Source organism: Oryzias latipes, chromosome 13 (assembly GCF_053564925.1).
Source record: "Oryzias latipes strain Hd-rR chromosome 13, Olatipes_Hd-rR_3.1".
In the NCBI taxonomy this organism is placed as follows: Eukaryota; Metazoa; Chordata; class Actinopteri; order Beloniformes; family Adrianichthyidae; genus Oryzias; species Oryzias latipes.
The window spans coordinates 32,670,849-32,790,605 of NC_136249.1; the positions used below are offsets into that span (position 1 = coordinate 32,670,849).

The window sequence follows — 119,757 nt, forward strand, 5'->3', positions numbered from 1 at the left end:
TGCAGAGCGGCTGTAGATCAATACAGACTGAGCTTTTTCTTTTTTTTTATTTATCTATTTTTTTGGATGCTGGTGTGCCGCGGGATTTTTGTCAAGGTTAAAGTGTGCCGTGGCTCAAAAAAGGTTGAAAAACACTGATTTAAATCTCAGAATTCTGATTTTAAAGTCAAAAATTTCTATGCCATTTTTTTCTTTCTCCATGGAAATAATCCTCTTCTGTAAAGTCAGAAAGACAAATAGTAATAAAAAAGGCGATAAAGTAAAATTCAGACGGAATTCCATGACATTGAGGACAAAACCGAATTTTAAAAAAAGGACAAATCCTGATACTTTACTGCCCTCTAGTGGTCATAATGAAAACTACAACAGATTTGTCTCCCATGATCCTTCTCTCCCCAACAATAAAAATACTTACACTGAACAAATCTCAACAAGCGCGAACAAATATACAACATATTAGAATTTATTGTCGCCTATCAATGGAATGTTGATCAAAACCTCCGCGGGATGAGCTACTTCCGGTCAGAACCACTTCAGTTCGCTGCGGAACGAACCTCTGACTGTATAATATTATCAGTGACATTTACTGTCAACAGCGTCAATGGAGCGAACTCCGGTTCCGTGCCCCTCCAATGACCACAGAGCGGGGCTGTTGGAGAGGATGTTGCCATAGTAACAGCGGAGTTTAAAGCTAATGAAAGGGCACAAAGAGGGTACATCCGGAATAAACCGGCGTTCTTTCAAAATAAAAGTAACAACTTTTCATCGTTTTCAATTGCTCAAAAATGTCTTTTTAGATTCTAATACTCACATAACAACATCTAATCTGTAAATAGGTATAATTTATTAAATGAAATGGGTAAAATGTTTTTTCCCTTTTTTTTAAACAAAGTTATGGATTCATGTAAACATTTTTATTGTGAATTTTGTTTCTTTCCATTGATTAGGTTGCCCATGGCAACAACCTTTTTCGTTACACACTATAAAATTGATGTGGATTTACTTTTTAAACCACATTAACATGTGAAAGTGCAAAAAAACTGTTTTAAAAAAATTAAAATGCAACTGTCCCCAAAAACACAACATACTGTATGACTGTAATGTTATAAAATAAAACATATTCAGTAAAGGAAAAAAAACACAGTTTCAACATATAAATGAAGATCATTGTGAAAATGTTAACAGATGCGTAGATGTTTGAAGCATCTGAAGCCATTTTTTTTTCTTAGCAAAAGTTTTTTTTTTATGCTAAACTATAACTTCAAAAACATAAATAATGCAAAAAACATGAAATCATTTCCAAAAATAAATATATAAAGAAATCTATTGTGTACAAAGAGCATAAAATTAACAGGAATAAAAAATACAAATGTCACCGTGTCGGTAAGGAGGCAGAAAGATTGATCCGTTCTGCAAATACTGACGGTTGATTGTTGCTTTGCAGGAACAGATTTTCTCTCACAAGAAACAGCTTTTGTTGTCTTTTCTCACTGCACTCATTGTACACCAACTTCCAACAGGGTGGCTGGTTCTGCAAGAGATGCAGACTGTCATTTGAAACATGTCTGTGTTTTTATCCAAAATTCCTAAATGAAATCCTTTTAACTTAAAGTGTTTTAGCATTAATCCATGAATATTCACACTAGAAATCACTCTAGATATCTGACCAATACACTTTGTTAGTTTGAACAAAACGCCCAGACGTTACCTCAATAATCTGATTTCATATTTTTTAAGTTACACTAAATAGAAAACTGACACAATAGGGTTTAACACAATGAAATCCGTTTCAAAACAAATGCCAGAAAGTCTTAAAACATTAAACCACAGCAATCAGATCTCTTAAGTAAATTAAAAAATGTCAGATCCAATAAACGTTGTAATCTGATTACTGAGATGAATCAATTGTGTGAGGTCAAACAGGTTCAGTGTCAGTGAATAACTAATATGTAATAATTTTATTCTATTAAAAGATAAAAGTGTATTAAAATCTGGAAGTGTTTCCTTTCAAGTTAAGCTTTTTCAAAGTCCTGATCCGGGATGCAGCCAAACTCTTATTTTTAAAGAATAGAACGGAAGTGGGGTTGGTTACGTCAGCTTGACGCAGAAGCTGCAGCGGAAGAAGAGCTGAGGCAGGTACAGGTGTTTACGAATGTGGGGAGAGGAGGAGGGAGGGAGAGGAGGAGGGAGGGAGGGTTGACGGCGAGAAGACGAGACTGAGGGAGCTGAAGGGAGGACGGAGGAGCGCGCGCGCGAGGAGGAGCAGGAGGAGGAGAAGGGAGCATGGCGGACAGGGTGGCATCGTGCGGGAGTCTGTGCGACAGCACCAACCTGCTGCTGCAGTACTGCAACAACGGTGAGCTTTCACGCGAACATCCCAGAATCTCACTCACCGTCACCATGGTAACGGGACGGGTGCTGCATTTTTCTTTTTCTTTCTATGAGAAGACAAACATTTTATTTCTAGATTTCTGCATTTATTTTGAAAAACTCCTGCAATATTCACCTCATAGACTCACACCAGGATGAAATGACATGACACAAGTACGTGTCAGTGTCACGTCTTAAATACATTTAACCCTATGTAGGTGTTTTTTTTCTTAGTAGTGGCTACATGAAATGACGTCAGTGCCGTGCGTGTGTGTGTGTGCGGTGTGTGTGGGAGCTTCAGTGTGTGTAGTTTGCAGGCGTTGGGGGTAAATCGATCAGCCTGGCGTTCAGGGATCAGGTGTCTCTGAGTCTCCTTTACCTCCGTGGTGCAGAACTCCCTGCTTTGCATGCACCGTTCCATGCAAATGCCCCTGCCGGTGTTTCAGCAGCAGCAGCAGCCGGATTGGAAACACTTTCTCGATCAGTATTTCATGTTTGACTGCTTCCTGTGACAGAGCGGCGCCCTGAGCGGCAGGTGGAGGAGCAGCGAGGGGGTCCTCAGGCTGTGTGGAGACCCTTTGGCTGCTGCAGCCCACCGGGTTTCCCAGCTCAGCCAACAGAAGCTTCTAAATAATCGTTTCATTTCTCCCAAAACACAAAATAAGAGCAAGAGGCAGAAGCTCAGACATTTATTCTTGACCACAGTTAATCATATTTGATCATTTTTGGGGGATAAATTAAATAGAAATGTGTGTTTTTTTCTGCTTTTATTTTACAACCGGTAAGCATGACCATCAAGTTGAGGATCAACGGCTTGTTGTCTGTCTGCTAGTCTGTCTTTCTTGACATGACCCTCTGCATTTCTCCGGACTTGGGACCGGCACATGAGAGCACCATTGTGCCCCCATGTGGTTGCATGACTTTATTTTTGAACTGCTGTTTTCTTTTACTCAACATTATCCCTCTGTTATCTATTATCTTTCTAAACCTTCACTAAAGTTTTTTTTTTTAAATTGGGAAAAACCGGAGCACCCGGTGAAAACCCACACATGCTCAGACCAGACAAACTCTTCACGTGGACACGGACACACGGTAAAAACACAGAATTCACTTTTTTTTTCTTTACAGCAGTTTTTAAGCTAAATGTTTCCCCACTAGTATACTCCTGGTATCTATTTGAACCGTCACTAGTATTTTTTTTCTTAGTAGTTTTAACGTTTTTTCTTTCCTATTATCTAACCCTTGTTATCTGACCGATCAACCCAAAAACCCACAGTATGGGTCCCCCCCCCCCAGCTGTATGTGACGTAGATTTTAGCAGACCTGAACTCTGAACCAATCAGGTTGTCTGGTTCCTCTGTACTCAAGATCCTGGAAAAGGGAAGGAAGGGAGGAAGGAAGAAGGGAGGGAGAAAGGAAGGAGGTAGGGAGGGAGGGAAGGAAGGAGGGAGGGAGGGAGGGAGGAAAGAGGGAGGGAAGGAAGGAAGGAAGAAGGGAGGGAGAAAGGAGGGAGGGAGGGAAGGAAGGAGGGAGAAAAGGAAGGAAGGAGGGAGGGAGGGAGAAAGGAGGGAGGGAGGGAGGAAGGAAAGGAAGGAAGGAGGGAGGGAGGGAGGGAGGAAAGAGGGAGGGAAGGAAGGAAGGAAGAAGGGAGGGAGAAAGGAGGGAGGGAGGGAGGAAGGAAGACAGGAAGGAAGGAGGGAGGGAGGGAGGGAAAGAAGGAAGGAAGGAAGGAGGGAGGGAAGAAGGGAACAAAGGAAAATGGAAGGAAGGAAAGAAATCCAATTAGCCTCTTTTTTTTTTTTTTTTTTTTTTTTAACTTGTCCTGTCCAACAGCTGGGCAGACAGATGAGAGCTGAGGGCCTCTTGTGTTGGACATATTTTACTTTAACAAGAGGGGTTATTAATCTTCAGACAAACCAAAGGTATGTCTGAATAAACCCCTTTTGTAATTGAGGCCAAACTTTATTAATTTCAATCATGTTTGAAAATCTTTGGTGTTGGACCGGACGGAAAAGGAAAGAAGGGAAGAAGAGGGAGGGATGTCAGAGAGGGGGGGGGGGGGGGGGGGGGGTAAGAGGGTGATAATAGGAGGGGAAGGGGGGTAAGACCATGAAGCAGCATAAAGCAACAAGTTTACTGGTTGTTAATCATTATGGTAAGGTTCAAATGTAGTACAAAAAGGGCGGGGCCTATCCACACACACACTCAAATGTTATAAACACATCTGCTAGCTGGAAAAATGTCCACCTGTCGACATGTACACAAAACAGATAGTGTTCACACACGCATACTTATGCCTTAAAACCAACTAGTGTGAAATATTTCAGTCATTCAATCATGCAAACTATTAGTGCAAAGGTGAGCTAACACCTGTGCTCAGGTGAGTGTTTATGTTCTTCTAAAATGGATGGTGGAACGTGACAAGAAGGAGGGAGAGTGCCCAGCCATCCCCACCCCAAGACCCCCACCGCAGCAGCAGCGGCAGCCGGAATCCCCCCAACGCCACACGGGAACCGGCAGGGAACAACCGCTGCCCGGGCGACCAAGCCCGCCACCCAGGCCAGGGCCAGCAGGACCGCCGCAAGGCCCCCAGAGCCAGAGAGCAGGGAGGCACGGAGGGAAAGAGAGTGCCGCCCCAGCCCAACCAGGAGAGCAGCCCCCCCGCCGCGCCGGGAGCGCCCAACGCAGGGCCCCACCGGAGACGGACGCCCACAGCCCCAGACGAGCACCCCACCACCACCCAGGAGTTCCGGGCATCCCCACCCCAGATACGAGCCAGGACCCCCCAAGGGAGACCCGCTCCAGGCAGCCATCCGCCCGGCCCACGGTTGGTCCAGGGAGGAGCAAGGCAGGGGCCCGCCGCCCCCGCCCAGGAGGGGGAACCCCGGGGAAAAAAAGGGGGCCCACAAGGGGTGTTGTAAATATGGCCCGACCAGGCTCGGCCACAGTTGGAAATTTGGCGGGGCCCAGCGCTCAGGAGCAGGGACCAGAACCCACCCCCCAGGGACACGAACACCCCCGGCTCAGATGTAATGTGAACCCCCCCACCGCACGGAGAGAGCACCGCCGGGCCCAGGAAGCCGGCACCCCGGGGACACGGCCGCCGTTGCAAAGGGGCCCGTACCCCCCACCAGGGAAGAGGTAGGGGACAGATGGTCCTAGGTCCCACCTTCCTTGCAAAATGTGTGTGCGTGTATGTGTGTTTGAGAGGGTGTGTGTGTGCATGTGTGTGTGTTTATGTTGGGATGTATATATTGAGGGGGGAGGGGTGTGTATACTAAGGGCGGTGCAGTTAAAATTGGCGGGTAGGGCACTAAGGGGACATCTCCTGATTACTCACAGTGACGTCCCCTCACCCTCCCCACCAAGGGGCCCTAAATGTCTAAGGTGCGGTTAAAATTGGCGGGTACGATGCCAGGAGGACATCTGATGCTTGCTGGCAGTGATGTCCAAGCACCCCCCCTACCAAGGGCCCTACATGTCTAAGGTGCAAATAAAACCGAAAGAGGGGGGGCCCACTCCATACGGCAACCATAGGAGGGGGGGCACTGTCTAGTAACCCCCCCCCAAGGCCCATCGCAGGCTAAGCCCCCCACCCCCTCACCCTAATATGAGGTTATATGAGGAAGGGGGTAAGTTGGGGACAGCTGGTAGACTGTCCCCCGGTGGTCAAACAGCTGTCCCCCAGCCCCCCCCCCACCCCACACAGAGAGAGAGAAGCCAGAAAGCGTCGCCCCCCCCGGAGCAAGCCCAGGCCCCCACCCCCAAACGCCGGCCCTAGAATAGCTCTGGTCAGGCCTCGACGGGACCGAGGCAGCCAACCGGCCGGGGAAACCGCCGATGGCCTCAGCGGAGACCCCGACCCGTCAACTCCCCCTGCCCCGTACCAATAGTGGCCCCCCCCTCCCCCAGAATGCCCCCCCACAGGACAGGGCCGACAAGACCCCCCACCCCCCCACCCCACCCCAGACCCCGCAGCCGAAGCGGATGACACCGAGAGCGACCGGGGGCCCCAAGAGGGTTGTCCCGTCCCGCCCCAGAGCCAGGGAAGGGCCGATCCCAGCCCCAGGTGTAGATGGACAGCCCATCCGGCGCCGCTGGGCCCCCCCCGAGCAGGGCCCCCCGCCAACCCCCCCAGCACAGGCAAAGGGACCACCCCCCCAAGCCAAGCCAGACCACCACCCCACCCCCCCACCACGCACCCCCACACCCAAGCCCAGAGGACCACGCAGCACCCCAGCCCGCCCCACCCAGGCGCCGGACACGACCCCCCGACCAACAGAGCCCCCACCACCCCCCGCCAGGCACCGGAGGCCCCGATCCCCACCCCGGCCCACGGCAGAAGGGCAAGGAGCAACGACGACCAGGCCCCCCCACTCCCTAAGTCATGGAGTTAGCTATGGGAGACCAGAGAGACCGAATTCTTTCAAAGTTACTTGAACTTTGGGCTGACATTTTTTCCAAGCTGATATGATCAAGCAGCAGATTTCTGTGTTGACTTATATTTATATTTTTCTTGCTTTTCCAATTTATTAAAATAGTTTTTTTAGCAATGCAAAGAGTTATGAAAATGATAGAGCCTAATCCTCCTTCTACATCGATGGCACTCATGTCACCAAGCACACAAAGTGACGGTGAAGCTGTGATTGAAACCTTAAGCCAGACTGATAGATCGGCACATACCTGCTGCCAGAGAGCCTGGACAGGCGTGCAGAACCATAGTGCATGCATGTAATTGTCGGGTAGAAAAAAGAAAAAAAAAGAAAAAAAGAAATCCAATTAGCCTCTTTGTTTCTGCGCTAAAGTTAACACTTTTGTGGGAAACGAAGCAGAAGTCTGTCCTTAACATCGTCATCTGTCAATTATAAAACCTGGTTGCTATGGAAAGTTGGAAACTATACTTAAACGTAAAGACTTGAAATTCGTGGCAGACGTTTGTCAGACACGAGGAAGAAAAAAACTGGATGGTTGCTATGGAGCCTCGTCTTTGTAAAGGCCACAGTTCAGTTTCTTTATGCTTGAAATGAAACCCTGACGTGCAGCAGCAGCAGCAGCTAATGAGCTCCCAGCCTGAGGACTGTTGGGGTCTGAGAGGTCAGGAAGACGCAGACAAACGCAGAAGCATCCCGGTGTGGGCTGAAGGACTAGAGGAACACGGCGGCTCCTGCTGCGCTCAGACGTGTTGGTGTTCGATTCTGCGGTTTCCTGGCTTCATGCCAGGTCTGTGGATGGATTCGGGTGCTGGGCTCTGCAGCATGTGGCGATGGCGAGCTCCGCAGATGCTGATGCAGTGCGAGTGACCCTGAGCCAAGCCCCGCCCCTTCTGCTCTCTGCCGATGGCTAATGAGACATGAGGGATGGCTGTACAGGAGGAGGAGGGGAATGAAGGGAGGGGGCAAAGATGGAAGTGGGAGGTGTGCAGAGAGGCCGATGGGGCGAGGAGGGAGGGGCCAGGGATGCGGTCAGGGAGGCGGACGGGCCGACGGAGCGGCTGTTTTCTCTGTTGACTGACTGGCTGGAGGAGTGATCCGACAATGGCAGGTAGGCAAGACGAGCTCCACCTTCATCATCCTACACCGCAGCATGAATGTTTCAGCAGCCCTCAGTGTTGGTATTGTCCCGCAGACACTTACCCCCCCCCCACCGGGATAAATTCATCTCCCTCTTCCGTCTGTCTTCCCTGCATCTCCTCCAACTTCTCCTTTTGTATTTTCATCCATCCATTCCTTTGTTCTCCACCTTTTATTGTCCTTCTGTTGCCTCACATCAGCCGACTGCTGGAAAACGCTGTGTGTGTGTGCGTTTCTGAGTGTGTGTGTGCGCGTTTCGCCTGCTGAATATCAACTAACTGTGACCCGGCAGAGTAACGGGACACCGCCGAGCTTCGGCTTGACGATCCAAGGACGAACGGAGAGCAGATAGGTTTTTTTCCTTAACAGGTGTCAAACTATGAAGCAGAAGAAAAGAATCTCTGCAGATCCAGACTCAATATTTATCCCCCAAAAGCGTCTGAAAAGTAAAAAACTCGCTTTACGGTTAAGAGAACATTAAACAAATCAGAAAACTAACTTCACTAAAGTTGAACGTAGTTTCCATTTCATGAAAACCCGTGATCTCTTTCACTGAAATGTCATTTTGTTGGTGTAAACTAGTGTCCTGATGTGTTTTCTGCATGCATTCTCAGTGACTGTAGTTCATCTTTATCTGATGTTTTGAGCTTTTACCCTGATGACAGACCTGCTAAGCTCTTCTGCACATTTGGAAACACATCAGATTAAATCCCTCTGCTTCCGCCCACATTTCTGCTCGTTTTGCATTCAGGTTAGTCCCCAAACGTTGAATGAAAATAAAGATGGGCTAAATTTGAATGGAAGTGAGTGTGCCGGCAGTGGCTCTTCTTCCTGCTTCCTCCTGTGTCCTCGGCGGCTTCGACAGTTTGTTTTATGGCTGCAGAGCGCGGTTAACAATTAACCGGCCGCTCTGCTCTTCTCAGCGTCTTTCCCTCATCGTGTTTCATGAAAACGTTTCGGAGGTTGGGACGGATTCTTCTTCTTAAAAAAACAAAAACAAATAAAAGAGATCTCCGATAATCATGCTGCGGGTCGTTCCCATCATGCAAATCTGCAGAGGGCCCGATACATGTATGGAAATCAGAGCAGTCCTTTCCTGACTCGTTTAACAGACAAAGGCCGAACCGTGAAGGAACAGATCCTCGGATTCTGTGTTATCTGCTGCATCGCTCCTGTGCAGCGTCTTTATCACACGTTTTATGGGAAACTGAACGACAGGAACAGGAATTTAGCAGATAGAAGCTAGCTCCAGGGCTGCACGGTGGGGTAGTGGTTAGCACTTTCACCTTCACAGGTCCTGGCTCGAATCCTGACCGGTTTTTCTCAGTGTGGAGTTTCCGTGTTCGCCTCTCCGTGTTTGGGTTTTCTCTGGCTTCCTTCGTATAGTGTGGCCCTGCGACGGAGTGGCGACCTTTCACCCAACAGTGACTGGGTTAGGCTCCAGCAACACTGTGACCCTGAAACAGATTCAGTGGGTTTAAAAGATAAAACGTACACAGAGGTTTGTGTATGCTATTGAACACTGATGGAAAAGAAGATCCAATTCGATTTTCTTTTCATGGAGGGGTAATTATTAAAGAAAAGGTTAGAAATTTTGACCTTGCAAAAGAAAACCCTCAAAACCCAGTTGAGACTTGAGACGTTTTAGTCGTTCAAACCTTAAAATGTGGGAAAATGTTTATGGATTTTCTAGAGTCTCTACGCTGTTTCATGTCAAAACCTCCACTGTTTGGTCTTTATTATGCAGAAAATCCCTGCACACTCTCACTTTCATGGTAAATAATGTAAGTCAGAAAAAGTTTGGTGTCATCTGCATAAATCACAAACTTTAAAAAGCGGAGGGACCAGAATTGAGCCCTGAGGAACTCCACTTTTAATGTCTGTCTCCTTAGAAATGTGTTTTTCTACAAAGACAAAGTAACACTTGTACTATAGCTATAAAAATGACAGAAAAAGAACATAAAACAGCAAGGGCCTCTACTTCCACAGCAAATAACTGTGACGAAAAACCCAGAAGCCGCCAATCATCTTTTGTTTTCTCACAATAACTAAATTCTTTGGACTTTTTTTTTAAACCTGTGATTCTGCAGGATGTGTGAATTAATGAGCACAACTGATTTTCTTAGCACTAATTTTCTGTTTTTCGTCTGGACTTTAAGCCCGGAACATGTTTTCCCTAAAAGTTCGTTGGTCTTCAATCTGCGGCGCCAGGAGTTCTGGACTCATCAGCGTCAGCTACAATTTTATAACATTTTAGCAATAAATCAGGTAATAAATTCTGTAAATGATTAACTCTGAGGAGGTTGAGCTTCACCTAAACTCTTTTCCAAAATACTTTTCTTTCTGTATATTTATCTTTTAATAGAAGAATGACTATTATCAGTTGGATCATTTTCAATGAAAGGTTTTGATAGTTTATGAGTTCACTATGCTTTTTGGGTTTTTTCTCATTTGTTTGGGACTCAGACTCAGTACAGACGGACAGACGGAACTCGTGTCGGTGCTAACTTGACTCTCGCTGTGGTTTGTAATATGTCGAGCACATAATCCGCTCTGGACAGTTTGCCTCCAATAATCCAGCCAGCCTGCAGTGATGGGCGGGAGGAGGGAGGCCCTCCCGCCCATCACTGCAGGCTGGATGGAGTCCAAGCTGAGAGAGGAAGAGGCAGCAAGTTCAGTCCATGTGATGAGGAATGCAAGTCAAAAGTGATGCACAAAGTCGCTCTGTAAAAATAAAAAGTCTTAGTTTCTTCAAATATTTCTAGCATGCGAAAATATCATGTAGTTTTTCTTATTATTACACAGAGTAATGTGTGATTTTGAACTGCAGGACAGCTGGAGGGGGGTTCCTCATCTTTGTGAAAATGAGGACACCTACTGGAGAAAAAACAAACTGCAAAGAAAAGACATGTGGTTACTTAAAGTCTTCCCACTCCAGCATGGACTTTTAAAAAATGCCACAGCAGTTGTTCACCTGGAAATTTGGAGGATCATGGGGGCAGATGTGTGTTCGGTTACATGTGGAGGAAAGTCTGATTGTGTCTCGCTGCTCCAAGAAGAAGAAACGCTGGAAGAGAAGTGATCGTTTTTTTATCTGTGGAGGAAAAAAAAAAGTACATTTCTTTTGTAAAATGCGTTTTAAATGTTCTGTCGTTTTTATCCCACATTTTGTTTCCATGGAAACCAGAAGTGTTTGAAACACCTGAATGGACTTTATGTTTATTGTCAGGAAAAATGTGTTTTTTACAAAAATTTTTAAAGATGTCCAAGATTAAAGCAGCACACTGATAAGTGATAAAGAAAAATGAAGTCAGGATGTTTCCTCATTTGCTGTGAAACGTTTGTGTGAAATTGTGCAATTAACGACGCAAATTTAAACCAATTTGTTTGTGCAAAACAAGACTCACAGTGCAGTGTGACAGAATATTCTGGAAGGTGTTTTGTAATCTTTCCTCTTTAATCCCTGAAATCAAATCCCTTTGATTTGGGTCCCTTGACTAACTTTTTAAAAACAAATGTCTCTAACCTGAGTTTTAAACTGGACAGTCATTTTAAACTGGATCAGCAGATAAGCTCAGTGGTGAAGTCAAGCTTCTTCCGAGGCGAAAAAACGCCACGCGTTAAAGCGTCAAAAAAAAAAAAAACGCCTCGGGTTCGTTTTTTTTTTTCGACGCGTCGCGTCAAAATCTACTCGACCAATGAGAATGGCGCTTTTGCACACGTGTCTGGAGCTTCTGAAGTTACAGTAAAACACAACTTGGGGGCGCTCAAACACAAAACTGCCTTGCTGAGCACACATACCAGCGAAGAAGATAGACGCCAAGTAGCGTCTACACTGCCGCGAAGAAATAATGACGGACATTCTTAAATATCCCCGAACCAAGTACCAGTTGGAGCTACTGATGCTTGAAATATTCATGTTTTCTTTGTTTGATTCTGACAAGCGTGTAAATACTTGCTCTCTTCTTCTGAGTGAAAAGCGACTTTAAGAAGCGTAAAGTTGCGCAGCGCCACCTTGTGTACAGGAGTATTTCTGTTTACATTAAGCGCCATCTATTGTCAGGGAATGAAATTGCATGTTCGCTCGGCTCATCGTCAGCGAAAATCGCCTGGGTGTGAACACAAAAAACGTGGCGAAAAACGCTGGCGAATAACGCCTGGCGAATATTCGTCCCGGTGTGTACGGGCCTTTACCGTACTGGTTTTATTGCTTTTATCTCTCTATATTTAATCTTGTGTTTTAACGTGTTTTAGTGTTTGTTTTCCTCATTTTCTCATGTTCAGCACTTTGTGTCGGCTGCTGTTGATTGAAAGTGCTATATAAATAAAGATGAGTTGAGTTGAGTTGAAACCAGATCAATAATAGTTCGTCTGAGACGTCAACAACAGCGTTGTGGTTTTTACAGAAATCTTTTGTTATTCTAGTTTTCAGGATCCTGATGATCGAGCGAGAGATTCTTTCCAAATGTTTGGAAACTTTTACATGAAAATAACCACTTTAGTGAGGGTTTGCCGTGTGTTTACTGCCACCCCCTAGTGGTCATTTATGTAACTGCATCTTTAGGAACCATGAGCTGTTGATGTTTGGGGATTTATCTCAGTAGTGTCTCAACCTGATCCATTCTGGGGGTTCTGTGGATCTCCCCACCCAGATGACACGGTGTCGGCCAGCAGCAACATGGACATGGAGGACCGCGTCTCCCACCTGGAGCAGAGGCTGCAGCTGCAGGAGGACGAGATCCAGCTGCTGAAGGCCGCCCTGGCGGACGCTCTGCGGCGCCTGGGCTGCTGTGAGGAGCAGAGCCACGCCAGTCAGCCCGCTGGTGCTCACGCCGGGAGGAGGCCTCTGACCGCTGCGGCGCCACCCACCAAAGGTCAGGACATGATGCTCAAGTGTTTGAATATGGTTACAGCCATTGACTGTATATAGAGAGCTGGACTGAGTGACCCTGGTGTTTCCAAGAAGCCAAAATCCCATAGACGTCTATAGAGAAATAAACAGCTGTTACCACTAGCAGGTCTATCGCAGCAGCTGCAGCAGCAGGCTGTAGAACCATCACAGCTCATTCAACATTTATGAACTAATCATGCAATAAAACCTTAGTGTTACAGCACACACACGAGTCATGACGGGCTAAGGGTTACCACTAATGTAACAAGGAAAGGAAGAGCAAAATTTTAGAAGATAATAAAAGAGTAAAAAATAAGCAATGAGTTAAGTTCTAACATTTAGGCCTACTTCTGATTTGGTCCCAAAATAAAGGAACAAAAGAAAAATAATCGTTTTGGTCATTGTTACTGTTTCTGAAGACAAACCCTTTTCTTTATCTCGCTTCTCCTCTTCTTCTTCTTCTTCTCTGCTCTTTTTTTTGTCCATCTCTCCGGCGTTTTGGGGCTTGACATTAAACTTCCCCACCAAAGGTGTCGACTAAACCAATTTTCACTTTTCTGACCTCGTTTTGTGTTCCAGATTTTTTTTGGCCATTTCACACAAAAATTAACGGCTCATTAGCTGGTTCCAGGCTGTTCCAAAGACATTAATATAAGAGATGATTTAAAAAAATATGATAGTGACGCAGATTTTTCTCTCTCCAAGCGCTGAGCCAGCGCCCCCTTTGAATTGCCGCCCCGGGCAACCGCCCATACTGCCTGTACCTAAAACGCTACTGGCTATTATTCAGTAATTCTGTTGGTCAGAATAACCATTGTTGTTCTGATACTTTGTTTTTTACCTGTTCTTAATAATGCTGATAATATTTCTGTAGTTAAAGTTAATGAAGTTATAAACTGACCAATCAGCTGCCTCAGTAAAAGTAGGTGGAGCCTGCTGGCCCCCACGTCCAACGTTCTAAACGTTTGTTTGACTGATTTCATGTAGCTCGCTTTCAAGTGGTAGGGGTGTGGCCTTCCAACAAGCTCACTCCTGATTGGTGAGTGGTTGCCAAAGAAACGATGACTCAGACCTACCCGGACCAATCACTGCTTGCTCATGACGCCTAGAGAAGTAAACCATTTTCTATGGATGACATCACACTAACTCGCTCAGTCCAATTCTCAGATACAGTCAATGTTTACAGCCTGCAGTGGACCGGCGAACTGTCCAGCTTCCCCCTTTAGTGGGCGACCCCGTGACCCCAAACAGGACTAAAGCGGCTTTAGAAGATGGACGAATGTACCTGGTCACAGACATAAACAGGAGTAGCACTGTTAGTGTGTAGATTTCAAAGTAAATGACCCTTTGGCTTCAGTCGCTACTTTGTTTGCCTACCACGCCCGCATTGTTACCGCGGTAACACCAATTGAAACAGCTCACAGTGAGATGGTCTTTGTTCCAGTTTACCACACTGATGTTGTGTGTGAGCGTGGGAGAGGCCTGACTGCCCAGAAGCTGTTCAGGTGACTGAACGCTACTGAGAAGCTGCAGTCTTCTCAGAATTTATCATTTGTTTATTAAATTCATGGAATTTGCTTTCATGCCGTTTGTGTCTGCAAACAAACAAAAACAGGCTCATACGAACAGTTCAGAGAACAGAGGAACCCTGTAGATACAGCATGGACTGACGTCAGTTATTGTCCACATCTATTTACTGTAACCAACCTTTTCTTAAGCCTTCAGTTTCAATGGCCTTTACAACTTGTTAACATCTGCAGTAATTTAGGAAATGCTGTAGATTTAGAAAAAATATTTCATTGAAAATTCAAAACCCAAACTTTAAAAAAAAAAAGTGAATATAAGGGACTGTCTGGTTCATCTTGACTGATGTGTTTGGGTGACTGAAGCTCATCCAGGATACCATCAGGGGGTTTTCTTCTGTGGAGGCTGATGGTCGGGTTCTTGTGTTCCAGTTCGTCAGCTCCTGCAGTCTCTGCCTTCCAGGCCGCTGAGTAACGGATACGTTCAGCATAAACGCCTCCTTTCATCCCCGAGCTCCCCAAAGAAAGAGGTGCTGCAGTCCATGAAGAGGTATGTTCAAAAAAGCAGCAAGGAGGACACCTCAAAAACTCTATGAAGAAAAGCTTCTGGACTCCTTTCAGGAAAAGCATGTCGACAGAGCGCCTCACGCTGGTCAGGAGAGAGATGGCAGCAGAAAGCCGGAGTCGAACCACGTCCTCTAGCAGCTCGTCTGGCAGCAAGAGGTAAAAAATTTCACCATGCACAAGAATTTTGGCGGTAAGTCAGAATTTGAGTAGTGCTCATATTTTTTAGAGCGTGACAGAATTTTTGCAGTGCATCAAAAATTTCACAGTGCGTCAGGATTTTCGCAGTGCATCAGAATTTTACTAATGTCATAATTTGAATTTTTGCAGCGTGTCAGAATTTTTGCAGTGTGTCAATATTTTTTGAGCGTGTCAGAATTTCTGCAGTACAGTGATCCCTTGATTATCGCGGGGGTTACGTTCCAAATAGAACCCGTGATAAGCAAAACCCGTGAAGTAGAAACCTTTATTTTTTTACAATTATTATACAATGAAATACACTATTATACATTGAAAAGAAAGAACAAACCATTTAACAGGCTAAATCAATTGTTTTTTAACAAAATAAAAGTACTTTAGAAACGTTTTTTCAACAAATAACTTCTGTAGTGTGCTGTCAAATGATAATTTCAATCATCGATAAGAACAGAAGGCTTTAAATTGCGGAGATAAGCCCCGCCCACCGCGACCCGAGTGGATTAAACGGAAGAAAATTTAAAATGATTATGAAAAAAATAAAAAAGTACAGTGGGACAGATGGTGACTCCGGTCTTCTTTTTCACTGCTCTTCATACTGAGCCGCTGCATCCTCTGCAGCGTTTTTTCCTTTTGAAGCCCGCGGTGCAGCTGCAGGTGTGATTGTTCGGGAGAGGAACATAGTGATAGGCAGTTGTTGTCGCTCTTTTTTCTTCTTTGTTAAAGATCCTTATACACCGACATGCCCCCATCGATTATGTTGGAGAACTTTAATGAACGGTTCATCAAAGGGTCCCATTCTTGAGCTACTCGCTGAGTGACTTTTTAGCCAATCAGAATGCAGAACACAATGCAGGATGCAAATCCGTGAAGTAGCGAAACCGTGAAAAGTAAACCGTGATATAGCAAGGGATCACTGTACATCAAAATTAGAATTTTTGTAAAATCTAAATTTTGCAGTGCGTCAGAATTTTTGCAGTGTCAGGATTTTTGCTGTGCGTCAGAATTTTTGTAGTGCATAGGAATCTATGCAGTATGTTAATAGATAGATAGATAGATAGATAGATAGATAGATAGATAGATGACTTTATTAATGGGGAAATTTCATTTATCTGTGGCAGCAAAAACGACATTCAGAAATAATTTATATAAAATAACATCAAAAAAGGACATCACAAATGACATTCATATTAAATAATTAAAAATTATTATGAAAATAATTATCAAAAATTAGATTCTTATTACATAAATACATATTAAATATTAAATAAATACAGCTGCAAAAGTGTAAAAAACATGTGGTCTGCATAACATGTAAACTGTAAAAAAACATGTAAACATTTTTGTAACATTTAACATGTAACATTTTTGTAGTGCTTTAGAATTTGAAATTTTGCAGTGCATCAAGAATTTCAGTGCGTCAGAATTTTTGCAGTGTCAGGATTTTTGCAGTGCGTCAGAATTTTTGTAGTGCTTCAGAAGTTGAATTTTTGCAAAGTCGAAATTTGAAAATTTGCAGTGCGTCAAAAATTTTACAGTGCGTCAGAATTTTTGCAGTGTCAGAATTTTTGCAGTGTGTCCGAATTTTTGTAGTGCTTCAGAATTTTTGCAATGCGTTAACATTTTTGTAGTGCGTCAGAATTTTTGCTATGCGTTAACATTTTTGTAGTGCGTCAGAATTTTTGCAATGCGTTAACATTTTTGTAGTGCGTCAGAATTTTTGCTATGCGTTAACATTTTTGTAGTGCGTCAGAATTTTTGCTATGCGTTAACATTTTTGTAGTGCGTCAGAATTTTTGCAATGCCCTTATTTTAATTTTTGCAGTTCCTTAAAATTTCTGCAGTTCGTCTTAATTTTAATTTTTGCAGTTTGTCAGAATTTTTGCAATGTGTCTAAGTTGAATTTTTGCAGTACCTCAGAATTTGAATTTTCACAGTGCGTCAGAATTTTGGCAGCGTGTCAGAACTTTTGCTGTGAGCACTGTGAAACGTGGAGGTGGAAGTGTAGTGGTCGGGGTTCGTTGGTTCATCCTAAACCAGGGGTGGGCAATTCCAGGCCTCGAGGGCCGGTGTGTCTGCATGATTTCCAGATAGTCTTGCCCTACTCGTGGCTGATTACCTGGTTCAGGTGTGTCCAGCCAATCAGAACATGCCAGAGCAGGGTATGCTGGAAAACATGCAGGAATGCGGCCCTCAGTGCCCACCTCTGTCCTAAACAAACAGCTTCCACGGCATTCTGCAGCTACACGCAGCTCCTTCCTCTGACCTGCAACATGAGGAAGACCCTGAACATCGTCCCAAATTCTGCCACCTGAGGCCTGAAAACCTGGAGAGGTCAGCACAGTCTGTGGACCTGAACCCTGTTGAGCTGCTTTGGATGAACTGAACTGAAGAGAATCTAAATATGGAATGTTCAGCTGCAGGATTTCTTATACACTTCTTTCTACGGCGCTTTTATTTCAGAGTGAAACAAAACTTTTTAGTATAAAGAGCAGAAAACTTTTCATTCAGCTCCAGCGAATGAAAACAATAGAATCAAAATAAAGCCCCTGCCCTCTTTCAACTTCGGTGAAACTCGATCCCCTCCTCTCTGGTTTCCAACTGCTGATGGATCAGATTCCCGGCAGTTCCTGGTAATGGGGGGCGTGGTTGAAGCCGGGGGGCTCGTCAGCTGTCAGGAGCTGCTCTCTGGTTGGACGATGGCCTCCCTCAGGCAGAGCTGAAGTTTGGTGAGCGGAGCAGGAAGTCCCAGTGTCTGCTGGAGCTCTCTGACTGCGCTGGCGGCTGCGAACGGAAACCTGCAGACATGAAGAAATCTCTCAGGTAAAAGCTGCTGCTGGTGGACAGAGAAACGGAGAAGATTCACAGCTAGAGCTTTCCTGGAATCTTCTCCCAAAAGTGGGTGTTGTGTTATAAGAGAAAGATCTTGATTTCAGACGGTTTGTGCTTGTTGCTCAGTTGTCGCTGAAGCGCAGCTGCGAGGAAAGTGTCCGCTGTTCTGGGTCAACCTTGGATCAGGAAGTCCTGCTTTTGAAGCGTTAGTGTGAGCAGCTGTAGGGAGGGGCGGCTTCACTGCAAACAAAGCAGAAGCAGGCAACTCTTTGATGCCTGACCCACATAAGACACTCCCATGCGTGTGGTTGCCGGTTCGAATATGGAGAGTCCGTTTGAGGAAGTCTGTTTTGCGTTTGCTCTCAGTCACGTTTAGCAAACACAGAGATGGGCGAGTGGGCGTCGACGAGGCTTAGCACGTCGGTCATCATCCAGTCCAGACATTGGGTTTGGTCATCGCAGCTCTCTGTCGTTGGAGATGCAGCGACAGGGATGCGGTTGTGTCTAAAATGCAGCATAGACACTTTCCTTCAGCCTCAGCCCTCAGAGGCTGCTGAGGGGCGGGGCTTACACAACCAACCAAACTTCCTGTTTGACAAAAATCAAACGCATCAATTCATGTTTAGTTATATTGACGAACCAGCAAGCAACTCTTTTAACAATATGACCTCTGACCTTCATGGATTGCACCACCTTGAGGTAAAGTCTGGCACTTTTCTCTGTAAATATGTTCAATTGTGTCCTTTAGTAGTGAAACCTACCGTTACTTAACCGGAAGATACATATCAGGAATTTTTGAAACAGTGGTTGCTAAGCAACAACCTGCAACTGACATTGTAGCAGGAACTGGATACTTGGTATACTTCCAAGACAGGTTAAAAAGAAAAAAACATTATGGTTGCTACGGCTCTGTTATTTCCAGGGCTGTAACAGCTGGTGAAACGCTGAATTCCCTGCGCTCGTTTAAAGGCGTGGCTTCACAGAGTTATAGTTTGTAGCAGACCATGGAGGTCCTACGTCACATTCGCACTGGCTATATTTAGCAAATAGCACGTGTTTCTGCAGTGTTTTGGCACACTGAAGGCAAAGTACGACACTGAAGGCAAAGTACGACACTACAGGCAAAGTACGACACTACAGGCAAAGTACGACACTACAGGAAAACTACGACACTACAGGAAAACTACGACAGTGCAGGAAAACTACGACACTACAGGAAAACTACGACAGTGCAGGCTAAGTGCGACGCTGCAGGCAAAGTACGACACTACAGGCAAAGTACGACACTACAGGCAAAGTACGACACTACAGGAAAACTACGACACTACAGGAAAACTACGACAGTGCAGGCTAAGTGCGACGCTGCAGGCAAAGTACGACACTGCAAAGTGCGACACTGCAGGCAAAGTATGACACTGCGGGCAAAGTGCGACACTGCAAAGTGCAACACTGCGGGCAAAGTGCGACACTGCGGGCAAAGTGCAACACTGCGGGCAAAGTGCGACACTGCGGGCAAAGTGCGACACTGCGGGCAAAGTGCAACACTGCGGGCAAAGTGCGACACTGCAGGACCGCACACTTTTTCTTTCCATTCCTGCAGAAATGGCCCAGCTCTGCCTACATGCGGCTCCAACCTTGTGCATGTTTGGTCGCAAACTTTACACGTGTCCTCTGTTATTGAATCTACAGAGTTATCGCTCAGTCAACCTGACCTCAAAAGACGAGTCAGCAAAGTCTGGTGGCGCCAGAATGACGCCAGAAAAGACGCTTTCCACATCCTACACCTGACAAAGAAGAAGTGTAGTAGACAGAGGTTTATTTGGAGTATAAAAATGATGCGATCACGTTCAACGGGTGGTTGCTAAGCAACAATCTGTAACTGACTTTATCACAGATAAATACTTGGTACACATACTTATCACCCAGAGGCAGGCAAAAAACATTGTGGTTGCTGTGGGCGTCTCACCTTTAGCGGAGCCATAACTTCTGTTGAAACAGTGAATTTGCTGCTTTAGCAAATGCATGGCGCTTGTGTGCTTTTTGATCAATTTATCTTTGTAGCAGCAGCTTAGGAAGAACATGGAGGTCTGTTTGACTCCTCTCATTGCTACCGTAACTATGGCAACCATGTCAAGTTCAGTCACGGGGCTTGACGTTCATGGTTGGCGCTATCTTGAGTTTCAGTCTGCCGACACAAACAGGTTTTTGCCGCCATTATTCATTACAGTTAAAACTACAGAGTGATGCGTTTTCCGCCAACTCCATCTAGACACTCGATGAAAGAAGAAACGGTGAGAGCGCCAGAGCGGGACCTTCAGAGGCTTTCAGGCCATTAAAAGATGAGCTGATCTTTCTGTGGAACTGAGCCGCCAAACATACACGGTCAAGACCGCTTTAGCACTCGAGCCATAATGGATGTGGTAATGGATGCTGAACCGTCCACTCTTGATACTTCCATCTCCATTCTCCTTCAGCAGAATCCCCTTCTCATCAATGTCTTTTTCAAATGTAGAAGGTGACGTTCTAAGACATTTGTCCTGACAGCTCTGACTTTTGCTAATAGGCAAACATTCCCTGAGGTGTTGATATAAACGACTACAATCCTCTTGACCTGCCGTCCGCATCACAAATTGGGTTTTATTTTCTCTGCAGTTAATTCTGATTAATGTGACTACGAAAAAAAAAGCCTATCAAACAAGAGTTCGGGTCTCAAGAGGAAAAACAGGAATTTTGTTTGCTAATCTGTAACCAAACTGGATTAAATGAAAAAGGATTCAAATACCCAAGAATTCTGATCGTGTCAAAAGAACCACGATGTCCAAATTTGTGCATCTAATCAGGAACGGTCCAAACCAAATGGGGAAAACGTCTCCAGAGAAGAAATGAACAGTCAAACGTGTAGATCAGACATAAAGTTCAGCTATGAACAGGAATGAAGCTTTGATTTTCACACTCAAAAATCCAACTTGAAGTTTTCCGGTGAAGTTGATGGGATTGAACTCTGAGGAACCCATACCTGTGTGATGGAACTGCCTCCATCTCCTCAATATGTTCCGTTTTCAGGGGCCAGTTTATCAGACTTTCATCCGCAAAAGAAAAATACATAATGTTGTTACCGTAAAATGCTTTTGGTTTCATGAAAATGGTCTTTAAAGATCTTAAAATATATATATTTTTTCTTTATATTTAGATTCTTCTTTGATGGAAAAGTGATCACGACAGCTTCTCTCCTTAGTCTGATGGACAGTTTATGTTCATCCACACTATGTTGTATAACTGATAAATGTTTTCAACCAGCGCAGCTGATGCAGCTGCAGGATTTAGTATGAAACTCCTGCGTCTTCTTGGCAAACATTTACTGCGTTTCTGAGCTTTTATTGTGAAACTGAGTCTTAGAGAGGTTCCTGCTCTGAACACTGAGCTGTTCTCCAGATAAAGTTAGTTGTTTAAATCGGACTAAAATTCAAAGTTTCCTGTAAAAAGGTCTTTGATTCTTCTCAGCTGCATGAAGACGTTTCCACATCTCTACTGAATGCAGAGCAGCTCGGTGCTGCATGTAAATCAACGCTCCGCATTCTTTCTCTCAGGCGGCGTCAGTTTGGTGTTTACATGCAGTTTGGTTACCCAGCATTCCCTGCTCTAATTACGTGCTCTAAGATCAGCCTTGGTCTGTCATTGGCTGCCGCCCAGCTGTCTTCTTCTCCGCAGACAAAACGCAAAACAGGCGAGGAAACAAACGAGCCTTTGTGGCAAAGCGGCCTGCAGCCCAGAGACCTAATTTTTCCTCCAGCAGTCAGCTGTGCAGCGTCCGGCCTTTGATCTGCTTCCAAACCCTCGTTCAAACCCTCTGATCTCAGCGTTCTGTCGCTCCGTCAGCAGAAGTCGCTTTTTCGTCCCGCTTTAACTCTCTCTGCTGGCCTATCCGTTTCCATGACAACCGGTTGTCAGCAGGCGGCTGATGTTGCCCTGTCAGCGTTTGTTGAGGTCGCCCGGCTGAGTGCAGTGATTGACAGGTGTCGATGACTGATTGACAGGTGTGATTTCCGGGCCGGCTCCTTCCACGCCTAATCGTTTCTGTGGGTTCAATTGGCGAAGCATCCGACCACGCAGTACCACGCCAAAAAACCTTTGACTCAAGGTTTTAACCCCAACCTGAACAACTCCTTCTAATGTCTGCACAAGCATCCTGAACTGTCAATTGACGTTAACCTTCCAGCAGGTAAAATCTGCAGGAAATCTGTGGTTTTTGTTTCCCTTTTTAGGCTTTAAGCTTCAAATCCTTCAGAAACGTAATTATCTGGGAGTTTAGATCTTCCTCTTACATTCCGATAGAAACAACGGATAAACTTTGAACACTTTTAGGCTCTTTCTCTTGAATTCTTTTCCCAAAAAAGTCAGTCTGCTTTTTTTTTAATGAAGCTTTCATTCTGATAGATTTGTTAAAATTTGTTGGCCTTTCTCGAATCTAAAACATTAAACCAACTGCTGTAATTCTGTAAAATATATCCTCATTTTTTGTTTATTTCTTTAATACAATAAAGACTTTTGAGTTAATTTAATGTTTGTCAGTTCCTCCTCAGCAGGATTTAAGTCTTTGTTCTTGTCCTCGGTGAAATGTTTTTCTAAGTCTGTTATCTCTTTAGCTCCGCCCACATCCATGTCTGTCCAAACAAGCCTGCAGTGAACACGCCTGTAAATTTACTCAAAGGTCTCAAACACTTTGTTGTAATGAACTCTGCTTCTTCTCTTTCAGCAAATGCAAAGACTACAGCCTCAACGCAGGTAAAGGCAACTCTTTGCTTTGGTCTTAAGAACCGTTTCTGATCACGTAAACGCAGATTTATAATCTTTAGAACAGTTTCAAATAACTGAGGGCTTCTGCTCTCGAATCAAAGGCATCGTTCATCATTGGATGTGGGTGCCAACAGGCTCCGCCTACTTTTATTGAGGCATTTGATTGGGCAGTTTATGACATGAATAACAAACGGCAGAAGAAAACGAGGATTATAAACAAAAAAAGTAGCAGAGCTAGAATGGTTAATTTGACAAACAGAAGTATGTGGGATTTGGACTTCTTCCTGTTTGGCACGCCAGGGGGGAGGAGTCACTCAGTCCAGTTCTCATATACAGTCCGTGGTTTTGCTGCAGAAATGTAATACTTTGTTCATCTCTGCTCCTCAGAGGATGGCTTTGTGAGGATGTTCCTGCGGGGTCGGCCCGTCACCATGCACATCCCCGATGAGCAGAAGAGCAGTTACAGCCTGGACCAGAAGGGGGCGCTGCCGGACAAGAAGCTCAAACTGCAGTGGGCGTATCCTTGTATATTTATTTACTGTCAACAAGAAGAGGTTGATGAAATCGTTTTGATCGTGGCCACACGTGGTCTCATTGATCCGACCACGGATGTTTGCTCAGCTCTGAGTTCCCAAACCACCGCAGGCCGTCTTCCCTAACTCCAGCGGGTTGAAGGTACGGCTACCGTGGCCGGGACTGCCGCTCCAACCTGTACCTGCTGCCCACCGGGGAGATCGTGTACTTCATCGCCTCGGTGGTGGTCCTGTACAACACGGAGGAGCAGCAGCAGAGACACTACCTCGGCCACACAGACGACGTGAAATGGTAGGAGCGGCCGGCGTTTTTGAGGAGCTTTCGTCACCATTAGTGAAGATAAATGAATAAATAATCAGGCATTTTGTGGTACAAGCACCAAACCTGGTATGGATGTACCTTAGGATTCTCTTTCTCAGAAAAGCATGTTAGCCATGAGAAAATCCAAGATTTTAAAATATATAATATAACATATACATATAATACTATTCTGTGGGTACCCCCTCTAGTTAAATACTGCATTTTGTGCAGTAACAGCCCATGTCGTTGAAACCGGGGCAAATAGACATTGAATATTTTTGAAAAATATGCGTGCATCGCCCCTTTTTACACATGAATTTGTTTCGTGGCTAACGTGCTTTTCTGAAAGAGGGTATCCTAAGGTACATCCACGATAAATTTAGTGCTTGTACCCCGAAATGCATGATTTGTCTGAAACATCAACCCTGCTAGTTGGAGCAGAAACTCGGATGTCTCTGATAATTTTCTACAGAAAACTCGAACAAAAGCCTTTTGAATGGAGCAGAAGACGGCAGTGGAACCTTTTTTCAAGTGACCACAGAGGGCGCTGTAGAGCGATGACATCTTTGAGTCACTGACATTTGAGTCACATCCACCTTTCACAGAACTCATGTAATGACTCACCTGGACCGATAGTCTCTGATGTCTTCCATCAGAATTGTAAACGAGGGAAACGACTCGTGACGATACCCCCCTGGAGTGACTAGAGTTTGCTCCGCCCATTTTGACACATTCCTGGAAATTGGGCAGAACCACTGGGCGTAGTTTTGTTGGGTCTGCCAATGGATCCACCCACCTGTCAATCAGAAAGCACACCCCTAACCCCACACGACCTTCAATTTCCCTCGCGAGACCAGCCTCCAGTGGTCATTTGAGGAACTGCAGCACTTAGCAGTTGCGGGTTCAAAGACGGAAACCGATTACTTTGCTCTCGACGCCGCCAACCCTTCAGTCGATTTCCAAAACCCTACAACTTTTCAAATTTCCTAGATGCTCGAGGCTGACCTTTGTTACCGTAGCAACGTGACTTCATGGTTGTTAATTCCATCAAAGCTATTTTTGCTCCATAAACAGACACCCGTGTCAATAAATGCCCAGACCGGCTATGAAAGTATCAAATTAGAAAATGACTTCATTTCACCGCCTTTTCAGCCTGAGCGTGCATCCCGACATGGTTACCATAGCAACAGGCCAAGTGGCTGGCAACTCTAAAGAAGGAAAGGTGAGGTAAAAGTAACGAATACAGAAATGGAAAAAAAAAAACAATTGTTGAGGAGATGAATGCTTTTTGTTTTCCCATTTTTTTAATTTTAACAATGGCTCCTCCTCTCGTGCGCCCTCCGCTCCAGCTCCTCGCTCCCCACGTTCGCATCTGGGACTCCGTCAGCCTCAACACCGTCCACGTGATCGGGATGGGGGGGTTCGACAGAGCCGTGACCTGCGTGTCCTTCTCCAAGTCGGTAAGCGGCGTTTGATCGCCGGAGAAAGCGAAGGAGTCCCTGTAGTCTGAAGAGCTTGCTTTCACCGCTGCCCGTAGAACGGCGGGGCCTTCCTCTGCGCCGTGGATGACGCCAACGATCACATCTTGTCCGTCTGGGACTGGCAGAAGGAGAAGCAGCTGGCGGATGTGAAGGTGCCAACATCTGGTTCACTGAAGTCAGCTCGGACGTTGATCGGAAAGATTTTAAATAAAGCTTGTTCCCATAGTGCTCCAACGACTCTGTGCTGGCGGCCGTGTTTCATCCAATGGACAACAATCTGATTGTCACCTGTGGAAAATCCCACATCAACTTCTGGACCATGGAGGGCAGAACTCTCACCAAGCGCCAGGGCCTGTTTGAGGTGCAGGTCACACGAGGTCACCAGTCTGTTCTGGCTCTTTGGAGGAAAAAAAAGCTCTAACATTTCTCTTTCTGGTCATTTAGAAGCACGAGAAACCAAAGTACGTGCTGTGCGTGGCGTTTGCTGAGAACGGAGACACCATCACAGGAGACTCCAGTGGAAACATCTACATCTGGGCTAAAGGTGAAATGACAGGTTCTGCTCTGGAGCTGACAGGCCAACAAAAGCTTAAAATCTGCAGTTATAAAAGACTATTTGAGTCTGCAGCAGCTGAAATGTGACATGGCTTAATATGAATTTCCCAACAGGAAGATGGTGGTTCACTGTTACTGTTAAATAGTTTCGGGTTCCGATCTTTATGTTGCTGAGCCACAGAAAATCAACCTCTGTGTCCATTTCCACGCAAACATCTTTTAGTTTGCTTCAAATCAGGTGGGTTTTTAGCCAAATATTTTAAAAACCTGTGTCGTTTTCTGAGACATAGTTTCTGCAGAGCGGCAGGGGTTCATCAGAAATTCGCCTCTGAATGTGGGCGGGACTGTTGGCGCAGAGTTAGCCCCTCTTCCCATCATCCATCTGATCACGTGCTCTCCCACTAGCTTACAGCCAGTGTTGGGGATAGCAAAGCGGTAAATTAGGGTTCAGATTTCGATAATTAAATCCCAATTACTGGACTACAGAAACCCCTCATTACTTCAGGACTCAGTGAAACCAGGGGCGACTAATCAAACAAATTACTTTGTGTAAACGGTTGTCTCTGACATTTTCTTTTGGTTAAATGTAAAGAAACGGATATTAATAATAATAAAAAACAAAGTTCCTTGCACGACGCAGAGTTGGAGATTGGTCAAAGTATGATAAAGAGGGCGTAAAGATGGACGTGGAGAAATTCGTAGGGGCATACGGAATATTTTAGTTGAGTGCAAGTAAAGTCCTGGAGATGAACTGCTTTCCACTGCCCTAGTGTCAATGAGCAACCTATGTAAACCACCATAAACCACCGTTCATGTCTGCCCTTGTGTAGCCTCTAATTTTTTATTTTTAAAAGGTCATCTTGTCTGTGCTGGCTTTATTCCCTTGAGGATTTGTACGTCAGTGAAAAAGAGTACATAAATTACTTTTCAAACTAGAAGGAGCTGCATTTGCAGAAGAAAAGGATGGTTGAATGCTATATTGATGAATGAAAATGAAACTTAAAGGGTAATGATTGGCTGATCAAAGTTGACCATAAATAAAGTGAAATGTTTGTGAGAAATACCAACGCCGGGGATCGAACCAGCGAGCTTCTGCACCAAGGATTCCCCATGAATTTCAATGGAGGCAGAAATCCTGGAAGATCTTGAAAAGTTCAAGGATTTGAAGAACCAAAAGTCACAGCTGGAAAAAGCTGAAAGAGCTGAAAAATATTGTAGAAGGAGTTAAAAAAAAGGAGGAAGATACTACAATAAAGGAAGAGAAACAGGAAAACAATGGGTTGAATACTTTATTGCCTTCAACCAATTAGGTAACAATTAAAGTAATTTAATTACAATTTCATAGAGGAACTAAGTAAGGTTATTAACTTACAGCGCCACACAACCTCAACCTAACATATGGTAGCTATCCAGCAGTACAGTTTAGATCCAGATTCAAGAACACGTTGAAAAAACAACGTTTTCCTTTTTAGTGGGTCTTTATGGAAAAAGCAAGTGCAGAAAATGTGAATGAATGAAGCAGCAGATGTAAAAAGGGAGGTGTGTAATAGTTCTATGCAGACGTGAAAAGGCTTCTGCTGTAGAAATGAGGTTCCACGCTCCATGGTAGGAAGAGAAAAACCCAAAGATGTTCTTTTGTTGTTTCTCCACAAAAATGGGTTTCAGATTGGATTTTTTTGGTTTCTTTCAAGCATTGATTGTAGTCAAGTCCAGTAGAGTTTGATTTATTGATTTAAAATCAAGTATTTTGTTGCTGCGGCTGTTTTTACCTTTTAGATCACTCTCTAATTTAAAACAGTCATAGTAACAAAATGAGATTCAACATCCAACGTTATTGTGGCAAAGGAAGCTCCTCCCCATGCAGGCCAGTAACCGTGTGATGCAGAAAGCCGCTCTAATCCCCGCCGCGTCCCCGCAGGTGGGAGCCGCATCAGCCACGCCGTGTCTGGCGCCCACGAAGGCGGCATTTTTTCCATCTGTGTGCTGAAGGACGGCACCATGGTGTCTGGGGGAGGCAAGGACCGCAGGGTGGTGCTGTGGGACCACGACTACAGGAAGAAGGCGGAGATGGAGGTAAACGCTGGGGCAGAGTGCCGGCTGCTGCCCTGAACGTGAATGTTTTCTGACAGCTGGGCTCTCTGCTCGACGCCGTGCTCCAGGTGAGCGACTCGCTCGGCCCGGTGCGAGCTCTGGCTGAAGGAAAACCCGAGGAGCTTTTTGTTGGAACCACCAAGAACGCCATCATCCGATCGGCTTTCCCTGACACTCTAACCCCCATTGTGCAGGTAAACGCCTAAAAACCGTATCCCAGCAGCCTTTGAGGCACAGCCTGTGACATTGAATGTGTTCGAAGGGACACACCGATGAGCTGTGGGGTCTGGACGTCCATCCCTCCATGGAGCAGTTTGTGACCTGTGCTCAGGACAAACTGGTCCAACTCTGGGACTCCAACTCCCATCAGCCCCTTTGGAGCAAAAGCATTGAGGTGAGGAGGTGGAAGGGCTGCGATTTAAAAAAACAAAAACCCAGAAATCCAGAAGCCTTCATGTCTGGATTCTGTTCTGCGTTTCAGGACCAGGCGAGGTCCGTCGGGTTTCATCCGAGTGGAGCCGTTCTGGCTGTTGGAACCATGACTGGAAGGTCAGAAGATGGATTCCATGAACACAAAACAAACTTTAACAAAGTGTATCAGTTGTTAGTTTTTACTGTTGTAGAACACAAGTAAAAGGCGATGGTTAAATTCCCGTCACACACTTGGATGTTTGAGTTAGGCTCTTCGCCATTTGACCCATCCCCCTGGGGGAGCAGAGGGCTCCTAAATCATTGGATGGTATGACCCCCCAGTCCCACCCCTTAAGGCTAAAGACACAAAAAATTAATCAATGGTGAAATTTACATCGCCTCCGTCATGTCTGCGTCTGACTCTCTGTCACGTCATGGAAGCTGTACGCAATTCGATTCGCAGTCCGTTTACGCGTCAACGTCGCCGCCAATGAGTTACATAGGCTAGAGCCGCTACGCTAGCTTGTTGCCCACGCGAAGTTTGACGCCATATTGGATAGGTGGAGATGCCGGCTCACTGCTGCGCTGCAATTGTGCAAACAGAGCTGGAAGAACATGGATGTGACTTTTTATGAGTAATTATTACTGTCAGTAAACAAACGAGAACTTATAGAAAACATTTCAGGAGGATTTGAGTGAGTTTACTGTCAGAACAGTGAACGTTAAAGGCGGATCTCGTGGTCTGTTCAAAGTCAATGGTAGCATTAGACTGCACTATTTTTTGGCAGGATCGCTGATCTTTTTTTTTGTTTTTTTGGAGGATAACCCGTTAAATTGAAGCATATTATTTAGCGGAGGACAGAAACTTACTATAATGGCGCATTTATGTATCCCTTGTGCTGTCTTGTGGGTACCAGATGACCCCACCCTTACATTGACGTGTTCTCCTACCGTGACAAAGGTGGATAAAGGTGGAAAGATTTCATGGAATCCATGGACACCAGTGAAGATCACAAATCATTGAAGAAAAAAGGTTCAGAGCACTGCCTAGTGGGTCTAGATGACCCAACTAGACAGCACAAGGGGGATAAAAAGTTTGAAACGTCGTTGATCTGTTGCATCATTATACCATGATCTGGGTCTTATGTTTGTGATGATCAGAGTTTTCTTCTTTTTTTTAAATCAGACCATAATAAAGTATTTAAATTATTTATTTCACTAAACGAGCTAAGCCGTGTCTCCTTGTTTACAGACCTTTCCAATATGGCGTCGCTCTTTACATATCTTGGACCATCGTAACAGGCTAGCGTGGCGTCTCTAGCAATAAAACTCATTGGTCGCAGCAGAAATCAGGTTTCAAAATAAAAACTTCCATTGTACTTTTCAAAATAAAACTTTATCAAATGGTATATTTAAGGTGACGTGCCAGCGTACGTTAAAACTGCAGATAACACCGACCGTTTAATTTTGTTAGCACACCGGGCATGAGGGCTGATCGTTTTACGTTTTGGATGAGCGAAGAGAGCGGGACAGACTAATCGACACGGGGATGGCAGGTCAAACCACTCCTCTAAGAACCGGGGGGGAAGGGGGGACGCACCAGAGATGCGACGGAGACAATGTAAACTAACTGACGGTCATGTGACGGACTCGCAACGGAGGCGCAATGCAGATGGACCGGTATGAATCTGGGGTTAGTGTAAAGCAGAAGTATGTGGTATGACTCAAGCCAGGGATTTGAACCCACGACCTATCAGTCTCAGGACGGACTCTCTATCAATGGGCTCCTGAGTTGGTGACATGCTTTCATGCTTAGTCACAGGAACCGGTGTGGAGTCGACCTGTACGGGTCAACCAAAGCTTTCTTCTGACCCCCATGTGAAGGTCCTGTTGGTCTCCCTGAACTCTGGGATGCATTATGGGATGCTGGTGGGTGGATCCTGGTGGAGTTTGTGAGTGGTGTGTATCTGGTGGCTTTCAGGTGGTTGGTGCTGGACGCCGACACTCGGGATCTGGTTTCCGTTCACACGGATGGGAATGAGATGATCTCCACCATCAGATATTCTCCAGGTGAAACCATCAGCACTTCCAAAAGGAAAACCACAGATGCCGTGTCTCCGTAACGCAGAATTCCACTCTGAGCTGTGACTCCTTTATTCCTCCAGATGGAAACTTCCTGGCCGTCGGTTCCCATGACAACTTTGTTTACATCTACGCTGTGAGCGAGGGCGGAAGGAAGTACAGCCGCGTGGGCAAATGCTCCGTAAGTGATCCGATGTTTGAGGCGACGCAAAGCGACCCGCCGCTTAATCTTTACGGCTCTGCCTCCTCAGGGTCACTCCAGCTTCGTCACCCATCTGGACTGGTCCGCTAACAGTCAATACATCGTCACAAACTCAGGAGATTACGAGATCCTGTTCTGTATGTCCTCCTCTCTGCACAGAATTGAAGTTTGGATGAAATCGTCTGAGCGAATCCTTCAGCGGTCCTCTTTTTGTAAATCTGTTGTTGTTGTTGTTTTTTTTCCCCAGGGGAGGCTTCCAACGGAAAACATGTCACCAACGTGGACACAGTCCGCAACCTGGAGTGGGCCACTTCCACCTGTACGCTGAGCTTCAACACCCTCGGTAGGTCACGGAAACGCCCGCTTAAGTTTTAGAGGGGTTCGTTGTCATAGAAACCATGAATCATCAGGAGCAAACCCTTTAGAAAATACCAGAACAGAAGAAATGCGGAAAATTACCCGAGGGGCTCCGACTGCTCCGTTTAATCAAATCAAATCAAATCAAATCAAATCAAATCAAACTTTATTCATATTTATATAAATATATATATATATAGCAGTTTTCCTAAAAAAAACATAACACAAAGGGCTTTACATTAAGACAAAACAAAAAATACACTATAAAAACGTGCATGAAAATCCAAATACGGCCCCCTCCTCAAACCTGCACACAAACCCCCACCCCTTTCCCACCTCCCACCCCCTAACTAATGGCGATAGACAGTGGGAAATAGGCTGAACACCAAAACAAAGTGTTGGTTATTGGCGCTAATATTTCGGAGCTCTCTATCTGTGACTATAGCTGCACAGCCAGCTACTTTATCAAAAATATTTATCATCTACATGAACTATATGAGTTAGAAATAAAACATAAAGTGATAAAAAAATGATCCACTCTGTTAGCCGCTTAAACATTAGCGTAACCTGTCCTGATGGGTTTTTTTAATTGCAGTTTTTATCCTTAAATATTAGGATGAAACTTTTACTTTTGCCAGGTTATAGACAATCTCTGCTGTTCCTAGGCAACCCAGCATACGTATGTTGTCATGGTTTTGTAAAATAATTCTGTTGAAGCAGGATAGAAAAGAAAACTGTTTTTTTATTTGCCACGTGTGTCAGATTTGTTCCTTTTTTTAGTTTCACCATCACTAAGCGAAGGCAGTTTAGTCCACGTGTGTTTATAGAATGAAAAGTGCGAAGACAATCGGATGTAGACAATAGATTTCATATTTAAACATAAATAAAAAAAACATGTTTTACTTTCATACGATTAAGTATGAAAGTTGACTTTTCTCGCATGTACCGCCGATGTATAACTTTTCCATCACATATACGGAGCACATGTCGCGTTTAAATTACATAAATCACAAATGGATTGCACATAAACTGGAGGGGGGCTGGATTGGTGTTAAGTGATCCAAAGCATCATTTCAGAGGGAAAGTTCACCTCTTAGTGCTTCTTGTTGTTCAGATGATGAAGCTAAAGTTTGTTTCAAAGAAATAAAGTAGCTTCCTAGATCGCTTAGATCGAGGAAAAATCCACCGGTAACTCTGAACACTGAACGTGGATCAACAAACAACTTATTTCTGTCATTAATTGATAATAAAATTGTCTAAAAAACACATATTTACTTTGTATTAAGCTGAATAAAATAATAAACAAAGACAGACAACCAACTATTTGAACATAAAGTCAAGATTTCTGTTGATGGTGACAGAGATCCTGTCGTGTCCGCCAGAGACATTCAAGGACACAGAGCTGTCAGTCCTACTGTCAAGTTGCTGTTGAGATAAGCTGTGGTATAGCGTCTGTCCGCCACGTTTCTGTTGTTCCGGTTACCAACTGGGGTTTAGGCCACAGCAACATTCAGGCTACGTGACCAGAACGTGACGTTTTAGGCGTCCGTTATCACTTTTTAAAGGACGCCCTGCAGCCAATCAGATTTAAAGATTCACCCAAAGTTTGGGATAAAACCCCAGAAAGGTAACTTGTTTCCGTACAACTCTGCTTTTAAAAAAGAAGGTTTTTTAGTAAAACCTTTCTTGTGTCTGAGTCTCAAAGCGGAACACTGATGTGTTTGCTTCTATCTTTTCAAAAGAGTCACACGAGTGCAGAAACCTTGCAGACGTTGAGTCAACTTTTTTTGTTTTGTGACCATAAAGTGTTAATTCTTTCTTCTTCTGCTCTCCGTTCGCCTCCCAGGAATTTGGCCGGAATCGGCCGACGGCACGGACATCAACGCCGCGTGCCGCTCCCACGGCGGATCCCTGCTGGCCTCTGCTGATGACTTCGGCAAAGTGCACTTGTTCACCTTCCCCTGTTCTCAACCAAGGGTGAGCCACTCTGAGCCTCACAAACCTTTCAGAGTAAAAGCCTCCAGAGGCGAGCCGCTGCACCGTTTGGTTCAACCCTTCAAATGACTCTCCAGTGACGTTTCCACTCGTGTCGCTTTCATTCACACGTTTAAGCTGAAACGTCAAAAAACTGAAGCTGTAGAAAGAGAAGGAACATTCAGACTGTTGGAATACACTTAAGAAATTAGCTAAACTGCCTCTAACCTGGCGCAGTACATCTTTTCACATTTCACGTGATCGATTCTTTTTGTTTTAGGCGTATCGCCAACAGGTGGTCTTGGTTCGAATCGTTTTTGTTCTAATATTTTTCTAAGAATTACCAAAGCAGGGACGTCCAAACAGGCTGGGCTCCAACCTCATCTGCTCATGAAAAGTAGGAGATGAGCTGCAATTAAAAATAGAAAAGCCACAAAGTGTCCGTGTCACAGACAGTTTAGTTTAAGTGCTGATCACGATATCGCCAGTCTGGTCTGTTCTTCACAAACGTTCCAGAGCAAAACGTTGGGGAAGCATTAAACATTCACCAGTATGAGCTGTTTATTCATTGATGTCATTTGTGAGTCAGTCCTGACGACAGCATCGGGCACAAAGCAGCAAAGTCTGTGGGTGACCTGCAAGACGGACGGACGCTCACGCTGTGGGTGTGGTCAACTGTCCACGTCGCTATCATTGTTTCTGTTTTTTGCTAAAAAAAAATTCCGAATTTGTTTTGAATAATTTTTAGGACTACAAGAGTTGTAGTCCTAAATCGAACACGCTGGTTCACTCTAGCAGAAAGAGGAATACTGTTGGGATTTCTGTGGAGTTTATTTAAACAACACTAAGAATTATTGTTAAAATAAAACTATACTTTAAGGAGTATTACTGATGTTATGGAGATTATTTATGGTGAGTCACTGAGAAACACTGAGAAATAAATATAATCCACATAGATTTTAGATAACTGATCTGCATTTACTATGTTGATATCCAAAATAGAGTTAATTTTTTTCTCATTATTTTATCTTTTTTGTTTTCCTTTTCTTTATTCCTTTTAGTCTTTTTCCTTTTCCTCCTGTTTTCTGTTTTTCTTTTCTTTTTTCTCTTTTTTTCTTTTTCTGTTTTTTGCTTTTCTCAAAAACGAATACATTTCAAGTTCACAGATTCAATTATATGCAATGTTTGCACTTTAAAGCTAATTCTACACATTTCTAAAAATACAATTAAGGGTTTAATGAGGGAAACTTTCAATGACATAAAAAAAAAAAAACAAAAAAAAGAAGACATGAGTCTAAAATTGACCCTGCTTGATTGTTCTGAGGAGTTTCTCTTGACTTCCTGCCTCCTCCTGATCCTTGCAGGCTCCGAGTCTGGAGTACGGCGGTCACAGCAGTCATGTGACCAACGTGGCCTTCCTGCACGATGACAGTCGCCTGATCTCCAGCGGCGGGAAAGACACCAGCATCCTGCAGTGGGCTGTTGTGTAGGCGGCGCCCGCATCCTCTGGACCACGTCACCCCCCCCCCCCCCCCCCCTTCTCTGTGCCTACTGGACATTTGAAAGCAGAACCTCGCCCGGCGCCACGCAGATGTCACACTGAATGAAAATGCGTGCAGAAAGTGAGTTTGGCCTTGTGGTGACCACGCCGCGCACTCCCAGCATGCCGCGTGCCTGTGCCTAGTCCGCGTTCACTTCAACCGCCTTTAACAACGACTGCTATCGCTGTTGACGCACCAACCCGGAGTGCGGTCCAGGTCCATTCCGGTCCAGGTCCTGGTTCTGTCTGAGTTTCTCATCGTTTAGTTCTCAGGTTTTCAAAGCCACAATAATCATGTGGGCGGACACGTGGCTTGTTGACGTGACGTGAACGCCGCTTTATGACCAATCAGGGTTCAGAGGTTGCGGTGAGCATGCACTGGTTCCCTTTAGAGCAGTTCAGCCTCGTTTGCAGGAATGTAGTTGAAGCTTTTCAGAGAGCATGACGCTGGAATCCACTAACAAACAAACGTTCGCCCTCATCTCCAGAAGGTCATGAGGTGCTTGCAGGTTTTGTTCTTGAACGGTACTTTTATTTTCCTCCCTTTTTCTTTTGTTTTTGTGCTGCTGCTGTGTTTGATTGTACTTCCCCTGTGATTGTGCAGACGAGGCAGCAGAGGGCGCCACAGCGCAGAGGAATGAGCATGGCTGAGACGGCCTTCATGTAGAAGAAATCTATATTATGCAGTATATCTGAGTGGCTGTGTTACTTTAATATGAAATGATGTTAGTTTTGTGACACTTTTAGCAGATGACAGAGCGGCCCGGCAGGGCGCTGAGCTGTTGGAGGACGCTGGAACTGTGCTTTGTCTTCTTCTGTTTTGTTAATAAAGCTTTTTATCTGGAGCATTTGTGTGTGTTAAACTCGTCGACTGTACCTGAGAATCGGACCGAGGGACTCCTCCCACCTGGCGTTCCGAGCAGGACTCAATAAATGTTTTGTGTGGACTTCCAACAAGCTCACTCCTGATTGGCGACTGTGGTTGCCATAGAAACGTCGGCTCAGACCGACTTGGACCAATCGCTGCTCACTGATGATCTCTGGCTCCAACATGGCGGCGACTGAATGAACTTCCTTTGGTTGGAGGCGGAAGTAAGGTGAATTTGACTTTCAAAATAAAGGCCTCGACATGCTGTCACACATTGTCAATTCAGATGATAGACAATAGAATCTTTATTAACCCTTGTTCTATCCTAGGCACTTTAACGTTGGGAGTTGGGTCATCTAGACCCACTAGACAGTGCTCTGAACCTTTTTTCTTCAGTGATTCTTGATCTTCACTGGTGTCCATGGATTACATGAAATCTTTCCACCTTTATCCACCTTTGTCATGGCAGGGAGAACACGTCAATGGAAGGGTGGGGTCATCTAAGATAGCACAAGGGTTAAATTCAAAAACAGCCAGCTGATTGCATTCATAGCAACACAAGCACATAAAAAAGCAACAAAAGAATTAAAACCATGAAAATGTTCAAAGATTAAAATTTCCTAACTAAAAGAATGATTTTAAAAAAGTACGAAAATTAAGATTCAGTGGGGACTGCTCTGTGAGTTGTGACATCATCGTCACGGCGATAAAAAGGTGTTTTCTATGGAAATGTGGGCAATCTAAAAGGCGTGAAAACAAGGAAGTCCTACGGCACAAAATATGAAACTTCAATTGAAAAAAAGTACATAAATAATGCTGGAAAAGTCTGGTTTAAAGTTTTAGTCTGTCTTAAAGATGCTAAAGGGTCTATATCACTGCCTTTAAGTGTATTATAATGTTCATTCCTCTCTAAAAACACCCCAAAGCCGTATTTTGATCCGTTCATGCATTTCTGAGTATTCCTCCAAAAACCTGCAGCCCCTCCCAACCCACAAAAACGAGTGGGTTTCTAGCACACTTTCTCCTTGATCGACTAAACTAAGTGATCACATTTATGGATCTAGTTTACTCTGAAAGGCTTAAGAAAAGCAGGAAATAGTCCCTTTAAACAGAATACCAAATCACCTAAAAATTAAAAAATAGTGCTAAAAAAACAGGGAACCCTCACATCAAGAACATGGAGCTCCACTGAACTGTTGACCGGGTTTTCATGGAGACGAAGAATCGACGTCAAATCATTTTAAATAACGTTTCAGGAAAAGGTCAGACTCTTAAAGTCAACCCGCTGACTGGTGTCAGTCAGGACCTGTTCTGCCGCACGTTTTCTGTGTTTGCGATGAGAGGAGCACCGTGAGAACCCAACGCTGACGGCCGTCTTCTCACGTTTCCCCAGACACGTCCTAAAATGACGCAGAGAGGGAGACTGAGGCAGTCTGGGGCCTCCTCTGCTGGAGTACAACCCTGAGGCGGTCTCACACACAGACCCACATCCACCATCAGGCTGCAGATGAAATATAATAAAGTCTCATTAAAATGCCCGTCACACACACAGACACACACGCGTCTAGATGAACCCGTTTCTATGCTGAAGGAACAGCGTGACCTCAAACAGGGTCATCAGAAGACTGCATTTCCTGTTAAAGCATTAAAAGAACTGGAATTTGGTTTGTTTCTGATAGGATTTGTGTGTTTTAGTTTAACCCAGGTGGAGGTCAGAGGAGAACCAGTACTCCTGCACATGGAGGGGGTTCTTCTTGTTGCAACCCCCCCCTTCCCCCTGCAGGTATTCTTGGTTTGGTCCAGGGCAGATCCAGGACAGGCTGGATGTCACTTGCTTGGCCCTTCGGTCCTCCCAGCAGACCTGGAGGGGGTTCAAGGAGGTCTGGGGGTCCTCGATAAGGCAGCTGCTTCTAATTGCCCCAGCAAGAGACGGATTATTGCATGGGGGGGGGCTGCTTTTAATTCTGATTTTTGTGTTGGGGTTTAGTCTAGTTTGGTTTTAGTTTTAGTTTTATAAAACAATGCCTCCACTTTGTTCTTTTCACATTTCTCACTTTATTTTTTTTAACTTTACTTCCATATTTACCGTCAAAAGTTAGACTTTTTACCCACTTTTAGACCCACATGTTTAGTGTCAGTCGACCTAAACATACATTGCTGACTAAATGAACACTAACCCTCTATAGACTCAAAGGAATGCATTTTCCAAACCCTTTTAAGGAAATACTTTTTAAAGTAACCATTTGTGGTCTAAGGCACCGTTTTTTGCTCAAATCTTCTGGAATAACGTTTAATGCTAGAGCGCGAGCTCCACCTAGTGGCCAAACTGAAACACCCTCCAGAAGAGGCCTTTGTTTTTGTAATGGAGCCTCTACAAGGTTAATGATCGGCACATTTTTGTTGGAGCTTCTCCTTTTCACAATTTTACAGTATGTGAACTGTATCAGATTTATCTCCGTTGGTTTGGCTCATTTCTTGAAACAGAAGTTACATTCTTAAAACAACATGGACAAACCTCCAAACCACTTGGCAATTGTTCACAACAGAATGGAATTTCTAAATTATTTCATCAAATTGCAAATGTCTTTGCACATGTCTCAATGTCTCAGTACATCTTTGGAATTGCTTAAGTACAGGTAGCCTACATTTAGCACAATTTCCAAGTGAATAGATCTTGTTGATCTAAACTGATTGTTGATTCTCAGTCTAATGGTTGTTCGCTCCAAAATGAGTCAGCATCATTTCATTGTGTAAGTCATCACATGCACAATAATCTGTTCAATTTTCAAATTAGTCAAGAAGATACAGTTTTTCTCAGTCGCTTTAGTACAATTCTCAGATCAGAATGAAATTCCCAAAACTATTTGTTCAATCTTCACATCATGATGTCACTTGTGCACATCATATAATCAGTTTCTCACTTCTTTGAACAAGTTGCAATTGCTTTGGTACATCCATGCAAATGATTATGTACAATTCTCTGCTCTTTGCTACATTATCAATTGTTTATGTCATGTTGATCAAAATGTATTATATAGTTCAGTGTGCAATAGTCTTACACCTCAAAACACCTAGTCATTAGTTCATCGTATAAGTCATTAACTGCAAAATGGTTGACCAAGTTGTCATAATGTAACAAACATATTTCTCTGCATTGCAAGAGAGGATATTCGCTGTGATGTGGATGAGAATTTGTGGCCTAACATACAGGAACAATAGAGGTGTAGGAAGACCACACCAATTCCTACTGCACTGCCTGGACTGTTGGACAGAATATTGTCCTATCTTTTTTTTCCCTTTGTGTTACTGTTTGCAGTGTGTTTTTTCTGTTGGTATGACATGGTCTGTCAACAAATTACAATATGAACAATAAAAGTGTATATGTGAATCTTGTCCAGTCTCTTGCAATCAAACAAAAAGGGTGTAACTTCCATTTTATAATAATTGTCATCCAAACTTTAGCCATAGTTTCCATCAGAACCTCCCTCTAAAGTACACAGTTATATTGACAACATGACTAAGTCATTTGACTGTCTTGTTCGTAGACAATGACACAAGGACTTGACATCCTGATGGCACTGACATGTTCAATGACATAAAGACTTAGTTTTGAGAGATGAACTAAAGATTTTGAGCATGTTACAGGCTTTTGGAAGAAATCCATAGTGTTTTGCTGTTTGTACAAATTGTTTTGAGAAATGCACACACGTATTTGCAAACTTCAATTCTGATCTGAGAATTGTACTAAAGCTACTGAGAAAAACTGTAATACCATGAATCCCATATATGAATCCCTTGGAACATTTGATACATTTATTATTATTTTTGATTTGATCCCTGAAACTGAGAGCGGTCTTGTTTGTCCTAACCTAGCACTATATGTTATTGAATGGGACAATGTGAATTTCTGGTTCACTACTCATCCAAGGATGGTCATAGTGTTCCTACCACCTTACTCTCCTTTCCTCAATCCTATTGAGGAGTTTTTCTCCGCTTGGAGGTGGAGAGTTTTTGAGCATCGGGCTCAAGATCAGAGGTCCCTGCTCCATGCAATGGATGCTGCGTGTGAGGATATTACAGGAGATCAGTGTAGGGATGGTTGCGACATGCACGCCGTTTCTTCCCTTGCTGCTTCGCAATGGAGAATATAGGCTGAGATGTGGACGAGAATCTGTGGCCAGACAGACAGGAGGGTGAGCACGATGGCCAGGAGAGGGAGGGTGAGGACAGCGACCAGTGAAGAACTGTTAGTTGTAAAACTCAAGCATTATTTACAGCCCTGTAGGCTGCATATCATTTTCATTGTTTTTTGTTTGTGTTTAAATTATAAAGTATATTATGCTGCATACATTTTCTTTTTACTCTGATGTATGAAAGTTACTTTATGTGTGTGAATGGTTAGAATTTCCTTGGCAGTATGAGTGCAATGTGTGCTGTTACTGTAAACCTAAGAGGCTACTCTCACCCTAAAATCCTTTTTCTTTTTTCAGTTTTACACAAAATTGTTTTCTGTTAGCTACACAAAAACAGTACAGTTACCATTGTCAAAAAAGGACTGAGCTAAGACTGAAAGGTGGACATGAGGGAGATTTCAATGGTCCTCTGCTATAGTGACAAAACATCTAATCATTCTGACTTGCAGTGCTTACACAATGCCAAAGGGACAAAGTATTTTGGGGGCACTGACGGTTTAAATGAAAAGGAAATTTAGTTTTGACTCATGAGTGAATTGTTTTGGGAGAGATATGAGCTTTTGCAGGTGAACCATGGCGTTGTGCCGAACCATTCCACATTATTTATGGATATATTATACACATAATATGAACATCTTCAAAATATAAATATATATATATATATATATTTGTGTATTTCTATAAAAATATGTATGAAAACATTTAATCAAATTGAGTGGATTGAAAGATTCAGTGAACTGCGAATCGAATCAAATCGATCAAATTTTTTATAGATATATTTTTTATTATTTTAAACAATATTTCCACAATAAAACTGAACGGAAGAGGATTAGGGCCGTGGAGAAAAAACATAAAAAAGGGCGTAGAAAATTCTGACTTTTTCTCTGAATTCTGAGATTAAAGTCAGAATTTGCCCCCTTTTTTTCCCTGTGGCCCTAATCCTCTTCCATAAAGCTGCAATTCTACAAAAAAAAAGGAAAAGGTAATTCTGAGCAAAAAAAATGTCATTTTTTAACCAAAGAAAATCATCTAAACTGAAATCAAGATTCTTTTAAGCTGATCACAGCATCATGAGCTGACTATTCAGCCGAAAGTGACTGAAATGGAGTTCTGCTGGTGCCGAGCGGAGAGCCGAAGACCAGCAGATTACATTTAGGAGATAGGAGGAGGGAGGAAATGCTCGGCTGAATGGAGAACTCAGAGGGGCTATTTTCTGACCCGCCGGTCCTGCTGAGGGATGTGTTAATGGACGGGGCGGTGATGCTTCCCAGCAGTCCCAGGGCTGGTCCTCCTGCTGGGAGGAAAAAACCTGCCCCAGGTTCTGTTCATTTCATGCAGAACATGGATGAAACTGCAATGCAAGCACACGCTGTCCTCTGCTTCCTGCCAGCAGTCCAGATCTTAACTATTTGAAAAAAATCAGCTTTTTTCTCTCTGATGATTTTTAGGAGGTCAGAGCGTATTGAACTTGAGCTGTGTGAACCAAAACAAACTGTTTTGATCTTTTTGGAAAGCTCCTCTCACATCTGCTTTCTGATTTTAAAATGGAACAAAAAAGAAAAACTCTGAGATCAAAAGCTCATCTTAATAGAAATACAAGAAGTGAAGAGGAACTAAAGAGGAGATTAAACTTCATTAATGTTTGACAAACATTTCCTAAATAATCCTGATTGTAATGGCCAAACTCTTGTAATTTTTCCTCTGACATGGTCTTTTTCTGCAAAACCTTAATAGGGATCAATAAAAGGTGAAAAAGTGAATTTGTCTGTGAAATTGGAACCAAAGCGGGTAACCAGGAAGACCGTTTGGACTCTGAAAATAAGAGTGAATTCATTTTGGGGTCAAACAAGTTGAGTAAAAAATGTTCAATAAAGAACAACAAACACGTTCAAAGCATACCTTTATAATTTATAATGTTTTTTTTGGTGTCTAAATCAAATTGCAACTCAATGAGATAATTTGTTGAGACACAAGGACGGTGTTTTATTTTGACGGAAAACTTGTCCTGTTTTTCTTTTCATTGAAATGTTTTTAAGCTTCGTGTGTATCTTAATATATCTTTTTACATTTACAGTAAACTCAAAGGGTCAAATTTGACATTTGGTGTGTTTTAATTTCACTTTACATCTTTTCACAGCGAACACAGAAAACTCTTTTTGATTTCAGCGGGAAGTTTCAGAGGGTAATAAGCCACGCAGGCCACAGGGGGGCAGCAGGGTCGTCCGTTCCAACAATTCCTCGGTGAAATTCACCTGCGTCTGCTGTGCTGCTGAGAAAAAGTAACATCATACCTTCCTGGATGTTCAGGAATTTCTGTGTTTGGTTTTATTTACCCCAAACAGCAGTGGATGCAGTTTATTTTTTACATGACTGTGGAGGTTTTACTTGTTTGCGCGGTTCATGGAGGACCTGGGGAATCTCAGACTGAAGCTGGAACAACAATGATCATTTTATGCATAATTTCAAGATTAAGTTTAATTATACAGTTCAAGTTGCGGCTCCTGTTCTCCAAGGAAAGCTCAGCTCAAGAGACTATAACGGAACCTGGCAGCAGTTGTAGTCAGAGCTCCAGCTTTAGTTGACAAAGCTCATTTAGGTCCAATCAAATGGAGGTTTTCAGCTAAATTGACGTTTTATTCATCAATTCAAAGGTTTTATGTTGTGCAAATAGTGGATCCCATCCATTCTCAGCTCCAGACAGACAGAAAATGTTCCGTACTTTAACTTTTTGAAGATGGAGTGAATGATCAGAAACTTTGAAAAGTCAATAGAAACTTCAGTTTTTCAGATGTTGTCCCTTTACACAAACAGGTAAAACATTAAATGTGATGAAGTGCTCCACTCAGCTGAACCTCAGGGATCCACTCTTCACAGAGATCCCTCTGAAAATATCATTTCCCAGGTTCCATAGGGTCTCGTTGACCAAGTTCACATCTTTAAAGTTTGAAGACCTTTCCAGAGTCCTCATCGCCAGAGTTTGAAGGTCGTAGCGTGCTTAGCAGCTTGCCTCTGGTGGCTGCTGGAGGGGATTGTAGTTTTTGGTGTTGGTCGTTGTGAGGAAGGTTGCTCCTGAGTTCAGAGAGGAAAACGTCTTTCCATAAGTCGAGGGTCAAAATGGGGATGAGCTGACTAACTGTGAACCACCGATTCAACGATTCGAGGTTCAAATCCAAGCTCTGCGGCTCTCTGGGGAGGCGGAGGATTCTCCCGCATCAGTGTTCTCTGGGGCTCGCCCACCTCAGAGAGGTTAGGCCGTTGTCCTGGAAAGCCTCGGTGTTTGAGATTAAAAAAGCAGCGTGTTCTTTCATCTCAGCGTGGAGCTGGTTCTCTTGGCCCGGGATCTTCTCCAGTGTTTGCAAGACTCCACCTGTCTCAACAGAGCAGCTCCACGGCGATGGGTGTGACAGATGCAGAGAAGTATGCAGATGTGCACACGTTGGGCAACAGTGAAAGCGTCGGACAGTCCACTCTGTGTCGAGCTCGGCTCATGAGAAACTACAGTTCTGTAGAATGACCAACAGTTCAGTGAAGTCTGAAACCTGAACAGCGCTTTTCCAAGAAGAGGTGACACGGAAGCACGCTGTAGCACAGCAGGATCACTCAGAACACCATGCTCCTGTGGTGCCATTGAAGTTTGAACAGACTTCTGTTTCCAGAGGAAACTCGGAATTACAGAAAAGCTGAGTGAATGACAGGGAACTACTTGGAAGCCTAAACAGTAAGGAAAAATGCATTTTCCTCTTAGCCATTGCTACAACCGAAAAAAGAACATTTTCTAGCTCAAAATAAAATGTTAATGCTTTAAAATTGATGCACTGAAAGCTTATGAGCAACTTCTCTATAAAAGCTAGGACTCCTTTAAACCTGAAGATCTATTTTAAAGTCTACATGATTTAATGTCATGCATGTGAGTTAAAAATGGGAGTCGTACGTTTTCTCCCACTGCTCATCTTTCCACCACTATGTAGCGCAATTTTCTTTAAATTTTGGTCATTCCAACGGATTCTGAAGTGGTGAAAATCAGCTTTGAGCTGATATTCAACACTTTACAGCCGCTATCAAGGTAAATCTTCAGAGTCCACTGGATTTATACAGATCAGCAGTTATTTTGCCGTCACCGGCTCCGGTGTTAAAGGGTCATTGAGTGTAACTGTTTTAGGCCATCCTAACCTGTTTGCTGAGACATTTCTTCACTTTTTTGTTCTTATTGAAAACAAAGAGAGGCTAAAGAAGAGGATTTTCTCCTGCAGACCTCGACAGAACCTTGTGGTTTAAGATCTGACACCGTCAATTATGATTGGAATTTCAAACCTATGTGGTAAAATCCCTGATGTGTGATCAATAAAAGGGCAAATTTTCATCATGAAGATGTTTCAGGCTTAAAACAATCTAGCAAATAAATATGTTGTTGGGGAAAAGAGGTACTGTATTCCTTGGACTTGGACTCCTGCATCTGCGACAGGAGCATAGGACAAGAGGAGCAGTTTTAACCATTTATCTTTTATTTTCAGGAGTATTTTACAGTCAACAGCACATACACGTAGCTAACATTTTTTTTTCTGTTGGGTGCGCTTCATGCCTCCCTTTTCCTAGTATAGGACCCTGGCCACAGGAAGAAATACAGACCACGGATGTTAAGACACGAAAGCTCAACACCATACATGGAAGATAATAATATAAACAATGGATTGGATTTTTCTGCGCTTAATGTGTGTCCATTATTCATTCACTCCACATTCATACTTGGCGATGGTAAGGTATAGCTGCCCTGGGGTAGACTGACAGGGACGTGGCTGCTAGTACGCACCTCCGGCCCCTCTGACCATTACATTTATACGCATTCACCAGTGGAGCCACTGGAAGCAGGTAGGGTGAGACTATATTTTAGCCGCACGAGGTTGAGGTCCAGTGAGCGTAGAAGCCACTATCCAAGATGAAACATCCAAGATCCATGAGTACATCAAGCTCAAGGCCCCAACTGACAGTGTGCTCAGTGAATGTCTCAGGCAATGGAGAGCAGAGGATACAGTGCTGGAGGACAGATCCTCATGGGAGGACAAACCCCTGGATGGGATGTACCACCGGACCATAACTGAAGTGGCTGATATCAAGAAGTCCTACCAATGGCTAGAAAGGGCTGGCCTACAGGACAGCACTGAAGCACTCATCCTGGCAGCTCAGGAACAAGCCCTGAGCACCAGAGCGATAGAGGCTCAGATCTACCACACCAGACAAGACCCAAGGTGTAGGCTGTGCAAAGAGGCCCCTGAAACAATCCAGCACATAACTGCAGGGTGTAAGATGCTGGCAGGGAAAGCATACATGGAGCGCCACAATCAAGTGGCTGGAATAATATACAGGAACATGTGTGCAGAATATGGACTGGAAACCCCAAGGTCCAAATGGGAAACACCTCAGAAGGTGGTAGAGAATGAGAGGGCAAAGATCCTGTGGGACTTCCAGATCCAGACTGATAGGATGGTAATGGCAAACCAACCAGACATTGTAGTGTTGGATAAAGAACAGAAGAAAGCCGTTGTGGTGGATAGCTCAGTTGGTAAAGAGCAGGACTGCCTCGCAGGAAACAAGTAGTCAATGTTTTGATGTATTGTAAGTATGATGTTTAAATTTACAGTTAAAAAAGGAAAATGGAGTTACTTTTCTTGAAAAAAATATAGTTACATAAAATTCTTTAACAGATTTAATGAAAGTTAGGTTATGATAAATAAAATTCTACTAAATTGGTGATTTTACTGTTTAACCCTTTTCTGTTTGTTCTTTCTGGCTGAAGTTACTAACTGTTTTGGTGAAGTCACTCAATATTCAGCCATGTTCAATCGTTCAATAAAAAGAGAAAGAAAACGGAAGCGCAAGTAAGACATGTGCGCGCGCTGAGGTGAGACATGCGCGCGCAGAGAGAGAGAGAGAGCGAGAGAAGGAGAGAGAGAGAGGGAGGGAGGTAAAGTCACAGGCTCTCTCCGTCTCTTTCCTCTGCAGTCAGTCCGCCAGCTCGGTTCGGCTCGCTGCGCTCTGGCGCTTCTCCCTCCCCGTGTCTGAGTTCCGCAGAGCGCGAGCCAAACCGGGTTTTTCTAAGGATACCGGCTGCCGCGAAGGAGGATCCCGGCGCCGCTGATCGTGAGTACAGACTTTTCTACCGGGCTGTTCTGCGGCAGACCCGCGTCCTCCTCAGAACCTCCAGCTGTTCCTTAACTTTGACCCGAACAACTGGAGATGTAGGTCTTCTATCACCGCTGACCTGCGCTGTCGGGTCTGTGCCAGATTCAGCGCAATTGACCGACGCCATTAATTATAAATGATGATTCCAGAGACCCAACCCGGTTCTTCTGGACCTCCTCAGCTGCGTGATCTGCACAGTGGGATGTAACGAAATCCAGCTTCATCACTGCTGCTGAGCAGCTCCAAGACTTCGTTCTTTGCATGTAGACTTTCAGTGTTTCATTAATGAATTAAAAAAGTTCAAAGTCAGCTCTGCCCTTTAGTGTTATTGTTCATAAAGATCAGTACAGTTAGCCTATTTCTATTTCACAGGTGTAATACTTCCGTTTATCATTTTACCACTGATTATCATATTTCAGCATTATCAGTTCTAACAAATGATTTTTTTTAAACACTTCAGTAGCATTTGTAGTAACAAAAATAAATAAACAGCTTTAGGTTTTCTGTAGTTTTTGGGATTGGTTAACGTATTTTGGTTAATGGGCTGGCATAGCATTTTAAGCTTTTTAACGTTGTTTTATCATTTCTAATTTTAGGATTTTTTGGCTACCATTAGATAATTGATTTGTCATCTATTGATTGTTAAGCTAATAAAACATTTAATCATTTTATTTAGCATGATCTAATATACAGATTTAGCAGTCTGGAGGATTTTTTTTAAAGATAACTACTTTTTAGGATAGGTTAGCGCATTTTGCTTCATCGGCTAGCATCGCATTTGAAGCCTTCAATGTTTTGTAAAATGCCATTTTAGGATTTATTATTATTATTATTAATAAAGTATAGTCTTGCAATTTATTGGTTGCTAAGCTAAGTCAAAAATTTTGCATTGTATTTAGGATTTAGCATGATCCTAGTTCTAGCTTTAGCGGTTTCGAGGACTTTTTGCAGCCAATTTTGTATTTGTAGAATTGGCTAGCAAATTTTGGATGGTAATCATGGTTGGCTGTGAAAGTATTTGTAGCTTTTTTTTTGTTTTATCACTGTTCAATATTTTGGTACTATTATTATTATTGTTGTTGTTTAGAATTGATGTTCTGTGTTTGTTGCCAAGCTAATACAAGACTTTAGTTTTGTGTTTAGCATTCTTAGCACAATCTAAGGATTAGCTTTAGCTTGTATTTGTAGTAATGATTGATAGCACATTTCGATTTTTAAAATCTCATTTCAAAGTAGCATTTTAGCATTCATAATTTTTTCAGCTTCTTACACTTTAGTCAGTTTAGCGCTTAAAATATGTTTGGGTAATATTTAAATTTTATATTTTCTGAATGCGGACACTTTTTTTGGTAAAAAAATAAATAGCATTGGATAAGAAGTTTTCAACTTTTTAAGCTAGTTTGTTTCAGAATTGTTGTCCTTGCTCCTTTTGAGCTGTTTTTTTTTTAGCCATGGCATCTGTCAGTGTTTGTCCAGATGTTTAGGCTTTATTTAGCTAATTATGGAATTCATGTTTGCTGTAGTTTAGCGTTGAATTATTCCATGACGCTTTAGCCATTTTATGCTAAAACAGAAGCTAAACAGTCAGACCTTATTCACCTACTGCTGTCTCCTTCTGTTTCCGACAGCAGCCCAGAGCCAAATGTCCGTAAATGAAGGCCACTCCTGAATCCATTTAGCTGGAACTACAGACAAGAACGTATTAAAAATCAGAGCAACAGTGCAGCACTTAGTATAAACGCTAATGCTAATGGAAATGCACCGTAAACACAAACACACATCCAGGCTGCTGTTAGATTTTAGACTTTTAGAAGGGACTTTAATGTCCTAAACTGTTTTTTGCATCGTCAGCATTACTTGTCTTTGTTACCTTAATTTATGGTAAAGAAAAACAGAAGAATGACGATGTTCGACTAAATAGACGAGGACATAGTCCAGCTCAGATTAGGAGCTGTAATTTCCACCAACAGCATTGAGCTGTGATAAACTTGGATGCAAAGGGTTATTCTAAGGCAGCCAGGGGCAGCTAGCAGTCAAGCCCCATGTTTTGTTTATGTTTCCAGTATGGTTTGGTTCAGATAGTGTTCTTTAGTCTTTAAGTGAACTTACAGCTTCCTATATCCACGCTTTGTTGCTCTGACTGGTTGAACGAACAAACGATTTGGACTCTAGTCGTTCATGCAGCTCTCCTCTGCTGCTGGATCTTTAACAGTGATGACTTGCTAAGAACTCATAGTTTGTAGCTTAAACTATTTCCAATTCTGGAACTGGAAAACAAAAATATTTAATGACAGAAACCGTCTGGTTGGTTCCAACACCAGCCGGGATTGTTGCACCGTTGGGAGTCTTCCGTCTTTGGCTGGAGTTGATTTTATGTTTGAGGTCACAGGTTTGTTTGGTTTTGGTGCTTTTGGTTTGACGTCGGTTGATTTAGCAAAACTCCATCCACTACTCACAGGTTTACTAAAAACTGATTTTAAATAGTTATTCCACCACATGGTTTTAGCCAAAACAACATGTGCAGATGATAAAAAGAAATATAACCTCACAGTGTCATTTTTTTTTGCTCATGTTTGTTCTGTATCTTTCATTACACATCAAGTAGACAATCCCCTCGCCATCCTCCTCCTCTTCCTCCTCCGTCTCCTTTATTGAACTATTTCTGACCTCTTTGGAAACATAAGCTGTTTTAGCTGCACCCTTGGAGGCAGGAGGATGGCTGTGGTTCGCTCAGATCAACAACTCTACTGTTCCTCAGATCAGCCGGATGGCAGACGCTCCTCCATCATAGGACCAGTCACATTCGTCCCGCCACATCTGGTTTACTGTCGGCCTGGTGCGTCAGATGACAACACTTTCAGTGTGCGGTTTACAAGTCTGAGACGTTCAAATTAGGATTTGTCTCCAACACCAACCCTTTTGAATATGAACTGGAAAAAGTACTGGAAGCTCAGCTTGAAGAAAAGTGTGTAAAACGGCTGAAAAAGAAGCCATGAGATGCTGAAGATGCTTCACTGTGTGTTGGGTTGGGTAAAAAAGTAAAGTGCAGGTAAAAGAAGCTTTATAAGATTCTGGCAGATTAAACCAAACCCGGAATAGGATTTTCATTTATTTGTACAGTTTTTTTTCTGGCACCAAACGCTCCCAACGAACCGTGCAGAACCTGAAATATGTAGTCAATACTAAACATGTTTGACATCTGTTCCTTTCTGATGCATTACTGAGCGAAGCATCAGATTAGATTTACAGGAAGTCCTCGGGTTACAGGGAGGTGAGGCTGCACTGCGTTTGCCTCGCTGCTGCAAAAAGGAACGCTGGAGCAGCGTGGAGGATTGTCATGAAATGATGCAGCTGCACCGGGGCGGGGGGCTCAGGATGCCTGGCTCTCAGCTTCTTTAATTGGAGAAACTTTTTGGAGATGTGTCAGGATGGCAGTCTCCTGGTGTCGGGGAGCGCGCTCACACCCGTCTGTGAGTTCCGCTGTGCTTCAGTGCAGCCGAACACTTTTGTTTTCCCACAGTCGAGAGCTTATTTGCTTCGGCAAAACGCCGACCTGTGCTTTGCTGGTTGCCTTGGTGACGGGCTAATGATTAGTTTTCGCTGACATTGTGTTGCACCTCGGTGCATTAACTGAGCCCGTTTAAACCTGTAATTTTAATGCTCCATCACTTCATTACATGACTCGGCCTAATCCGACACATTTGATCTTTCTGCAGTGGTGAGGTCATCCGTCCTCCCACATCAGTGACCTAACGCCCTCAAAGTCCCAAAACAAAACAAAACAGGACAGACCACCAGAATCTTCCCCCAAAAAACGGGCTTTTCTTGTCTTACCTGCTGTTGGGTAACTGGAACAGGTGTGTCCAGCCAATCACAGGCTGCATGTGTGGTAGGAGAGGAGGCATGACCTCAGCCTTTCAGTTTTCTAACTCTGATGGAGAGAAGGAGAGAAGATTTCGATGAACGCCGGCCTCCTACAGAGGAGCAACAAAAGTATTTAGCAACCAAATGTGCAAGTTGTCCCACTAAAGAAGAGAAATGGAATGCAGACGACCAGTTTAAACAGGTGACATCAAAGCAGGTAACAAGGAAATTGTTAAAGGACCTATACCAGGTGTGCGGACAAAATAGTTGGTACCCCTCAGTTAAAGAAAGTCCACAATGCTCACTGAAATGACTTCAAACGTTCAAAAGTAACAATAAATTAAAATTTGTTGAAAATTAAATAATCAAAATCAGCCATTACTTTTGAGTTGTAGATTAACAGAATTATAAAAAAAAACAAAAAAAACTAATGAAATAGGCCTGGACAAAAATTAGTGTTGAAGATGTTCCAAACAGGATTTTTAAATGCAAAGAATGAGGTTAAAGAACGAATAGATGGAGGAAGATTGTTCCAATCTTTGTAATAAAATGAATATTTTCCGATTTTCCTTTTTGACTCTTGGAACAACAAAAAAGATTTGATCTGGATGACGAAAATTATAAGAAGACTGAAAAGGAATTAGATATTGTTTGAGATAATCTGGGTAACTGAGGTTAATACATTTGAAGATGTACAATAGCCTGTGAAGTTGGCGTCGGGAGGATAGGGGAAGCCAGGACAGTTGTTGATACATCAGACAGTGGTGAGTTCTGTTATGAATAACATTCAGTGGTCGGAGGTTAGAGAGAGGGGTGTTTCGATATATTATGTCACCATAATCTAAAGTCAGGATAATCAGTTGTGAGATAATTTTCTTCCTGACTGAGAAACTAAAACAATTGATTGATAGATAAAGTCATTTTAAACGATAAGAAATTGTATGGACAATGGACTGTATATGAGCACTGAAAAAGAGTGAGGAGTCAAGCCACAAACCAAGTTATTTGAATTTTTCTGCTGCTGAAATGGGTGACATGTCCATGTAAGTTAAATTTATTTCATTTGCAGCTACAGGACATAATCTTTTTTGGAAAAACATAAAATAGGATTTAGATTTGTTGAGTAGAAGCTTATTAGATTGTAACCACAATTGGACAGAATTCGGAAATCATGTTGAATTGAGTGCTGAATGTCAATAACATCAGATTTAGATGGTAATGGCGAACCAACCAGACATTGTAGTGGTGGATAAAGAACAGAGGAAAGCCGTTGTGGTGGATGTGGCAGTGCCAAGCGATGGGAACATCAGGAAGAAGGAACGTGAGAAACTGGAGAAATACCAGGGACTCAAATTCAAATCAAATTCAAATTCAAATTTTATTTGTCACACACACAATCATACAGCGTACAATGTGCAGTGAAATGCTTAGGCGACCGCCCGCGACCTCAAACAAGAAAGAATATCAATAGGAATAGGAAGATAGATATAAAATATAGGAATATACAATATAAAAACATAAAAATAGAATGTCCGAATGTGTGCAAATATGCTCTAAAGTGACATATGTGAAAGTGGCTTGTGTGTATAATGTCCATGATTACTGGTTAAGAGTCCGTATCGCCTGCGGGAAGAAGCTCCTCCTCAGTCTCTCTGTGTTGGCCTTCAGAGAGCGGAAACGCTTTCCTGACCGCAACAGCGAGAACAGTCCGTTGTCGGGGTGGCTGAGGTCCTTTGTTATCTTCCTGGCCCTGGTCCAGCACCGCCTGCTGTAGATTGAGTGCAGGTCAGGGAGCTCGGTGTGGATGATGCGCTCAGCTGAACGCACCACCCTTTGGAGAGCTCGTCTGTCCTGCATGGTGCTGTTCCCGAACCAGGTTGTGATGTTTCCCGTCAGGATGCCCTCTATGGTGCAAGAGTAAAAGTTCCTAAGCACCACAGAGGGCAGTCTAAAGTCTCTCAGACGTCTAAGATGGTAAAGACGCTGCCGGGCCTTTTTCACCACGGTGTTGATGTGACAGGACCATGACAGGTCCTGCGTGATGTGGACACCGAGGTATCGGAAGCTGTTCACTCTCTCCACTGGGCTCTTGTCGATGACGGGGGTCTGGTAGTTCCTCTTCTGCTTTGTGGCGAAGTCCACTATCAACTCCTTAGTCTTGCTGACGTTTAGGAGGAGATTGTTCCTCTCACACCAGTTTTCCAGATGTCCAATCTCCTTCAGGTAGGCCGTCTCATCATTATCAGAGAGACTCAGAGAAGAACTGGAGAAAGCATGGAAAGTGAAGGTGACAGTGGTGCCAGTGGTAATTGGAGCACTCGGGGCAGTAACCTCCAAGCTGGAGGAGTGGCTACAACAGATACCTGGAAAGACCTCAGACCTCTCAGTCCAGAAAAGCGCAGTGCTAGGAACAGCTAAGATACTGCAGGACCCTCAAGCTCCCAGGCCTCTGGTAGAGGACCCAAGCTTGGAGGAGAAACCACCCGCGAAGGGTGAGAGGGGCGTTTTTTTTATTTTATTTTATATATATATATTTGACTAAAATACTGTTTAATAAACATAGTATTATGAACTATTAGTATGTTGTTTATGTACTGATAATTCACAAACTACACAGTAAGAGTACACAAAGATACTTTTGTATTAACAGATGAGGAGTTTTATTACAAAAACAGAAAGCAGCGACTATCGTATGTCGTGCTCTCCTGTAAACCATGCAATGGGGGGAGCGTGCCACGGAAGGGGGGGGGGGGGGGGACTACGGAGCAGGGAGTAGGAGGAGACTTGCGGGGCAAAAGTCTCCAGTTGTCCGGAGTGGTTTTCTGCTGGGGACTTGACGTGCTGCGGGGCAAGTAGCGACTTTCTCATGACAGAATTTGCGCGCAGTGTATTTAAACAGTGACGTATGTATCAGAGGATGTCCAACTGGCCGTTTTGCATGTCCATCAAGTCCCGTATTGTCGGTGAGGATTTTGATTCGCTGACGGATTTTTTAGAAGTACTTTAAACATTTTTTGGGTAATTTATCTTTGCTGGCCTGCGGTCTACCCTCATGTCCTTGAAGATCGACTGGTCGATTGCGATCGACGTAATGAGCAGCCCTGGCCTATACCATTCTATTCTTAAGCCTTTTATAGTAAACCACATGCATGTACAGGATATGATACTATACAACCTTTGGCACACTAAAATATTTTATTTTGGCAGTTTATTTTCCAACCCAGAATTAAGACAACACGATCTCTGAGGCTCCGCCTTTCACTCCTTGTGGGTGCCGCCCATTTCATGAGGTCAACCTAGAGTCGGTCTCTGCAGCGTGTCTGCGTTTCGCCTACAAAAGCAAACAACATCCGGACATTTGCAAAGATGGATGGAACGAATCAGTAGAAACGTGAAAATCTCAGATGAACTCGTCACCAACAACTGCCCGTCTCTTAAAATCTGTCCAAATTACTTTTGGTCAAAATGCTTTGCCTACTATTAGATGATGTACAACATCTTCTTTTAAAATGAAAACGTGAGCCTTTTTATTTTATTTTTCTAGTCTTCTTGTGTGTCTATCCTCTCCTGCTGGTAAATCTGACGGCATGTTTTGATGCGGTCATGTTGATGTGAATTGAATTCACATTAACTCTGCTGAAGCTCAGCTCCTGATGTCGAACATGGTCCATGTGAACTGGTCTTCCTGCTTCTGTTTGGACAGGTTCTGATAGAGAAGTCTGTATTCCTGCGACCCGTTCGGTTGTTTTCTGTACAAAAACAGTTTTTTTTTCCTGCAGTCAGACTTGCTGCTTTGTTGTTTCAATACAAAGGAGGTGGTGGTGTGAGGAAACTTTGTAGTTTTCCACAGGAGCTCGTCTGCGTGCAAACGAGAAGGCGTGACCACCGCCCCGATATGAGACCTGCACTAAAGAGGAAAGAAATAGAAGAAACAAATACCTGTCTCCCTTTTTTGTCCTCGTCATTTATCTCCCTCTGAGTGACGCCATCCCCATCCGACCTACAACCGTTTGTCCTCCTTGACCTTCATATCACTATGCCTCCTTACTTCTCCTCCATTTGTTTGTCTTTCATCAACTCTGAAAAAGAGCTTTTAAAAAGTTCCTCTGGATCTAGTTTTTAAGAAGAACCTGTTTCGTTCACGCTAAATGTCTTCAGACATTCTACAAAACAAGACAAAACCATCTGAACTCTAAAAACCACAGACCAAGAGGGTATTTATAGTTTTAAGAACATAAAACCTCCAAGACAACATGGCCGTTGTACCGTATGTATTTACTAAAATTGAGTCCATCCATCAAGTCCATCCCAGTTGCTGAAGGCCGTAGTGACATTCACCCCCATACAGGGGCTGCAGGCTTTTGTCTGCGAAAGGTCGTAGAGAGGAGAGGCCGCATCCTTAGATTGTCTTGCAGCCCTTGAGACTCGTACGACCACCTTCGGGAACGTCATGAAAATGGAACGTACCATTATCGTGTGCATGGTTTCTATATCATGAAGCATTTATAAGGCTAATGGAATTATGATGTCTAATCTGAGGCCATGGTCCTTGACCGGAGAAAGGTAGTTTGCCATCTCTCGGTCGGTGGAGTGTCCTTGCCCCAGGTGGAGGAGTTTAAATACCTTGGGGTCTTGTTCACGAGTGAGGGAAGATCGGAGCGTGAGATTGACAGGCGGATCGGAGCGGCGTCCGTAGTTATGCGGTCGCTCTATCGGTCCGTTGTGGTGAAGAGAGAGCTGAGCCGAAAAGCAAAGCTCTCAATTTACCGGTCGATCTACGTTCCAATACTCACCTATGGTCATGAGCTATGGGTCATGACCGAAAGAACGAGGTCCCGAATACAAGCGGCTGAAATTAGCTTCCTCCGCAGGGTGGCTGGGCGCTCCCTTAGAGATAGGGTGAGAAGCTCGGTCACCCGCGGGGAGCTCGGAGTAGAACCGCTTCTCCTCCACATCGAAAGGAGCGAGCTGAGGTGGCTCGGGCATCTAGTCCGGATGCCCCCTGGACGCCTCCCTGGAGAGGTGTTCCGGGCATGTCCCACTGGGCGGAGGCCCCGGGGAAGACCCAGGACACGCTGGAGAGACTACGTCTCTCGGCTGGCCTGGGAACGCCTCGGGGTCCCCCCAGAGGAGCTGGAGGAAGTGGCTGGGGTGAGGGAAGTTTGGGCATCTCTGCTCAGTCTGCTGCCCCCGCGACCCGGTCCCGCATAAGCAGAGGAAGATGGATGGATGGATGGAATTATGATGTTCGGGTGAGGCTCTCATAAGGTGCCCTCATGCTTCACTCTAGTCATTGCTAAAGTAAGAGAACTGGCTCCTAATGACTGCGCGTGAGGGCTGCATGCACGGGGTGTGCACGTGATACGTTAGCACCACATTTCGCACCGAGCCTCTTCCATCTTTAGACGGCGGATATGCGCTTGTAAACGGTGGAAAAAGAAGACTCTCCTCCCTGCTTGTCCAGTGTGAACACAAACGTGTGTTCAAGGATGCGTGTTTGTTTAGCATGTTCTTGGAAGTGCTTCAGATGCCCGGTGTGTACGTAGCTTTACTGAAACTGTCGGGTCTTTAATCAGGTCTCTCCACAAAAAAAAAAAAAAAAACTCTATTCTTTATTTTACCACTTCTATTAAGCTGGAAGTTTTTGACCAGTTTTGTCTAAAACGTTGTTTTTAAGGTCCTACAGAGGAACATCTTCAATAACTTCTCAGTTTCCTGAGTGGAAAAGCAGTAAATAGGGAAAGTAAACAACCTGTTAAAGTATAGACTTTCCAAATCTTTCTGTCGTCTCTTCCTTATTTGAACGGAATCGTGAGTGAAGATTTTCTCTCTTTCTTCTCCCTGCTGTGGGGTTCTGGTGTTTCTGGAGAGCTGCTGCATCACACATCTTGTTTTGTAGAAATGGACTCTTTCTAGGTCATTTTCCAGCAGGAATCTCAGAGTTCGGCCTCTTTTGTTGGAGTTTAACAGCAGTCTTTGTGTGCTCTGCGTCCAAACACAACAATTATTGCTCCCGGAGAAGCTCCGCAGGTCAGCATGGCGGGAGATGATGGCATCGGAGCGTCCTGCACGTTGACCCTTGCTGAGAGAAGAAGGGCTTTCATCCTTCTGGTTGGGGAAAACGGCGCCTGAAAGGGATGTGGAGGGAGCCGAGCGGCTGTGCAGAATGTTAAGACGGACCCGTTTGTTCTGGAGCAGGACGCTCTGCCAGGTGAAGGGATCAGACGCCGGTCTTCTGCTCGCTCGGCCAGAGCTTCACGTTTGTAAATCTTGTTTTCTAGTCGTCCTTCCTGCGTTGATTCGTCTGAGGTCGGGTCAGTCACCGCCTCCCTTCACAACTTCAGTACAACCTTTAGTTTAAGAGCAGCACTTCCTGTCAGACTTTTTTAATAAGCTTAGAGTAAAAGAGATTTGATTAAAAACACATGAGAATTTAGATATAAGATTTTTTTAATCCAAAACATGCTTGTTTCTGGACTGACGAAGTCTTCCTTGAACCTCACTGATCCATACAGTTTGGACTAAAACCTTTTTTTCTAGCAAAACAACATGACAGCTCCCGTTTGTTCAGGAGATTCAGTCAGAGGAATGAAGACAGGCAAAAAAATGGAAAGATTTAGAAAATTAACAAATCTGGGAAGAACAGAAGAACATCAGACAGATGACCAGCAACAAGCCGAGTCTCCTAAAGCAGTGGTCCCTAACCACCGGGCCGCGGACCGGTACCGGGCCGCGGGACACTTGGCACCGGGACGAACAGAAAGAAAAAAAATTTCCATTTTGCTTTGACAAGGGGAAACGGTCCAATGAAGGGACAGAAGAGGAACCGGCATCCGCTAAAAAAGGGAAATCTGCCTTTAACAGGCAGCGGTAAACGTGCTTTGCGTTGCATCTCAACACCCCCCACCACCACCGGTCCGCGGTAAACGTGTCTTGCGTTGTACCGGTCTGCGGTGACAAAAAGGTTGGGGACCACTGTCCTAAAGGATCATCCACAGACATGAAGCAGCTGGAAAACTAACAGAGCAAAACATTTAACACAAAAGAAATGCATCAAAAGGAGATTAATCATTTAAGTTTTTGCTCCATTAGTGACAAAAAAACCTACTTATTTTCATTTTTTTGCCCTGATTACATTTTAAATGAATTATTTTAACTTTATTCCTATTTTAGTTTCAGTTTTTTGTACAAAAATCAAAATAAATGTCTCTGAATTATCTGACAGACTCTGGTGGACATGAGATTTAAAAACCAGGAGATTGACAGGAACTGAAAACTTTAACGGCGGGGGGGATGCCCAGAACTCCTGGGTGGTGATGGGGTGCTCGTCTGGGGCTGTGGGCGCCCTTCTCGGGTGGGGCCCTGCGTTGGGCTCTCCCTGCGCGGCGGGGGGGCTGCTCTCCCGGTTGGGCTGGGGCGGCGCTCTCTTTCCCCCCATGCCTCCCCGCTCTCTGGCTCTGGGGGCCTCGCGGCGGTCCTGCTGGCCCTGGCCTGGGTGGCGTTGGGGGGATTCCGGCTGCCGCTGCTGCTGCGGCGGGGGTCTTGGGGTGGGGATGGCTGGGCACTCTCCCTCCTTCTTGTCACGTTCCACCATCCATTTTAGAAGAACATAAACACTCACCTGAGCACTGGTGTTAGCTCACCTCTACATAAATAGTTTGCATGATTGAATGAAATATTTCACACTAGTTGGTTTAAAGGCATAGGTATGCGTTCGTGAACACTATCTGTTTTGTGTACATGTTGACATGTGGACATTTTTTTGCAGCTAGCAGGTGTGTTGATAACATTTGAGTGTGTGTGTGTGAACAGGCCCCGCCCTTTTTGTACTACATTTGAACCTTACCGTAATGATAAACAACCAGTAAACCTGTCTGCTCTATGCTGCTTCATGGTCTCACCCCCCCCTCTCACTATCACCCCCCCCTCTCTAACATCCCTCTCTCTTCTTCCCCTCTTTCCTTTTCCGTCCGGTCCAACACCAAAGGTTTTCAAACATGATTGAAATTAATAAAGTTTGGCCTAAACTACAAAAGGGGTTTATTCAGACATACCTTTGGTTTGTCTGAAGATTAATAACCCCTATTGTTAAAATATGTCCAGCACAAGAGGCCCTCAGCTCTCATCTGTTTGCCCAGCTGTTGGACAGGACAAGTTAAAAAAATAAAAAACAAAAAAGCTTTCCTTGTCTAACTGTTTAGGGACATCTGGTTGAGTAATTTGGCTGCAATGTTAAAAAAAGCGATTCAATGCTTAATTTTTTGGCTTTTTCATACACATGTTTGTGTTTTTAAACACACTTTGCTTCAGTTAAAGTAAAAATGATTCATGACAGACTGGAGCTTTAAGATTGTGGAGTTTCAGAGCGAGACACATGTTGGCTAAGCTAAATGTCTGTTCGCCTCATAATGACCGACAGCGGATGGAGCTGTTCACAGGCAAATGTGTCCCGTTAGCAGTGTGATCGATGTTCTCGTACAGATTGTGTTTTCAGTCAAGTTTCTACAAATACAGACGAGGGTTTTGGTTCTAAAGCCCCCAGAAAAGGAGCGGTCTCTGTGTTCTGGTTGTTTTTTTTAATTTTTATTTTTTACACTTGTTTGCATGTAAATCCACTTGTTCCTCTTTGTGAAACACAATCAGCTGATAAAACCTGATCTGAAGAGCTCATTACAGCACATTGGGCAGGTCTTTGTGCTCCTGAAGTGCCTGTGCTGCAGATGCTCCAGCAGTTTGGTGTCAAACTGGGGTTTTTAGAGAAAACGGGAGGCCCTTAGTTTGTCAAATTTGGTTTTTAATGGAGTTCTCCTGAGCTCTGCAGTTCTGCGGCTCCGCTTGACCTTCCCACTCACAGCTCCAGCCTCCATTAACTATAATTAGTCCCACCGTCCTGCAGGCATGGCAGAAAGTGTCCAAGATGCCATCAGGGAGAAGGTGATCGCACCGAAAACGAGCGCATCCTGCCCGGAGCCGGCGTTCCTCCGTCTGCTTGTTTAACCTACTTTGTAAAACACGTGTTGGGAATAAATATTTCATGGACAGGGTTTTAATTTGCGGCTGTTTGTGTGTTCCTCAGTGGGCGATTATGGAAGCAGTGATGACTTAACCTCGCTGCTCTTTGCCTGACTGTCTGCCAGACCGTCAGACGGACACAGGAAACTGTTTATTTTTGGAGAAATCCATAATAAACACAATAGTTCGCAGAAGTATGTCTTCTGCAGTTAGGAGTTTTACTTCTATTTATTCCTAAATTACTTTTTTCAAAACCTTGAATCAAAAGGATTTTCTGTATGTGCAATATATCAGTAAGACGCAGATCAATAAACCAGCAAGACGTGGATCAATAAATCAGTAAAGCGCGGATCAATAAACCAGCAAGACCTGGATCAATAAATCAGTAAAGCGCGGAACAATAAACCAGCAAGACGCGCATCGATAAACCAGCAAGACGTGGATCAATAAACCAGCAAGACGCGCATCGATAAACCAGCAAGACGCGGACCGATAAACCAGCAAGACGCGGATCAATAAACCAGTAAAGCGTGGATCAATAAACCAGTAAAGCGTGGATCAATAAACCAGCAACACGTTGATCAATAAACCAGTAAAGCGTGGATCAATAAACCAGCGAGACGTGGATCGATAAACCAGCAAGGCGCGGATCAATAAACCAGTAAAGCGTGGATCAATAAACCAGCAACACGTTGATCAATAAACCAGTAAAGCGTGGATCAATAAACCAGCAAGACGCGGATCAATAAACCAGTAAAGCGTGGATCAATAAACCAGCAACACATTGATCAATAAACCAGCAAGACGTGGATCAATAAACCAGCGAGACGCAGATCAATAAACCAGTAAAGCGTGGATCAATAAATCAGCAAGACGTGGATAGATAAATCAGCAAGACGTGGATCAATAAACCAGTAAAGCGTGGATCAATAAACCAGTAAGAAGTTGATAGCTTTAAGTGGAATTAAAGTGAAATTAAAGAAGAACCCGAACTGACCAAGAACAACTACAATAAGGCAGTAAGAAATCATATTTTATTAATAAATATCTAATATTTCCTACAGACTTTGAATGTATCATCAGCATTAGTGTTACGCTGGTGAGCAGACTAATTTCTGGAATCAGTGGATCCGTTTGGAAATCTAGAGATCATTTATTTTCAAACATTTATTTCCTTGAGCTGAAGATGAAGAAGGTTTGCCAACACAGCCGGCGCTTCGCTCAACGCAGTTGTCCACAATAGAAATGATCAATCAGATGTTTGGAGACATAACAGGAAGTGGCTCAGGAAGCAGCCACATCCTGGCAGCAGACCACGGCTAGAAAACGCAGACCCTCATGGATGGGTTCAGCCTGAAACCATCTCACACTCAGCAGAAACCTGCTGAAGCATGAGAACACCGAAATGTTTGACTCCAACGTCCCAGAAAATGAAGGACGTCTGCACTAAGAAAAGACATTTCATTTGCCTTACCAATTATATTACGTGCAGAATAGAACCTTGTTATCATGAAAGATTCTGTAACAAATCGGAAGGTTCTTGTAAAATAAATCTGACACCTTTTATCACTGATCACCCCTGTTTTCAGTGACAGTGAGGCAAAAAGGTATTTGAGAGGAAGTTCTCCCACTTAGAAATCACGGAGGGGTCCGACATTTTCATCTTGTTCGAATGTTCAAATGCTTATTTGCCTCAATCTATTTCATCTCCTCAGTCAAACATTGTTGTAATGGGGGGGTTGTTGTTGTTGGAGGTGGTTGGGGTTCCTCCCTGGCATTTGTACCGTTTACACAGAGGAAGCTGGTAACTGCAGCTTTTTTATTGGACTGATTTATTACACGGGAGAGTTTTGTTTTATGGTTGATGGTGAGAAAGTTCAACCCAAACGCACAGTTATAGTTGGGAGTGAATTTAACGAGTTCTGTGTGAACCAGAAGGGGAGCCTGATGGACAGGCGTCTTGATGGACAGGTTCAAATACCTGGCCACTCATCCTTCAGTTCAGAGTTCAGAGGGCTGTTCCTGGTGGACCCACTGCAGAGATTTGCGACCACTCATGTGATCAGAACGGTCGGGTTCGGAGCTGATCGACTTTGCAGTTTTCTTTGGTTTGAGGTGGACCAAAACGTCTGCAAATAAACGGGGAGATGACATGTGAAACCAGCTCCGAGGTGGTCAGGACCAAAAACAGGAATTGCATTTATCCAAGAAGCCTTCCTTGAACAGCTCGTAATTCCTGGCCAGTGACTGAAGAGATCTTTAGTCATGTGGTTTTGTTTTCAAGCTTTGGTTCAAAACAGGAAAGAATGCATGAACGCAGTCTGAATACAGACCAAACGCAAGGTTCAGGACTTGATCTGGATTACCGTAAATTAAACGGACTTGGTCCAGACCAACAGACAAACACCCGTCGAGTATTCTTTAGTATTATTAAGTTATTGTCAATAAAGTTTGGCTAATCTGAAGGACATCACAGTTCACTTGAAAACCCCCTCTGTCCAATTATCTGCCCTTTGGACATCAAGCATTCTGGGTAGTGTAGTCAACTACTTTATTTGACTGTATTGTTTTGATGAATGTGCCTTATAATCAGCTGCATTTTTTGGCTTGCAAAATGTCTATATTTCTTTTAAAGGCGTTCAAATCCACTGAGTGGTCAGGAAAACCTCCCTGCCCTTGTTTCCTGTTTTTGGAGCTGCAGATGTGTAAAACTTTTCTGATCATAGCCGTCTTGATCATCATATGTTTGGTGTTGAATCTTTTTTTGTTGTTAAATCGACCAAACAAACAGCCAACAGCTGATTTTTTTATTTTATTTTTTACTTTTGAACATTTTCATTGCATTTGCTGAAATTCAGAGACTCTTTGGGTTTCCTTTTTTGTATTTCGTTTGCTTTCAGTGTAAAATGTGGTCAATGAAACAAAGTGAATGTGATACAAATAAAGAATAATGTGTAAATCTGTGTCTGTGAGTTAAATCCTCATGTCTCAGTGTTGAAAAGCTCTTCGACTCTTCCACGGCGGCTGTGTCATCCTCTCGACTAGTGTTACCTTTCAGAGCAGAGGTTTTCTGCAGGCCATCATTAAAGCTGCTGACACCCCCACATCCAGACCTCCACTGGAGGATCATTTGTCTGAGGCTCAGCGAGCAGCCGACGACTGACGGTGCAAATCATGTCGCACCCCCTCAGTGCAAAACGCAGAGTCCACCCTGCAGTCTCAGAGAGGCAATTTTTGCTTTGTTCAGCCAGAAAAGAAGTTTGTCCCACAAAGACGCTGGCATCATCCATCAGCTGCTGTTTATTGGCTGCAGCACCTCCACGATGCACGCTGTGGAATGAGATAAAGTTCCTCTTTCACTCTTTCGCTCTCAGCAGACGTACAGTAACTAGCTCTGCCGATCCCATCAGAGCCGAACGTGTCCAGGAGAGCTGGGCGTCACAGCAGAGGGTTTTATTGAAGTCATTAATCCTCCCTGCAGGGCGTCAGGTGGAGCCCGAGGCCTGGGAGACGTGGACCATCACGCCAGCGCTCAAGCATGAAATAAACAAGCAGCTTTAACTGCAGGAAGCCTGAACTTTTTTTACCCATCGGTTTTAATCTGCGTCACATTTGTGCATCATTTGGGGAGTCTGCAGTGGGCTGACTGGAGTAGTGCTTCAAGGCTGAGTGTTGGGGGGGGCATAAAGATTCAGAAAGCAGTTAGGGTTTTTCCACACAGGAATGTCCAGGGGACTCAGGTTTGGATGGTTGAAAAATGGGCAAAAAAGTACCGTATATTTTGGATCAAGCCTTAGTCACAGGGGTCGACCCCCGTGCTGTGCATTTTGGGGTTGTCTGGGCCCGTGAAGGATCGTTGAGAGGTGGGCCTGCTTCTTAAAGTGCGGTCAAGGGACAACTTTGAAAAGTCTATGTAAATGCGCATGTAAGTGAGTTTTGGCTTATGCGTAGCTATCCACATTTTTAAGACTTTTTTGGGGGGGGCTCTACGTACAAAATGTCCATTGAGCATCTGTTGGAAGGTTGAACTTTGAGAAATCAGGGACTCAGATTTGGTAGTGACGTATGGATGACGTCCCTTTTAATACACAGAACTACCAACAATTAAAAATTGATGACCATAGAGGACAAAAATAATATTTGCCATTTGTGCCCAGCTGGGATTCTATGACACCAAGTCTTTGATACAATATCGCGATAGAGCTATGAAACAAAAAGCCTGGAAGAAGAATCGTGAGATTTGCACCGCTCCAACATTTCACCCCGCGCCCCTTTCCAACTGTAGATGGCGGACATGCCATATGGGGTAGCTACAACCCAGTGTGAATACCAAATGCTGATCACACGTAACATACCCAGTGTGAATGTTGGGTTACAGTTCCCTTGAAACTTGTACAGCCACTTCAAGGGACGTCATGAAAATGGAATTTACCATTGTTGTTCATGTGGTAAGATACATGCATTTATGAATCACAGGTGATGCTGTCGTACAGTGTCCTTACGCCACACTCTAGTCGTTCGTAGGTGTAAGTACTGGCTCCTTACTGATTGCACAGAAATGCTGCACGATACCAAAGTGTTGTAGGATGTCCACACAAACTACACTTGAATTGTCCGATTTCCTAACTTCTTTTTTTTTAACTTTCTTTTTATTGCTTTTTAAACACAGTTAAAACATACAACAAAAAATATGACAATTTTCTACGTTAATGTCTCCACATTTTCTCCAACATGGCTGGGGCACCGAAGTGTTCTTGTTTGTGATTTTTGGTGTTATAAAATATCTAATTGTCTTTTTCCAACAATGCAGTCTCCATGTCCGTGATGAAGTGGATGTATTCTGTGTTTGCCAAATTTGGAGCCAGTCATTATCTGATATTTTTATATCCAGTTCCCTTTCCCATTTCTTTTTAATATACGTGGTGTTTGGCTTTTTAGAATTGTAGGTTTTAACAATAGTTCTAATTATTCCATCTTCATCTAAATTTATCTTATTCCTAATTTCCTTGTCAAAGTAATCTTTTATCTGTAAAAATCTGAAGTGGTCATGGTTATTCAAGTTCAATTTCTGTTTCAAAGTTTCAAAATTTAGGAAATTTTATTTTTAATCAACGTGCAACATCACTGTTATGCTCTTTGGGTTCCATTCTAAAAAAAATTTGTTGTGAGAACCTGGAATGAAGTCCTTATCATAGGTTATCCACAGAAGAATCCTAAGCTCTTTCTCTAGTTTGTATTTTCTCACAACATGGAACGACAATTTTATCGTAAATTCTGTTACCTTTCCCATTTGGCTAATTTTATTCAGGGCTTTATGTCTATCCCCAATAAAACTATGAATTTTCCTGTCCTGTATGAATTGCTCCACATTTTTCCATTTCGATACAAACTTCTCATCACACCTACAGATTACCGGTCTAAGCTGTGCAGCATAGAAGTATTCCCTATGATTTGGTAGTCTAATGCCTCCTTTGTCTTTACTTAATTTTAAAGTATCAAATTTAGTTCTTGGTCTACATCCACTCCAAATGTATCTGGAAATAATGGTGTCCCACACTCTATATTGCTTCTCTGGTATTTCAACAGGCAGGGATTGGAATAAGTACAAGAGTCGGGGCAGGACACTCATCTTTATGATCTCTATCCTAGAACCCATTTCCAGTGAAGGAACATTCCACCTGTCCAGATCATTTTTTATTTCCCTATTTAGTTTGGTGTAGTTGGCATCATATAGATATTCCAGTGTTCTTGTTAATGTCACACCAAGATAAGTCAATTTGTTTTTTTTCCAATTCAGATTGTATCTCGGTTGTAAGTTATTAGATGGTGAGAAATTAAATGTTAAAACTTGTGTCTTTGCCAAGTTAAGTTTATATCCAGAGCAAAGACCAAAGGCCCATAACTGGTCAATCAAGACTGGGATTTCTGTCTCTGGCTGTTCTAGATAACAAATTACATCGTTGGCAAAAAGTCCAATAATGTGTTTTTCTCCCCCAATCTTGACTCCTTTGAGGTCTTGGTTTTCCCCGATTGCTTGTGCTAAAGGTTCTATAAATAATGCAAACAGTGTTGGGGAAAGACAGCAGCCTTGTCTTGTGGGTCTTTCTAAACGTATACTTTCAGTGAGACTGCCATTTATTTTGATTCTTGCAGTGGGATTTTGGTAAAGTGTTTTAGTACATTTAACAGCTTTTGTACTGAAACCAAATTTTTCGAGTACTAAATCTAAAAAGGTCCAATTCACGCTATCAAATGCTTTTCCTCCATCGAGGCCTATGAGGATTGCACTTGCGTTGTTTCTTTGGATATGATCAATAACATGTAGCGTTCTTCTTATACTATCTTGGGTTTGACGCCTTTTAATGAAACCTGTTTGGTCTTCATCAATAATGTCACTAATAAAGAATTTATATCGTTTGGAAATAATGGAGGTATAAAGTTTATAATCTACATTAAGAAGGGATATGGGACGGTAGTCCGAGCAGGTTTGGCACTTGCTTTTTTTTGGGATTACCGTTATCGCCGCTTCTTTCCATGACGGAGGGATTTCTCAATGTTCCTATGGTTAAATGCTCGTTCAAGAAGTGGTACAAGATGCTCACTAAGTGTTTTATACCATGAATGTGAATTGTTCGATCCACTTGCTGTTTTCTCAATCTTTTTTCTAATAATTTACTTGCTTGTGGGCCTACTTCATTATAAGATTGTTTCAAGAATCTGGTCTTTTTTTCCACGTCCTCCATTAGTTGTTTGTCTAATTTATCTCTGATTTCTTTCATTTTTTGGAGCAGCTGGGGATCTTATGTGGCTTTATGTTGTTGTTCAATTTTACTACTTTATTTTTCCCCTCTTTATATTTTTCTTCTTTAGCTTTTTTATTGGCTGACATCTTTGCTATAAGTTTTCCTCTCATTACTGCTTTGAGTGCGTCCCAAAGAATGACAGGTGTGACTTCTCCATTGTCAGTATCTTCTAAATAGAGGGTTATATCTTTCTTTAACTCCTCAATCGTGTTTTTGTTATTCAATATTCCCGTGTTTAGTCTCCATTGTGTTTTTTTTCCCATTGTGTTTTCTATGTTTGTCTATTCATCTCTACTTCCAGATATATTGAAGCATGGTCTGAAAATTCTATTCCTTGAATTTCACATTTCTTTACCCGATATGCTTCTTCACTGTTAATAAAGAAATAATCGATTCTTGAATACGTGTATGAGGAGCAGAGTAGTATGTGTAATCTCTTTTGAGCGGATGTAGTGACCTCCATATATCAACAAACCCAAATTCTCTTAAGTGTTTTTTTCACAGTTTTAGTGCGATAGTCAGTATGTTTCTTTCTATTTGTTGTGTCTAATTTACTATCCAGGAAAATATTAAAATCACCACCACATATTAGTGTACCTTCTATTTCCTGGGTTATAATGTCAAACAGAGATTTAAAGAATTGTTTTCCACTATCGGGAGAAGCATAGACATTAACCATCGTGACCATTTCATTTTCCAGCCTTCCTTTTACAAGAATAAATCTCCCTTCTTTATCCGAGATGTGGTTGAAATATTCAAACTTTATCATATTGGGGATAAGTATAGCCACCCCTCTGCTGCACCCATGTTGAAATGAACTATAAAAAGATTCAGAATATCCAAATTTCTTTAGTTCCTTATTTTGTTGTGTTGATAGGTGGGTTTCCTGAAGGTATAACATTTGTGTTTTATCCTTCCTCAAAGCAGTCATAATTTTATACCGTTTTATTGGGTTATTCAGACCGTTAATATTTAACGACAGTATCTTAATTCCTTCCATTACCATGGATATTGAGATGTTTGAAAGGCAATCCAATACAGAACATAAACCTGAACTATTTTACAACAAACAAACCCTGAACAATGTGGCTTATCCATCCTTTTGGGTCCCTGTTGGTGGGTAGAGGGTAAAGTGCCAATTTCTGCTTGGGCCCCTCCCTAGTGAAACCCACAGTTTTTGAAGAATATCTTCTTTAAAATCCGAAAGGTCGTCTTTCAAGTTCTTCATGACTTCATTTTTGAGTTCGGCAAGCTTTTGTTTGATGTCATGTTTGAAGTCCTTCAGGTCTTTCGAGAGTGAGGTTAGCGCTTGGAGCAGAACCTGTTAGATAGATAGATAGATAGATAGATAGATAGATAGATGGATAGATAGATAGATAGATAGATAGATAGATAGATAGACTTTAATAATCCCGAAGGAAATTTTAAGTGGCCAGCTGCCCATTCTTAAAAGCATAATCATTCCTAAAACAGATAAAAACACAATAAATAGATAAAAATATAAAAGGATAAAAAGAATAAAAGCAAGTATGAACAATTCCTAAAAAAATGTCAAGTTTCCCAGAAATTCAGCTTAATCAAAATCAGAAGCAAGAGTAAAAGCTCTCAACACAGAGTGTTGTGCAGTCTGATGGCTCGTGGGGCTCGTGTGTTGATCGGGGCTAGCTGCTGCATTTTTTGCTAACATGGCTTCTTCTCCGTGGTCTTCCTCGTTTTCACAGTTTTGTTGTGTTTTGCCTGTATTTTTCCGTCTCCTCGAGGTTTTGCCTCCTGACATATTCGATTCAATGGAGTTTTGTCGAGTAATCGGAGCTCACCACTATGCGTCCATCTTGTTTCGTTGCCGTCAGACAATCCCGATTTCCTAGCTTCTAACAATCACTAAGAACAATTCACTTTCATTAGAACAACTGAGGATGGTTGATAACCTGAACCAGTGCGAAGAAAAACCTGAAATCAGAACATGACAAGAATCAAGAAAACGGAACTGAAAGCAGACGAAGCGAACCAAAGGACACGGTCCTTACTCCACTGTGGGGTTTTCACTTGGACAGAGCTGCAGTTTCTAACTCAAAATGACTTTCCAGACAGTTATGCAGCTATTATTGAAACTTCAATCAGCCCCTCCCTTTTTTAAAAGTTTGTTTAAAATTCGATTTAGTTTCGTATATTTATCAAGCTCTTATTCATCCTGAAGGCGCCACACAAAAACCAAGAAACATCAAACAGAACAATTGTTACAGCCCAAGTCTCTCCATTCATTCTAGATCACTATCATCCAATTCACAAACATGAACAAGTTCTTTCTGCAAATTGTTCTGCAGGTTTTAGCAAAAGGAAAATACAAAGAAATAAATCATAAAGTAGAACATTTTTTTAAAGACTACAGCAAAATTATGTCTTCATGTATTAATAAAAAACAGGCATGAAGAAAAATCAGAGTCACTTAATTTAAACTTTACGTTAAATAACTGCGATCCGTTCTAAGAGAACATGGGGGAGGGACGCGTCACGCTGCAGGGACCGATGAGTGTTGACGTGCTGTGCCGTGATATGACAGACACCTTCACATCTGCTCTCCAGGGGCTCGATAACGCAGTAGACAGAAAGAGGGTGTTAACGGGGCGATCCTCAGGCAACACCAGGAAAAAAAAAAACAAGCGTTATCCACTGTTCCCTCAGAGTATGACGGCACGGAAAGGATTTCGCTGCAACTGGTGTTTGGTTCAACGCAGCTGGGGGGATCGAAGCTCACCGTGTTGTGACCACGCCCCCTTTGTTTGCGCTTGTTGCCTTAAAATCTGCTACAGCCCAACAGATAAAAACTACAGATCCCTGGATATGACATTACAACAAAAAATAGCATCTTGTCCACATGTTTGTGCACACAAGATGCTAACTTGTGCGTGTAATAAGCTAACAACAAACACTAATTTGCTAACGTGTGAGTACAAAATGCTAACTTGTGTGCACAAGATACTAATGTGCTAACTTGTGTTCACAACATACTAATTTGTGTGCACAAAATGCTAACTTGTGCGCAAACTATACTAATTTGCTAACTAGCTCACAGACTGCACTTAAAAATATGGTATTGTGACGTAGAAAACAAGCTGGGCGGGCCACAAGCTCCATGCTTGGCTCTAAAGGATGTCCAGGTGGGGCTTTGAAAAGTTTAAGTGACTAATAGCTAACATTTATAAACAAGCATTTAGCAGAAGCTTTAACCAATGTACAGATTATTTGTACAAACCAGATTTTGGGTTAGGTTTCTTGCCAAAGGACTTGATGACTATTTTAACTGGGACTTGAACCCCTGGCCATCCGACTGACAAACTCATCTAAAATGATGGGCACATTTCAAAAATGTTATCAATCGGGCTGAGCGACTCCGCCTTTTTAAACAGGTCGTCATGTCAACCATCCAAACTTTGAGTTTAAAGCTCTCTGTGCGTCTGAATGAACCTGATGATGATGAAAATCCTGTTGTCAAATAACGCGTAACTTTGTGGATTCCTTGAAATGTAGTTGTTGCTTCATCTCTTGATTCTTTTATTGTTGGTATAGTTTTATTGGCTTTTTTATTGTTTTTTTCTAAACCTGTGAACCTCTTGTAAAGTACATTTTGATTGGTTCACTGATTGAATAGTTTTAAATCAGATTTATTGGGATAACTTATTAAGTTGTTGACAGAAGCTGAGGGCAAACATGAGGTTTTGTGTTATAGAAAACGACACTGAAGGTTCTGGAAGAGCCTTGGTTTGATCTGAAAGCTTGTTTTCAGCAGCAGGACTGGGTCCGAGGATTCGCTGCATCTCGGTGTTGGTTTCTGGAAAAGACTCACAAACATCCAGGTGACGACAGCTCCAGCCTGATGACTCGGGCCGCCGGCTGATGACAGGCTGCGCGCTGTAATCATGCGCTTTCTCTCCGGTGTCATCCTCTGCTGCGTTATCGTCTTGTTCAACGCGAGCGCCGATGACAGCTGCCTCGTTCGGACCGTGTCGTGACAAACAGCACGTCCCGCTCTGATTACTGTTTTCCCTGATATGACGGCTTTGTTTTCTCCCGTCAGCCTCTGGCTGGTGATGGAAATACTTGCAGCGAGCTTTCAACCCCTCATGCCAGCAACGTTTTCTCTCTGTTTCAACATGGAAATGACACTTTACGCTCAGCAGATGTTTGTTTGACACAAACATCTTTTTACAGCTCATGGTTTAATGGAGGAACTTTATTACCAGCAGTAAAAGAATCAGAAAAAAGTCCTTATTGTTGTTCGTTCTGTTAACATCTGAGCCGATGCATTGTTTTAATGTCTTTGGCTTAAAAGCAGGAATACACAATGTTGGATTCTGTATTTGTTTTTATATAAGGAAACTTTTCCTTTTCTTTGTTACAGATATAATATGCGGTCTATCTTTGTTTTTAGAGTTAATAATACAATTTTAGTGTAAAATACAAAAATGCCTGATGCTTTACAATCACTACAAAGTCTGCCAGTCTGCCTGTGAGGTTTGAAAACGCAGTCGGCATGTTCGGTTGCAATTTCAGTTGCAAAATTGGTTGCAGGCTCGGCTGCAGGATTGACTGCAGACTTGGCTGCAGACTTTGGTGCAAAAGAACTGTTTCGGACTTAACAGAAACTTCCATAACCATGTCCACACTTACCTCTTCATACAGGTATCTGCCAACATCAACATTGCGTTAATATCCTCCTGCATCCAATATTTTAATAAGTTTACTGGTTATTCAAACATAAAAGCAGTTAGTCTGTTTTAAAAATGCGGTTTGCAGAATTATTAGACTCCTATGACGCCTATAAACCCAGACTCGGTTCCTCAGTTGCTGTAAACAGAAACTCTCGATGAAGTGAATCAGATCCAGCTCTGAAGGAAACTTATTGTGCTGCCATCTAAAGAAATTCAAGATCAGATATGAAACAAAGTCAGACGGATTTCTATCTAAGACATTCCTGCAGCTTTAGGACGCCGCAGTGAAACCACAGTAAAAGTCATCATCCACACATGGAGAGAAGCTGGATCAGTGGAGAACTTCTCATGGAACAACAGAACAAAAACATCCAGAACTCAAAAAGAAGCAGTGCAAACCTCACCTGAATCAGTAGACATTCATGGACACTTTAGGGAGAACACACTGCTGAGCATCAAGACCACAAAGAAAGATCTGGATTATCCCCCAAATGTTTGGACAAATAGACAAAAGAGGGAGTTTCTGTGCTTTTCTTTATATCTACAGTAAAACTAAGAACACCAGAGCAATAGTCAAGCATGGTGGTGGTAGTGTGATTGTGTGGAACTGCTTTGCTTATAGTGATGGAGTCATTCAATCTGAGTTCTACCAGAAAGTCTTGATAATTGTAGATGTTCAAGAGTGTAATTAGTGCCAATTCAAAACAAGGAGACTTTGGTGTGAACACAAATGTGAAGGAGCATAAAAGAAGAAGACTCCAAAGCAGACCTTTTAGTCAGACGGGAGAGGCTTTTCCTCTGTGTGGTCAGAGGGTTGATGGCTGACAGGATGTTGATCGTGTGACCCTCCAGAGACTCGGAAGCCTCTGAATTCTGTGAAGGTTTGTCAGACTAAGGCAAACATGAAGTATCTACAGCAAAAACAAACAGTCTTCCTCACTCTCAGCGCCTTTAATCCACTTTCAGTCTAGTTCATAAGTGCCTGGTCATCACAGGTCATATGCAACAGTCGAGTTCCAAGCAGGAGTTTAGCAGATGAAACAGAATCCAGGAGCCGAACAGAGCCAGACTCTCAGGCAGAGGCAGGGAGAACGCACAGATCCGGTTGCAGCCATAGAGGGTCAAACAAAACCCACGACTGAGCTGAAATCGGGTCAGGTGCCGGCCAGACAAATGAGGCAGGTTTAGAACCAAGGATGACAGGATGTGATGCTCGGTAACCAGTTAAGAAAGGTGAGACACATTGCAGAGGTGACAGGTTTGTAGCAGACTGCATCAGGGAGCAGTGGTCTCCTGGCAATTGGGTTAGTGGTTTGATATCAGTCAGATTATTAAGCATCTTTGGAAAAAGACACTGGGCTCTTGGTTGCTTTTGTGGGATTTTTGGTTAAGGGTTGTGGTTGTTCTGTTATCGATGTGTAAATACGGGTACATGTATATGTATAAGAGAAGAAGATAAGCAGATGGAAAAAGCTTTGAGAACCAGCAGGTAGAACTATACAACTGCAGTTTGTTTTGTTTTTTATTGCCAAGTAAAGACATTTCCAGACTCCAAATCAGTGAGAAGATGGCGTTTAAGTTGAGAACCACAGAGGCTCCGAGAGGAAATGTTTCAGAAAAGTCCCTCCAAGCATCTCAGGCTCTATCAGGTCAGACTTCTTTAGAAGTCACACATGAACAGCTTGAGGAACAAAGACCCAGTTTGTTTAAATAAAATAGGTTTCCAGCCCTGGATCTCTAAGTTTTCCTGTTGGTTACATGGATTAGGTGATTCCAGAGACAGCCTTTGAAGACATCCAACCACCAGCAAGTGGAAAACAAGGCATGTTGGACAATCTTAGAGGCCAGGTTGAGGTATTTAAGACCTCAACCGGTCTTAAATACGGAGACAAGAAGGTCAAAACAGTGTGTTTGGAAAAAAGTTTTCAATAAAAGGAAGGAAATTCTAGGTTGTAACAATTTTTTGGAAGTCGTGAACTCTGGGTCATGGCCAAAAGAATGAGGTCCAGGATACAAGCAGCAGGAATGAGCTTCCTCCACAGGGCGACTGGACACTTCCCTAGAGATAGGGCAAGGAGCTTGGAGGATAGCTGCTGTTCCTCCACGCTGAGGGGAGCCAGTTTAGGTGGTTTGGGAATCTGGTCCAGATTGGGGAGGTGTTCCGGGCATGTCCCACTAGGTGGAGACCACAGAGTAGACCTAGGCAACGCTGGGGAGACCACGTCTCTAGGCTGGCCTGGAACTGCCTCAGGTCCCCCCAGAAGAGCTGGAGAAAGTTGGAGGGAAGTCTGGGCAACTTTGGTTAGATTGCTGCCCCTGCAACCCAATCCTGGATGTGGGGAAGAAGATGGATGGATGGATGGATGGATGGATGGATGGATGGATGGATGACATATTTTAATGTACTTTCCCATGTCCCGAAAGAGGATGCACTTTTCTTTGCAGTCAGCATCGTCTTTTGTTCAAGAATCAGAATAAAGAAGTTTAGTCTTTTTAAAAATCGGATTTCATGCCAAACTGGTGTTTCTAAAGGTAACATTTATAAACCTTATGTATTTTAAACAGATACCTTTACTGTGATTTCACTACTTTGTATTACTTTCATTTGATTCTCAAGGACTGATGTACAATAGCATTAGGTATTGGTGCTGAAATGCTTTCATAGTCAAGAAGTAAGAGGATTCCAGCGCTGTCCTTACTTCCAAAAACATTTCTGCAAACATCAGGCAAACACGCATTCCCAGCTCCATCCCGACTGTCTCCATGTCATGCTAAATAATCCCATCAGATGCCATGTTGTTCATTAACTGGAGATACAGAAGAAACACTGTAACTTGATGCTTTTACTGCTTTGAACTTTGGAGCTTTTGTTTCTATACAAACCATTTTCCTTTATTTTCTTCTGATTTTTGTTTCCTGTGTCACTTTAACTCTTCAGCAGCTTTTGTTTCTTTTTTTAGATCAGGCAGATTTCCTCTCCTCTGCGTCTCTGATGACTCTGCTGTTTTCAGTGGGTAAAGCTTGGCTCCTTCTTTGCTCTTAACCCTCATCTCATGTTTACTCTGAGTGCAAACAGTGTTTGTTTGGGCTAATTCCTTACAGACTGTCTGCATTTATTAGTTGGAATTGGATCTTATGAATTTACATGACTGTCTTCTGGGTTATACCCATTGCATTGACTGCTGGCTTCAACGACTTCTATGGTGCAATGAACAGTTATTAATCAGGCATTCTATTGGTCAGAATAACCATTCATGCTCGTGATACCTTTTTCTAACACATTCTTGATAATATATCCTGATGTTCTTTATCCACCACTATATATTGATTTTTCCTTTTTGAGTCATTTGATGCAGCTTCATTTTGAAAATGAAAAAGCATTTCTGTTAATCCATTTTAATTGTCAAATTAGACATTTCTAAATGAATTTTGCTACACATTAACCAGAGAACTTTTTGAAAATGAAATGTCAAATACTATTTTCTATATCATTTTAATTAAGTGACAGAATAAGCAGAGTTGAAGAAGAAAATGAAAAAGCATTTTGGCGTATTGCTTTTTTTTATTTTAATTTTGAGTAAAAAAAATGCAGCTTCATTTTGAAAATGAAAAATCATTTCTGATATTGACTTTTATTTTTAATTATGCTACAGAATCGCTTCCATAGTTGTAGGTGGCAGTCAGTTTGTTCAGAAATCCATCACTTTTACTAAATATATATGTGTGTTGTAAATTTATATTAATCCACAGCTTTTCAATACCCAAGACTTTTCCCAGGTCTTGGGTATTGAATCAAAAAGGGCCTGAGATTCTTTAAGATGTTTTTGATATTCTTTTAGTAATTTAAGAGGAGAAGTGGGCGGAGTCCAATTCTGTTCAATTCTAATTTCAAATGTTTGCTTTTTAAAGAAGGAGACCTCTAGCTGTAACACTTTAACTGAAGCTTTAGCTCCGGTGTTAACCTTGCTGGAATTAACCGTAACTATTAGAACTTTTACATAAATCCTTGTAATTCAACGGTGCAGAGCTGCTTTTCTGAGCTTCAGCATCATCCAGATGAATTACATCAAATGCATAAACGGCTGGAGATCGACTGTAGTCCAAAGAGCGTGCGCCTTTCCGTGTGTTTGCTTAACATTTCCGGTATTATAAAGTTACAGCAATTCCTTAATTCTGGGCATTAATTGAATCATTTATTTAAAATTACTTTTATCTTGAAAAGTAATTGTAAAAAAATGTTTCAAAACTTGATTTTCTTAAAGGATTGTGTTGGTTTTCCAACTGAAAGCTTAAATCCTTAAAATGCCATTGTACCAATATTTATATTGAGGTTTAATTCAACAATCAAATCAAGTTTATTTACACGGCAAATGATCTAAACTTCTCTAAAAGTGTGTTTTATTTTGCAGTCTAGTGTCTGGTTTCGTCTCAGCACATCATGACAGCAGCATCGTCTGCCATGAGGCCTGCAGTGACGCAGAAAAACCAACATCATGCTGAACTTTCTAAGAAGCCTCGTCGTAATTCTGAGCTCGGTCTCTGATCACACCACGATTTCAGTCCCACAGCTTTTATGGGACTTTAGCGCTGATGCAGGGACATAACAAGCTAGGCTACATCTGAATGACTTGATGACAAAACTAAAACTAGATTTATTGTTTTTTTTATTTGCTCAGCAACTCTGCTGCTTCGGTTTGTTGAGCTTCCTGCTTAAAACCCCCCCCCAGAGAATTTCTCTTCAGATTCATACAAAGATGTTGGAAATTGAATGTACAGTTTTATTGTTGACTGTCACTAAATGTTTTCCTCAAAGTCTAAAGAAAATGCTTCTCCGTAAAACTGCCTGCATGCTCTGGTATCCCAGAAACCTTCAGGAGTACATGAGGCTTTTATGGAGCTTCCACAGCAAGAAGAAAGAGGTTTCGTATTCCAAATGGGTCTTTATTTGACATGAAGATCAGAAAACAGACTGAAGTTTCTGGTTCAAAACACAAAAGTGAGAGTTAAGGTTCCAAGTTCGTGGTCATCCTCACACTGGCTTTGCGCGTGACAGCGACATGTCTTCTTAGATTTTTGGTGGTTTCAGTGTTGGTGTTCATTAGGAAGAAGCTAAAAAAAAAGCTGCTAGAACAATCTAGCAGTAAGTGCTGTTATTTTTTGTTTTGTTTTGAGGTAGCTGACGAATCTAAAAGGCCAATTTCTCTAAACGGAGTCACAACTCCGGCTATATTTCCACCAAGAAAGTTGGAGCGTCAGTCATAGCGGCCAGCAGCGTCGGGGTCTTTGGCTCCGCCTGCAGTCTCCACGGCTCGGGGCCAGAGACTGGCGCCCCGGAGGGCCGGACGATCAGGGCGAGTTGTAAACAGGAGGGGGGGCAGTTCAGTGTCAGCTCCCATAAGTGTGGTGGGAAAAGCCTCAGCGTCACCCCGATGAACCGTGCAGCAATAAACAGCGCAGGCAGAGAGGAGGCAACCATAGAACATCTCCTAGATTAGAACAATAGCTCCTCCCTCTCCTGTTTCCACTCCTAATCCGATCTTCTCTGCAGGCCTGTCAGAGCTGCTACATGTCTCAGAAAAAGGTGTTAAAGTTTAGTTTGGTCCACTAAAGCAAAGGAGAGACGAGTAAAAACCTCTCTGGAGGGTCTAGTTTTTAACAGACGGCTGGAATAGGAATGGCCAGCTGCCTTTTGAAGACGGCGTCCACGCCAAGTCCCTCCGTTTAGTCAGTAATCAAGCTTAAACGTCTCAGAAAAAGCTGATTAGCTTCACCATCTGGGACTGAAAATAAGGGAAGAGAACCGAAACTTGGTGCCAAGTTGGTACAGATGTAAAAACTGTGGGCGGGCTCATATAAGAATGGGTGGGGCCATGAGGGTGGGTGGAGCTTTAGTCAAAATGCAGAAGCTTGGCTGTACCTCACATCAAAAGATTGGAATTGAACTGATGAATTAGTGACGTGCTCCAAAGAAAAGACCGTCGTCGTGACGATGAGCGGGGAAATCCATGTTTAGTTGGCGTGTGTGAAATCAGAGATGCAGAGCATCTCAACATTTAAGTGTTCTTCTTCACCCTGTTACAGTGATTTAACACATCAGTGTTCATTTTAATTTTGAAGCATCAGTTCAAGGTCCATTTAATCACCAGAACCATTTTACAAGTACCCGTTTGGCTGGATATAATCCAAACAGTACCCATCCGTGATGAGAATACGCGCTGTCAAGTCGTGTCCCGATCTTCAGTGACATCAGGAACACAAGGGAGAACCTGAGCTTAACGGAACCGACTTTCTAAAAAGACAGAACCCCAGTTGGGTCTTTGGATCTTCATATCATCTCCTGAGGTACGGCCTATCCTCTGATGGAGGTCTACAAAAGATAATGTTAGAATGTAGCATCAACCAGAGCAGAAGTCTACCGTGACCTTCTGAAGTCTACGGCCAGACCTTTGGAGATTCAGAGAAGCACTTTGGAGAGTTCAGATGATGCTCAGGCAGCGTTTTGAGCTGAAAATGGAAACATTTCTGTACATTTAGGTTAGCTACAAAGGTTCTGATCTAAAAACTCTGACCTTCATTGTGAAAAGCTTGATGACAGCCTCACGAACCCAAGAGAAGAAAAAGCAGTCTTCTCATCTTTTTGGTACCAATGGCTATATTGGTGCTAGTGGTGCGATCACAAGAACTTTGAAGGTTCTGATCTTTGGCTGTAGAACAGATAGATGGAAGGTAATGTAAGGGGGGAGGAACCTTTTTTTGTCTGAGTTTGTCCCCTTGGCAGAAAGAATCCTTACTTTACCCAAAGTGATGATGGGATGAACATTGTGGATAGTTGATAGGACCCGCCCATCGAGGTGGATTCACGGCAAATCAAAAAACTAGACTGTACATACATTTATTTTATACCAATTCTCATTGGATTGTATAGGAACCGAATTTCTAGTGTAATAGGCTATTCAGAGGTAGAGTTACCTGACCTGACCCCGATCTTGATTTTAATGTTCTTGATTAAATTTTTAAGTGAGGCATGTTTGTTTGGTCCCACCAGCAGTAACTACAACGCCTTTTTGGTTTTCCTTCAGCTCAACCCACCAACTGGGTCAGGGCTTGGGTCCTGCTGTTTGGGTCGGTTCCGTCAGTGAAATAAACTAAGAAAAACATTTAAAGAGACTTAAAAATGTATCATTCTGGACTTTATTTTGTTTTATTTAGATCTGTTCTAAGTCTCCAAAAGTAATCTGAGTAAGTTGCCCCCCTGCTAAGCAGGGACATGAATATTAATGACTTTAATTTATTTCTTTATAAACAGCAAGTCCAAAGTCCGGTCTGATTTTTTTTTCTTCTTTCGCTGGTTTTGCAGATTCTTTTGTGCAATATGGATTGTTTTTTATAACAGTACATTAACTTCTGCGTCCTGATTGGCTCTTGTCAATTGTCAATCAATCTTCTCTGTGTCGTTTTTCCTGCACGGAATACTTTCAGTTTGCAAAGATGATGTTTCTACATCATCAGAGAAAAGTTTGAAAAAGTTGTCAGTCTCAGAAAATTGTATAAATTGTGTAGCTTTACAGCCTTGAAACATTGTTAAGACAAAAATAAACTATTTTATGGATTTTGTTTATAGCTGGTTAATTTTTAGAACGTAACTCCCACGGTAAACAAGAAAACACTGTATTTACGTACACTTGAGTTTCTTATTTCTGTCAAACGAACCTCCTGGATTCCTCGAGGGCTTTCTGACTTGATAAAAAGGATGTCCAAAGGAAACTGGCCTGCAGACTCATACAGGTTTATGAGACATCTCAAAAGTTCGTCTGGTGGAAAAAATAAATGGTGCACGATGGATGATGACCCAAATCTCAGAGGTTCTGGAGCAGAACCCAAGAGTTTTGGCTCAGATCAGTCAAAGATGGAGGTGCTCTGAGGTCCACCATGTTTCTGTGAGGACATCACAGGAACATCATCCGTTAATCAGAATGGATCTTTAGCAAACCAATGTTTGCTAAATGAAGCTTTCAGCTTCATTCTAATGGGAGAATGCATGAAAGTGTTTTTAGAAAAGCTCCACCTTTGATCATTTGACATCACCAGTTACCTAAATCAATTTTTCTAAAAAAAATGTTGGTGGAAATGAAAACTAAATTGTGAACGGATGTATGGAAATAGCGTTATGTTTTTTTTTTCATAAAACAAAAAAATTAAAGAAATTCTGGAGTCTCTCCTGTCAGATCAGTTTCCAGAACAAATAATAATTAATAAATAAATAATAATAATAAACTGTATTTGTATAGCACCTTCCAAGATAAAATTCACAAAGTGCTTCACAGTAAAACACGATAAAACACAGGATATAAAAAATAATTAAGAAAAAGCAATTTCAAACAGGTTGACTTTCAAAAGAAAACACTGAGTCTGCAGATCTGAGGCTGAGAGGAAGGGAGTTCCAGAGGGATGGAGCCACTGCTGCAGAGGCTCTGTCACCTTTAGTCTTTAACCGGGTTCTCTTAACAACCTGCAGACCCTGGTCACATGACCTCAGGGACCTGCTGGGAGTGTACGGCTGCAAAAGGTCTTTTAAGTAGACCGGTGCTTGGCTATTAAGTGCTGTGTATGTTAAAACCAGGAGTTTAAAATGCACTCGGTAGCGGATGGGGAGCCAGAGCAGCTGGATTAATAACGGGGTGACTGACGTGTTAAAACTTGGATGAATTGGTTAAAAGCCTTGCAGCAGCATTCTGGACTGGAAATGAAATATGTCCTGAGTTCTGCATCTCAGGACGCGACACAATTGTTTTTAAGATGTTAAAAACAGGAGCGAAATGATTAAAGATCAATGTTCTGAGATATTTTGAGTGTCTGCTTCTTCATGCTCTGCAGCCTCCAGATGGCTGCTTTTAGCTTCTTCCTGCAGGCTTTTGGTGATCAAACCCTTCTTGTGGAACTCCCACACGTGCCGCTGCAGTACAGGAACACTCCATGCACCAGTTAGCACCTCTGACATCTCCTGGTAGATTTGTTGCTCCGTCGAAAATCTGTAGATCCGAATGCGATGCGCGTCTAACCATGCATCAGAGGGAGTGATGGGCAGTGATCTGGCTGCTTCACGTGGACACGGTCCAGAGGCGGAAACAAACGCGCTCAAGTTACATGGGGGGTGGAGGGTGGGTGAAGCTGCAGACGGCTGCTCCCAACGTGGCTACAACCGCGGATCAGTTTCTTGGTAATCAGGGAGATGCAGTGAAAGGGACATTCAGGCCCCCTACTCCCTAACTACTAAAAACTAAATAGCGCGGCAATAAGGAGTGCCCTGGATTCTGGATACTCAGTACTTTTTTTTTTTAAACGGCAAATATGACGTCATCGATTTCACAAAGTGAAAATCTAATTGATGTTTTATGAGTCCACTGTCTTCTGAAGATAAAAACGTAGATGGTTTATTAGAAAAATACATTAAATAACTTTATTTTTGCAAAAAAATTGTTCAAACCCAATGCATTGTGGTCTATATTCGCCAATCTAGTGAGCATCGATGTACACTGGTTTTTCGCAGAGACTTCTGGGAAATTTCAAGGGTACTCCATTTTGGAATTGTAGATTCGGAAAGCACTACAGAATGGCGAGCGCGCTTTATAGGGACTCACTATATATAGTGAGTAGGAATTTGGACATAGCCAAAGTCTGCACAGAGAAGGGGGCGGAGTCGCAACAAACTGTTTAGAAGCTTTTACTGTAAATATTATAAATTAAAAAAGTAGACATCAAAGACATTGTTGACACTATGCTGTTTAGTAGAATCGATGGAGAACTGCTCTACTTTTGACACCTGCCTCCAGTGGCTCCTTTGAGGAACTGCAACATTTGGTACTTCCTGGTTTGTGTCAACAAGGCTTGGCTTGATCATACCAAAAGGAGCCCCGACTGGAAATGAGTTTAAACAAAACACATTATATTCAACTATTAAGAAAAAAAAAAAAACTTCCTTGATGTTACAAGAATTATTTAACAAGTAGTACAAGATTTATTTCAAATCAAATCAACATTTACATAAAATAAAATATAAGTCTACACAAGACTTTGAAAATATGATTTGAAAGGGGAATGGAAGAAGCGTATGCTTATAAGAATCCAATCCCCCACTCAACAATACTCGTAACAGAAAACAACAAGATTAAACAGTTTGACATTATAACGCTAACATACGACAAAGACAGACAGACACGCCCAAACACACCGACCACAGACCTGTATCATGCAAAATCAACTTTTTGGAGTATTTAAGTGTATTATAATGTTAATTCCTCCCAAAAAAGATAAGATAAAGATACTTTATTGATCCCAGCTTGGGAAATTCGGTTGTTGCAGCTCCCGTGGACAGGCTCAATAACAAACAAACAAACAATGAGTGACAATCAGGGAAGGAATCAGTCAGATAAACAGCTTTTAGAAAAAACAAACATCAAATGAGTTTATCTATGGCTAAAGGTTGATGAGTTGTTAAGGCCAATGGAGTGAGATAGGAAAGGCAGCGGTTGGTGTGACAGTGAAGCTGCCTTAGCCTCTTGGACAAGGCGCTCCGCTGACCGTCAAGTACAGTATGGAGAGGAGGCTTAGGATTATCCATGATGGATGCAAGCTTGTTCAAAGTCCTCTACTCCAGTGTTTTTCAACCTTTTTTGAGCCACGGCACACTTTAACCTTGACAAAAATCTCGCGGCACACCAGCATTCAAAAATAAAAAAAAGGAGAAACTCATAGTCTGTATTGATCTACTGCTCCTCCACAATCGCGCATGCATTTTTGTGATAAATTTGGCAGAAAAAGCTGGAAGTTGCAGCTGTTTTTTTTTTTTTAGAATATGTAATAAAGTTAAGTTAAAAGATTTAAAAACTGTTTGATCTCTGTTCGTTGTGGTATAAGACGTTTAAAAAGTAAGACTTATTGTGCGCTGAGAGGCTGTCACTTTAACCGAATGCATCATGGGAGATGTAGTGATGGCAGACATACTCTCGTCTCTGAGCTTCATTGTTTTGTTCACTTGTTCCACGGTCTGACACCGGATTCTGTGGAAAGCGACACCGCTAAAGACGAGCTTTAGCTGGTATTTTTGTTAGAACTAAGAAACTTTACGAGCTAAATCGGAACAAGGAAGTGAAGACTTTAACCACTTCTGATTGGTCAGACTGATGACGTGTGATTAAGCCTCCAAGAATGATTGGTGGAGACAGTTAAAGGGGCGGGACTTTTCAGAAAACAGTTAATACTGCAGCTAAATCGCGGTACCGTCATTCTTATCAAGATGTCTTTAATAGAATCAAATAAACACAAAGAAAAAAGTATTTTATGATCTTTCATATTCCTAACTATTCAGTGTTTTATCAGGGTTTGTTTGGGTGAACACAGAGCTGATATGCTGGAGATGGGAAATGTTTTTAGATCAGTGAATGAGGGCAATTTCCCCACGGCACACTAGTGTGCAGCACACTGGTTGAAAAACGCTGCTCTTCTCCATCACAGCTTCAAATGTGTCCATTTGGCACCCGATTACATTGCCAGCTCTAATCAGTTTGCTCAATCTCTTTGTGTCACTGGCATCTATGCTGCCCCCCCCAGCAGACCACCAAGAAGAACAGAGTGCTGGCCACAACAGACTGGTAGAAAATCCTGATCATCGTGCTGCACACATTGAAGGACCTTAGTCTCCTCAGGAAGTAGAGTCTGCTGCTGGCCTTCTTGTACACAGCTGTGCTGTTGGTCTTCCATCTCAGTCTGTTGTCGATGGTTAATCCGAGGTACTTGTACTCCTCTACCTCTGCCACATCCCTGCCCAACATGCTGAGTGGCTGGAAAGCTGGTCGTCTCTCCCTGAAGTCCATCACCATCTCCCTGGTCTTTTCCACATTAAGCTGCAGGTGATTTACTCCAGCCCACCTCACAAATGTATCCACAAGTTCCCTGTACTCCTCCTCCAGCCCACTGTTGATGCAACCGACAACCACAGAGTCGTCAGAGAACTTCTGGAGATGACATGACTGAGTTGTACTGGAAGTCACTGGTGTACAAAGTGAACAGGATAGGAGAGCGGACAGTGCCCTGTGGGGCTCCAACACCACTCATCATCACATCAGACAGGACACTGCCCAACCACACAAACTTGGCTTGTCCGACAAGTAGTCAGAGATCCAGGACACCGAGGACCCGTAAATACCCATCCTTATACACCAGTAACCAGGGCTGGAATACATTGACCCTCTCTGTGCTCGTGCCCCTGGTGGAGAAGCACTGAACCACATCCCTCACTGCAGAGATTGGGTGGGGGGACTCCATCATGGGATGTACAAAAAAGTCTAAAAAGAGCAACATGTGAGGAATTTTTACCCCAAAGCAGAATCCTGTCAAATGCAGAAAGGTGGAGGAAAACAACGGAGAAGCTTTGCTACAGTCTATGTTTGGACCACTGTCCTTCTCTCGGAGGCCGAAAGTTTCAGCCTCAGTCTCAACAAGAGCCTTGATTCCAGATGTGCTCCCATCCCAGCTGATGACAAACCTGGAACGTTCTCTGCCGACACTCGCCTCCGAACCCAGAGGCCACGCAGCAGAAGAACCACAAGAGCTGATTACCCAGGAGGACGCTAAGCCTCACAATGACACCGTCTGGTCTGTTTGCTCCGATCGTCTCATCTGAAGTCTGACTGCTGTGACTCACCTGTCAGGAGACTTGGTTGGAGCAACAGGGAAACGTGACCGCCGCCGCCGCCTCTCGTCAGCGTTTCCTGCAGGTAGACAGACAGGCAGACATTTTAAATAGATTCTCAGCTTTTTTAAATTTTAACTTTAGTGCAAATATGTGTTTTTTTAAAATAACTTTATTGTTACCAGAACATAACACTGCATGATGATGCCATCCGCCCCAGCACTGGCTTTTATTGTCGCCAAGCCCCCACCTCTCATCCATAAAGTAGGTGTAAACCCAGTAATACCACATGCTGCAGTTCCTTGAAAGACCACTGGAGGCTGGTGGCAGAAGGGAGAAATTTCTGCCATGTTTAAAAGTCAGAATTAATAAACGATGTTTAACTTCTTTATTTTTTAGCTGTTAATTACAACCACGACATTCAAAAACTGGTTTAAAAAAGTTTTTCTGACTTTTGTAGAGTTCAAATGAGTTTTTATTTTTCCCTAAAGTTGAGTCTCACAGGTGAATGGAATGACACTTATTGAGAGCAGAATGTGGAAACAAACTGCAAGAGCTCTAGACTTTTATTCAGAAAAATTGTCAGAAATTGTAAGCAAGACTAACACCTAAATGTGGTACCTTTAGGTACATTATGTGGGCTATAATATTTATTTTACTTCTTTACATTTTACTTCTTCTTTAGAAGTCCCAAAGTGCCTAAAAGTCACGGTCCCATTCACCCATTCAAACACACGGCAGCTCCACGGCCAAATACTGGTGCCAACCTAAAACCATCAGGAGCAATGCAGGGTTTAGTGCCCTGCTCAAGGACACTTCGACCCATGGGTGAGCTGTAGAGGTGTGTGTTGGCAAGAGTCTGGCAGTATGAAACGCCTTGCGATGCATTTCACGATACGATAAGTATCACAATACATATCATGATACATATCAGGCATCACTCGTTCTCATCTGGAGCCCACTACAAAGCACCACAACCCGTGTTGTTATATGGTCCTGGTAGTGACGTGACACAGACTTTCGGTTCGGTACACATCCCAAGCAAAAACTAAAGTACATGTACAAAGACTGTAGACTGACTGAACATTTAGCATTTAAAACTAGCTGATTCTCGTGAGATCTTGTTGTTTTGGTGTGGTGTAGAGCTGCTCAAAGAGGCTCAGTGTGCGGTGCCACCAACTAGCGGTTGGGGGTCTAAGTGGAAAAACAGAGTCAAAAAAAGAGTCTGACGCTAAAGGACGCTCATAAATAATTAAATAAAAATTGTCTTGACAGTATTTTAAATTGATACAAGTATCGCCAAATGAAATATCACGATAATTGATTTTTTTTTTTCAGACTCGTTTCTACGTTTTTTTCTACAGTCACAAATTTCACGTGTTTTGCTGGTCGATTGTCAGACATTAAAAAGGGGGGAAATGAAACCTCTGGTTTACTTTTGACATTTGCCCCATAATAATGGCGTTATTTTTAAGTAGATTTGTAGTTGTTTGTAGTATGTTTATGCTAAACTGTTCCTCCACTACTGGGCTTTAGTTCCTACCTAGCTGGTCTTTTATGAGGTTCTTAATTCTTGTTTAATTGTTTATATCATTTGTTATGTTTTATCATTATTATTTATTGATATGATGTTGTGTACAACACCGTGGGCCTCCTTGGATGGTGATGGAAGGTTCACTAGAGTAGTAGTCTCCAACCTTTTTAATGCCACAGACCGGTTCGAATGAGGCCGAAGTTTACGTTTAATACTTTTAAGCTTCAGGTTTCTGAAAAACATATTTTTCAAATTTAAAATGCTACTAGAAGAAATTTAGTCCAAAAAAATAGGAACACATTAGTAGATTCTTTTCTTTTTATTTATACATAATGAAAGTTCAATGAAACAAAGTTGATGTGTAGAAGTTGTTTCTGATTAGTAAAAAAAAGTCCATAAAAGCAACTTAAGAGTTTCCTCCATAGAATCTAAGAACTCAACTTAGTCTCAGATCATCTTTCAGGGCAAAAAGATTTATCACTTTGTTTTTTACATAAATCCTGATTCATTGTGTGTTTTTTTTAGCACAGAGGAACATTTTTTGTGCTAACATCAAATGTGAAACGTTTGGGAATCAGTCGCCGCGTGAGAGGCTAGCAAGAAGCTTCCGGTACGTGAAAACAATTATCTCAATAAATCCGTGTTTGGAGGAAGACTACTGGTTTTGTGTGTAAACAGCAGCGTTATGTTTCTTTGAAGTCGACGGGTTGTTCTTTGGTTTCCTCACTGACTCTTGTCTCCCCAAAGAAACTTTCCAAATACGTTTTTTTTTAGCTTTAGCCTAAATTAGCAGTCAGAGCCGCTGCGAAACCCTTGTGCTATCTTAGATGACCCCACCCTTACATTGACGTGTTCTCCCTACCATGACAAAGGTGGATAAAGGTGGAAAGATTTCATGTAATCCATGGACACCAGTGAAGATCACAAACTATTGAAGAAAAAAGGTTCAGAGAACTGTCTAGTGGGTCTAGATGACCCAACTCCCAACATTAAAGTGCCTAGGATGGCACAAGGGTTAAAGTCACGTGACGCGTCAAGACAGAAGCATGTGGTGAACAGAATCCAGTAGTTTGGTTTTTTTTTAAATAAAACATCCCTCAGTATCAGATGATAAACTAAATGGAAATAATCAAAAGTTAGTGTATGCATTTTTCTCTCTGAGGCCCGGTACCAAGTTGCACACAGACCGGTACCGGTCCATGGCCTGGAGGTTGGGGACCACTGCACTAGAAATGAATGAATAGATTCTGGTTTTTCTCCCATTGTTCATTAATTTGGTTCCATTCATGACAGATGTTTAGTTTAGGTTTTTGTAAAATGGTATAAAGTGTCTGCTTCTCCACTCTGGAACCAAATGGAGAAAATTCTCCAACGCTCCGTTAGGAAGAGCATCCTTCCTAGGAGGCAATAGCCAATAGAGAAGTGATCCTGGAACATGACTCAGCGTTATCCAACATGTTTTCTGCTGAAACAGACACCTAAACGCTAGGAACCTGTAAAAGAATGACGAATTTCCTGTGATCATCACAGAAAATACCAGAAAGACAACACTTTAGGAGTGACTAGGTCTTTGTTTTCATTCAAAACAGCTTTCAGTCTGGATCTAGACTTGGATTACCAGGAGATCTTGTTCTAGTATATCAGTTTCTCTTCTAATAAATCATATTCTCTTAAAAAAAAAAGTGACATGGGACTTTGTCAAAACAAAGGATTTTTACTGGGATCCATTTCTTGAGGACCAGACGGAACTTGAACCTTTTTAAAGGAAAAAAAAAGAATTTCTGAATTGACCTTAGACAATTCTAGTACATTTGAGTCATTCTTCCAGGTAACAGAAGGCAGGGTTTGTGGAAGTTAATGCCTGAAATCCTCCCTGTGGTTCTGTGTACACCTTTAAGGTTTTTATTTTTTCCCCCAGAATTCCATTTATTTTAACAGAAGCAGCACAGGTGATGGTGGTCTTTAGGATCCTGACATTCAAACCAAAGTTCCTGGAAGATTCGGGTGGAATTCTGAAACTCCACGGAAAAAGACGTAAACTGAAGCAGTAAAAGAAAAATCAAACAGAGCCACAGACATGATTTAGAGCCGCTGGCGTAAACAGATTCAAGGAACCGAAAACACAGAAGCAAAACGGAGATAAACCAGCGCTGAGGAGATGGAACCAGAACTTGGAGTTCAACACTAACCGTTCTGGAAAAAAAAAATCAAACAAAAACAGTTTTGAAGTTTAGCAAAACTGATGGAAAAAAGCTGATTCTGCTGCAGTGTTTACCCTGAAACATGAAAAAGTGCGGACAAAACCTCACTTCCAGAAAAAGGCTTCAGTTTCCTGCATGAACACAATGATGCAGCTGTTGTGATGAAAATAAAAACCGTCTGACCGGGCTGTGGCATCGTTTGAGCGGGAAATCCGTTCTCAGTTCTACTCTAGTCGGCCTTGGAATTTTGAATTTCTTTAGTTTGTGATGAAAATAAAAAAGACAAATAAACAACAAAAGCATAAAAACTATTTTGTGTTTTGATTGTGTGATCAATGTTTTAACTTCATATAAACTCAAAAAGTGGAATCGAAGAACTTTTGAAGTGTATAATCGAAAAAAAATGAATTTGTTTTATTGAAAAATTTAATTTGCAATTTTTTTTGTTATGAAAAACTGTTTTAAAAACGTTTTTCACTCATAACTTCCCTCATAAAAAGAGAGAATTTTAATGGTCTAAACAGCTTTGAACCTGCATCTTCCTGTGCGGGGGGTGGGGGGGGTGGCTATGTTCAGAGGTGGGGTACATCCTGGTGTGTGTGTGTGTGTGTGTGTGTATGTGTGTCTGTGGGGGGGGGGGGTTCAAGGCTGAACAGAGACAAACAGCCGCTCTGACCCGCAGCTGTAATCATCTGTGTTCGTTTGCTGACGATGGTTTGGGAGACGAGGGACCCAGAGGCCAAATCCGCTTCACAACTCCGGCTCTGTTTGGAGGGTGGCTGGTTCAAGTCCCGGTGCTGTACGTGACCCGCTTTTAGACGGGGACAGTTTTTCCCCGCACAAACGGCGGCAGGACTTCTGATTTACCAGCTGAAATTTTTTGAAGGCTTTCAGGTTTTCCTGATGAGGGTTAAATAGGATTACTGCTGTGTGTGTGTGTGTGTGTGTTTGTGCGTGTGCGTGTGTGTGTGTGTGTGTTTGTGCGTGTGTGTGTGTGTGCAACTTTGTTTTTAAAAGTTCAGGAGGTGTGTTGACCTGTAAGTCATTGGTTCATCCACTTCCAGCTTCCCGTTTCCACAGTTTGACTGTCAACAAAAATGTTTGGCAAACAGGTTTGATGGCGGGGCCAAAACACAGAGGATCACACGCCGCCGATGAGGTCACTTGACTTCAGCTGGAGTCAAGGTGGAGATCGGACCGATCACCATCAGATTCAATCTGCCTGTTTATGTTCTGGGTTTTATCAGTGGCTGCAGGTCCTGGAGGATCACATGAAACTAGAATCTAACGTGACACATTTTGCCTCCTCCAAACATACTTCTGTGGTGATGATCTGATGCTTGTGAAGTTGTGGGTGTCCTTGTGTTGCTTTCCTTCCTGACTTTCACAAACACAAAAACCGTCTGACCCATTAAATCCAAACGTAATAACGTTAAAACGTAATAAAAAAAAACAGATCAAAACTGGCAAGTTTGCATAACTGCCTTTTAGATGAATCAAGAACCGCACAATGCAAGAAAATTAAAGGTTTGAATGTTGTTTAGCTCTTTAAAGGGATGCAAAATCCACTGTTAGAGCTTTTAATTGTGTTATGGTGTTCATGCCTCACAAAAAACCCTAAAGCAGTATTTTGATCTGTTCACGCATTTCAAAGCATTCTTCTAAAAACGAACGCGTCTTCATATTGTGATGTGACAAAGTGGCCTTCAAACAAACCGCCCCTTCCAGAAATATCCTGTGCTGCCAGCTCCGCCCCCAGGCTAACAGACACACCCACCTTTCTCTGATCTTTACAAAAGTTCGGATGTTTGCTTTCGTGGGCGAAACACAGACACACTGCTGAGGCCAACTCTAGGATGATGTCATGAAATGGGCGGCACCCACGAGGAGAGAAAGGCGGAGCCTCGGAGATTGAGTCATCTTACTGAAAATGTTGGGGACCACTGCCATAAAGGACGGGGGGGTGACGATTCATTTCAACAGTGAATTGATTCAATATTTGCGGTTGCTGATTTGATTCCCTTTCGATTTTGTTTCATTTTGAAGGATCCGGTTCGATCCGATTCACTGACCTAAAATGGATCCAGGACATCTTTATCCAAGACTTAAACCAATGTGATTCATGTGAACTGTGCAGCTGAAGTTTTCCAGATTCTTTGAATTTCTTTCCAGATAATCTAGTGTAAATTAAATATGTGTCTAAACAAACAAGTAAACAAGAATGAAAGTCAAATTCAGTGACTAGTGATGCACTGTTATTTTTGTACAGCAGACGGCTGGATCCAAATGCAGCTGGTTTATTAGCTCAGCTAAAAGTCCACAAAGCTGAATCAGGTTCAGTCAGGAGTTGATAACAGGCATGAGATCATCAGAGGAGAGACGGGGTAGTCAGGATCCAGGTGAGGGTCGGGGCAGGCAAACTGGGTCAGGAGACAGAAGATCAGGTCCAGATACAACGCTCGGTAAGGAAGGTAGAGTGGTATAAAGAATACTTAGCACTGAGTGAGTCTCAGTGCAGAGCTTAAGTATGCTGTGGTTGATGAATGAATGAGAGTCAGGTGTGCGGCATCCAGGAAGTGTGCGCTGGGGTTGCTGGGAGATGTAGTGCATTTAGAACTATGGAGACAGTTCCCACTGGTGACCAGAGGGGGAGACAGAGCTCTGACTTCTGACATTTAGCAAAGATTTTTTAATGACGTTGGTCGACTTGATTCGATTCTTCCTCAGACAGAAAACACCAAGAACACAAGTTTAATTGGAGTGGAACCTTCCTACCCAACATTAAGGGGTTGGTTTGGGGGGTTAAATCACTAAATGGCTCCTGGGTGCTGTGTCTGCCTCCATCATGGGGATGGGTCAAAGGTGGAGGACAAATTTCACAGACGCAGAAGTGAGACAACCTTGAGGAGTTTACCCTAAAGTGAAAACCATTGCCAGTGTGTAAACGGATGAGGACTGTGTCTCCCAGTTTTGGTGGTGACGTTCAATCCTACTCCTTAATCATCACCTGCTCCACCACTGAGACTTCCTCAGAAGGTGGAGCTGAATTCACGAGACGTTTCACACAGACCAGTGTTCACGGCGAAACAAAGACCAGGCGGAACAGAGCAAAGAGGCTCAACAGCCGGACGGGTCACTGCTGAAAGCTCAGAGAACCTCCAGCTGCTCCAGAGGAAAAATGTTGCCCTCCTTCCGCCTCTTTTCCCAGCTGTGCTCATGTCCTTCCATCCCTCCTGTGTTTTTCCCTCACGCTGTTTTCAGCGGCAGAGGACGATGCGTCTCAGAACAAGAGCTCCGCTGTACGTCTGAGAGGAACGCCGTTCCACGGAGAAAGGATCCTTTCACTTTAACTCAACCCTTCGAATGCCTACAATCTGAATGTTGGCGCCATGTGACGACAAAATCTGTTCAGGAAATTGGTTCAAAATATAACAATTCAATTAGTTTTAAATTGGAGACGAAGAGGATTCGTGTCTGAAGAACAAGGACCAGAAAATAGTTTTTTAGATTTTTGGAGGATTGTGAGGTAGTAAAGTTAAGTTAGGGTGTGTTTTCCTGAAAAAAAATACAAGCAGCTTTCGCTTTTAATATTAAACTTCTAATGTCATTGTCTGTGTCTATCCTGCAGATATTTTGGACTCCCAATGCAGCGTCTCCCTGGAGTTTTATGTGTCGCCACGACCTTGGGGCGCGACCACGCGCGTTGATGTTCAGCCTCATCCCTCCTACAGCAAACCCAGCAGACCTCTAATCTCTGCAAGATTGATGAGGCCTCGTCCAGGAGCAGCCGCTCTGGCTCTCTGTCGATAAGGCAGCTCTCATTTCACCACCTTTTGCTTGCCACTCTGTCCTGCCTCTGCCCCCCCCCCCCCCCCCCCCCCCCCTACACTACAGCTGAGGGACATGGGGGCGGGACTGGCACCGTGAGGGACGACGGCGCCTTTGAGCCACAGGGAATCCTGCTGGAAGTACAGTAACCATGAAATGTCCCAGAACCAGGAGCTCCTCCTTGTCTGACTGCCACGCGGCAGCTGAGCAGGACCTCGGGGTCGGCATGTCACTGTGGAACCGCCGGAGCCGCAAAGCGCCAACACCTCACCTCAGCTGAACCCGCACAACTCCGAGTCTCACGCGGGACAATGTGCAACATCTCCTTCTGTGATGTGGACAGCAAGGTGGACCAGTTCTTCCAGCCCACGCTCTACATCATCGTCATCGTTCTGGGGCTGCCCACCAACTGCATGGCTCTGTGGGCGGCCTACCTTCAGGTGAGGCCAGGCGGAGGCAAACAGAAGAAGGTTCATGATCATTCAGGTGTCTGCAGAGGCGGACCGAACTCACATGATAGAACCCGATAAAAACAATGGAGTCATGTATTTACAGCTCTTTTTACTGTAGTCGACTGTTCTGTTATATGCTGCTGCTGCTGCAGCATCCCATGTCATTCTGCTCACCTGGCAGGTGTGGCCAATGATCTTGATCAGCACCAGGTATTTAAGTCAGAGGAGGCCTCAACCAGAAAAGCATGCAGAGAGAGCTGAGAGCTGAGGCTGAGGAGCAGTGGTTTTGGGTTGGAGCTGTGCTGGTTGGTTTGTTTTCTCTTTTTATCCCCTCTTGGTCCTCAGCAGTCTTATACTGCTAGGTTTTGTTATTTCAGTTTGGGGTTGGACCTTGGTAGTCCTTATTTGCGGGCTTTGATTGTTTCTTTTCATTAGTTGGATTTTGTCAGGCAGCCTCAGCAGGGAGCTGCTGACTCCGACGGTCAATGTGGCTGGGTCAGTCGTCTCCCTGACTTATTTTATGCTCCAAGGTTCCAATCCCTCTGTTTTGTATTTGCTTAGAACCAGCACAGTAATTTAGTTTTGTTTTACAGGACACAGGTTCTTTCTCCCTCTCAATAAACCGTGTTCCTTAACATACTGATGTCCATTGGTTCATATGTTCTGGCTTAGACTGGGACAGGTTTGCCTGTCAGGGCCGTAACATTGACCCAATGGGTTCCTACAGATCGTTGTTGTATTATTATAGCCGTAACTCTCTCATTGAGCTTGAAAACCACATTCTATTTAGTACTTTCCATCTCTACTGGCCCTTGAAGGAAGTTTACATTCTACCATTTCTATTATGTGACTCTGGCATCCACTATAGGTTCAGAAAGGCAAAATAGTGTCCGTGTGAATAATTACTATGGTCCGAGTGGATAAATTTGAATTTAGGAGTTTCTCCAGTATTGTTGGGTTGACGCTGATGCAATTAACACTATTCCAAAGGATTTTGAAGAACAGCAGCAGATATTGTGTTATTGTGTGCTGACAGTGTTTGCTCAACACAAATCTGCGGGCTGCCCGGCGGCACAGCGGATGGCGCGTTCGCCTCGTAGAAGGCCCTGGTTTGAATCCTGGCCGGGACCTTTCTGTGTGGAGTTGGCCCGTTCTCCCCGTTCATGCATGGGGTTTCTCTGGGCACTCTGGCGGGTATAGAGGATTGTAAATCACCTGGTCATGGCACGGAGAAAAGGGGCTTTGCGCCATCATCAGAATGTTCTGTTGCCAGGAAAACCTCCAATATTAACGACTCAAAGACCATATTGTGCCACAAGAACCGGATCATAGTTTTTTGGATTGTCTTGGTTCTTTGAGTTAAAGGCCAAATCGTACCTGTACTGGTATTGATTACAGGCCAAAATGCTGTCAGGACGCTGTTTATTTAATTATTTATTTATGAGTGTCCTTCAGCGTCTGACTCTTGTTTTCTTTCTTCCTTGGGATGGGGACCGAACAGAAACTCTGTGCCGTGTTGCTGCCAGTATCGTATAAAAACATGGAAAAATTTCTAGCGGCTCAGATAAGAGCGAGAGAAGCAGTGCAGCGGCACAGCGGCTAATCCACGGAGCCTTAGCCAAAATGCTGTCGGCAAAGCGGGTCAAAGTTCAGCAGAACCTCACAGGACCAGATTCTAGTTTATGGATCAGAGTGATGAGTCCAACGCTCTGAAAAAAGGCCAACGTCGTGGCGATGAGCGTTACTAGTTTACTTCCACGTGTGAGAAAGTGCGGCTGCAGCTTTTACAGTGCAGACTGTAAACAAAGCATCTTCACCACATCAAAGCATCGTTATGCTGCCTCATCATCACACTTTATTGTTTCTGGAGAGAAGTAGTGTTTTTCCTTTATTTTTGAAGCACCGTTCAGACTTCTGATCCGTTTAAAAGCCCTGGAGAAGCTACATTAATGTTGAAAATAAACATCACTTTATTTCCTCAATCATACTTTTAGAACCTTATTGGTTAAGACACATTCATTCCATAGTTTTTCCTATACTAAAAAATATTTAGTTGTGGAAATCAGACAATGTTGACTGTTCCCCTTCTACATTTTACGTTAACTAAATAAAAGCACTATGAGTTTGCTCGGGTAAAAGCAACTTATATATGAGACACAGTGGCAGTGCTTAACATTATGACCATTAAATAAACTGAATTTGACAATTTTAATACAATGGAAGACGAATTGAAAATCAGGTAGAGTTATTTCTAGATCCTACTTTTAAAAAAGGATCAAAAAGTGTTCCAGTACAATATCAGGATACGTATCGTATTGCCAGAGTCTTGCCAAAACACGCCTCTAGGTCATAGTGTCTGTATTATTACCTGACTTCTTAGATTCTTCTGTTATCAAACACGGTTGTGTTTTTCCCCCCGCATACCTGACATGTTTCGACGAAACGTGACGTCCGTCCGAAACATGTCATGTATGTGGAAAAAAAGTAAAACAAAAACACAACAAAACACAACCGTGTTTGATAACAGAAGAATCTAAGAAGTCAGTTGTATGTTTGTGTATGTTGTATTCTAAGGGTTAGACCCCAGCCCACCTCCTTTCTGCATTAATGAAGAGCAGGTTTCTATTCTGGCATTTAGAACCAGTTTTAAACCTCCCATGAAACTCTCCTGTTGTGTTTCTGTATTATTTTAGCCCAAATCTTTAGAAAAAAAAAATCCAAAGTCCATTTATAACCATAAAAACGGTCAACGTTGAAAAACTCATAAGAGGACAAGAAAAATCAGTTTAGCAATGCAAATTCCTGGTCTTTCATCTCCATGAATGTTTGCACAGAATACCCACAAATCCTTCCCTCCGTCCACCTGATCTGGGATTCGGTGTCACCAAGAAATAGGGATAGGGATCTATTGATGGTCATGACATGAATAGAGCTTTAAGTTCCCATTTCTAAGCTACAGACAAACCATCTTTTCTGTCTGCAACACATTCAGCTTTCAACAAATTTAGGAAAGTACCGGACTGGAGGCCGAGGAGTCACAATACCTTTTTTTATAGCATGTTTATGAGCATCTGCTGGATACACTCAGCCTCGGGTTATTTTCCCATACGGCATCAAACCCCCAGAATTTCATTTCCCACAGACTCTCCGTTTGCTTTGGCAGCTGCTGATGAATCATTATTGATTTCTTTAATCAGAGTTCATATTTTACTGGAACAAATGTTATTAAAGGGCGCAGCTTCCGTCGCGTTTGAGCTTCCTCTTTGCGTCTTTCTCCTTCCTGCTAAAGCTTCTTGTCCCCCCCTCAGGTCCGCCAGCGGAACGAGCTGGGCATTTACCTGATGAACCTGTCGGTGGCCGACCTCCTCTACATCGCCACTCTGCCGCTGTGGATCGACTACTTCCTGCAGCACGACGACTGGATCCACGGTCAGGAGAGCTGCAAGCTGTTCGGCTTCATCTTCTACACCAACATCTACGTCAGCATCGCCTTTTTGTGCTGCATATCGATGGACAGGTACCTGGCTGTGGCGTACCCGCTGCGCTTCGCCAAAGTCCGACGGATTAAAACGGGTAGGTTGTGAACACCAGGCAGAGGAAATCCTTCAATCTAGAGGGAGGATTACGGGGAACAGATGCAGCACCACATCCTCTATTAGCTTGATAATGCTATATTTCTGCTGAATTGCACTGCAGCACAGTTAGCAGGCAGAGGGGATTGTGGGATTTATCTCTTTTTCCCAACAATATTTCAAGCCTGAACGGTGGACAGTTGCTTCCGCAAAGTGCGTTAATTCTGGTAATGCATACTTCATCGGCCATTAACCCGCTTATGCCATGGTCACTAACAAAACACATAAATATTCAATCAGTTTGTAGTACTTTATTGTTAGAATTTTCGGTTTAGATCGCCTTTTTTACAAAAAGCGGACTATTTGTTACGCGGTGTGGCGTGGACCTCGACTGGAGTGCCAAAGGAAAGCAATATTTATGCTGATGATCACGATGTGTTAAATAAAGCATCAGTTCAGAGGGAAAGTTCTCCTCTTACCGCTTGTTTTTGTCCAGGTGATGAAGCTAAAGATTGTTTTAAAGAAGCCGGCGCAGTGATATAGAACATTTAAGCTAAGTGACCGGAACTCATTTTTTAGGCGTGCCGTTATCACTTTTTAAGCCACACCCAGCAGCCAATCAGAATCGAGTATTCTCCCGAACCGTGGTATAATTTTGTTTTAATCTCTTTTGTTAAATTTTTAGGGGCAGGCTTTAATAAGCTAAGCATCTGCCTGCTCCTTTTCAGACATCTGTTGTATTGTTACCATAATATGATCATGATTATTGTTATTATTATTAGTAGTAGTAGTAATAGTAGTATTTTGTTCTGGGGGTTTCTGTTTAATTTTTAGGGGACTGCTTAACAAACTTAGCTTTGGCTGCACCTTTTCAGACATGTTTTTTTAATTGTTATTATTTTTATATCATTGTTGTTGTAGCCGTTATCATCTATACGTTTTCATCATGTAGGTTCTGAATATTAACACTTTTTAAGCAAATGTAATTTGAAACAAAGATTGAGCTAGCATTAGCATCACTATATTTTGTACCACAGTGAGTCGGGGACAAATAGAACCACCGGCTACGCCGCTACAGCTAGCGGGGGGCTAGTAGCTAATATACAACCTGTCGTTGATCAGAGGAAGAACATCTGCGGACTTCAGGAGCGAGTTCTCTGTGGGTTTACCTGGCCTGAATAACTATTGGTTCCTGATGTGTTCCAAGATGCGCCCACTTGTAGCCCACTGGTAACCTCATTGGCACCTGGAGTAAGAACAACATAAACAAAAGAGCTCTTTTTTGTTATCAACACATAACTTGCTAGCTACTAGCACCTTGCTAGCTGCAGTGATTCAGCCATGAAAAAGCGTTCATGCTACGTACACTCCGGGCATAAGCTGCACATTCAAGAACGTGCTAAAGAGGCGATATTGAACGTGCTTTGAGCCTACGGTGTTCATGCTGGACTGTCGCTATCCAATCGGCTAATGCTAGCGCGTGTACTCACGGTCGGAGGAGACTTGGTGCAAATCTTGTGAATCTTGCTCCAGGTGTAAATAATCTTTCACTGGTTTGACTTTTGACGTGCGTTCATTATTAAACGTCCAAACGCACATTTACAGGCGTTTGCATGACTTTTCATTGGAAGTGGCCACTTAAAGGCGCGGTGCTGAGCCCAGTGTGAACGTAGCATGAATGTAGCGTGAGAACACGACAAAAGCATGCTAACATGTCAATGCCCTTTTGTCAAAAATACCTCCTGTTGAGGGACGCAAGAATACCTAAAGCTAAGACAATGGAAGTAGTTGTATGGTAGATATTTAAAAAATGCTATTTAAATGCTAACTTAGCTTTAGACGACACAAAAGCCAGAAAGAAGCAGACAAATGCTACAAACACACAAAGTATTACAATGAAAAAGAATCGTTTTAGTGTCAAAAAGGCTGTGCATTCATCTATGCTTTGTTTTTTTACTTTAAGAATAAGAATGATATGTCAAAGATCGGGTTTCTCATCGGGCTTTTCTCCTCTGAACCTCCTGCAGCGATCCTGGTCAGCTCCACCATCTGGATCATCGAGATCGTTGCTAATTCTGCTCCTCTTTTCCACAACGAGCTCTTCCAGGACCGCTTCAACCACACCTTCTGCTTTGAGAAGTACCCCATGCAGGACTGGGTGGCGGGGATGAACCTCTACAGGACGTTTCTGGGCTTCCTGGCTCCGTGGACGGCCATGCTGGTCGCCTACAGAGGCATCCTGGCAGCAGTCAGATGCAACGTCTCCACAGAGCGCCAGGAAAAAGCCAAGATCCAAAGACTGGCCCTGAGTTTAATCCTCATCGTGTTGCTCTGCTTTGGACCGTACCACAGCCTTCTTCTGGTGCGGACTGTCATGTTCATCAGGAAGCCGTGTGACTGCAGCTCCGAGGAGACCATGTTTGCGGCGTATCACGTGTCGCTGGCGCTGACGAGCTTGAATTGCGTCGCTGATCCCATCCTGTACTGTTTCGTCAACGAGGGAGCCAGGCACGACGTGGGCCGAGCCCTTTCAGCCTTGATGTCCGTGACCTGCCTCAGACGCTCCTCCTCCTCGCCGTCACACGTCGACATACTGAACGCCGGCTCGGTGACCATCGACACGCCGCTGTCGACCAAGAAGCAGCCTTGTGTGTACGCTGATGGCGGCAAAAGCGGAGGCTACAAGACGGAGCTGGTGGCTCTGAAGGAGGAGTGTCTACAGATGACTATTCTCAGCGTTAGGAAGTGAATCCTTCAGGGGCGACTGAAATTGCAAACGCACTGAGCCGATGGTGGTGTTCGGCATTCAGCCCGACATCTAACTAGTTTGGGTATCAAACCAGCAGTCGGAGCTGACGGAAGAGGGGATTTATCCCATCAGGTGTCATCATACTAACGATAAGGTGAAGGCCGTGTCACATAGCCGCTACGCACATATTTCGCCTTTTCCAGGTATGAAATTTCGCTCTTTCATGATACGTGTTTCTTTTTCGGTTTTTAACTGTTCGGAAGTTTTGGTCGCCTGAGAATTTGGCAGTTTTGGCGTATTTGACGCAGGGCAAATTCGTGGCTTTCCACGGCTGTTTAACGCATGTCTGACAGACTTTTCACGCATGTTTCACCGATGTATAACTTTAATGATACATATGTGAAAACTTCACCTAAAGACCACCACTTTTCTCCCTTTTTCCACGTATATTGACCAGTCTTTATCCGTGCAATATGCGCAAAACGTGCGTAGTGGCTGTTTGACGCGACCTTAACCGTTCACACAGAGGACCAGTTTCAAAAGAAACAGCTGACCTGGAAGTTAGCAAAAAAACCCCACCCTTATGCAAACGGAGGACAAGGCCAACTGAAGGCAGATAAACGAGCACAAATTCTGTGTTTTTCACCAGAAACCATTTTCATAGAGAGAAAACAAACTCATGTCATCTTCGAGGGATTTCTAAAGGGAAGTGTCCAGTTTTTCCAACTTTCTGCTCTGTGGAAACTAATTTAAGTCAAAGATTTAAGATATTTAAGAGTCTGTGCTGATGTCAGAGACGTCACCGGTTGTCAAGAACTACTTTCACAAAAACAGGAAGCGCACGTTTCTTGGTTTTCAGTGCAAAAAGTCTATTAAGGGAGCTTTAACTTTTAGAGAGGGAAATCATGGAGATAAAAGATAAGAAACAAATTAACGGTGTGTTCACGCGTCCCTCCAGTTCAAAGTCTCTGCATCTGAGACTTCAGTGCGACTCTAGTCCAAGTCCCCGTCTCTGGCTGCTGTGGCTGATTCCATCCACTTCTGTGACTCATAGACTTCATCTTTGAGGAAGAGGAGAAGCAAAAGACAAAAATCTGGAGGGAATCTGCTTCATTCTGTCATCTGCAGACTCTGGGTTAAACCGTGATCTCAGGTTAGGTCACACATGTCATAATGTCTACAGTCCAACATATAAGCCAATTTGTTGTTTAGATTAAATCCTCATACATTGTCCCAACCTTTGAGGATTTGAACCTACTGTCTCCCACTCTTTGGGTGGACACTCTCCCACTTGCCCCCAGAGTCAGTGTGACTGAGCTTGGAGTTGACATTCTACCATTTGTCAAAAGCAGCAAAAGAACTAACATGTTTTGAAAACCATAGTGGTATGACTACACTACCCAGAATGCCTAGAGGGACCAATAAGCAGGGGATTGGTCAGAGGGGTTAAGGGGAAGTTTTTCTAGAGAACTCTTTTCTTCTTCATGTCTTTTATCTGCAATAATCAATCAGCCTTTGCAGAGAGAGGAACACAACAGACAATATAACTTTATTGATAATAACGTTCAGTTGTGACACATAAAATACTGAACCATACTCTCACTTTTTCACTTCATCACGTTGAAGCACAGTACGTATCACTCCGCCAGGCTTCTGACTACATCCAACAATCCGTCAAGGGGTGTGGCTTCGTAGTTTACCAAAACCAAAATAATGGTACACATATCATGAACTGTTGATGGGTTAACTCTGGAAGGGCCCCCCCCTACATTTACAGAGTCCACTAGGGGCGCCACTCAGTCCTTCGCCCAACTTTCCCCTTCGCGGTTAGACTGCGTAACAGTTCTTCTTTCTACATATGAATTCCGCTCTAAAGTGGGCGTCGTCTTCTTATTGACAGCTGCCAGTCAAATCCCTTCAGAACTACATCTGTGTTTTAGATCGGCCATCAAGCTAGTCAGAAATATTTGTCCATTTTTGTTGGACGCTTCCTGTGGAGACGGAGACCTTTTGTCTATCCACATTTTTGACAAAGATTGGCGAGAATTAGATACTCCAAAAATGTATATTTTGTTAACTCTTACACATAAAATATATATATATTATTAATAAAATGCAGAACTTCTAGCTTAATATATGAAAAACTACATTTAAAGTACTAAACGTTCCTGACAGATGAAGTACTTGTTGGTACCTGAGCCCTGTGTCAAATGGTCCATTTTTTAATTGTTCTTTCAAGCTAAACGCAGTAAAGACAGAAGTGATCCAAATTCACCGTTTGGTTGATCAAAAGGTCAGAATAAATGTTAACATCTCACTGTGACGCCTCATTCTGTCAAAAACCAAACAGTGACAATAACGGCAGGATGTTTGTAAGAAGTATTTGAACAGATATTTGTACGCTGACATCTTCTGATGAAACATTTGTGCCTAAAGGGCCACCGTAGGTTCTGTCACCTCTTGACGCCATTCTCTAAAAACAGAAGAGACTTTTATTTTGAAGTTTTAAGCCTGGCGATGCTAAAGTTTTTGGGGCTTCCGTTCAGTGTGGCTGTCAGTCTTTGTGTTGTTGGTTTCTGCGTCGTGTCTGTTTGCATTATGGGATGCTCCCTGATGGCATCTGTTTACATTATTTAAACCGGACGAACTTACCAACCTTATGAATGGAAACAGGAAACGCCCGTCTGAACTCTGTACATCCGAGCGCATGAGTGCAGCCATGCTTTTGTTTTGGTTCGGCGAGCTCCGCCCTGTGTGCCACGGCCGGCGCTTTGGTCGACTCCCGTGTCAATGTTGGAATTAATAAATGATGCATTTGAAACTTTTGTTTGATTATTGAACACAAAAGATTTTAAAAAAAAACACGTTTATGTGGAAAAGTCTCACTGACCTTTGCCTGCAGCAGAAATACAGTTAATAAAAGGAAATGTTTATGAAGTATATTTGTTTAATTTAACTTTATTTCCCAAGAGGGTTTAGTTTACACTCAAATAAATCTGTTTCAAAGATCCGGGGGAAAAAACCCTGGAGTAGGGTTTGTACCACCCTAAACTGCCCCACGGGCGGAAATTTGAATTACGATAATCCTGTGACTAAAGAATTAAAAGAAGATTATAAAATAAGTAATGATAAAAAGTTACTTCCAAAAGTAATTAGGAGTAGTTTCCCACTACTTGATCCAAAAAGAAACAGCAACTCAATTTCTTTATGATAATAGTAACTAGTTACCAGAAAATTAACTATTTAGTTATCATAAAACTCAATTAAAAAAGGTCAAATTTACTTCAAGAAACTTTAATATTTGTATGGTAAGTATTTTGTTCAACAATAAAAGTAAATATTAAAAAAATGGTTTGTTTAACTCTGAACTTTCTGAAATAAATCCAACTTAAGGCCCGTACACACCGGGACGAATTTCGCGCGCGATTTTCGCCGACGTTTAACGCCTCGTGACTAAACAAAGGGCCCAAATGTGAGTGTGCACACCGACGTGAAAAAAACGCCACGCGTCAAAGCGTCAAAAAAAAAACGCTTCGGGTTTGTTTGTTTTTTGACGCATCGCGTCGAAAACTATTCGACCAATGAGAACGGCACTTTTGCACACGTGTCTGGAGCTTCTGAAGTCACAGTAAAACACAACTTGGGGGCGCTCAAACACAAAACTGCCTTGCTGAGCACACATACCAGCGAAGAAGATAGACGCCAAGTAGCGTCTACACTGCCGCGAAGAAATAATGACGGACATTCTAAAATATCCCCGAACCAAGCACCAGTTGGAGCTACTGGTGCCTGAAATATTCACGTTTTCTTTGTTTGATTCTGACAAGCGCATAAATACTTGCTCTCTTTTTCTGAGTGAAAAGCGACTTTAGGAAGCGTAAAGTTGTGCAGCGCCACCTTGTGTACAGGAGTATTTATTTAGAAAGTATAAATGAAAACTGTTTTTCAGATTAAAAGTTAATAAAGTACGACGGTTTTACGGCCACCAAGAAAAAATAAGTAAAATTACGAGATTTAAAGTCGTTAATTTACTAAATTATTTCTCTTAAATTTACGACTTTATTCTCGTGATTTAGCATTTCTGACTTTTTTTGACGTAAATTTACGACTTTATTCTCGGAATTTAGCATTTATGACTTTTTTTCTCGGAAATTTACGACTTCAATTGTTTGTAAACTGGCCCTAAAACTCTGTTCTAATAAAGTGAAAAACAATCAGAAAAAACCCCCAAAAAACTGCAGGAAGCTGAAAATAAAAAAAACCCACCAGTTCTGTTTGGACTGTTGAAACAGCTGAAAACACGTGACAATACGTTTACACCGAGCTCAGAAACGCGTTCAGTGGCCGCTTCTAATGCAAACGTGTGATTCGGGCTTCAAAACTCTGCAGTCGTCACGTATAGCAACACATGCTACCTGGAAATGCAGAACACTGTTGATGCTAATAAGAAAAAAAAGATTGAAATGATCAGAAACCCAAAAGACAACGTTTGTTAACACTGGAGATGTCGTCAGTGACGGCTAAATAGCACACGCTCTTTGGCGAACCGCAACTCTCTGATTGTTTATGCGATCAACGGGAATCAGCTGATTCCAACTCAGAGAAAAGCAGCTTTTTGTTGTTACACAACGCTTTACGCTACGTTATGCTACACATGACTAACGCAGAACTGCAGAATGGCGCTTTTCTCTGCGTTAGCATCAGACGATTTCCGTTGCAGACGTAAACATTTCATAAGCTGTTGCACGTCGGCGTGAGGCCGCTGTTCTCCGCCTGGAACATCCCTAAATGCGTTCAGAATTATATTAGTGGCTCGTATGCTAAATGAGTCACTACGTTAGCTAAAAACCAGATAAACAGACGCTGCTAATTTCTTAATTTATCGCTGAAGTAGCTAAAGAACATTACACCAGCGTAAAATTGAAATGATGGTTAACATGGGTACATTTTTAAAAATGTAAAACTAAATGAGATGAAAAAAAGCTAAACTTATTATTTATTGATTGATCAATTTTAAATGAGCTTAAGCTGTTTCATTTAATGCTAAATGCTACATTAGCTGTGGCAAATATAGATTAAATAAAGTTTCAGTCTTGTTTAATTTTGAAATTGTGTATTTTTAAGCATAAAAAAACACAAACAGATAAAAAATCATTGTTTTATTGTTTGCTCATTTGATGCATAATGCAGGACAACAGGGAAAACGACGTTTGAAAGCTAAGAAGCTAAACGTTAGCATACTTTGAAATATCACTACAAGTTTAGCTTTTATTTTTATTCCAAACAGAGTCAAACTTATTGACAGATTTAGCTGAAATGAAGTGAAATCCTGGGCTTTTTTCCCGAACCGAAGTTTTATATAGTAGATGTTTGATCTTCACAGCAGGAAGCCCGGTCTGACTTTGGCGTGTCCTTCACAGCAGCTCCTGCGGTTTGAGACGCCTTGTCATTTTTTCACACGTCATCATCAGTGTAATAAAGGGAAAGGTCACATGGGGACACGCAGGTGAAGCGGCGGCAGCTCGGCGTCCAGCCAACCGAGTCACCTTCAGCCGTCCCCCCATGTGTTCCTGCTCCCCGGGGAGGGGGGGCCGATGAACAACATGAAGGGTCGTCTGTGCTTGAGGAGGGGGGCGGTCTGCCCCCCTCCATGCTGCTTCCAGGATGAGGCGGGACGGAGAACGCCGCTCTCCTTCTTGAGGAGGCGGGACACACACACACACACCCCCGCCTGAGGGGGGAGGCGAGTCTCCCCCTTTATGCTCCACTGCTCACCTCTGCTGCAGGGCTATAAATAGAAGCTGAGCCAAGGCCGCGCCTTCATTACCGAACACCTGTTTATGAGACGGATTGGTGATCAGGTGAGGAAGAAAACGCCTCTGGGAGACGAAGAGCAGATGTTTGTCCTTCATCTTCATCGCCCTTCATCTTCCCCTGAAGACCTCCCCGTGGAGGTCAGAAACCACCGACGTCATCGGCTGCAGGTCGCTGATTTTTATCACCTGGCTGACCACTCCACACCCTGGATCTGAACGTTTTAGCTCCCGGTGGCTGAAAACGTTTCACCTGAAAGCATCTTGAAGGACACGACCTGAGGGCAGGGGGCGTGTCCTGCAGGTCGGTGAGAAAAACACCCCGAGGTCCTCTTTCCCGCTCTGACATTAACGCTGGCCTTTAATCATCTTTAATCATTCATGGATCCAAAAGCTGGAGGCGGAAAGGAACGGCGTTCCCAGCTTCAGGGGGACCATGTTCATGCGTCACCTCTGGAGGCCAGAAGGCTGCAGCCTTTGAAGGAAGAAAAAGTCAAAACTCTGCTCACCTCTGAGGAGGAGGCCGCAGCTTTTCTGTTTTGATTTTATTTATCATAAGCAAAGTACGTGAAGCAGTGGCGCTCACGCCAGAGCCGCAGCATCGTGTCAGCTCAGCGCTGCTCTGTGTTTGGATTAAACAATGATGTACGGCAAGCAGTGAAGGACAAAAGTGCGACAGAATAACACTTATTGAACCAGGTTAGAACCCACGGAGGTCAAGAACTGTTTTTCAAGGTCGACTTGGACCAGAAGTCAGTAGCACACGAAGCAAAACGGAAACGGCAACAAAAGACGAATAAAAAGACAAGAACAGGTCAAAGGTATCTCAGCATGTCCCCTCACAGCAAATCCACGTTCACTGATCCCCGCTGGCAGACACCGTCATGCTGGGCTTTCTTGTATTTCAACCGGGCTGGGGACAGGCACAGGGGGACCCAGACTCGGGTGGGGGCCGCCTTATGGCTACATAGCTAGCATGAAGGGTATTGCGCAAGGACCCACACTGGATGACGCTGATCGCAACCCTTGGGGATCAAACCCTGATTTCCCATGTGCCGGTCCTCCACTCAACCCAGAGCCATATATAATAATCATAATAAAATAATAATAATACAACATAAAAAAGGGCATTTTGAAGTAGAATGGTTAAAAGTCCTGTTTTTTCAATTAAAATGAAAAAGTTTGATTTCAGTTTGTAGACTTACTTACTGTAGAACTAAAAGCTTCTTTTTTTTCCCACAAATGAAGCAAAGCTGGAATTAGACGGTAGTTCTGTGTTTTTCCACATAAACCTGCTGAGATAAAACATGAAACGTCGAACTCGATGAGCTTTGCTAAACACGTCAGATTGAGTTCATGTCTTTCTGATCGGAACAAAGAAAACCTCCAACAGAACCGACGGACTCTGAAAAACCCAACAAACAGCAGAACCTCCGCTGACGGACACTCTGATACCTTTTTTTTAAAACATATTCTTGGTAATCCTAAATATTTTCTGTAGTTCAAGTTAGTCACGTTATAAACTGACCAATCAGGAGGGGCCTGCTGGCCCCTGCGTCCAACATCCAAAACCTTTGACAGATTTCGTGTAGCCCGCTTTCGTGACGGTGGCTAGTGCCGTTCACGTGACACGTGCGCGCTCCTCGGCTGATACAAACGGGGAAATGATGCGATCGGACCGCAGCATCACCTGTACGTACCACGCGTACGACAATGGTACGTCCCATTTTCATGATGTCCCTTGCGTGGGAGATAACGGTCCACGGGCCCGGACAACCCGAAAGCCCACAGAAGCCATACGGGTCGACCCTCTGATGTGACCCTCTGCGTGTGACCACTCAATGAAACGAGAGAAGACGGCCCAGCGATGGTTGGGTACTGTCATGGAGAAGGCTTCACTTCCATTTCCAGGGGCGGTTCTGTAGCACCTTTAAAATAAATGTTCAAACACGAAGAGCAGAATTGGTACCTTGACGGATCACAACATAAAGCCATCTGCTTCTTCCTCCCACCACTGTGACCAATGTGACCCAGAATCCCGTTTTCAGGAGCGCGCTGCAATCGAATTAAAAAGGGAGCAGGTCACCAGCAACCGAGCGGCCAACGCAAACACACGGACGCCGGCGCTCTGCTTTTTGGATGCGCGTCACGCACTGTCACTCCAGAACAAAAGAGCTCATTTCTGACTGAATGTCATCGGTTGTTTGGATAAACCCCTCGTGGGTTTTTCTGAGCCCCTTCCACCGCAGCAGGCTGCATTAATCTTCACCACCGGAGGGCGGATCGGTCTATTTTCAGCTGCAGCCTTCATGGACCCGCTCTTCCTCCTCCTCTCCGAGTCAGAAGTGGATTCTTCTGCAGGGACGGGTTTAGACGTTCGTCCTGCGAGCGTTTGTGTTCGCAGGTTTCTCTCCTGCAGCTGAAAAAACCGACGCTTTAAGGACCTGTTAGAAACCGGAAGGAAACTTCAAGATTTTCACAAACACTTTATGAATTTCTTGAATTCAAAGCTACAGTTCCTCATCACCATTTGTATCATATGTGAGTCACACTTTTCTGAGACCCCCTTTCTCACTAGCATGATCCAAACTTTCCTTAAAAAAAACCATTGGATACGATTTGGTCTGTTTTCTGCCCTGTAGTGCACCATCATTCCACTAGGGGCAGTAGAAGGGCTTTCTCTGCCCATTTTAAAAAATGGCTGCTTCCATGAAATCTCAAAAACACTTTTGGCGGGAAAGAAGTTGAGGCGACACTTTCTTGGTGAGGAAAAACTCATCGATGTTCATTTTTGAAATGACAAATGTGTGGATTAAATGTGACACAGCGGGTAAGTACGATGTTTATTTTCCTGAACACTCAGGTCAATCATGTTTCAGAATCTTTTATTGTCACTATGCAGTGCACACTGAAATTGTTTTCAGCAGCCCTTTTCTAATAAATATTAAAAAATAAATAAATAATAAAGACTGTACAGCAACATTAGATGAATATTACACACATGATTTAAAGTGCAGTCAGAGCATTGCCAACTGTGTGGTGACAGCAGATTAGTGGCTTATGTTAAGACTGTGTGGGGGGGGGGGGTGTTGACACAATTGTGTGATTGGGGGTGGGGGGGTGGAGCCGTTTCTCAGTCTGCTCGGGTGGGTTCTGTTGCTCCTGTATCTCTTTCCAGAGGGAAGAGGTCCAAACAGTTGGTGTCCCGGGTGGGCGGGGTCTGCAGCTACACGACTTGATGTGGTCCACCTCCTTCCCATGAATCGGGGGGGGGGCTTCTGAAGTCCACAATGACCCCCTCGGTCTTGGAGGTGTTCAGGATGAAGTTTTTTTTTTTTTTTTTTTTTTTTTTTTTTTTTTTTTTTTTTTTAACTTGTCCTGTCCAACAGCTAGGCAGACAGATGAGAGCTGAGGGCCTCTTGGGTTGGACATATTTTACTTTAACAAGAGGGGTTATTAATCTTCAGACAAACCAAAGGTATGTCTGGATAAACCCCTTTTGTAATTGAGGCCAAACTTTATTAATTTCAAACATGTCTGAAAATCTTTGGTGTTGGACCGGACGGAAAAGGAAAGAGGGGAAGAAGAGAGAGGGACGTTAGAGAGAGGGGGGGTAGGGGGTGATAATAGGAGGGGAAGGGGGATAAGACCATGAAGCAGCATAAAGCAGCAAGTTTACTGGTTGTTAATCATTATGGTAAGGTTCAAATGAAAAAAAAAACAAAAAAAAAGGGCGGAGCCTGTCCACACACACACTCAAATGTTATAAACACACCTGTTAGTTGCAAAAATGTCCACCTGTCGACATGTACACAAAACAGATAGTGTTCACACGCATACTTATGCCTTAAAACCAACTAGTGTGAAATATTTCAGTCATTCAGTCTGTTGAGCTAACACCTGTGCTCAGGTGAGTGTTTATGTTCTTCTAAAATGGATGGTGGAACGTGAAAAGAAGGAGGGAGAGTGCCCAGCCATCCCCACCCCAAGACCCCCACCGCACCAGCAGCGGCAGCCGGAATCCCCCCAACGCCACACGGGAACCGGCAGGGAACAACCGCCGCCCGGGCGACCAAGCCCGCCACCCAGGCCAGGGCCAGCAGGGCCGCCGCAAGGCCCCCAGAGCCAGAGAGCAGGGAGGCACGGAGGGAAAGAGGGCGCCGCCCCAGCCCAACCAGGAGAGCAGCCCCCCCGCCGCGCCGGGAGAACCCAACGCAGGGCCCCACCGGAGAAGGACGCCCACAGCCCCAGACGAGCACCCCACCACCACCCAGGAGTTCCGGGCATCCCCCCGCCCCAACCCCAGGTACGAGCCAGGACCCCCCAAGGGAGACCCACTCCGCACTCCAGGCAGCCATCCGCCCGGCCCACGGTTGGTCCAGGGAGGAGCGAGGCAGGGGCCCGCCGCCCCCGCCCAGGATGAAGTTGTTGTCGGCACACCATCCTGTTAGGTGCTGGACCTCCTCTCTGTGGTGGGTCTCATCGTGGTTCGATATGAGACCTACTACGGTGGTGTCATCAGCAAACGTTAGAACCATGTTTGCGGGATGAATGGTAGAGCAGTCGTGGTTGAACAGAGTGAAGAGGGCGGGGCTGAGGACACACCCCTGTGGTGTTCCTGTGCTCAGGATCAGTGTGGATGATGTTCACTCCCCGATTCTCAACACTTGGGGCCTGTTGGTGAGAAAGTTCCTGTTTGCATCCTAAACTAACATCGTTGTGAGCAACGACTGAACAAATCGCCCATCAGACAGACCGTACATGATTTGAGCGTTTCGCTGAAACACATCAGCCTCAGAATTCAGAAGCTGCAGCAAAGAAAAAGTCTGAAGTATGGTTCCAGCGCCGCAGAGCAGGAAATGGTTTTTCTGTGATTTACCGCCGTCTGTCGGAGCGTTGAGCGGCCGCTCCATCTTCAGGAGGAAAACAAGGTTTCTGTTGTCAGGAATGATTCAGCGGCTCGGTAAAATCAATGCTCTACTCCAGGTTTGGTCGTTTTTGTGACCTTGTGTGTTTCTGTCTTGTGTGTGTGTATGTGTTTGTGTCCTAATAAAGGACACAGGCTCAGCGGAGTGGGCAAAGTGTCATGTGACACACCAGATATAAACGATCAGAATGACACAAAAAGAGTTTTCTAAAGCTAAAGCGGCAGGGTGGTTCAAGAATGGACAATTGCAGATATATTTGAGGGAATTTAGCAGATCTCAGAGACGCACAAACGCACAAAAACAAACACACACAGGACAGGAAAAGAAGATAAAACAATAAACTTCAAAAACCAGACTCTGTTTAAGTTCATTTTAGTGTAAAGTTTAGGTTTTTAACATCCCTTGGAGAAATATTCACTTCTGAAACCGGCCTCTGGTGGTCATTTCAGGTACTGCAACTCCTGGTATTTCTGGGTCTCCGTCACATTTGGATAAGAACTTTTCATAGACCCACTGAACCGGACGAAGACTGAACCATTGAAATCAGAGATGAACCTTGTTCAGTCCAAACGACAAAAATGTGACGGATTAACTGAAATCAGGATGATCGGAGAGTGAGTTATCTGGAGTGAGTTGGATGAGGTCATAGAGAGTTTTCCCAGAGAGCCAGACAGCACCGCATGGTGGTGTGTAAGATGACTCTGGAGGTCAGGAAGAAGAAGAGAGGGAAAACAGAAAAGAAGACCAAGTGGTGGAAGCTACAGAATGAAGAAACTTGTGAGGAATTTAGGCAGAAGTTGAGACAGGTCCTGGGTGGTCAGGATGAGCTTCCAGATGACTGGGAAACTACAGCAGAGATTATCAGGGAAACAGGTAGGAAGGTGCTAGGTGTGTCATCTGGAAAGAGGAAAGACGGTAAAGACACTTGGTGGTGGAATGAGGAAGTACAGGAATGCGTCCAGAGGAAGAGGTTGGCTAAAAGGAAGTGGGATGTAGAAAGGACTGAGGAAGGTAGACAGGAGTACAAGGAAGCGCAGCGTAGAGTGAAGAGAGAGGTGGCAAAGGCCAAACAGAAAGCTTACGATGAGCTATATGACAGGCTAGACACAAAGGAAGGAGAGAAGGACTTGTTCAGGCTAGCCAGACAGAGAGACAGAGATGGGAAGGACGTGCAACAGGTAAGGGTGATTAAGGACAGAGATGGAAAGGTGCTAACAACCCAGGAGAGTGTACAGAAAAGATCTTCTTTCTCTTTCGGCTTTTCCCATTAGGGGTCGCCACAGCGAATCATCCTTTTCCACCTCACTCTATCATGGACATCTTCTACCCTAACATTAGCCAACTTCATGTCCTCTGTTAAGACATCCATGTATCTCCTCTTTGGCCGTCCTCTTGCCCTCCTGCCAGGCAGCTCCATCTCCAACATCCTTCTACCAATATATCCACTATCCCTCCTCTGAACATGTCCAAACCATCTCAGTCTGGCTTCTCTGACTTTGTCGCTAACACAGGCAACATGAGCCGTCCCTCTGATGTACTCGTTCCTTATCCTGTCTAACCTGGTCACTCCTAAGGAGAACCTCAACATCTTCATCTCCGCTACCTCCATCTCAGCCTCTTGTCTCTGTCTCACTGCTACCGTCTCTAACCCATAGAGCAGAGCTGGTCTCACCACTGTCTTGTACACCTTTCCTTTGAGTCTTGCTGGCACTCTTCTGTCACACAACACTCCTGACACTTTCCTCCAACCGCTCCAACCTGCCTGCACTCGCCTCTTCACCTCTTTTCCACACTCCCCATCACACTGAACTGTTGACCCCAAGTACTTAAACTCCTGCACCTTCTTCACCTCAGCCCCCTGTAACCTAACGCTTCTACCTTGATCCCTCTCGTTCAGACACATGTATTCTGTCTTACTACGACTGACCTTCATGCCTCTTCTTTCCAGAGCAAACCTCCACCTCTCTAGCTGTTCCTCCACCTGCTCTCTACTCTCACTGCAAATTACAATGTCATCCGCAAACATCATTGTCCAGGGAGATTCCTGTCTTACCTCATCTGTCAGCCTGTCCATCAGCATAGCAAACAAAAAAGGACTCAAAGCTGATCCTTGGTGTAGTCCCACCTCCACCTTGAACTCCTCTGTCTGACCTACAGCACATCTCACCACCGTCATACTTCTCTCATACATGTCCTGAACTACTCTGACATACTTCTCTGCCACTCCAGACGACCTCATACAGTACCACAGCTCCTCCCTCGGCACCCTGTCATACGCCTTCTCTAAATCTACGAACACACAATGCAGCTCCTTCTGACCTTCTCTGTACTTTTCCATCAACATTCTCAAAGCAAAAATGGCATCAGTGGTGCTCTTACGGGGCATGAAACCATACTGCTGCTCACAGATCTCCACCTTCTTCCTAAGCCTGGCTTCCACTACTCTTTCCCACAGCTTCATTGTGTGGCTCATCAACTTTATTCCTCTATAGTTGCTGCAGTTCTGCGTGTCACCCTTGTTCTTAAAGATCGGAACCAGAACGCTTCTCCTCCATTCCTCAGGCATCTTCTCACTCTCTAGAATCCTATTGAACAACCTTGTTAGAAATTCCACTGCTGCCTCTCCTAAGCACTTCCATACCTCCACAGGAACGTCATCAGGACCAACGGCCTTTCCGCTCTTCATCCTTTTCAGAGCCTTCCTAACCTCATCCTTTCCAATCTCTGCTACTTCCTGCTCCACAACAACCACATCTTCCTCCCTTCTTTCCCTGTCATTTTCCACGTTCATCAGCTCCTCAAAATACTCCTTCCATCTTTTCTGTACACTCTCCTGGGTTGTTAGCACCTTTCCATCTCTGTCCTTAATCACCCTTATCTGTTGCACGTCCTTCCCATCTCTGTCTCTCTGTCTGGCTAGCCTGTACAAGTCCTTCTCTCCTTCCTTTGTGTCTAACCTGTCATATAGCTCATCGTAAGCTTTCTGTTTGGCCTTTGCCACCTCTCTCTTCACTCTACGCTGCGCTTCCTTGTACTCCTGTCTACCTTCCTCAGTCCTTTCTACATCCCACTTCTTTTTAGCCAACCTCTTCCTCTGGACGCATTCCTGTACTTCCTCATTCCACCACCAAGTCTCTTTACCGTCTTTCCTCTTTCCAGATGACACACCTAGCACCTTCCTACCTGTTTCCCTGATAATCTCTGCTGTAGTTTCCCAGTCATCTGGAAGCTCATCCTGACCACCCAGACCCTGTCTCAACTTCTGCCTAAATTCCTCACAAGTTTCTTCATTCTGTAGCTTCCACCACTTGGTCTTCTTTTCTGTTTTCCCTCTCTTCTTCTTCCTGACCTCCAGGGTCATCTTACACACCACCATGCGGTGCTGTCTGGCTACACTCTCTCCTACCACCACTTTGCAGTCATTAACCTCTCTCAAATGACCTCGTCTACATAGGATGTAGTCCACCTGAGTACTCCTACCTCCACTTCTGTATGTCACTCTATGTTCCTCTCTCTTCTGGAAGTAAGTGTTGACTACAGCCATTTCCATCCTCTTCGCAAAGTCCACCACCATCTGTCCCTCCAGATTCCTTTCCTTCACACCAAACCTGCCCATCACCTCCTCATCACCTCTGTTGCCCTCACCAACATGCCCATTAAAGTCTGCTCCAATAACAACTCTCTCTCCTCTGGGGATACTCTCTATGACCTCATCCAACTCACTCCAGAATCTCTCCTTCACTTCTAACTCACAGCCAACCTGTGGCGCATACCCACTGACTACATTCACCATCACCCCTTCGATTTCTAACTTTAAGCTCATCATCCTGTCTGAGACTCTTTTCACCTCTAGAACACTGTTTACAAACTCCCCCTTCAGAATCACTCCTACCCCGTTTCTCTTCCTATCAACACCATGATAGAACAGTTTGTATCCTCCTCCAATACTACGTGCCTTGCTGCCCTTCCACCTTGTCTCCTGCACACACAGTACATCTACCTTCCTTCTCTCCATCATGTCTGCCAGCTCTCTGCCTTTCCCTGTCATTGTGCCAACGTTAAGAGTCCCTATTCTCAAACCTATGTTCCTGCCTTTTCCCTTCTCTCTCTGGCCACGGGCCCTTCTGCCTCCCCTCTTTCTTCGACCAACAGTAGTCAAATTTCCACCGACACCCTGTAGGTTAACAGCATCGGTGGCGGTCGTTGTTAACCCGGGCCTCGACCGATCCGGTATGTCTAAAGTGTTGTGGATGATTCGCATGGTTATTTTGGCAATTTTTACGCCGGATGCCCTTCCTGACGCAACCCTCTCTATTTATCCGGGCTTGGGACCGGCACAGAGGCAACTGGCTTGCAACCCCTGTGGCTAGATTCGTGTACAGAAAAGATGGAAGGAGTATTTTGAGGAGCTGATGAACGAGGAAAATGACAGGGAAAGAAGGGAGGAAGATGTGGTTGTTGTGGAGCAGGAAGTAGCAGAGATTGGAAAGGATGAGGTTAGAAAGGCTCTGAAAAGGATGAAGAGCGGAAAGGCCGTTGGTCCTGATGACGTACCTGTGGAGGTATGGAAGTGCCTAGGAGAGACAGCAGTGGAATTTCTAACAAGGTTGTTCAATAGGATTCTAGAGAGTGAGAAGATGCCTGAGGAATGGAGGAGAAGCGTTCTGGTCCCGATCTTTAAGAACAAGGGTGACACGCAGAACTGCAGCAACTATAGAGGAATAAAGTTGATGAGCCACACAATGAAGCTGTGGGAAAGAATAGTGGAAGCCAGGCTTAGGAAGAAGGTGGAGATCTGTGAGCAGCAGTATGGTTTCATGCCCCGTAAGAGCACCACTGATGCCATTTTTGCTTTGAGAATGTTGATGGAAAAGTACAGAGATGGTCAGAAGGAGAGACAAGAGGCTGATATGGAGGTAGCGGAGATGAAGATGTTGAGGTTCTCCTTAGGAGTGACCAGGTTAGACAGGATAAGGAACGAGTACATCAGAGGGACGGCTCATGTTGCCTGTGTTAGCGAGACAGAGTCAGAGAAGCCAGACTAAGATGGCTTGGACATGTTCAGAGGAGGGATAGTGGATATATTGGTAGAAGGATGTTGGAGATGGAGCTGCCTGGCAGGAGGGCAAGAGGACGGCCAAAGAGGAGATACATGGATGTCTTAACAGAGGACATGAAGTTGGCTAATGTTAGGGTAGAAGATGTTCATGATAAAGTGAGGTGGAAAAGGATGATTTGCTGTGGCGACCCCTGATGGGAAAAGCCGAAAGAGAAAGAAGAGGATGATCGGAGAAGACCAAGAGTCTGATTTGGATCTTAAGTTCTTTTCTCATTTCATGAACAGAACCGGATGTGGGCCGCTCAGCGGTACCTAAGGTGGAACGATAAAATCTGCCGTCAAACTTCTGCCGTCTGGAAGTCAGACTCTTCACTCAGAAAACTGGTTCAGGTCCAGACAGAAAACTGGTTCGGGTCCAGACAGAAAACTGGTTCAGGTTCAGACAGAAAACTGGTTCAGGTCCAGACGGAAAATTGGTTCAGGTCCAGACGGAAAACTGGTTCTGGTCCAGACTGAAAACTGGTTCTGGTCAAGACAGAAAACTGGTTCGGGTCCAGACAGAAAACTGGTTCAGGTCCAGACTGAAAACTGATTCAGGTCCAGACAGAAAACTGGTTCAGGTCCAGACAGAAAACTGGTTCAGGTCCAGAAAGAAAACTGGTTCGGGTCCAGACAGAAAACTGGTTCAGGTCCAGACGGAAAATTGGTTCAGGTCCAGACAGAAAACTTGTTCAGGTCCAGACGGAAAATTGGTTCAGGTCCAGACGGAAAACTGGTTCTGCTCCAGACTGAAAACTGGTTCTGGTCCAGACAGAAAACTGGTTCGGGTCCAGACGGAAAACTGGTTCAGGTCCAGACGGAAAACTGGTTCAGGTCCAGACTGAAAACTGATTCAGATCCAGACAGAAAACCGGTTCAGGTCAAGACAGAAAACTGGTTCAGGTCCAGACAGAAATTTGATCAGGTCCAGACAGAAAACTGGTTCGGGTCCAGACAGAAAACTGGTTCGGGCCCAGACAGAAAACTGGTTCGGGTCCAGACAGAAAACTGGTTCGGTTCCAGACTGAAAACTGGTTCAGGTCCAGACAGAAAACCGGTTCAGGTCCAGACAGAAAATTGGTTCAGGTCCAGACAGGAAACTTGTTCAGGTCCAGACGGAAAATTGGTTCAGGTCCAGACGGAAAATGGTTCTGGTCCAGACTGAAAACTGGTTCTGGTCCAGACAGAAAACTGGTTCGGGTCCAGACGGAAAACTGGTTCAGGTCAAGACAGAAAACTGGTTCAGGTCCAGACTGAAAACTGGTTCTGGTCCAGACAGAAAACTGGTTCGGGACCAGACAGAAAACTGGTTCAGGTCCAGACAGTAATCCGGTTCAGGTCCAGACAGAAAACTGGTTCGGGTCCGGACAGAAAACTGGTTCATGTCAAGACAGAAAAGTGGTTCAGGTCCAGACAGAAAACTCGTTCGGGTCCAGACTGAAAACTTGTTCTGGTCAAGACAGAAAACTGGTTCGGGTCCAGACAGAAAACTGGTTCAGGTCAAGACAGAAAACTGGTTCAGGTCCGGACGGAAAACTGGTTCGGGTACAGACAGAGAACTGGTTCAGGTACAGACAGAAAACTGGTTCAGGTCCAGACAGAAATTTGATCAGGTCCAGACAGAAAACTGGTTCGGGTCCAGACGGAAAACTTGTTCAGGTCCAGACGGAAAACTGGTTCAGGTCCAGACGGAAAACTGGTTCAGGTCCAGACAGAAAACTGGTTCGGGTCCAGACGGAAAATTGGTTCAGGTCCATACGGAAAACTGGTTCAGGTCCAGACGGAAAATTGGTTCAGGTCCAGACGGAAAACTGGTTCAGGTCCAGACTGAAAACTGATTTAGGTCAAGACAAAAAAAACGGTTCAGGTCCAGACAGAAAACTGGTTCGGGTCCAGACAGAAAACTGTTTCGGGTCCAAACAGAAAACATGTTAAGGTCCAGACGGAAAACTGGTTCAGGTCCAGACGGAAAACTGGTTCAGGTCCAGACAGAAAACTGATTCAGGTCCAGACAGAAAACCGGTTCAGGTCAAGACAGAAAACTGGTTCAGGTCCAGACTGAAAACTTGTTCTGGTCCAGACAGAAAACTGGTTCGGGTCCAGACAGAAAACTGGTTCAGGTCCAGACAAAAATCCGGTTCAGGTCCAGACAGAAAACTGGTTCAGGTCCAGACGGAAAACTGGTTCGGGTCAAGACAGAAAACTGGTTCAGGTCCAGACGGAAAACTGGTTCGGGTCCAGACTGAAAACTTGTTCTGGTCAAGACAGAAAACTGGTTCGGGTCCAGACAGAAAACTGGTTCAGGTCAAGACATAAAATTGGTTCAGGTCCAGACGGAAAACTGGTTCGGGTCCAGACAGATAACTGGTTCAGGTACAGACAGAAAACTGGTTCGGGTCCAGACAGAGAACTGGTTCAGGTACAGACAGAAAACTGGTTCAGGTCCAGACAGAAATTTGATCAGGTCCAGACAGAAAACTGGTTCGGGTCCAGACAGAAAACTGGTTCGGGTCCAGACAGAAAACATGTTAAGGTCCAGACGGAAAATTGTTTCAGGTCCAGACGGAAAACTGGTTCAGGTCAAGACGGAAAACTGGTTCAGGTCCAGACAGAAAACTGGTTTGGGTCCAGACGGAAAATTGGTTCAGGTCCAGACAGAAAACTGGTTTAGGTCAAGACAGAAAACTGGTTCAGGTCCAGACAGAAAACTAGGTTGATGACGTCATATCCGCGACTTTAAAAAATTAAAAGAAAGTAGTGACCGTGGTGTTTGAATTGCTTTTCAACTTCAGGGCACTACATAGTAGCACTAAATAGTTTTATCGTAGTTAGGGTGGGAATACGGACACTAGGAAGGAATTTGGACATAGCCAAGTTCTTCATGACTGGAGGAAAACTGGGATATTCTTTTAAAGCTTCACTGACCCTGGCTTTGTGGAGTTGCCATGTCAACATCATGAAAGAGCCTGACTTTTTTTTTTTTTTAAAACCAGGAAGTGTTTGGAGGCATCTGCCAGAGTTGGTTTTTGGGTCTTTCCATCGTCTGCTCTCCTTTTTCTTCATCCGAAACACAAAAATCCTGATTTGACGTTTCTTCCTCAAAAAACTGAACATTTGAAACTTTGCCTCTGAATAAATGAGGAGCTTGACTTTTTGAAACTGAAGTGTTCTGGTCTGAAGCTTCAGGAAGGATCAGAGTTTCTCTTCTGCAGAAATGACACGGCGGAGCGAGAGCGCCATCTGGTGAGTTCACAGCGAAACATCCGGCACACAATTTTCCTTTTTTTTTAACATCTGAAGGATTTCAGCTCTGATTCCAGTACAGAAAAGACGAGAAGAGCGTTTCCTCCTCTCTTCTGTGGCGCCTGCTCCGCCCACTCGCTGCTCCAACTCCACCCAATCACCAAAGTTTTTGGGCCATAGGATCAGAATCACGGGTCGGGCAGAACCTGCTGCCTGTAAGGCTGAAGGTCTGCGACCCCCAACGCACTTTGAAAGGTTTAATCAACAATTTTAGATTTCAGCTGTGTTTTCTTCCTTTATTTATTTAAAAATAATGTTGAAACCGTCATTTATAATCTATTTTAAATAACTAAAAGAAAAAGCTGAACATTTAATTTTTTTCAAATCTATTTACATTTTTTTAATTGAAGTTGAAACATTATATTTTTAATAAAAGATATGTTGTTTTGTAACTATATATATTTAATGTGTTTATGATATGAGGCTTTTAATTTGATACAAATGGAGCAATTGGAGTTTAAGTGCTTTTAACTTAGAACGCCACGATGGCGTGCTCGCCAAAGGTCACCAAAGGTTAAGGAGGAATTCTGCGGAGCAGAAAAGCTTTTTTTTATGTTTAAACAACTTTGTTGCACAAAGTAGAAGTAATACAACTAGTAAGTAACACAATTTTACTAAATAAACTTCAAATATGACAAGGGAGCATAGATACAACATGCATTTTACACAAAACATTGAAACATACGGCTTTCTGATTGAGGCCTGTAGAGACAGACGGAGATGTATTTGAATTGGTTTGATTAATACGAGGAAAAAGTTAGAAGATGATGAGAATTTGCATTTATGGTTATAAAATTTGCCAAAAATGATAAGAAGATTTGAGTCCACATTTTTAGTGTGAAAGCCAAAAATGATGTGTTCAGATTTCAGAGGGAAGTTGGGGTGAATATGTTGTAAGTTAACTGTAAACATTTTTTTCAGAAAAAGTCTAGTTGGTTGATGGTTTGTGGGTCAACTGTCTTCATGAATCCCACATGGTGGGGAAGATTCTGTGCAGTAACTTCTTTCATCTTATTGTTTATCCTCGATGTTTGGGTCACACTGCAGCGGAGGAGAAAACCTCCTGGGGTGAAGACTAACATGATGATGATCATGATGATGCTCAGGAATTCAACATGGCGTCCTCCGCCGTGAATCGCTTTGACCGTTTCTCACATTTGACACGACAAACACGGAGTTCCGAGATTCTGAGGTCATGTTCAGTTCTGGCGTCTCCTCTGATCCAAACGGTCTTCATGGATGAAATAAGAATCGTTCATTTGAAAAACATTCAAATGCGTCCGTTTTCAGGAGGTCATGAAGGTCATCGGAGGGAAAAGGAAAGTGACGAAACAGTGAGAAAAGAAAGAAGAAGACGACGTCTCCAGCGGACTCCTGACAGCACAGAGGAGACTTATGGGAACCAGAACCGGCCCGCCGGGATCTGGTGGATCCAGAACTGGACCACCGGATTTCTCCTCTGCTCTTAGTAGAACCCCCAGCATGCACTGGGGCTGTTTGCAGCTGGAGCGAGGTCACCACCGCCGTCAAGTCTGAGTTTGTCCTCTCCGGGTGGTTGGCGTGCCCCTGCCCTAAGCACAGGAATTATGGGATGGCTGCTGGGAGTCACAGTTTCCCATCTTATCGTTTCTGCCTTTCAGTCCAAGAAAAAAATACATTTTTTTTGTTCGTTTGTTGTTTTGTTCGTTTAGGTTGAAAGGAAACGCACATACGAATGTTTGTGTGTCTGTGTATGAAAAAGGCTTTATAAATAAAGTTTGATTTTGATTTGAATTATAATTATTCTTTCTTTAGGGCGAACCCTGAACTAAAGGATCATTGCAGTGACTTAAACAGATTTAACTGCATTTCTTTGCAAATAATGATTTGAAATAAAGACAAAACAGAATTTAACCAAAGGATTATGGGTCATTTTAAAAGTTTTCTTCCTCTTTGTTTGGGATCTTTCTTCTGCATCGCCGGTTTTTGATGTTGGAGGAGAATCTAAATTCAGAAGCTGCTCAACAGAAAAATCCCGTTTTGGAGCAGAAAGACACGAAGTCTGCTTCAGGTTGGACCGACGTCCACTTTTCCTGAACATGAACGCATCACAGCTGTCTCCTCCTCTGCTTCTGCCATGAATCTTCTCTCCGACGTCCACACTGACCTCATCCTCCTCGGAGATGAAGAGCAGCTCCTCATCGATCCTCCCGTCAGGAGGACGTTTGTGTGGAGGAGCGGACCGACGTGACAGGAACCTTCCTCTGCAGGGTTCTGCACCGACTCGCCCTCCACCTGCGGTGCGGTCCGCTCCGCACTTGTCCACCTGCTTCACAGGTGAAGCAGAAGATAAAAGGGTGGATGAAGGATCCGATCGTTTTTGTTGTCAGGAAGATAAAATAATTTTATTGTATTTTTAAATCAAGTTATAGACTAACATCTCCAACAAATCAGAAAAATCTCAGTAGTTTTATTCCCTTTTTTCTTGTTTGTTGAAACTCCCTTGGAATCAATCAATCAATATTCACGTGAATTTGAATGTGGACTTATTTACAGAAAAGTTTTTTTGACTCTATCGGCTTGTTTTTGCTTTACGTTTGTGTCGTTTTGCTTGTTGTCATGGAGACGGTCGCTAGAAATGATTGTTTAGAGTTTCAATGAATACAAAAACTGATCAGTTTGTGTTTCTTCTTTGTTCATCTCTGGCAAAAACATTTTTGTCTTCATGAAACAGCTCCCCCTCTCTGTCTGAACTTTGTGATTTTTCTAAGCCCATAAAGGGGGATGTTGTAGAACCTGGCATCCACAGGGGCCCTCATTTCCACCTTCCTGGTCTGTTTACATCCCATAATGCCCGGCTGCGGTGGCCGTTTTGGTCCAGTTGTTCCGCTCCGAGCACAGATTGTGTTCAGACTGAGGAAACCGAAGCTCAGTCTGATTGGAAACGAGTCGAAACCAGCTCCAAAGGTGAGTCCTGGATTTTGACCAGGAACCGCTTGGGTGTTTTCATAGGGAAAATCTGATCCAGATTATCACGGGAGACAACTTTTGGTTCACTTTAAGAGACCCAAATGTGTCTGAATCCACCCTCATCCTATTGTGCCTCGTGAGAAAATGTTCTCTGCAGGACAGGAGCAGCGTGTCGTTCCGGCAGGGCGCCGGCAGGGGGCAGCAGCGGTCTGCCTGCTGCAGCTTCAGCTCCCGGTTCTACTTTCTGTATCAAATCGATCCAAGATTGCGTCAACTGTTGGAATCCGGCAGGAACACGAGGCGGAGGCTCTGATGCTCAGACAAATCCAGGATTCTTTCAGCAGAGGAACCCGTGGAGCTGCGGTGGTTCTCCTGGTTCTCCAGTGTCTCACATCTCTGGGAATTCCAGGGCCTTTTTGTGGAACATTTCTGCGGTGAGGAGAAGCCCAAACCGACAGAACCGGGATGCGCTTCAGCTCTGAGGACTTTGGGGCTTCGAAATGTTCATCTAAAGTTTGAACAATAAAGTTTTCTTCAAAGTTTTTTTTATATATATATAGAAATGTGACCTCATGATGCCCCTCATGTGTGAAAGACAGGAAACAAACCTGCGTTCCCTTTGATGATTCAAAGCGGAAACAGAAATCTGAAGCTGCTCAGGTGCGCGCGCGGCTTTCTGCTTAAAAGATGTGAGGAACTGAAGCCGCTTTTTGGAAGAAAAACTGAAACGTCAGCAAAGAAAGAAAAAAA

The 119,757-nt window shown here is 43.6% G+C and overlaps 2 protein-coding genes across 7 annotated transcripts; both read left to right on the forward strand.

Annotated features, from left to right (window-relative positions):
* Window positions 1-2,074: 2,074 nt before the first annotated feature.
* eml2 (EMAP like 2) lies at window positions 2,075-35,111 on the forward strand. 3 transcript variants are annotated; one of them, XM_023961360.2, is made up of 22 exons: window positions 2,075-2,356; window positions 12,593-12,814; window positions 14,787-14,904; window positions 14,976-15,077; window positions 22,699-22,727; window positions 23,127-23,256; window positions 23,415-23,564; window positions 24,726-24,795; window positions 24,923-25,033; window positions 25,111-25,206; window positions 25,281-25,415; window positions 25,499-25,598; window positions 27,528-27,682; window positions 27,769-27,894; window positions 27,963-28,094; window positions 28,182-28,249; window positions 30,093-30,181; window positions 30,277-30,374; window positions 30,445-30,532; window positions 30,643-30,738; window positions 32,599-32,729; window positions 34,091-35,111. In XM_023961360.2, the coding sequence occupies exons 1-22, from the start codon at window positions 2,284-2,286 to the stop codon at window positions 34,214-34,216; spliced, it is 2,445 nt and encodes an 814-aa protein (XP_023817128.1). In that variant the 5' UTR covers window positions 2,075-2,283; the 3' UTR covers window positions 34,217-35,111. The 3 variants fall into 3 exon arrangements, with proteins under 3 accessions (XP_023817128.1, XP_023817129.1, XP_023817130.1); XM_023961361.2 differs by lacking the exon at window positions 2,075-2,356 and adding an exon at window positions 7,800-7,911; XM_023961362.2 differs by lacking the exons at window positions 2,075-2,356; window positions 12,593-12,814; window positions 14,787-14,904; window positions 14,976-15,077 and adding an exon at window positions 17,806-17,936.
* Window positions 35,112-42,796: 7,685 nt separating this feature from the next.
* On the forward strand, window positions 42,797-99,737 carry gpr4 (G protein-coupled receptor 4). Of its 4 annotated transcripts, none has more exons than XM_078930203.1 (4): window positions 42,797-43,045; window positions 89,944-90,583; window positions 93,904-94,168; window positions 96,195-99,737. In XM_078930203.1, exons 2-4 carry the CDS (start codon window positions 90,455-90,457, stop codon window positions 96,914-96,916), a joined length of 1,116 nt encoding a protein of 371 aa, XP_078786329.1. In that variant the 5' UTR covers window positions 42,797-43,045; window positions 89,944-90,454; the 3' UTR covers window positions 96,917-99,737. The 4 variants fall into 4 exon arrangements, with proteins under 4 accessions (XP_078786329.1, XP_078786331.1, XP_011480526.1 ...); XM_011482224.4 differs by lacking the exon at window positions 42,797-43,045 and adding an exon at window positions 45,250-45,462; XM_078930204.1 differs by lacking the exon at window positions 42,797-43,045 and adding an exon at window positions 79,865-82,665.
* The last annotated feature ends 20,020 nt before the right edge of the window (window positions 99,738-119,757 follow it).

Bases quoted from the DNA above. Each gene is read 5' to 3' on its own strand.
- eml2 (XM_023961360.2), top strand. From the start codon at position 2,284: ATGGCGGACAGGGTGGCATCGTGCGGGAGTCTGTGCGACAGCACCAAC. The intron at 25,207-25,280 runs GTGCCAACATCT...TTGTTCCCATAG, and splicing joins AGCAGCTGGCGGATGTGAAG to TGCTCCAACGACTCTGTGCT. The intron at 30,739-32,598 runs GTAGGTCACGGA...TTCGCCTCCCAG, and splicing joins GCTGAGCTTCAACACCCTCG to GAATTTGGCCGGAATCGGCC.
- gpr4 (XM_078930203.1), top strand. From the start codon at position 90,455: ATGTGCAACATCTCCTTCTGTGATGTGGACAGCAAGGTGGACCAGTTC. The intron at 90,584-93,903 runs GTGAGGCCAGGC...TCCCCCCCTCAG, and splicing joins TGTGGGCGGCCTACCTTCAG to GTCCGCCAGCGGAACGAGCT. The intron at 94,169-96,194 runs GTAGGTTGTGAA...AACCTCCTGCAG, and splicing joins AGTCCGACGGATTAAAACGG to CGATCCTGGTCAGCTCCACC.